The 140,589-nt window shown below is 50.2% G+C and overlaps 5 protein-coding genes, 1 long non-coding RNA gene and 1 pseudogene across 11 annotated transcripts; 4 read left to right on the top strand and 3 right to left on the bottom strand.

The window, feature by feature from the left end:
* Window positions 1-50,543: 50,543 nt before the first annotated feature.
* PLXNB1 (plexin B1) lies at window positions 50,544-79,909 on the bottom strand. Of its 2 annotated transcripts, none has more exons than XM_068981739.1 (38): window positions 79,791-79,909; window positions 75,346-75,398; window positions 73,577-74,689; window positions 72,435-72,617; window positions 71,990-72,118; window positions 71,762-71,862; window positions 71,351-71,483; window positions 71,029-71,185; window positions 70,658-70,766; window positions 70,461-70,569; window positions 69,343-70,023; window positions 69,027-69,149; window positions 67,846-67,968; window positions 66,874-66,967; window positions 66,615-66,787; window positions 66,317-66,468; window positions 64,324-64,429; window positions 64,024-64,160; window positions 63,540-63,716; window positions 62,978-63,149; window positions 62,566-62,808; window positions 60,839-61,015; window positions 60,612-60,760; window positions 60,047-60,147; window positions 59,734-59,951; window positions 59,411-59,589; window positions 59,188-59,254; window positions 58,858-59,004; window positions 57,880-58,048; window positions 57,488-57,591; window positions 57,325-57,409; window positions 56,931-57,103; window positions 56,624-56,784; window positions 56,373-56,520; window positions 54,090-54,154; window positions 53,872-53,947; window positions 52,789-52,863; window positions 50,544-51,272 (listed from the first exon to the last, which is right to left on the bottom strand). In XM_068981739.1, exons 3-38 carry the CDS (start codon window positions 74,681-74,683, stop codon window positions 51,168-51,170), a joined length of 6,408 nt encoding a protein of 2,135 aa, XP_068837840.1. In that variant the 5' UTR covers window positions 74,684-74,689; window positions 75,346-75,398; window positions 79,791-79,909; the 3' UTR covers window positions 50,544-51,167. The 2 variants fall into 2 exon arrangements, with proteins under 2 accessions (XP_068837840.1, XP_068837843.1); XM_068981742.1 differs by lacking the exon at window positions 79,791-79,909 and adding an exon at window positions 78,978-79,021.
* On the top strand, window positions 68,433-68,735 carry LOC138087265 (large ribosomal subunit protein eL36-like; annotated as a pseudogene).
* A 2,188-nt stretch (window positions 79,910-82,097) lies between the features above and the next one.
* On the bottom strand, window positions 82,098-92,391 carry CCDC51 (coiled-coil domain containing 51). 2 transcript variants are annotated; one of them, XM_068982732.1, is made up of 4 exons: window positions 92,355-92,391; window positions 85,035-85,339; window positions 83,570-83,734; window positions 82,098-83,038 (listed from the first exon to the last, which is right to left on the bottom strand). In XM_068982732.1, the coding sequence occupies exons 2-4, from the start codon at window positions 85,329-85,331 to the stop codon at window positions 82,283-82,285; spliced, it is 1,218 nt and encodes a 405-aa protein (XP_068838833.1). In that variant the 5' UTR covers window positions 85,332-85,339; window positions 92,355-92,391; the 3' UTR covers window positions 82,098-82,282. The 2 variants fall into 2 exon arrangements, with proteins under 2 accessions (XP_068838833.1, XP_068838831.1); XM_068982730.1 differs by lacking the exon at window positions 92,355-92,391 and adding an exon at window positions 91,937-92,079.
* Window positions 92,392-92,483: 92 nt separating this feature from the next.
* Window positions 92,484-94,459, top strand: LOC138087859 (uncharacterized). The gene is made up of 4 exons (XR_011145491.1): window positions 92,484-92,585; window positions 92,675-92,730; window positions 92,814-92,901; window positions 94,315-94,459. It is a non-coding gene; the product is annotated as an uncharacterized lncRNA (long non-coding RNA).
* Window positions 94,460-96,981: 2,522 nt separating this feature from the next.
* Window positions 96,982-114,623, top strand: ATRIP (ATR interacting protein). 3 transcript variants are annotated; one of them, XM_068982481.1, is made up of 14 exons: window positions 96,982-97,230; window positions 98,426-98,439; window positions 99,508-99,619; window positions 100,231-100,401; window positions 102,294-102,412; window positions 104,575-104,732; window positions 106,139-106,234; window positions 106,529-106,658; window positions 106,847-107,539; window positions 112,373-112,509; window positions 112,679-112,770; window positions 113,532-113,612; window positions 113,836-114,088; window positions 114,495-114,623. In XM_068982481.1, the coding sequence occupies exons 1-14, from the start codon at window positions 96,982-96,984 to the stop codon at window positions 114,560-114,562; spliced, it is 2,373 nt and encodes a 790-aa protein (XP_068838582.1). In that variant the 3' UTR covers window positions 114,563-114,623. The 3 variants fall into 3 exon arrangements, with proteins under 3 accessions (XP_068838582.1, XP_068838581.1, XP_068838583.1); XM_068982480.1 differs by lacking the exon at window positions 98,426-98,439 and having other exon boundaries at window positions 96,982-97,222; window positions 99,489-99,619; window positions 106,133-106,234; XM_068982482.1 differs by lacking the exon at window positions 113,532-113,612.
* A 103-nt stretch (window positions 114,624-114,726) lies between these two features.
* TREX1 (three prime repair exonuclease 1) lies at window positions 114,727-116,545 on the top strand. Its single transcript, XM_068982720.1, has 2 exons — window positions 114,727-115,265; window positions 115,557-116,545. Exon 2 carries the CDS (start codon window positions 115,578-115,580, stop codon window positions 116,523-116,525), a length of 948 nt encoding a protein of 315 aa, XP_068838821.1. The 5' UTR covers window positions 114,727-115,265; window positions 115,557-115,577; the 3' UTR covers window positions 116,526-116,545.
* A 190-nt stretch (window positions 116,546-116,735) lies between these two features.
* On the bottom strand, window positions 116,736-139,442 carry SHISA5 (shisa family member 5). Of its 2 annotated transcripts, XM_068982372.1 has the most exons (6): window positions 139,314-139,442; window positions 135,975-136,134; window positions 124,229-124,279; window positions 118,220-118,335; window positions 117,899-118,075; window positions 116,736-117,818 (listed from the first exon to the last, which is right to left on the bottom strand). In XM_068982372.1, the coding sequence occupies exons 1-6, from the start codon at window positions 139,369-139,371 to the stop codon at window positions 117,739-117,741; spliced, it is 642 nt and encodes a 213-aa protein (XP_068838473.1). In that variant the 5' UTR covers window positions 139,372-139,442; the 3' UTR covers window positions 116,736-117,738. The 2 variants fall into 2 exon arrangements, with proteins under 2 accessions (XP_068838473.1, XP_068838474.1); XM_068982373.1 differs by lacking the exons at window positions 124,229-124,279; window positions 135,975-136,134; window positions 139,314-139,442 and adding an exon at window positions 119,832-119,901.
* Window positions 139,443-140,589: the final 1,147 nt, after the last annotated feature.

The raw sequence follows: 140,589 nt of genomic DNA, 5'->3' as shown, positions 1-140,589 counted from the left end.
ATTCTGTCAGTGACTGGGAATGGCAATTCTATGCATACTCAGAATTATCTTTAGAGAAAACCAAAGATTGACGTCAGTTACATTGCAAATGAAATCCAATGCTTATCCCAACTCCAGAATCTTTAAGAATAATACACTACTTAATATCCGCATATTCTACCCACACGAACTCTTCCCCATAGAGGAATGTGTCATAAATCATATCTACAACACAGTGCATGCGTACTAAGTCGCTTCACTCGTGTCTGACTCTTTGCGACCCTTTGGACTGTAGTCCACCAGGCTCCTTTGTCCATGGAATTCTCCAGGCAAGAATAGTGCCATGCCTTCCTTCAGAGGATCTTCCTGACCCAGAGATCAAACTCGCATCTCTTATGTCTCCTGCATTGGCAGGAGGGTTCTTTACCACCAGGACCACCTGGGAAGCCCTTTCAGCACAGTACATACACATAAAAATTGCAAGTTATTTTCTTGTCTATTTGTATATTTTATATACATGCATACGTACAATCACACACAGATGCAGTCATATCCCTAAGTATAAAAAAATGTATATGCTAGGAATTTTTACAGTGTTTTAAAATAAAATGGTCATTTATGTATATTTTAGGGTTGCATTTACTATGAAAATCCTACTAACTCATCTCTTATAGTTCTAAGACATTTTTTAGTGGCTACATATTTCATGACACAGATATTCCCCTTTTGATGCTTACTACAAAGTTTCCAATCATTCTGTCAACGCAGAAAATGATGACAATAACGGACACATATTTTGATTACTATTTCCTAGGTACTATTATTATTATTTTTTTTGCCCCATCATGCAGTTTGCAGGATCTTAGTTTCCAGACCATGGAAGGGATCTGTGCCTCCTGCAGTGGAAGCATAAAGTCTTAACCCCTGCACCACCAGTGAAGTCCCAGCTAGGTACTGTTTTAAATGCTTTATGCATATAATCTGATTTAATTATAAAAACAGATTTATGAATTAGGTATCATGTTATCCTGTTTCACTGATAAGGAAAATGAAAATAGTATCAGATTAAATAATTGCCAGTATTCACATATCTGATGAGTAGCAGAGCTGAGATTTTTATTGGCTCTTGGTCTTTCTTTAACTTTTACACCCACAGTCTCTAATATAATCAGTTTCATTATATTTTTACTGAGCATATAAGAACCTAGATGTTGCAGCTATGTAGTAAACAACTTCTTCTTTTATTCTTACAGCATAAATTGACAGGAGTGAATGCTCCTGTCGAGGAGGGAAGGAGGGAGAGAATGAAGAGAGGGAGATAAAGGAAGGCAGTGATGATACTGATTTTCCAGGTAGATGGAAACAAGTTAGAATTCCATCAGCAAGGTAGGAGCATGCCGTCTCCTTGATTTCCACCAACATTAGTAATTTCATCTCCCCCTGTTTGATGAGTAGAAAGTAATATTGCATTGTTGTTTTAATTGAATTTCTTTCTCAAGTGAATTTGAATATTTTTCTTTAAGTTTGTGTCTTTGGGGATATTTTTTGTGACTTGACTAATCATATCCATTCCTCATTTTCCCCTTAGTCTTTTCTCAAAATTTCTCAAGTTATTCTAACTATCTACCTAATCAAATTTTGTAATCTGCAGAGTACATTCTTACTAAATTGATTATTTATGCATTAATTGTGTTTATAGAATATATTATCATACATACATTTACTTTGTATTAAATCAAATAATTCCATTTATTATTACATAGTTTCTGCTTTCTTATCTTGTTTGATATAGTTATCCCTGCCCCTAAATTTTAGATGTAGTTGTGTAGCTATTTTTTTCCAAAATTATATTGCTTTATTTTTTAAATTTAAATATTTAAGCTATCTGGATATTTCTAATTCACATACCTTTTATTTAAATATTTAAGCTCAGTTTTAAGTATGGTGTAAGAAGAGTATTTTTTACTATTTGCATACACAGAAAGTTATGATCAAGCTATCAAATTAACATATTTTATTATAAATGAAATATCTTATTTTTTATATGTCAGTTTTTTATAAGGAAATACTTCTTAATTCTTTATTTTGTTAACTATACTATTTCTTCTATTAGCATTGTTTTTTGTATTTATCTTGTATATTCAAGATTTATAATATAACCCATTTCAGTATTAAATGAGTGAATTTAATTTAAATTTCACTATTAAATAATCATAAGAAATCAAAACAGATGTTAGGAAATTATATTAAATTGAATATTAAAAGCATAATAATCCAGAGATAAACAGCATTTATTCACAAACTACATAGATCTTGTGATAATAGAAATGATAATAGAAATATTATCTTTTGATAATAGATAATAGAAATGATAATTTACCTTTTAGGCAGAAGCAAATCTTAAATGGCAATTATCACTGCACTGTAAAAAATTATTTTTCTGATCTAGCCTATGTGAGGAGAGAAAAAAAAGAGGAATGAACAATAAAAGAAAGTAAGTAAAACATTTACTTATGAGTGATAAGTAAACGTCATTGTCTTTTAAAACAAAATTATATAAAAATGCTTAGAATTAATAGAGTCCAATCAGAGTATGAATACAAAGTAAATATAAAGAAATGAATAGATTTCCATAAACGACCACTCCAAGAATTTTGAAAATGAATTATAAATTTCTAGGCATCAGGACAGCATGTTTTTGTTGCAGGAGTAAGAAAACAAATGAATAAAGCAAAGGTGAGAGTCCAATAATGGGTGTTTTCTCTTCTAAGAAAATTAAGAGAGCAGATGGCTTGGGCAGGAGCCGACTTGTTTAGCATCCCATAGGGGACGGTGCGTTAGACAGAACGCACGTGAGTCAGCTTTAGGAGATGCACAGGAGGCTGTTTGGACCAGACAGCAGCTGAGGAAGCTCCGGACCACGGCCAAGAGGACGGGAAAACTGAGTCACAGCGGACTTCAGACACTTCCAGGAAGCTGAGGGACATGGGTAATGCCCAAGCAAAGCCCAGAAAACACGCTTTATGTATCCAGAAGTATATGGATATGTGTATATGGATATTGTAATAAACCAAGCATTAGAAATAGACCAGTTCTGAGGTCTATTTGTGACCTAGCAGAGGTCACAAAACAGCCTCTGCTAGGAATTCCCTGGCAGTCCAGTTGTTAGGATTCCATGCTCTCACTGCCAAGGGCTGGGGCTCAATCCCTAATTGGGGAACTTTAAAAGATCCCAAGGTGATGGCATGGTCCAGGAAAAAAAAAAAAGCCTTCTTTCAGGCTTCATTCCATGATAAGTGGTTGTCATTCCAACTTGGTGGCTGGTGGGTGGGTGATTCAGGGAAATAATCAACAGTCAACTTGTGAAAACCATCTGTAGCCTGAAGGAACTTATGAAGAATAGAAATGTAAGGATAACAAAAATAAAAAGGGTAGAAAAATATATGTATAGGAAGAAATAAAAAACTATTAAAAGAGATCATTTAAATCTCTGAAGTTTCCAGACTTACATGGTACATGTTTAATACGTACTAAAGAAAGAAATATGGGCAGCTTCTATAGCTCAGTTGGTAAAGAATCCACCTGCAATGCAGGAGACCCCGGTTCAATTCCTGAGTCAGGAAGATCCACTGGAGAAGGGATAGGCTACCCACTCCAGTATTCTTGGGCTTCTCTGTGGCTCAGCTGATAAAGAATCCGCCTGCAACGCAGGAGATCTGGGTTCGATCTCTGGGTTGAGGAGGTCCCCAGAAGAAGGGAACAGCTACCCACTCCAAATTGTGGCTGGAGAATTCCGTGATCTGTATAGTCCATGGGGTTGCAAAGAGTCGGACACAACTGAGCAACTTTCACTTTAACTATATCAGGCTGTGAAACTTAGAGAAACAAGCAAAATTCTCCCAGCGAGTGCCATCAGAGTATGGGAACTCAACAGAAAAATTATAATATTGCTCATAATATTTGTGTGTAAAAAGAAACATTTTGTAGAAGATGGCACAGAAAAATTTAGATTTCTAAGATATTTTAAAATTCAACTTTAATTAGAGTCAGTGTTGAACAGCAAACACACATCCTTAGAAGATTAGCCTAACAAAATCCAAGTAGTTAAGGACAAAAGTGCCAAGTCTAACCCATCCTGCAAAATAGTCTATTCTTTCTAAGTTCTCATCAAGAGTCCAGATAGATACAGAATGCCCAAATGTGTGTGCTTATTGAAATACATGATTTCATTCCCAAAACAGACATTTAATGAAACATGTAACACGATGAGAAAATCTGAATTAGAAAAATCACTGAAGTGTGGGAGGTAGAGAACAGAGGCATAGGAGTCTAGATTTTGCCATATGATAGAAAGATGGTATATTTCACGATATTTGAAGACAAGTAGATGAGAGGGTTGGAGAGGAGAGAAAGGGAAAGTAAGCAAATGAATAGTTGGAGCCTCTTGAGAGGCTCATGATAGAGCTAGAATCAGAATATTGTCTCATTTTTTTGTAAAAGAGAGGTTTTCATTATATGTTTATATTGAAGGATTTTCTTTTCCCCCTGTGGAATCAATGCTTGAGTAACAATAGATGAAAGACTAATGAATAATGACAAATGAAAATAATAATATCTAAAAGGTGTAAGAGGATCTATGCTGCTACTGCTGCTAAGTCGCTTCAGTCGTATCCAACTCTGTGCGACCCCATAGATGGCAGCCACCAGGCTCCCCCATCTCTGGGATTCTCCAGGCAAGAACACTGGAGTGGGTTGCCATTTCCTTCTCCAATGCATGAAAGTGAAAAGTGAAAGTGAAGTCGCTCAGTCGTTTCCGACTCTTCGCAACCCTGTGGACTTCAGCCAACCAGGCTCCTCCGTCCATGGGATCTTCCAGGCAAGAGTACTGGAGTGGCGTGCCATCGCCTTCTCCGAAGAGGAATCTATAGAAGGATCTATATTGGAAAGAGAAACCAGGGTAGCAGTCCTTGAATAAGAGAAAAGGAGTTGAAGAAACATATACAAGCAATAAAGGTGTAGACAGGAATCTGAAACAGAAAAATTGAAAGTTTAACAGAGTGATCATTAAATGAGAGATAATGACTCACCATATAAACTGTCTAAAACAGTAAGTCACAGGTGTTGAGAGCTGAGGTGTTAGTAGGTTAAGAGAGAAAGCATGGAGCAGTATAAATACCAGCCCAGATGAGGCCTGGATGACTTTATTGTTTTCCATACAGCCTCTAGATTTGATTAGAAATCAAGGAGACAGTCTCCTCAAAATCTATCTACGTTATTTATCAGTCTCTAAAACTTGACAAATTTCTTGTGCAATCAGTGCATGCTGGTCACTTTGCTATGGCACTTCTTATGTTGCAATATCTTAGAAAGTTCCCTGAGGACTTAGAGAGGATGACAAGATCACATTTTGGATGCGTGAAGGGATAGTTAAGTTTACAGTTTAGTCCCTCGGTCGCGTCTGTTTCTTTGCCACCTCATGGACTGTAGCCTGCCAAGCTCCTCTGTCCTTGGGATTCTCTGGGCAAGAATACTGGAGCAGTTTGCCATTTCCTTCTCCAGGGGATCTTCCAGACCCAGGCATAGAACTTGCATTTCCTGTGTTGGCAGGTGGGTTCTTTACCACTGTGCCACTGGGGAAGCTTGTGATGGCATAAGGAGTCACATAAAAGGCCAATTATGAGTGGGAAACCCCTCAGCTTTATATACTTTATGAAAACAATGGCAACACCTCTGACACTATCGGCAAATGTTTCTTTGCTTTCTTCTCTAAGCAGGTCCCTCACAGTATTTCATGGTGTTCAACATGCTCTCACTTAACAGTGACTGATCCTTTCTCAAGCCAACAAATATTTAATGGAAGAAGACACAAATAGTGTTGTAAACCTATAACAACAGGGACCCAAATGAATCCTGTTCTCATTTTTAAAAATACATTGAGGCTCATCCAGCCAGAGCCCAGAGGGAAGGCAGGTACAAACATACATGAAAAACATAAAAAATAAATAAAATAAGAGACATCTCCCCTCGTGGTCCAGTGGTTAAAACTCTGCGCTTCCACTGCAGGGGGTGTGGGTTTGACCCCTGGTCAGGAGGCATGCCCTGTGGCTTGGCCAAAAAAATTTATAAATGTATGAAATATAATCCATGTGATAATCATTTTGATTGTCTCATCTGAACTACTTAAATACCTTGAGATGTGTGTGTGTTACAATATTTACTTTGCAGATGGAAATTATAAGAGTAAATGCTTTGATCAGACAGCAGACAGAAGAGGTAGATAAATTCAGCCCACACTTTTTGCTGGAAGACAAAATAAGTGGTATCGTAGGCTGACTGAGGAGAATAGGGTAGACCAGGTCTTTAAAAGTCTCAGAAAACAACTGTTACCCACCCGCTGCCCATTGGAGCGCCTGGTTTGCATCTCTTTTCTATGAGTCCCTTTCACCTGAGATATGTGAATACTCACCTAACGGACGGCTGATGCTAGAACAGTGGCTTGGGATGACAGTCTCTATGTATGTGGCAAGGAGCACCGCACTCAGGGTTATAACTCTGGGAACCTCTGATCTCATCTCCTTCCATTTCCTGTAACTATCATGTCATCTGCAGCAGGAATGACAGAGGCGGCAAGGGGATATCATGTTAATTGACAGAAAAAAATTTGTTCACCCTCTTAATTATTATAAACAATTACTGGTGGTTAATGAAAATGCCCAAAGAGACTGTCACAATTAATTAGAAGAGAAACACTCTGGAGATTTCTAGTGATGGGAAGCAGATATTCTCAGATGTAATAAATGAGTATGGAGAATGTAATTCCACTTTCCAGATAGATTAATGGTTCTCTTGAGAGATTAATTTCCCTGAATGGTAGTTCCATATACTTCTTCACAAATCTCAGTACCCAGACAACTGTGATATTAACAGTGAAATAGAAACACACACAGTGCATACGGGGGCTACCAAGGATATAGAAGTAAATAAGGACCTTTTTTTTTTTCCCACCATTTTCATTTTAACAAAGAGGTAATGTCAGAGGATGAGATGGTTGGATGGCATCAGCGACTCAATGGACATGAGTTTGAGCAAACTCCGGGAGGTGATGAAAGACAGGGAAGCCTGGCATGCTGCAGTCCACAGGGTTGCAAATAGTTGGACATGACTTAGCAACTGAACAATGATGTTCATGTCCAAAATTTTTGCAAGAAAATTCACAAAATTACATAGAAGTAGCTCTTGAATTAAGCACAAAGCAAGTTTTGGGGAGTGGATGGCTACAGCAGCCTCAGCGCAACTGTGGCTTTGAAGACTCTAAGCATGGAGGCGTACATTGTGTGTTGGCAACCCTGTTAAATATTTCAGAAGTGAAAAAAGGGAGGACTTCAATGTTTATCCTACCCTCTGGTGTACATGTATCTTACCAGATCTTCCAGAGAAGTTCCTATAGCCTATTCATGAGATCCACTTAGCATGATGTTATCAGTGTATTGGAATGTCAAAATGATCGAAATCCCTTCAGATTATATTGTGACATACATAAGAAAAGTTGTCCTCGCCCTGTGGAAAGAGAGCGAATGTGAACCGCTTTCTACTCCAGGTAATTTAAGGTTGCTTTTGTCCTTTTTTCCTGATAGAAATTCAATATACAAGTGTTTATCAATTGTCTATAATTAATCATTTTCCTAACTTGTGTATCTCCCCCCAAAACAGCAAAAGTCTATTTAATTTGTAAAGTTGTTTGGTATCTGGCAGTGGTCCTTTGAGAAGGTCCCATGGAGAACTCATCTTGAACTCCATGGGCTCATTAATATTTATCTGAAAAATGTAGATTTGTTCTGAAAAACGCAAGAAAAAAAAGAATACATGAACAAAATGATAATGCCTTGCTTACTTTCAATGTTGATTTAATCCATATTTGTTGTGTAAACATAGGAACCCATAGGCTGGAGACTGAGAGAGTGAAAAACCTTAAGAAATTGCAGAAATGCTAGTCAGAGAGAGAGATAGAGGAGCCACGAGAGAGAATCCAAAGCGTAGTCGATTTGAGATCATCATTCCCACATTATAGAGGGTAAGAACATGAAGCAACCTGAAAATCAGTTGCAACATTCAATGTCCTGGACCATTAGAGCTGGAAGGAAGCTTATCATCAAGTTTCCCTCCCATTGGTTACTTGTCCATACGTGAATATATTTGAAGACAAGTTCAGGATATATATTCTAACGTGAACTTTTTGTTCATATTAAAGGTAGCGATTAGTCAAGTTCTTGTTCATTCACTTGAATTAGATAAACCAAAAACCAGAGATGTTCATTTTATAATTAGTAAAATGGCATAATTCAGGGAAACCGAAAGACTTACAAAAGACTAGAATTATTGATACAAAAGATACCATAGGACTCTTTATCTCACTTTAAGCCAGAAATTTTCCCCCTTTATGACAGTTTCTTTTTAAACCACATTCTCTTTATGCCACTTTCCTATAAACCTAATTCAGTGGAATAAAAAATGAGGTCTTCTGTAGTTGTCAGGTTTGTATTTTTTTTTAAGATTTTTCTGATGTGTGGACCATTTTAAAAGTCTTTCTTGAATTTGCTACAATATTACTTCTGTTGCTTAAGTTGTTTTTATTTTTTGGCTGTGAGGCATGTGGCATGTGGGACCTTAGCTCTTGGACCACCCCCTGCATTGGAAGGCAAAGTTTTAACCACTAGACTGCCAGGGAGTTCCCAGGTTTATATTTCATGAGCCTGTCAATATGAAAAGTTTTCACTCCAAACTCTAAAGAAGAGACACCTAATTGTCCCTGAAATGTTCTATCTGGTTTTGGAAAATGGAGGAGATAATATTGTAGGAAAAAATGGTACTTCTGAGAACCACTACTGTGGATCAAGGTCAGTTTAGGGAAAGGATCATCACCATTGAGTCTCACAGAGGGACTCTGGTAGAAAATACTGGAATCAGGTGTCAAGTTCTTGGGAGACAGTGTCTGGTCAGGGAAAGACACTCACTATGAAAGCCTTCTTAGATGAGGCCTTCACACTTTGCATGGGCCTCCTGTATGGTGGAGTCTGTTTGGCCTGTACTTTCTCCTTCTGCTAAAAAGTTAACACACAAAGATGGAAACCAGGGGGCTGCATTGGTGCTGGGGGATAGGCCCTGTTGGCCAGAGTCAGTGTCCTAAAGTAGATATATAAACGTGGCAAGCAGATTCCCTAGCCTGGTGATTTGGGATTTAAAGAGTGTCACATGAAGACTGGGCTTCCCAGCTGGCTCAGTGGTAGGGAATCTACCTGCCAATGCAGGAGACTCAGGTGACTCGGGTTCCGTCCCTGGGGTGGGAAGATCCCTTGGAGGAGGAAATGGCAATCCACTCCAGTCTTCTTGCGTGGGAAATCCCATGGACAGAGGAGCCTGGTGGGCTACAGACCAGGGGTCCCAAGAGCTGGTTACAACTGAGTACATGCATGAACATAGAGACTGAATTTGATGAATGTGAGTGTTAGTTGAAATTTCCAAGAGAGTCCTGACAAGTTCATCACCACCTAGAGCAGCCCTAGGTCCTGCACTTTCAGCTTATGGTGTAAAAAAACACCATCGTTGAACAGCCTGAAACAACGAACACTAACAGGCCAGTGTAGGAAGGGAGGTCCTCAGCTTTGTGGATCAGGCCCCAGGAGAGACGCCGAAGCAGAGGGCAGGCCCTGAATTTACACCCCTGCAGCCTGTTTGTTTTTTTTTTTATCAGAGTCACGTGGGCTGCAGACTTGGGCCAAGCCTTTAAATTCAAAGCAAGCTGGAGGGGTTGGGTTGGAGGCTTGGTGTGGCCTCAGGCTGTGTAAGTTGGCGGGCCTGTTGCCAGCCATGCGGAGGTTGAGAGCTGTCTCATTCCTGGACACGATCCGCTTGCTGCAGGTCTCTGAAGTGATCAAGGTAAATGCTCGTCACCCCATCTGAATTGGCCGGCCGCTCCTAACACCTTTCCACCTTGGCAGTCCTGTGCAAAACCCCTTTCAGCTCTCCTTCAGCGTTGAATCTTGGCTACTCCAGCATGATACCACACAGCCTTTCTTGGTTCCTAAAGTTCACCTTATTCGGACCTGACCGTTCAGGTCTGATATGCCTGTGTCCCTTTGAGCACCTGTTTGCAGAGTAGCAGAACGAGGTATTGAGTGCTTTGGGTTTAGCATCCTTCACTCTGAGGACCTCCATGTTGCTAAATGAAAATGACAAACAGATCCAGGGGAGTTGTGCTGACTAAATGGTCCCGGGGGCTCCCACTTCAAGTTCCAGAAAATCCACATTTCTCCCCCTGAACTCTGGTGTGAATCCCAAGGGCACATATTAGCCATGGTGGCCCCTGCTGTTATCCTGTCCCCTTTCCCCAGACACAGGGGGGCTTTGAGAGCTGGGGTTAACCACATGGGCCTTGCTTCCAGAATAAATGATAGCAGAGAAGGAGCCAGTGTTCAGGTACTGACTGCCCGCTTATCTCTTGCTTTCTCTCCCTTCGTACTGGAACAAGGTTGCTGAGCGTGGTCAGCTGTGGAGCTGAGAGCAGGGTGGGGTGAGGCGGGCAGCAGGTGTGTCTCAAGGGTGAGGAGAATGTCAGCTTGCAGCTTAGGCCCGTGTGCAACTTGCCTTGGCAGTCCAAGCGAGGGTTGGACTGAGAATTTCCAGACAGAGCATTTCAGAAGGGAGTGTGTTTATTAAGAGCAAAGAGCAGAGACAGTGTGGGCACTGTGAGCACAGCGGGTCGACCTCTTGGCAGGCCGGGAAAAATCGATGCTTTTGGTGGGTTAGTAGTCAGTGCTGATAGCCTCAAGATGAAGAAAATTCCTGCTGGAATGTTGGCATTAGGTGATTGGTTAGGGCACTATAGAGTGACTACCGGGGTAGACATCTTTGCCTATTATGGGGTCAGGAAGCCTACCGGTCGTATTGGGGGGCTTTTGGCACCGGTTACAAAGGGGCTCAGTCAGCTTCAGAGGTGACCTTGGTTCTGGTCTCTGCTTCAGTGGCCTTGGTGCAAGGCCTCCCACCCTGTGGCCTTGGGGAGGACTCCACACGGGCTGTTACGAGAGGCACGTGTGAAGGTTACAGTAGATAAATGGGTTCAAGGGTACCGGTGGTGCTGAGGAGGTGAACTAACGGGGATGACCCTGTTTCCAGAAGCCTGTGTCTGAGGAAATGGAACTTCTGCATCTTCTTACATCAGGGCCTGGGCACACAGGCATGGAAGCCATACTCACTTGAAGAAACAAAGCATTGGATGGCATTTACACAGCCTGGGAACTTCTTCTACAAAGAAGCAACTGGGAACCTCGGTGTGGCAGAGGGTACCCTAGAGGAACTCGATGTAAGAAATCCACCCTTTATATTTTCTGTGTTCTCATGCAGTAAAGACAAAAAGAATTAAAAGTTAATGGGATGGGTTGCTGTCCTGGGTATCACAGGTCTCCCTGCTTCCTCCTTTGTCCTCTGTGATCCAAGCTGCATGGAGGAACTTGTGGTTTTCACAACATAACTCAGACCCTGTTATCCCCTTTTTTCAAAGCCTCTCAGACCTCCTAGAATAAAAATTCTGAATAAAAAGGGAACATTTAAGTAATAGAGGTTCTACAGCTTACTTTATTCCTGGTGCCTCTTTTAAAACTCAGAATAGTTCTCTGATGGAAAGATTTTTTTTAATCCCCATTTTATATCTGTGTGCACTGAGGTTAAAAAAAAAAAATTTTTTTTTAAGCAAATTGACTGGTATCTCCCAAACAGCCAATCTGCCATGGAAACCCATGTTTGCATGACTCTGAAGCCCAATTTCTATCTTCTTCTCTGTTGAGTATTAATATTAACCAAACCCGCCAAAGACAGTGGAGGAAAACTGAACATTATCTTACTAGAATTTTCTTTATTCAACTGGATCATCATCCCTCAACCATCTGGTGACCAAGTATTGTCTGTGGCTGTTTTTTTTCAAGGAATCTTAGGACCTGTGGCCTGTCTTTCAGGAAGTGACCACATGGGTGGAGAGGAGAAGGCTGTCATTGCACAGTGTCCTCAGAACGCAAGCTCTATGCCTGGAATGTGCACACGGCGAATCTGGCCAACAAGCTGCACAGTTAATGCTTGCCTGTGTCCATCCTGGTAAATCACAAGAAACAAGAGCTGGGAGGAAAATGATACTCAGAATTGGTAACAGAAACAAGATTTCAAATGAGGTGTTCTAACAGGTAGCCTGTGACCTTTTCATTTAGTCTCTAGAAGCTGAATTCAATTTGGAAAACCTTTTTGTTTTATGTTAGAGTATAACCGATTAACAATGTTGTGATAGTTTCAGGTAGACAGGAAAGGGACTCAACTACACATATACATGTATCCATTCTCCCTCCCATCCAGGCTGCCAGGTAATATTGAACAGAGTTCCCTGTGCTGTACAGTAGGTCCTTCCTGGGTTTTTTTTTTTTTTTAATTATTTATTTATTTTCGGCTATGCTGGGTCTTCGTTGCTGTGTGGCTTTTTCTCTGGTTGCGGTGAGTGGGGGCTGCTCTCCAGTTGTACACGGGCTTCCCATTGTGCGGCTTTTCTTGTTGCAGAGCACAGCCTCTGAGGTGCAGGCTTCAGAAACTGCAGCACATGGGCTCAGTAGTCCGGGCTCCCAGGCTATAGCAGAGACTCCATAGTTGCGGTGCACGGGCTTCATGGCTCCACAGCATGTGGGATCTTCCTGAATCAGGGACTGAACCCATGTCTCTTGCATTGGCAGGTGGATTCTTTACCACTGAGCCACCGGGGAAGCCCAGTTTTCTATTTTAAATATAGCAGTATGTACATGTCAATCTCAAACTCACTAACTTTCACTTCCCCTCATCCTTTCTGCAGCAACCAGAAGTTCATCTCTAAGTCTGTGAGCCTGTTTCTCTTTTGTGAATAAGTTCCACTGTATCATTTCTTTCTACATTCTGCATATCAGGGATGCCATATGATATTTCTCCTCCTCTGTCTGACTTACTTCATTCAGTGTGGCAGTCTCTAGTTCCATCCATGTTGCTGCAAATGGCATTATTTCATTCTTTTTTAATAGCTGAGTTAGTATATTTGTACCACATCCTCCTTTTTCATGCCTCCATTGATGAACATTTAGGTTGCTTCTACGTCTTGGGCTATTATAAGCAGTGCTGCAATGAACACTGGGGTGCATGCATCCTTTTGCACCATGTTTTTCTCTGGATATATGCCCAGGAGTGGGACGGCATGGTCATATGGTAGTTCTATTTTTAGTTTTTTAAGAGACCTCCATACTGTTCCCCATAGTGGCTGTACCAATTTACACTCCACCAACAGTGTGGCAGAGTTCCCTTCTCTCCACATGAGAATTCACTTTTTAATGTATATTTCTATATATAAGCTTATACAAGACATTTCTATTGGCAGCATGAAATGACTTTGTAAAATAAGCAATCTTGAGTCATCGAGCATCTCTGTGATCTATTCTACTGCTTCTCTGTCAGCCACTGGTGTTTGTTGTATTGGCTTTTTCAGAAAGTTGCCTCTAACTCAGCTCACTTCCAAGGGCCGCAAAGGTCTTAGATCTGGAGGAGCTAATGTGGTGCAAGAAGCACTGAACATGAAGCTGCAAGAATGCAAAGCAGTTCCCGAACTGTTGTATTCTATTTGCTTTCCCTGTTTGCATTTCCCTCTCTTCCCCTTAAAAAATTAGACAATGATCTTCAAACACAGGGTCCTCTGAACTATGATAAATACTCTTATGAAAATAAGCATTAGCAGGGAAATGATGAAATAAAAGTCTACTAGAGTGCTCATACAGTGTTGTATGTCAATTACATCTCAATAAAGCTGGGGAAAGAAGAAACTAGAAGGGTACTCTCTTGAATAAATTTTTCTGCAGGAAGTTAGTCACCACATCCCTGAGGACATTCAAGAAGCCCAGTGGACAGGTCTACAATGTCAGAGAACGCCAGTCTCCTGCCAATAGTGAACACCAACTTGCAGTCATATGAATGAGCCATCTTAGAAGCCGATCCTCAACCCCAGATAAACTTGAGATTATTATATCATCAGCCAACATCTTATTGCAACCTAATGAGACACCCTAAACCATAGCCACCTAGGTAATCTACTCTTTAAAGTTTTGATCAATAGAAGCTGTGTGACTTAAGTAATTGTTGCTTTATGCTGTTTTGTGATTTCTTATGGGGAAACAGTGGAAACGGTATCAGACTTTATTTTTTTGGGCTCCAAAATCACTGCAGATGGTGACTGCAGCCATGAAATTAAAAGACGCTTACTCCTTGGAAGAAAAGTTATGACCAACCTAGACAGCATATTCAAAAGCAGAGACATTACTTTGCCAGCAAAGGTCTGTCTAGTCAAGGCTATGGTTTTCCCAGTGGTCATGTATGGACTGTGAAGAAAGCTGAGCGCCGAAGAATTGATGCTTTTGAACTGTGGTGTTGGAGAAGACTCTTGAGAGTCCCTTGGACTGCAAGGAGATCCAACCAGTCCATTCTGAAGGAGATCAGCCCTGGGTTTTCTTTGGAAGGAATGATGCTAAAGCTGAAACTCCAGTACTTTGGCCACCTCATGCGAAGTGTTGACTCATTGGAAAAGACTCAGATGCTGGGAGGGATTGGGGGCAGGAGGAGAAGGGGACGACCAAGGATGAGATGGCTGGATGGCATTACCAACTCGATGGAGGTGAGTCTGAGTGAACTCCGAAAGTTGGTAATGGACTGGGAGGCCTGGCATGCTGTGGTTCATGGGGTCGCAAAGAGTCAGACACGACTGAACTACTGAACTGAACTGAACTGAACTGAACTGATGTGGTAATAGTTAACAAATACAGTTAGTACTTGAAAATGGGCTGCTTCCATAACAAAACCTAAAATATGGAAGAATTTTGGGGACCAAATGATGCTAAAATCTAAGAAATGGGCTCAAAAAAAGATCAATCCAAGGTAAGGTCAGTAAACGATACTATAATGTTGAAGCCAAAAGAGGTGGCTGTAGAATTCTCTGTTAGACCATGGAATGTTCTACGGCAGTACCTCAGAACTATTCAACCATCTTTTCTTCCAAGAAGCGTGTGTCTTCTAATTTCATGGCTGCAGTCACCATCTGCGGTGATTTGGGAGCCCAAGAAAATAAAATCTGCCACTGTTTCCACTTTTCCCCCATCTATTTGCCATGAAGTGATAGGACTGGATGCCGTGATCTTCATTTTTTGAATGTTGAGTTTTAAGCCAGCTTCTTCACTCCCCTCTTTCACCCTCATCAAGCTCTTTAGTTCCTCTTCACTTTCTGCCATTACAGTGGCATCATCTGCACTGCTAAAGTTATTGATATTTCTCCCTGCAATCTTGATTCCAGCTTGTAAGTCATCCAGCCTGGCATTTTACATGATGTACTCTGAATATAAGCTAAATAAGCAGGGTGATAATATATAGCCTTGACATACCCCTATTCCAATTTTGAACCTGTGTGTTGTTCCATATCCAGTTCTAACTGTTGCTTCTTGACCTGCATACAGGCTTCTCAGGTGGCAGATAAGGTGGTCTGGTATTTCCAACTCTTGAAGAAGTTTCCACAGTTTCTTGTGATCCACATAGTCAAAGGCTTTTGTGTAGTCAATGAAGCAGAAGTAGATGTTTTTCTGGAATTCCCTTGCTTTTTCTATGATCCAACGGTTGTTGGAAATTTGACCACTGGTTTCTCTGCTTTTTCTAAATCCAGCTTGTACATCTGGAAGTTCTCAGTTCACGTATTGTTAAAACCTTGCTTGAAGGATTTTGAGCATTACCTTGCTAGCATGTGAGATAAGGACAATTGTGCGGTAGTTTGAGCATTCTTTAGCATCGCCCTACTTTGGGATTGGAATGAAGACCGACTTTTTCCAGTCCTGTGACCACTGCTGAGTTTTCCAAATTTGCTAGTATGTTGAGTGCAGCACTTTCACAGCATCGTCTTTTAGGATTTGAAATAGCTCAGCTGGAATTCCATCACTTACACTAGCTTTGTTTGCAGTAATGCTTCCTAAGGCCCACTTGACTTCACACTCCAGAATGTCTGGCTCTGGGTGAGTGATCACACCATCATGGTTATCTGGGTCATGAAGATCTTTTTTGTACAGTTCTTCTGTGTATTGTTGCCATCTCATCTTAATTTCTTTGCTTCTGGTATGTCCTTGCTCTTTCTGTCCTTTATCATGCCCATCTTTTCATGAAGTGTTCTTTTGATATCTCTTATTTTCTTGAAGAGATCTCTCGTCTTTCCCGTTCTAATGTTTTCCTCTATTTCTTTGCATTGTTCACTTAAGAAGGCTTTCTTACCTCTCCTTGCTGTTCTCTGGAACTCTGCATTCATTTGAGTATATCTTTCCCTTTCTCCTTTGCCTTCACTTCTCTCCTTTTGTCAGCTGTTTTTAAAGACTCCTCAGCCAACCACTTTGCCTTCTTGCATTTCTTTTTCTTTGGGATGGTTTTGGTCACCACCTCCTGTACAATGTAATGAACCTCTGTCTATAGTTCTTCAGACACTCTCTCTACCAAACTTAATCCCTTGAATCTATTCATCACCTCCACTGTATAATGATACAGGATTAGGTCATACCTGAAGAGCCTAGTAGTTTTCTCTACTTTTTCTCAATTTCAGTCTGAATTTTGCAATAAGGAGTTCATTATCTGAGCCACAGTCAGCTTCAGGTCTTGTTTTTACTAACTGTATAGAGTTAGTAGGTGCATTCACTTCAGAAATGTTCCTTAACTCAGGCCCTGTCAACGTGTAGATGTCGCCTTCACAACTGCCCAAGCAAAGATGAAACCAAAGCATCGCTATCATGCCCATGCCCATGGTGCATTGTCTACCACCTTTGGCAGTAGACAATATAATCAATCTGATTTCAGTATTGACCATCTGGGAATGTTCATGTGTATAATCGTCTCGTGTTGTTGGAAGAGGGTGTTTTCTATGACTAGTGCATTCTCTTGGCAAAACTCTGTTAGCCTTTGCCCTACTTCATTTTGTACTCCAAGGCCAAGCATGCCTGTTACTCCAGGTATCTCTTGACTTCCTACTTCCATTCCAATCCCCTGTCTTCTTGGAGTCATTCCTATCACGTATGCTGAGAGTCACAATATACCAGTAAATGTTGGCCACACAAACCTCTATACCTACTTCAAGCACATTGCCCCAGGCATTCTTTTTTATGTAAGGTGTTTATTTATTTATGCTTTTTGGCTGTGCTGGGTGTTCTCGCTTCATGGGCTATCCTCTAGTTGTGGGAAGTAGGGGCTGCTGACTAGTTGCGATGTGGTGGTTTCTCTCGTTGCTGAGCACAGACTCTGGGGGGCACATGGGCTTCAGTAGTTGCAGCTCGTGGGCTCTAGAGCACAGGCTCAGCAGTTGGGGCACATGGGCTCAGCTGCTCTGCCGCATGTGGGATCTTCCCAGACCAGGGATCGAACCCATGTCTCCTGCATTGGCAAGCAGAGTCTTTACCACTGATCCACCAAGGAGGTCACCAGCCATTCTTCTAAAAAATATTTTTCTGAATTATTTCATACCTACGTCTCTTCTTTCAAGTGTGTGGTATTATATAGTACATGAGCTTGGACAAGGACTGTGTGGGGACCAGGAGATATGGTTTTGGGGAGACATCGAGAGAATAGAAGAGTGTTGATGTACTAATGAGTAATTATCTTTGAGAAAGTACTTCGGTGCTTACAAAGTGTTATTTCTTGGGATTATCCCCCAATCTTTGTGAGGTAGACTAACCAGAGGTTTCACTTTATTTTTTGCTTTCTGAATATTTTATTCGTCTGTTTATTCTGGCTGTGCTGCATCTCCGCGGCTGCACACAAGCTTCTCTGGCTGCAGTGCTCGGGCTGCTCATTGCGGTGGCTTCTCCTATTGCAGACCATGTGCTCCAGGCGCACGGGCTCCATGGTTTCAGTGCCTGGACTTAGTTGCACTGCATGTGCAATCTTCCAGGACCAGGGATTGAACCTGTGCCCCTGCATTTGCAGGCAGGACCACCAGGGAGTCCTGGTCAGAGGTTTTAACCTCCATTATGTGATTAAAGAAATGGTGGCATATATCTTGCAGCTGACAGTACTGTTTCCTGTACTTGAGGATTTCGTGTCTCTTTCCATGGGCATGATAGCGATGCTTTGGTTTCATCTTTGCTTGCGCAGTTGTGAAGGTGACATCTACACGTTGACAGGGCCTAAGTTAAGGAACGTTTCTGAAGTGAATGCATTTCAACGCAGTGTTGGTTGGCTACACAGCCCTCCTGGCAAGAAATGGATCTCTGAGTCTGAGACGCATGAACATATCTTGCCAAAGACAGGTGCTACTCTGATAACGTCAGGAGGAGAGCATCACGCTTTAGGAAGGCGAGGTTAAGCAGTATTAGAAAAACTTAGTGAAACTTCCACAGTACTTAGTAGGGACTGGACATACTGCTCCCACCTCTCCAAGGCTATCACATTTTGAATCCATTCCTATAGCCAAGAAACAACGTTCTCCAAAGCAGTAATATCCAGTTGCAAAGACAAACATTTCTTAATAAAAATTTGCTCATGAAGCCTTAATCAGCCAGAGAGATGGAGGAGGGTAAAAGATCAAGACATAAGGATCTTCAGGAACCTTATTCACTTTTGCTTTCCTTACTTTATTTACTTTAGCTGGAAAGTAAAAAGGTAGTGAAAGTCGCTCAGTTGTGTCCAACTCTTTGCAACTTCATGGATTGTAGCCTGCCAGGCTCTTCTGTCCATGGAATTCTCCAGGCAAGAATACTGGAGAGGGTTGCTATTTCCTTCTCCAGGGGATCTTCCTGACCCAGGGCCTGAACCCTGGTCTCCTGCATTGAAGCAGATTCTTTACCATCTGAGCCACCAGGGAAAGCCCACAAAGAAGTCCAGAAGTGGACAAAAATGCATCAGCTCCGAATGTCACCCTGAGAAAGTCTCGAGCCTGTAAGCAGGCCATTTTTAGCATGGCTAATGTGGACTGGTGCCAAAGGAGCTAAGAGAAAAGGCAGCAAAAGCAAAATCGAACTTGACTAGTTCTCCAAGATCTTCCCTTCTGTTCAGCCAGCCTCGTGATCAGGGGTCCACCTTGGCAAGGAGAGCCGCTTCAGGAACACCACTCTATGTCTGTCCACGACAGGCAGGGTTGGCAAACAGTTACCGAGTGACAAGAAGTGACCACTCAGTGCTGCCTGAGATTCAGAATAAAGCTCTGCTACAAACAGGCTTTTGAAGGAGGCTGTTCAGGAGTCACTCCTGTCCTGAGATACTACAACTTCCCTCTGCATCTGACGACATGGGCAGTCAACTCTCCATAGCTATATTTCACGGAGTGCTTGCTGAGAAGTCAGAAGATAAAGCTCCCCTGTCTCCCTCTCATTTTCATCATGCTGCAGAGCCTGCTGGATCCCAAGGAGGACACACAGGGTCCACACACTGATGTTTCAGAAAGATGGAATTTGCTACTTTTGATCCAACAACTGAGAGGACTAGGGGCTGGATAGTCATCGGAGGTAGGCTACGCCACATGAGAAGTGCTGGTTTTCTCCCCCAATACACACGTGCCTTCTTTTCTTATCTATAAATGTGTCTCAATAGGTCTATCTGTGTTAAGGGTGCCAAAGATTTCTTCACCTGGTGGCTGACCCACGCCAACCTGACCCTAACGCCCATGCTTCTGACCTCTATGTGGAGCCCTATCCCAAGGTCACAGGTGCAGTTCCTTGTACCAAGGCCACGGATGCAGAGCCCCACACCAGGGTCATCTCTGGAACTGACTGAGCCCCATAGCATCCTTTGCCATGAGCCCCCCAGATCTAAACCGGCCAGCTCCCTGACCCCATATTAGATAAAATACCGACCCTACTACTCACCCTATAGTAACCCTAACCAATCACCAAATGCCACACTTCCAGCAGGAAGGTCTTATTGTATCTGTTGCAAATTTGTCAGCAAGGAAATTAACTCACTGTGAAGAAACTTTTAAGGAAAAAAACGCAAATAAGAGCTTTGGGTAATTAACATTTACCAGGCTACAGAGGGCTGATATAAAGGACATTTCATGGTTGCTTAAGAAAAGTAGGGTGCACAGTACAAGTTTTCTAAAGACATCGAACTGCCTTTGAAATTTTTTATTGTGATTGTAGCTAAGTGAAAAATTATTGTTTCACAGTAACTACAAGTTGGTACCAGACTGGAATTTGGTTTTCTCTCTCTGTTAAGAGAACAAAGTTTTCTAGGAGTGTTAACTTTTGATAGCAAAATATGTGAATTTATTTGCTTTTAAGTGATTTATATTTGTTTTTAAAATCTTGTTACTTCAGTAAAGTTCAGTTCAGTTCAGTCACTCAGTGGTGTCCAACTCTTTGCAACCCCATGGACTGCAGCACGCCAGACTGCCCTGTCCATCACCAGCTCCCAGAGCTTACTCGAACCCATGTCCATTGAGTCAGTGATGCCATCCAACCATCTCATCCTCTGTCATCCCCTTCTCCTCCTGAGAAATCTGTATGCAGGTCAAGAAGCAACAGTTAGAACTGGACATGGAACAACAGACTGGTTCCAAATCGGGAAAGGAGTGCATCAAGGTGGTATATTGTCACCCTGCTTATTTAACTTATATGCAGAATACATCATGAGAGGTGCTGGGCTGGATGAAGCAAAAGCTGGAATCAAGATTGCCAGGAGAAATATCAATAACCTCAGATATGCAGATGACACCACCCTTATAGCAGAAAGTGAAGAAGAACTAAAGAGCCTCTTGATAAAAGTGAAAGAGGAGAGTGAAAAAGTTAAAACTCAACATTCAGAAAACTAAGATCATAGCATCTGGTCCCATCTCTTCATGGCAAATAGATGGGGAGACAGTGATAGACTTTATTTGCAGGGGGGGCCTCCAAAATCACTGCAGATGGTGACTGCAGCCATGAAATTAAAAGACACTTACTCCTTGGAAGAAAAGTTACGACCAATCTAGACAGCATATTAAAAAGCAGAGACATTGCTTTGCCAACAAAGGTCCATCTAGTCAAAGCTATGGTTTTTCCAGTAGTCATATATGGATGTGAGAGTTGGACTGTGAAGAAAGCTGAGCGCTGAAGAATTGATGCTTTTGAAGAATTGACGCTAAAGAAAGCATGACACTGAAGATCATGCTTCCACAAAGATCTGTGAAGATTATAGCACATGCAGATGAACCTCATTCTACTTCTACAAAAATTAACCCCTCACTGTCAGACTTCTTATCCTAATGTCCTTAAAACATTAGTAGTCCTTCAACAGCTTACTCCTAAGTCAGGGAAGTTGAAATGGATAAACAATAATGTAAATCAAACAGTCAGAAGCTATGGGAATTCCAAGATGGGTGCTTGGCTTTTCCTGGCTCCTTGGTAAATCTCATTTTTTATTCGATGGGGTAAAGCTTCCCCTGGCTGTAGGGTTAATGCCCTCACAAAGGAAAAAATAAGTTTCACTAAACATTAAACTCTAGTTTTGTTCATTAAGGTCTGTGTTTACCAAGACTCACTTCTGAGATAGTTCCTTGATATTATGTTATATTGTTTGTTACTAAATTTAATTAAGTTATTTAAAGGGACATTCTAAGCTTGTTTCTGAAGCCTAACTTCACAATCAATCTTTGGATAAAGATCAGATACTGCATGATCTTCAGCCAGGAAATTAACACCAGGGTATAATCATTCAACAGGCTAAGTCAGATAACCTAGGTATATTCTGGAGTACATCTCATGGAAGTTCTTGATTTTAATTATTACTTACTTACCAATACTGCTAGGTATTATTTATTTGGCCTGTTTTACAAAATTGTTGTCTCTTACGTTACTAACTGTGTGACTGAGTCTTTGATAAAATGGTGATATATTTCCATATGAGATCAATGATTATAACAGTGTAACTCTAGATATGGGAAGAAGCATTGAGAGGGAATATTTTCCTAAACCGTAAGAGACTACTAGTAAGGCAGTATGGTGCAGAATTTCTGCTACTCACAGGGTATAGTTCAGTAATTGAGTAGCCAATTAGAAAAATCTTTGAAGATCTGGGAATGAGCATTCCTAGCAATGTGGGACAAAATAGTCGTAAAAGGCCCCCAAATCATGGTCTGATTTATGACCCTGAAGGGGCTCTGCCAACTGGAAACTGGTACTTGTCTTCTGTTTCTCTAAAGATCGGGCTTCCCTAGTGGCTCTGATGGTAAAGAATCTGCCTGCTATGCAGGAGACTCGGGTTCAGTCCCTGGGTTGGGAAGATCCCCTGGAGGAGGGCATGGCTACCCATTCCAGTATTCTTGCCTGGAGAATCCCACGAACAGAGGAGCCTGGCAGGCTATGGTCCATGCGATCACAAAGAGTACGACACGACTGAGTGATAACACTTTCACTTTCTACTCAGAATTAAATCAAGAGCCACTGCAGCTGCTGAAAGTCCACCCTGAAAGGAGTCCAGGGTGGAGGTCAGAAACGAGGCACTCTGCGCTCTGGGAAAAACTGGCAGAACAGGCCTTCAGACAGTTAGCTGTTTTCACGTAAAGATTTTCATGAGCTCCAATTCTTGCATCTTCTCATACCTAGAGAAACACTTACATCATGGACCAATGCCTGCTCCTAGGTCTTCTGGCTAGTCCCTCTTCTAGGCCCCCTGGCAGCTTTTCTACTTCTATTAATCTTCAAGCCATGCATCTTTAACCTTCTTGTGAAGTTTGTATCTTCTAGAATACAAAAAATAAATCTCCAGATGATGCTACAACAAGGATAGTAGCTGGTCGGCACACAGACTACACCAGACTAGGCCTCTTTGTCGTTCATGGACTGTCATCTTCCTCCGTAAATGCACCACAACAGAGAGTAGACATTGGGAGCTAGGACCCTACGATAGCCCTGTCCAGCGTGAAGAATCTAGGAGCAGTCTTCACCCTTTGCCCAGTGACCTGGGTCCCCATGACCCAAGACAAGGATAGGTAATCAGTTGATCATGTGCAGGGTGTTGAGGGGTCAAAGACTTGGCCCGTAGATAAAAAGAGGGGGAGAATATGGAGCCCTATACCAAGGCCACAGATGCAGAGCCCCACACCGAGGTCATCTTTGGAACTCAGCACCTTAGCAACTGTTGCCATGAGCCCCCTGATCTAAACCAGCCAACTCCCTGACCCCACGAAAGGGAAGGTTACTCAGTTGTGTCCAACTCTTTGAGACCCATGGACTATACAGTCCATGGAATTCTCCAGGCTAGAATACTGGAGTGGGTGGGCCATTTCCTTCTCCAGGAAGTTTTTACCCACCCATTAGGGTTAGTACTCACCCTGTAGCAAGCTGAACAAGTCCCTAATGCCACCCTTCCAATAGGACTTTTCTTTGTCTCGAGACTTCAAAAATTGGCTACTAACCCACGAAAGAGGCCAGCTTTCCCTAGTCCGTCAGGGGTGCTTACAGCGCCCTCCGTACGTCTGCTCTTTGTTCTCAATAAACTTACTCCTTTCTGAAATACTCTCTCTGGACATTCATTTCCCACCCACGCTCAGACCTTGACACTCTACATTCCACCCAGCTCCCTGAGCAGACAGGTTTGGATTCCCATCAGGCTTTAGGGCCTGGAGTCCCCTGAGCTAAGAATCCAGCCCTATGTTCCTGTATCGGAGCACCTATCAGTACCATCAGTGACAGGTATTCGCCAGGCGCTGGCCTGCCCTTCCTTTTCCTTACTGGGCTGAAGTCCCGTGGGAGCAGGTTTTTTCATTCACTGCAAGAATACTGTTCTGCCTCAATGATCCAAAGCGTGCCTGCCAATGTGTGCATGCATTCTCTACGCATTCTCTAAAACAGCTCATTTGGTTGCAAATTTCCTGCTGTCCGTTCATACGGAGACTCCTGGTGGGATGGGCGTCAGTGATGGAAACATGATTATTTCTGAAACTGGGACGTGCCTGTAGCCATTCACCATCCACGGCCTCCTGCTGCAACGATTTGAGCACAAGAGGATCATCGGCAAGTCGTTGCTCTGACTTTGACTCTGGGCCGCTCACCCCTTGGTATCCTTGGAAGGATTCTCTCCATGTCCTTACCCCATCCATGGATGACTCTGCATGTGTTCACGTGGGGAAGGGGAAGCTGTTATCCATACCTCAAGAGCTGCTGTCACTTGGAATGCATGGAGTGATCAGGCAGCAAGCTGGTAAGTCCTGTTTTGTGACTTTAAGCTTTCCCTAAAGATTTAAATTTTCTATATAGGAAAATTAATGAAGGGATAAAAGCCATTTTCAAAAGATTATTTGAGGATATGTATATATATTAATATATATTAATATATATTGTTGTTGTTTAGCTTTTAAGTTGTATCCAACTCTTTGTGACCCCACCAGGTTTCCCCTGTCCATGGGAGTTTCCCAGGTAAGAATACTGGAATGCGTTTGTTTTTTTTTTTCCTCCTGCAGGGCATCTTCCAAACCCAGGGATCAAACCTGCATCTCCTGCGTTGGCAAGCAGATTCTTTACCACTGGAGCCACCAGGGAAGTATAAGTGTATAGAAGAATTGCCAGATTTTGGAGTTTGTCCACAGTCCTTGCAATAGGTTTCAAAAGTCTTTCCAAAATGGCTCTCAATTTATATTCCCCAAAGCAGTGTATGAAAGATTTACATCCTCAGTATCCTCTCTTTACTTACAAAGTTTATATGTTTTTTGAGTTCATTAGTCATTTGGGTTGCATCTTCACGGAGCTGCCTTTTATTTTCTTAAATTGCTTGCTTGCCCTTATCTAAATTGCTTTTCTTGAGGTTTTTACATACTGTGCATACAGGTCTTATCTTTTACATACTTTACAAATATTTCTTCCAGATTGTTGCCTGTCCTTCTCAAGTTTATCTTTGGCTGCTGCTGCTGCTGCTGCTAAGTCGCTTCAGTTGGGTCCGATTCTGTGCGACCCCAGAGACGGCAGCCCACCAGGGTCCTCCATCCCTGGGATTCTCCAGACAAGAGCACTGGAGTGGGTTGCCATTTCCTTCTCCAATGCATGAAAGTGAAAAGTGAAAGTGAAGTCACTCAGTCATGTCCGACTCTTAGCGACCCCATGGACTGCAGCCTACCAGGCTCCTCCGTCCATGGAATTCTCCAGGCAAGAGTACCGGAGTAGGTTGCCGTTGCCTTCTCCATTACCTTTGGCAATGTCTAACAAATTGTGTATACTTAGGTCCTTTGAACTGCCTATGTCACAAAGGGAATTTATTGACCATGCACCTTCAATGATTAATAATAGACTGGTTGTTTTTTACAGCATTAGTTGTAATCGCCAAATATTAGAAACCACCTCACTGCCCAAATCTAAGAGACTGTTTAAGTTACTGTGATAGAGCCACATAATAGACTGTTGTGCAACTTTAATTTTTCTTAACATGGGAGAATTCCGTTTAGATGAGAAGTTACTTCCAGTGTTTTCGAGGTAAAACTATACTGTGAAATATAAAGAACTAATATATAAGTGAACTTAGCAGATTTCCTCTCAAGTCTTCTTTATAATTTTATTTTTATTCATTCATTTTTGACTGCACTAGGTCTCCGTTGCTGGGCACAGGCTTTTTCTAATTACGGTGAGCAGGGGCTACTCTTCCTACACGGAGCAGGTTTCCCATTGCAGCGGTTTCTCCTGTTGCAGAGCACAGCTCTCGGTGCATGGGTTTTAGCAGTTGCAGCTCAGGGGCTCTAGAGCACAGACTCAGTAGTTGTGGCACACAAGCTTCACTGCAACACATGGAATCTGCCCAGACCAGGGATCAAAGCCCTGTCCCCTGCACTGACAGGCAGATTCCCAACCTGTGGACCACCAGGAAAGTCTCTTTTTCAAATCTTTTGTTCTCTGTATCATACATAAGGAATCCTAGCCTACTCTAAATCACAAAAATTTATTGCCTTGCAATTATTTTATATTTTTCAATTCATAAAAAATCTTTTAATCAATTTTAAAATTGAAATACAGTTGATTTACAATGGTGTGTTAATTTCTGCTGTACAGCAAAGTGATTCAGTTACAAATATATATACAGTCTTTTTAAAATATTCTTTTCCATTATAGTTGACATAGTATATTGAATATAGATTCCTGTGCCATATAGTAGGAGCTTTTTGTTTATCTGTTCTATATATAATTGCTTTAATGTCCTAAACCCAATACCCCAATCCATCCCTCCCCCGATCTCCTCCTGCTTGGCAACCACCAGTCTCTTCTCTATGACCTTGATCCTGTATCTATTTCAAAGGTAAGTTCATTTGGCTCATATTTAATATTCCACATATAAGTGATAACTTATAGTATTTGTCTTTCTGACAATTCATTTAATATGATAATCTCTACTTACCCCCACATTGCTGACAATGGCATTATTTCCTTCTTTTTCATGGAAGAGTAGTATCCCATCGTGTATATGTGCCACAGCTTTGCCATTTTGCTCTGCTGATGCACAATTACACTCTTTCCATGTCTTGGCTATTGTGAACACTACTGCTCTGAACATAAGGGATGCATATAACAATTGGCATTAGAGTTGTGTCTGAACGTAGGCGAAGGCTTGCCAAGTCACTCGGCATTTCTGTTTGTAGTTTTGTGACGAACATTCATCAGGTTTCCGTACTAATTTCCAACAAGTGGCTGCACCAACTTACATTCCCAATAACAATGTAGGAGTGTCCCATTTTCTCCACACCCTATAGCAGTTGTTATTTACAGACCATTTAATGGTGGCCATTCTGGCCGGTGTGGACGAGTGCCTCATGGCAGTTTTGGTTTGCATTTCTCGGGTGGGCTGGGTCTTCCTTGCTGGGTGGGCTCTTCTCTAGTTTCGGTGGGTGAGGGCTACTCTCTAGATGCGGTGTGCGGGCCCCCCACTGCGGTGGCCTCACGTGTTGTGAAGCACAGGCTCTAGAGCCACGGGCTTCAGTACTTGTGACTCATGGGCTCAGCTGCTGTCGCTCCCAAGCTCTAGAGCACAGCCGGATGGGTGGGGCACACAGCTCAGTCGCTCTGCAGATGTGGGATGCTCCCAGAGCAGGAATCGAACCCAAGTCTCCTGCATTGGCAGGTGGACCCCTTAACTTGAGCCACAAGCCCTGATTTGCATTTCTATACAAATCTCAGGTATGGGATAACTGGGTCATAAACCAGCTTTCCTTTTAATGCTTTTAAAGGAACCTCCTTCTTGTTCTCCATACTGTCTGGTACCAATTTCCATTCCCAGCAACACAGGAGGAGTGTTCCCTTTATCTACACTCTCTCCTGGATTTATTGATTAGAGCTTTTTTAATGGTGGCTATTCTGCCTGAAGGGAGATGATTCTTTGCTATTGTTTTCATTCGAGTTTCTCTGCTTATTAACATGTGCAGCTGCTGTTTGTAGGCTTTTGTTTGAAACAGTGAACACTAGCATTTCCCTGTTGAAACTGGCATCTAGAAGGTTGGCTCTGTTTTGAATTCATTTCTGATACCTACCCCCAGACATTTCTTCAGGGCAAGTGTCATCGACAGCCCCAGGCCTGATGAGTGCCCAGAAGCACCACTTTTCGTGTTGTTTTTACAAAAAACCACCACAAGGTGGCAGCAATTCTAAATTGGCAACTATGGTTACAATGGCAACCAGAGCCTTCGGGACAGTCCTCTTTCTGGGTTGTCAAGAGTGGGATGGATGTGCCAGTAGAAACGCCCAAGGAGTTGTGTCTTTTGACTTACTCCCACTTAGCCTTCAACCTCCAGTCATTCTTAGCCTCTGATATACAGGTGCCCTGAGGGTGCTAAGATCCACAGCTGAGGTCCCTCTAAGATGAATGGCTAGAGGAAATGACTGTTTCCCGAGAAGACCCATGACGTTTTGAGCACGCCTGCCTTCACTTAGCTTTTGGAGGGCCTGCATGGGTCTGCAGATTGTGGTCCCACCCAGAGGAGGCAGGCACTCCAGGTCCGAGGTGGGGTGAGGTTCATGTGCTCTCATAGTCTTCTAAATTCCATCATCCCCACTGGCTGTCTTTCCATGGACCCAAGCCTGCACAGGCTCCATGCTTATGACCACTCCAGTTCCCCGAGGCCTGAAAGGAATATAGCAAGCATTTCTTTTTCCTCCCCTTTTAAAAAATTATATTTTAATCTTTTATTTGCACTGAGGGGATTCTCTATATTCTGTCTTTTCATTGTGCAGAAGCTTGATTCATTTATGCCTATAACTTTATCTAGTTTGTGCACGTATGTGTTTCGAGATGGGGTTTTCTAGAAGTAAAGTCAGTGCCAAATATGTTGCCCTGTACTAATGACAGGTCCATTTTGCTTGCCTATTTTAGGTATTTTAGTGTGTCTCGCATGAATGGTCCAAAGGCTTGCAAAGACTCAGACACGACTGAAGCAACTTAGAACGCACACACGCATGCATGTGAAAACCAGCTTCAGAGTTGTCCTCTCCACTCCAGCCCCCCATTCTTTCCATCTGGGAATCCTGAGTTTGTTCTCTAGGTCTGTGAGGTCTCTTTCTCTTTTGTAAATGAATTCAATTCTATCCGATTAGAAATACCTCCTCTTGTGGGTATCGTGTGAACCATGTCTTTCTGCATCTGTAGAACTTGAGTCAGTGTGATTGTGTCTGGGTCCATCCATGTTGCTGTTAATGTCCTGATTTCATTCTTTCATATGAAAACTTCATATTCTATTGTATATGTGGACCAGATATTCGTTGTCTCCCCACCCGTCCCGGGATATTTTGGCTGCTCCCCAGTCCTGGCTACTGTCAGGAGTGATGCCGTGATCGATGGGGTGCGTGGGTGCTCCCAAGTGATGGTGTTCTGCAGATATACTCCCAGGTGTTGACTGGGGAGCCAAGCACTACGTCTCTTTCGCTTTCAGGAACCTACTTTCTGTTCTCCGTAGTGCTTTGTACTAATTTCCATTCCCAGAAACCCCGGAGGACTGTCCCTTTTACCTACACCCTCTCCCACATTTGTTGCTTGTAGCCTTTCTAATGATGTCTACTCTGACCTGGGTGAGTGATACCTCCTCGTTGTTTTATTTGCATTTCTCTGCCTGGTAGCAACCCACTCCAGTGTTCTTGCCTGGAAAATCCCATGGAGAGAGGAGCCTGGGAGCCTGCAGTCCATGGGGTCGCTAAGAGTCGGACAGGACTGAAGTGACTTAGCAGCAGCAGCAGCAGCAGCAGCCTGGTAGAATGTCCAGCATTTGTTCCTAGGCTTTTGTTTCAAACAGTGCCGGTAAAAGTTACTCGTGGAAAGTTTCTTGGAAGGCCGGCCCTGTTATAAATTCGTTTTCGATTACCTACCACAGGACATTGCATGATAACTTCTGCCATTTACAGCCCCGCACCTGGTGAATGAATACTGAGTGCTCCGGTATTGCAGAAAACCGGCAGAAACACCGGTTTTCATGTTGTTGTTACACGGAATGTCCACATGGTGGCAGCACTTCTTCATTCCCAACTCAGTTTGTCAGGGCAATGGGAGCCTTAGGGACAGTCCTCGTCCTGGGTTATCAATTAGAGTGTAGTGTTCCAGAGGAAACACCCAAGGACTTGTGTCTCTTGACTTCCTCCAGCTAAACCTTCACCCTTCAGATCAATCCAAAACGCAGGAATACCGGAGCCCTGAGGTGGCTTTGGCTACCTGATGCAAAGAACTGACTCATTTGAAAAGACCCTGATGCTGGGAAAGATTGAAGGTGGGAAGAGAACGGGACGACAGAGGATGAGATGGTTGGATGGCATCACCGACTCTATGGGTATGAGTTTTAGCAAGCTCCAGGAGTTTATGATGGACAGGGAGGCCTGGCGTGCTGCAGTCCACGGGGTTGCAAAGTCGGATACGACTGAGCAACTGAACTGAACTGAGGTGGCTAACGCCTGTAGCTGTGGTCAAGCAAATAAAAAGGCTGGAGGTGGGAGACAGCCATCTGGAGATCTGAAGAGAGGAGGACACTTTTCCAAACCCAGAAGATCCACGTTTTGGGTGCAACTGCCTTCATTTAGCTTTTGGAGAGCCCGTCAGGATCTGGAGATTGTGGTCCCATCTAGGGGAGACGGAAACTCCAGGTCCAAGAGGATTCATTTACCCTCATGTCTTTTTGAAATTCTGCCATCCCCTGCTGTCTTTCCCTGGAACCCAAGCCTGGGCAGGATCCACGCTTATGACACCACTCCAGGTCACCAAGTCCTGAGGGGAATACAGTAGACATTTCTTTTTTCTTTTTTAATTATATTTTGATCTGATACTCAAATAGAGAGTATTCACTGTATTGTATTTTATATTTGCATAGAGGGGATTTACGATAATGTGTTTCATTTCATTGTGCAGAAGCTGAATTCACATATGCCCATAATTGTATCATGTGTGTGTGTGGTGTTGGTTTTTTTTTTTTCCTAGAAATAATTACTAAGTGCTGAATATGTACCCTTTGCTATAAACTAGCTCTTTCCTTATGTATTTTATCTATTTTGCTGTGTCTGTGTTAAAATTAGCACCATCATTGTTTCCTCCACCCTGCCCACTATCCTCTCCACCGGGAATTATCAGCCTGTTTTCTAGGTCTGTGAGTCTCTTTCTGAAGTGAAGTCATTTCTATCAAATTATGAATTCTATCTCTTGTGGATATCCTGTGACATATGTCTTTCTCTGTCTGCATACGTTCAGATGGTATGATTATGTCTGGTCCATCCATGTTGCTGCTAATATCCTGACTTCATTCTTTGATATGAAAAACTAATATTCTATTGAATATTTGTACCAGATATTCTTTATCCCCTCACCCGTCCCTGGACATTTTGGTTGCTCCCCAGTCTTGGCTATTGTCAGTAGAGGTGCAGTGACCAGTGGGGCGCAAGGATGTTCTCAAGGGATGGTGTTCTCCAGATGTACTCGCAGGTGTGTGACGGTCGGGCCACACACTGGGTCTCTTTGCAGTGCTTCCGGGAGCCTGCTTCTACTGTTCTCCATAGTGCCTGGCACCAGTTTCCATTCCCAGCAACATCGGGGGTGTGTCTCCTTTTGTCTAAGTCCTGTCCTGCATTTATTGCTTGTAGTCTTTCTGATGATGGCTATTCTGACTGGGAAGAGGAAATGATACCTTGTTTTTTTATCTGAATGTCCCTGCATAGTAGCATGTCAAGCACCTGTTCCTAGAATTTAGATTCAAACAGTGCCAGTAAAATTTACTCATGGAAAAAGGCTTCTGGAAGATCAGCTTCTTGAGCGGAGGTGTCATGTACAGCCCCCCAGGCCTTGTGACTGAATACTGAGTGCCCAGAAGCACTAGTTTTCATATGTTGTTATAAGAAACAGCCACAAGGTGAAGCATTTCTTCATTACAAACTCAGTTGACTAGGGCAACTAGGGCCATAGGGACAGTCCTGTTTCTGGGTAGTTAAGTAGAGTGGAATGTGCCAGAAGAAACACCCAAGAACTTGGTCTCTTGACTTCCTACCGCTTACGCTTCACCTTCCAGACTGATCCTGCTGCTGCTGCTGCTAAGTCGCTTCAGTCATGTCCGACTCTGTGCGACCCCATAGATGGCAGCCCACCAGGCTCTGCCGTCCCTGGGATTCTCCAGGCAAGAACACTGGAGTCTGTTGCCATTTCCTTCTCCCAGACTGATCCTAGCCTCTGCAAAACTGGAGCCCTTAGGGTGACATGTCTGGAGCTGTGGTCACTCGAGGCAAAGAGGCTAGAGGTGGGAGACAGCCATCTGGAGATCTGGAGAGTGGAAGACGCTCTTCCAAACCCAGAAGATCCACCACATTTTGGGTGCAACGGCGTCATTTAGTTGTTGGAGTGCCGGCCTGGGTCTGGAGATTAAGGTCCCATCCAGGAGCCAGGCCCTCCAGGGTCATACCTGAATGGTCTAGTGGTTTTTCCCTACTTTCTTCAATTTAAGTCTGAATTTGGCAATAAGGTTTCTTATAAGCACATGTTAAAATTTAAGAAATAAAAGTTATTTTAAAAACTTTTTAAAAAGCCAGTTTTAAGAGGAAAATTTTACACATTCTTAAGAAGTAAAAAAGAAGTGCACATGACAAGACCTTCACCATCCCTGATTCTCAGAAAATGGAAATCGAACCAACGGCCAGGTATCATCTGACGGTAGTCAGCCCAAGGTTTACAAACAATAAATCCTGGAGAAACCGTGCAGAAAAGAGAAGCCGCCTGCACTCCTACTCAGAATATAAGTTTCTAACAGCCTATATACAGAACGCTACAGAGGCGGCTTGAGGAACTGAACCAAGAGGGACAATAGCATCCTGCAGTCCCACTCCTAGGTGTACTTGTGGAGAAACCCATTGTTCCAAAAGACACATGCACCGCAATGTCCCTGTGGCACCATTTACAGCAGTCAAGGCATGCAAGCGTCCAGAATGTCCATCCACTCACCCGCAGATCCTGCAAATCTGCTACATACACGCATAGGACGGTTACTCGGCCATAAAAGAGAATGAAACCATGCCATCGGCAGCGACCTGAACGGATGTGGAGATAATCACACTAAGTCAGACAGAGAAAGACAAATGATCCCACGAGATCACATATAGGTGAAATGGAGCAATGGATACGAATGAACTAATTTACCGAAGAGAAACAGACTCCCCAACTTTGGAAGTTTTATAGACTCACCAAAGGGCAAGTTTTTTTGGGAGGGGGTGCTCCAAAATCACTGCAGATGGTGACTGCAGCCATGAAATGAAAAGACACTTGCTCCTTGGAAAAAAAGCTATAAGCAACCTAGACAGCATATTAAAAAGCAGAGACATTACTCTACTGACAAAGGTCCGTCTAGTCAAAGCTATGGTTTTTCCAGTGGTCATGTATGGATGTGAGAGTTGGACTAAGAAAGCTGAGCACAGAAGAATTGATGCTTTTGAACTGTGGTGTTGGAGAAGACTCTTGAGAGTCCCTTGGACTACAAGGAGATCAAACCAGTCCATCCTAAAGGAGATCAGTCCTGGGTATTCATTGGAAGGACTGATGCTGAAACTGAAACTCCAATACTTTGACCACCTCATGTGAAGAGCTGACTCACTGGAGAAGACCCCGATACTGGGAAAAATTGAGGGCAGGAGGAGAAGGGGATGACAGAGGATGAGATGATTGGATGGCATCACTGACTCAAGGGACATGAGTTTGAGCGGGCTCTGGGAGCTGATGGACAGGGAGGCCTGGCGTGCTGCAGTCCATGGAGTCACAGAGTCAGACACGACTGAGCGACAGAACTGAACTGAACAAAAAGGCAAGTTTGGGCAGCGGGAGATATAAATGAAAAGGTTGGGATTAAAACATACACTGTAATATATGATATACACATATATATCTATAAAAACATGTTCTATATAAAAATATGTATAATATCTATGCATAAAAGATAAGTGACGGAGACTGACTGAATAACTCAACACGCTTTAACGACCTATATGAAGAAATCATCCGAAAAAGAATGGATACGTGTTTATATATCCCTGGATCATGTTGCTGTATATCTCAAACACACACAATGTGGTAAACTACTCTATTATAATAGAAAATAGAATTTGTTTAAAAGAAAAAATTGGAAACGCATGCCTACTGTATTCCCCTCAGGCCTCGGTGACCTGGGCTGCTGTCACATCCTCACGGCCTGAGCAGGCTTGGGTCCCAGGGCTGGGCTGTCCCCAAACTCCAGACCCAGGCCGGCCCTCCCATAGCTACTGCAAGCCTACAGCACCCCAAAACTGATGGACGCTCTGGGCTTGAGGAGCTATGAAAAGTCACTCTTTTTTGATGTCTCCTGGTGGTGGGGTTTCCACTTCCAGCCTCCCTCCTCGGAGTCCTTCCACCAATTTATGGCAAAAAACAAAGCACTTTTCTAGGATTAAGATTTGACTGGAAAGTGAAGGGAAAGGAAGATGAAGTAGTGAGATACAAGCCCTTGGGTGTTTCTCAGGCACTTTGCACTCAAATTTACAATCCAGGAACCCATCTTTCTTTCACTAAGGCTCTGATTACCCAGAGCTGGTCTGAAGAAATGTTTCCCTCTTGTGGCCATTGCTAGTAACAACGACCTGAAAACCAATCAGTCAATCCTAAAGGAAATCAACTCTGAATGTGCACTGACAGAACGGATGCTGAAGCTGAAACTCCAATATTTGGCCACCTGATGCAAAGAACTGACTCACTGGAAAAGACTCTAATGCTGGGAAAGATTGAAGGCAGGAGGAGAAGGGGGCGACTGAGGACAAGATGGCTGGACGACATCACTGACTCAATGGACGAGTTTCAACAAACTCTGGGAGATGGTGAAGGACGGAGAATCCTGGAGTGCTGCAGTCCACGGGCTCGCAAAGTGTTGGACACAACTGAGCAGCTGAAGAGCAACAACAAAGGATATTTAATATTCACAGGGCCTGGGGGCTCTAAACGCCCCCTGTGCTGGAGAAATAGCCTGTGGTAGGTAACAGTACAATAATACAAATCAGCAATGACTTTCAAAAGTCAATTTCAAAAGATAAATTTTACACATCCAAACTGAAAACACAAATTTCTGATTCTTAATTCCTCATTCCTAAATCTTCAGTTCAGTTCAGTCGCTCAGTCGTGTCCGACTGTTTGCGACCCCATGAATCGCAGCACGCCAGGCCTCCCTGTCCATCACCAACTCCCGGAGTTCACTCACACTCACGTCCCTCGAGTCCGTGATGCCATCCAGCCATCTCATCCTCGGTTGTCCCCTTCTCCTCCTGCCCCCAATCCCTCCCAGCATCAGAGTCTTTTCCAATGAGTCAACTCTTCATATGAGGTGACCAAAGTACTAGAGTTTCAGCTTTAGCATCAGTCCTTCCAAAGAAATCCCAAGGCTGATCTCCTTCAGAATGGACTGGTTGGATCTCCCCGCAGTCCAAGGGACTCTCAAGAGTCCTCTCCAACCTAAATCTTAGAGAAATGCAAATCAAAACAAGAACAAGGTATTATCTGACAGCAGTCAGTACAAAGTTTAAAAAGAATAAATGTTGGAGAAGCCTAGGAGAGAAGGGAACCCTCCTATGCAATTGCTAAGAGCCTCTATAAAGAGGGCAACAGAGGAGGCTTCAAAAACTAAAACAACAGCAACCATACCATCCAGCAATCCCACTCCTAGGTGTCCATATGGAAAAAACCACCTTTCAAAAAGACACAGGCACCCCAACTTTTACTGCAAAACTATTGACAACAGCCAGGGCATACAAGCATCCAAACTGTCCATCCACACACCAGTGGATACAGAAGGTATGCTGCATTCCTACAATGGACTATTATTCACCCATCAAAAAAAAATGAAATTATCTCTCCTGCAGTAACCTGGATGGATCTGGAGATGATCACACTAAGTAAGAGAGAGACAAATATCCTATGATGTCACTTATAGGCAATATCAAAAAACGGATACAACTGAAATAGTTTAACAAACAGAAACAGACTCCCTAACACTAGAAGCAAATTTGAGCTTGATCGCTCAGTTATACCCCACTCTTTGAAACCTCCTGGACTGTAGCCCGTCAGATTCCTCTGTCCCTAGGGATTCTCCAGGCAAGAATAGTGGAGTGGGTTGCCATGCCCTCCTCCAGGGCATCTTTCCAACCCAGGGATTGAACCCAGGTCTCCCACACTGCAGGTGGATTCTTTACCATCTGAGCTACCAGGGAAGCTAGTATACTCACCAAATGGAAAGCTTGGGCAGGAGGAGATACAAATGATAAGGTTTGGGTTAAAACACAATAAAATATCATATCTATATATAGAGAGAGAGATATACAAAGAAGCACAAGCTGGAATCAAGATTGCCAGGAGAAATATCAATAACCTCCGATATGCAGATGACACCACCCTTATGGCAGAAAGTGAAGAAGAACTCAAACGCCTCTTGATGAAAGTGAAAGAGGAGAGTGAAAAAGTTGGCTTAAAGCCCAACATTCAGAAAACGAAGATCATGGCCTCCGGTCCCATCACTTCATGGGAAATCGATGGGGAAACAGTAGAAACAGTGTCAGACTTTATTTTTGGGGGCTCCAAAATCACTGCAGATGGTGACTGCAGCCATGAAATTAAAAGACACTTACTCCTTGGAAGAAAAGTTATGACCAACCTAGATAGTATATTCAAAAGCAGAGACATTACTTTGCCAACTAAGGTCTGTCTAGTCAAGGCTATGGTTTTTCCAGTAGTCATGTATGGATGTGAGAGTTGGACTCTGAAGAGACTGAGCGCCGAAGAATTGATGCTTTTGAACTGTGGTGTTGGAGAAGACTCTTGAGAGTCCCTTGGACTGCAAGGAGATCCAACCAGTTCATTCTGAAGGAAATCAGTCCTGGGATTTCTTTGGAAGGACTGATGGAGTGGAGGGAGCTGGGGTGTATGTGGCAGCCAACAAGCCCCCCATGAGATTAAGGTGCCTGGGTCTTGTCCCCAGGGACCTCAAACTCCAGAACCAGGCCAGCCCTCCCACAGCTACTGCAAGTCTGTGTGTGTGTGTGGTCTGAAAGTCTACAGCACCCCAAAACTGCTGGATGCTCTGGGCTTGAAGAGCTGTGAAAAGTCACCCTGATTTTGCTATGTCCTGGTGGCGGTGTTCCCGCTTTCAGCTTGCTTTCTTGAAGTCCCTCCACCAACTTATGCAGCACCGCCAGCAAACACCTTTCTGGAATTAAGGTTTGGCTGGTGGGTGAAGGATAAGGAAGAAGTAGTAGTTAGACACAGGCCTTGGAGGTTTCCTCGGGCAATTTACTTCTAATTTACAGCCCAGGAACCCAACTTTTCTTTCACTAAGCCTCGGATTGCCCCAGGGACCAGAGCTGGGCCTGGAGAAATGCTGCCATCTTGTGGTCATTTCTGGTAATGACAACTTGAAACCAGTGCTTAAAAATACTTGATACTCTCAAGGCCTGTGGGGCTCAAAATGACCCCTAAGCTTGAGAAATAGCCTGCGGTAAGTAAGAGTAAGAGAATTCCAATCAACGATGACTTTCAAAAGCCCATTTCAAGTACTAAATTCTAGCATCCCTAAAAAGTAAAAAAGACGAACATGAGACATCATTTATTTGCATATGTAAAGAAATGCAAATCAAAATGATGATGAGGTATCACGTGACAGCAGTCACCACAGAGTACACCGTGCCGCAGAGTCCATGGGGAGAAGGAACCTCCTATGGGGTTTCTGGGAATAGAAACTGCTAACATTCACTCTACAGAAGTCTACAGAGGTGGCACCAAGAACTAAAACAAAAGTCACCATACGATCTGGCAATCCCACTCTTAGGCAACCTCCAGAGAAAACCATCCATCCAAGGCCTGTGCACTCCAACGCCCCCTGCAGCACTGTTTACAACAGTCAGAGCAAGCAAGCTTCCAGAACGTCCATCCACACACCAACGGATACAGAAGGCGTGCTGCGCACGTACAGTAGACCATTCAGTTCAGTTCAGTCACTCAGTCGTGTCCGACTCTTTGCGACCTCATGAATCGCAGCACGCCAGGCCTCCCTGTCCATCACCAACTCCCGGAGTTCACTCAGACGTCCATCGAGTCCGTGATGCCATCCAGCCATCTCATCCTCTGTCATAAAAACAATGAAAGCATGCCATCTGTGGCAAACTGGATGGATGTGAAGATCACATTTAAGTCAGACAAGGAAAGACACATATCCTTTGATATCACTGATAGAAGAGACTGAAAAGTGGATACAAAGGGACTAGTTCCCAAACAGAAATAGACTCACTGACTCAGGAAACAAACTTAGACTCACTAAAGGGAAGGAGGGCAAGGGGTAATACAAATGAAAAGGCCTTGATTAAAAGATACTCAGAAATACATCTTATATATGTAAATATATACACATAGTCTATCTGTATGATATGTAAATATGGTATAAAAGATAAGTGACAACCAGATCAATACCTGGAAATCTCAACACTCTGTAATAACCTATATGAAAGCAGAATCTGAAAAACAATAGATGTATGTGTGATTTTAACCGGATCATATTTCTGTATGTCTCATACACATATAACACTGTAAACCAACTCTAACAGAAAACAGAAATTCCTTTGAAAGAAAATAAATAGAAATGCACGCCTACTCTATTCCCCTCAGGCCTCAGTGACCGGAGCTGCTGTCACATCCTGAGAGTCTGAGCAGCCTTGGGTCCCAGGGCTGGAGTGTTGTGGGGCTGAGGGAGCCGGGGTGTGTGTAGCAGCCAGTGAGCCCCCCAAGATACTGGACTGCCTGGTCCTGTCTTCATGGGATTCCAAACTCCAGATCCAGGCCGGCCCTCCCACAGCTACTGCAAGCCTACAGCACCCTAAAACTGGTGGACACTCTGGACTTGGAAGAGCTGTGAAAAGTCACCCTTTTTTTTTCCCATCCCTCGTTGCGGGATTCCCACTCTAAGCCTGCTTCCTTGGAGTCCCTCTGCCGACCTACGGCAGCTCCCTCCAGTAAAACACCTTTCTGGGGTTAAGATGTGGCTGGAGGATCAAGAGTAAGGAAAAGAAGTAGTGCGACAAAAGCCCTTGGGTGTTTCGAGCAGTTTGCTTCTAATTTACAAGCCAGAAATGCAATTTCCTTCACTAAACCTCTGATCGCCCCAGAGACAAGAGGTTGAAAAAGTGCTGCCGTCTTGTGGTCGTTTCGGGTAACAACAGCCTGAAACCGGTGCTTAAAAACACTTCACATTCTCAAGGTGAGCTGCATTCTATATAACCCCTATGCTTAAGTAAACGACATGCGGTAGATCATCGCAAAAGAATTCAGCTCAGCGATCAGTTTCAAAAATCAGTTTTAACATTTCCATACCTAAGGCGCTGCTTTTTAAAAACAATTATAACAAAAATATTTACCAGTTGGTCAAACAACTAGCTCTAATTTTTGGCACCTCAAGACATCTAAAATGCCTAGATGTTGCAAAGTAAAGGATGAACCTTGTCCAAAATAAACATAGGCACCTTAAAAAAATGAACATACAGACAGACAGTTATAACCTAAACTGTCTTCTAGATGTTAGCCAAGCCCCCCTCCCCTCAACCTTCCTCATATCCCTCCTCCAGCATTTCAGGGATCAAGTATCCGAACGCATGAGACCCAGAAGGACACGTCAAATGTAAACTGCTTGTGATTATGAATGGGTTGTTTTTTGCTTCGTATGTTTTTTGGTTTGCTTTTATGGACATGTTAAATTTTTTAAAAAAATATTATTTTAAACACTTTTAAAAGCCAAGTTTAAGAGGCAAATTTTATGCATCCTTAAAATGGAAAAATGTACATGACAAGATATTCACACTCCTAATTCTTAGAGAAATGCAAAGCAGAACGACAATGAGGTATCATCTGACAGCAGTCAGCACAAAGTCTACAAACTATACATGCCGGAGAAGCCTTGGAGAAAGAGGAACCCTCCTACGCTGCTGCTGGGAATGTAAGTTGCTAACAGCCTCTATACAGAAGGCTCAAAGGTGGATTCAAGAACTCAAACAAGAGTGACCAAACTGTCTGGAAATCCTCCTCGTAGGCATATATCCAGAGAAAACCATCCTTCAAAAGGACACGTGTACCCCAGCGTTCACGGTGGCACTATTTACAATAGCCAAAATATGCAGGCATCCAAAATGTCCATCTACTCACAAAAATGGAACAGACGGTCTGCTACATACAAACAATGGACTATAACTCAGCCATAAAAATAAAACAAAATCATGCCATCTGCGGCAACACGCACGGATGCGGAAGTGATCACACTAAGCCTGACGGGCAAATATCCATTGATGTCACTGACGGGTGAAACTGAAATATGGCTACAAATGAACTCATTTACCAAACAGAAATAGACTCATCAGCTTCAGAAACAAATTTAGACTCCCCAAAGGGAATTGGGGGAAATATAAATGAAAAGTTCGGAATTAAAGAATACACGGAAATATATCATCTGTATATATATATATATCATATGTATATATATATATAAAATTCTAGTTATATGAAGTGTTAGTTACTCAGTCGTGTTCGACTATTTGCAATCTCTTGGGATGTAGCCCGCCAGGCTCCTCTATCCCTAACTTTCTCCAGGCAAGAATACTGGAGTGTGTAGCCAATCCCTTCTCTAGGGGATTTTCCTGACCTAGGAACTGAACCCGGGTCTCCTGCATTGGAGGTAGATTCTTTACCGTCTGAGCCACCTGGGAAGCCCCCTAGTTATATAAACATATCTTTATATATGATACATATATATAATATCTATGTAAAAACATTAAGCAACAAGGACCGACTGCATTGTATATGGAAATCTCAACACTCTGTAATGACCTATATGAAAACAGAATCCGAAAAAGAATCGACGTATGTATACGCATAACTAGATCATGTTCCATATCTCTCAAACACACACACATTGTAAAGCAACTCTACTCTAATAGAAAACAGAAATTGCTTTAAAAGAAGATAAATGGAAGCAAATGCCTAGTCCATCTCCCTCAGGCCACAGGGACCCGGGCTGCTGCCACATCCTCACATGAGCAGGCTAGGGTCCCAGGGCTGGGCTGTTGGGGGGCTGAGGGAGCCAGGGTGTATGTGGCAGCCAGCGAGCCCCCCAGTGATACTGAAGTGCCTAGTTCTGTCTTCACGGGACCCCAAACTCCGGATCTGGTCTGGCACTCCACAGCTACCGCACCAAACCGGGGGATCAGAGTGGGCTTGAAGAGCTGTGAAAAGTTACCCTTTTTATCCATCCCTGGGATTCTCAGCCTGTCTCCTTCCTTGTAGTCCCTTCACCCAACTATGGCAGCACCCCCAGCAAAGCATCTTTCTGGGGTTAAAATTTGCCTGGTGGATCAAGGGTAAGGAAAGGAAATGTTGCTGCTAAGTCGCTTCAGTCGTGTCCGACTCTGTGCCACCCCATAGACAGCAGCCCACCAGGCTCCGCCGTCCCTGGGATTCTCCAGGCAAGAACACTGGAGTGGGTTGCCATTTCCTTCTCCAATGCATGAAAGTGAAAAGTGAAAGTGAAGTCACTGAGTTGTGTCCAACTCTCAGAGACCCCATGGACTGCAGCCCACCAGGCTCCTCCGTCCATGGGATTTTCCAGGCAAGAGTACTGGAGTGGGGTGCCATTGCCTTCTCCGAAGGAAAGGAAATAGTGAGACACAAATCCTTGGTCGTTTCTTTGAGCAAGCTGCACTCTGATTTACAAGCCAGGAATCCAATTTCTTTCACTAAGGCTCTGTCTGATTGCCCCAGGGACCTTTGCAGGGCCTGAAGAACTGCTGCCATCTTTTGGCCATTTCTGGTAACGACAGCTTGATAACTGGTCCTTAAAAATCACTTACTACTCTCAAGGCCTGAGGGGCTCAAAATGACCCCCATGCTTGAGAAATACCTGAGGTGGTAATAGTGAGAGAATTCTAGGACAGTGATGACTTTCAAAGCCAATTTCAAGAAGTACATTTTAGCATCCTGAAAAAATAAAAATAAACATGAGAATTCTTCTTCACCATTTCTAATATTTAAGAATTGCAAGTCAGTGAGGAGGTATCATCTGAGAGCAGTCAGCATAAAGTCTAAAATCAATAAACGCTGGAGAGTCCCTGGAGGAAAGGGAACCTTACCACATTGCTGCTGGGGAAAGTAAAGTGCTAACAGCCACTTGCCGGGGTCCAGCCCCGGTGGATCCAGGGAATTCGAAGGGTGGACGGCGTTGGTGAGGAAAGACTTGTTTATTTATTGATTGATAAAAGGTTAGATTAAGAAACAACAGTGTAGTAGGAAAATTAACTAGAGGAAGAGGGCTGAATAGCTTGGATTACACGGTAGACCAATAAAATTCCAGACAAGGAATTTGCACCATCTACGTTGGGCCACTGGCGCTCGCTTGAATATCTAAGGGTGCCTCGCCTTAGGCTCCCTTTCGCGCGGGTCTTAACAGCCAGGGCAAGTAAGTAGACTTGGCGAGCCTCCTCCGCGCCCCAGATGGAAATTCAGCCTGAAATTAAAAGTAAAGAGCAGAGGGAGGGAAAGGGAGAGAAGAAGAGAGAGAGAGACCCAGGGGAAACCAGTCCAGCGACTGGCTCCATCCTCTATTGTTCAGAAGGCCTTATATACCTTTTAGATTGTACATAGAGATCAATGGGTAAAACAAAATTATGCAGTGTTAGCAGCCCAGACTCTTATCAAAACCAGGCTTTTCTCTCTGCATACCTAATTGTATACACAAGTCTTAGGTAATTTACATCATCTTCTGGCCCAAAAGGGCCAATTAATATTTTACAGCCTTTTTTCTGATAAGGGTTTGTCAACCAGAAGACTTATTTGTGTTGATCTTCCCAAGGTCTGGTGCCTCTCTCAGAAAGCACTAAATAAAGTTACATTCTTACACAGCAAAGATACAGCAACTTATAACAAGTAGACGGAGTACAGTGATTTACAGCAAAAGAGAAGCAATTAACTCAAAAGTCTAGTGTTGCTAACATCAAAACTATTATATATCTTTTTCCATATCCCGTTTACATTGATTAACATCCTCCCAGGGGCCTAAAAGATAAAGAATATGGAGGTCTGGCAGCAGTCATTGAGTCAACAGTGAAAACCCTCTACCAATATAATTTTTAACTCTTTAGAAAAGGCTCTGTATCTTTAAGATGCTTTCAAGCTTTGTGCCTCTCGCTGTTGGGGGGCTGTAAGCAATTCACAAGCTGTAAGAGGTCTGGGGAACCTGTTAGGCAAGCTAGAGAGCTATCAGAGGGGGTTTAACTGAAACATCCCTTTCAAATGCAAAAGACTAAAGCCCTGAATTGACTTTTTTCCAGAGAATATCAGAAGAGTGGAAAAGCAGGCAGATTCTTATTTTTTGGAGGGTGGATGCTCAGGAAATTCCAGGGGGAAAACCTGAGGTCTGATTAGCCTTGCCATCAGAGCTCTTGCCGCATGAGCTTGTCACAGGTGGAATTCCTCACACTGGCTCCCGGCAGCCACTATAAAAAGGCAACAACAACAACAAAAGGCAACAGATGTGGCTGCAAGGACTAAAACAAGAGTGGCGATGACCTGGCACTCCAGCTCCTAGGCAAAAACACCCAGAGAAAATCATCCTTCAGAAAGACAGGTGCACCCCGCTTTTCACCGGGGTATTGTTTACAGCCAAGGCATGCAAATTCCAAAATGCCCATCCACACAGCAACGGATACAGAAGGCGTGCTACGCACACACAATGTATGTAGCAATACATACATGAAAAAGAAGGAATCTGTGACAACCTATTTGGATCGGGAGATGATCACACCAAGTAAGTCAGACTGAGAAATGCAAATATCCTGTGAAATGGCATAGAGGTGAAACAGAATAATGGATACAAATGAACTAATTTACAAAACAGAAGCTGAATCCCTGACTTGGAAAACAAATTTAGACCCACCAAAGGGAAAGTTGAGGCAGGAGGAGATATAAATGAACAGGTTGAGATTAAAACATACACAGTAACATATCGTGTATCTGTATGTATATATATATATACATATTATATCTATATAAACATATTTTTATATATAAGATACTGAGGGCTTCCCAGGTGGCACTGGTGGTAAAGAACCCGCCTGCCAATGCAGGAGACATAAGAGATGCAGGTTCGATCCTGGGTTGGGAAGACCCCCTGGAGGAAGGCATGGCAGCCCACTCCAGCATTCCTGCCTGCAGAATCCCATGGACAGAGGAGCCTAGCGGGCTACCGTCCATAGGGTGGTAGAGTTGGACACGACTGAAGGGATTTAGCATGCACACATATGTGTACTACCTATGTATAAAAGATAAGCCACAAGGACCGACTGGTCAGCACATGGAAATCTCAACACTATGTAATGACCTATGTGAAAACAGAAGGTGAAAAAGAATCTATATATGTGTATATGAATAGCTGGATCATGTTGCTGTAAATCTCAAACACACACAACATTGTTAAGCATTTCTACTCTAACAGAAAATGGAAATTCCTTTAAAAGAAAATGAATAGGAACACGTGCCTACTCTGTTCCCCTCAGGCCTCAGTGACCGGGGCTGCTGTCACATCCTTGCAGCCTGAGCAGGTTTGGGTCCCAGGGCTGGAGTGTCGTGGGGCTGAGGGAGCTGGGACATGTGGCAGCCAGTGAGCCCCCCATGATACTCCAGGGCCTGGTCCTGTTCCCACGGCACCCCAGACTGCAGATGCAATCCAACCCTCCCACACCCACTGCAAGCCCACAGCACCCCAAAACTGGTGGACACTCTGGGCTTGAAGAGCTGTGAAAAGTTACCTTTTTGGATATCTTTTAGTGGTGGGATTCCTGCTTTCAGCCTCCTTTTTGGCGTCCCTCCGCCAAGTTATGGCAGCACCCCCAGCAAAGCACCTTTCTGGAGTTAAGGTTTGGCTGGTGGGTGAAGCTTAAGAAAGAAGTAGTGAGATACTCTTGCCTGGAAAATCCCATGGACGGAGGAGCCTGGTAGGCTGCAGTCCATGGGGTCGCGAAGAGTTGGACACGACTGAGCGACTTCACTTTTCACTTTCATGCACTGGAGAAGGAAATGGCAACCCACTCCAGTGTCCTTGCCTGGAGAATCCCAGGGACGGCGGAGCCTGGTGGGCTGCCATCTATGGGGTCACACAGAGTCGGACACGACAGAAGCGACTTAGCAGCAGCAGCAGCAGTGAGATACAAGCCCTTGGGTGTTTCTTCTAGCAATCTGCACGCTAATTTACAACCCAGGAACCCGACTCTCATTCACTAAGGCTTTGATTGCCCCAGGGACCAGAACAGGGCCTGAAGAAATGCTGCCATCTTGTGGCCATTTCTGGTAACGACAACTTGAAAATCAGTGCTCCAAGGGATAAATTCACTCAGTCTATTCTACCCGCCGTGACCCCATGGACTGTAGCCCACCAAGCTCCTCTGTCCATGGAATTCTCCAGTCAAGAATACTGGAGTAGGTACCCATTCTCTTCTCCCTGGGATCTTCCCTACCCAGGGATTGAACCCTGGTCTGTTGCACTGCAGGCAGATTCTTTACCATCTGAGCCAAGGACTTGAAAACCATTGCTTAAGGACAGTTAGTATTCACATGGCCTTGGGAGTGCTCCATGAGCCCTATGCTTGAGAAATAGCCTGAAGGAGGTAATAGTAAGAGAATTCCAATCAGAGATGACTTTCAAAAGCCAATTTCAAGTTAATTTTAGCATCCTTAAAAAGTAATAAAACACATGAGAAGGTCTTCACCATTCCTAATCCTTAAATAAACGCAAAGCAAAATGACAATCAGGTTATCATCTGACAGCAGTCAGCACAAAGTCTACAAATAATAAATGCTGGAGAGGCCATGGGGAAAAGGGAACCCTTCCTATGCTGCCGATGGGAATGTAGATTGCTAACAGCCATTATAAAAAATGCTACAGAGGTGGCATCCAGAACTAAAACATCAACGACCATACCATCCAGTAATCCCACTCTTAAGCGTACATTCAGAGAAACCCATCTTTCAAAAAGATACGTGCACCCCAACGTCCACTGCGACACTATTTACAACAGCCAAGGCATGCAAGCACCCAAAATGTTCATCCATTCGCCAACGGATAAAGAAGGTGGGCTACACACATACAGATGGACAATTACTCAGCCACGAAAAAGATATCATGCCACCTGGGCAACCTGGATGGAGCTGGAGATGATCACTCTAAGTAAGCCAGACTGAAAAAGGCAAATATCCCATGATATCATGTCAAAGTGAAATGGAATAAAGGATTCGAATGAACTAGTTTACCAAATAGAAACAGACACTCTACTTAGAATAGAGACTTCAGGGGAAAGCTTGGGTGAGGGGATAAAAGTAGCCTGGGATTAATATACACACACTACTATATATAAGAGAGAAAACCAACAATGACCTTCTGTATATTACAGGAACCTCTACTCAATGTTCTGTGATAAGCTATAAGTGAAAAAAATCTGAAATAGTCCATCTAGTCAAGGCTATGGTTTTTCCAGTAGTCATGTATGGATGTGAGAGTTGGACTGTGAAGAAGGCTGAGCGCTGAAGAATTGATGCTTTTGAACTGTGGTGTTGGAGAAGACTCTTGAGAGTCCCTTGGACTGCAAGGAGATCCAACCAGTCCATTCTAAAGGAGATCAACCCTGGGATTTCTTTGGAAGGATTGATGCTAAAGCTGAAGCTCCAGTACTTTGGCCACCTCATGCAAAGAGTTGACTCATTGGAAAAGACTCTGATGCTGGGAGGGATTGGGGGTAGGAGGAGAAGGGGACGACAGAGGATGAGATGGCTGGATGGCATCCCTGACTCGAGGGACGTGAATGTGAGTGAACTCCGGGAGTTGGTGATGGACAGGGAGGCCTGGCGTGCTGCGATTCATGGGGTCACAAAGGGTCGGACACAACTGAGCGACTGAACTGAACTGAACTATATATGTAATCAGTCCTTTACTATGTACCTGAAACTAGCAGGGAACTGTATATCAACTATACTGCAATAAAAATTTAACATTAAGTATGTAAGTAAATAAATAAGTCAGCTTACAAACAAACCTGTTTGCACAGCAAAGGCATCCATAAATACACTATAGACAATCTATGGTATACGGAAAGTATTTGCAAAAACTGTAACCTACGAAGTATTAATTTCCAAAATATACATAGATCTCATACAACTCACCATCAGAAAAGGAATGCAATCAAAAAATGGGAAGAAGACCTAAATAGATATTTCACCAAGGAAGACATCCAGATTACCAACAGGCACATGAAAAGATGGCCAGTATTGCTAGTAATTCAGTTCAGTTCAGTCGCTCAGTCGTGTCTGACTCTTTGCAACCCCATAAACTGCAGCACACCAGCTCCGAGTTTACCCAAACTCATGTCCATCGAGTCAGTGATGCCATCCAGCCATCTCATCCTCTGTCGTCCCCTTCTCCTCCTGCCCCCAATCCCTCCCAGCATCAGGGTCTTTTCCAACGAGTCAACTCTTCACATGAGGTGGCCAAAGTACTGGAGTTTCAGCTTCAGCATCAGTCCTTCCAATGAACACCCAGCACTGATCTCCTTTAGAATGGACTGGTTGGATCTCCTTGCCATCCAAGGGACTCTCAAGAGTCTTCTCCAACACCACAGTTCAAAAGCATTAATTCTTCGGCGCTCAGCTTTCTTCACAGTCCAACTCTCACATCCATATATGACAACTGGAAAAACCACAGCCTTGACTAGACGGACCTTTGTTGGCAAAGTAATGTCTCTGCTTTTGAATATGCTGTCTAGGTTGGTCAGAATTTTTCTTCCAAGGAGTAAGTGTCTTTTAATTTCATGGCTGCAGTCACCATCTGCAGTGATTTTGGAGCCCAAAAAAATAAAGTCTGACACTGTTTCCACTGTTTCCCCATCTATTTCCCATGAAGTGATGGGACCGGATGCCATGATTTTCGTTTTCTAAACGTTGAGCTTTAAGCCAACTTTTTCGCTCTCCTCTTTCACTTTCATCAAGAGGCTTTTTAGTTCCTCTTCACTTTCTGCCATAAGGGTGGTGTCATCTGCATATCTGAGGTTATTGATATTTCTCCTGGCAATCTTGATTCCAGCTTGTGCTTCTTCCAGCCCAGCATTTCTCATGATGTACTGTGCATAGAAGTTAAATAAGCAGCCTTGACGTACTCCTTTTCCTATTTGGACCAGTCTGTTGTTCCATGTCTGAGATATGCAAATCAAAACAACTGAAGTATCACTTCACATTGGTCAGAATGACCAACATCAAAAAGTCTATGAACAATAAAGACACATGTATCCCATGGTTCATCACAGCACTATTTACAATAGCTAGAACATGGAAGCAACCTAGATGTGCATCGACAGGTGAATGGATAAAGAAGTTGTGGTGCATATACACATGGAATATTACTCAGGCATAAAAAGGAACACATGTGAGTCAGTTCTGATGAGGTGGCTGAACCTAAAACCTATTAAACAGAGTGAAGTGAGTCAGAAAGAAAAAGATAAATACAGTATTCTAACACATATATATGGAATCTAGAAAAAATGGTACTGAAGAATTTATTTACAGGGCAACAATGGGGAAGCAGACACAGAATAGACTTATGGACATGGGAGAGGGGAGGAAAGGGTGAGATGTATGCAAAGAGTAACATGGAAACTTACATTACCATATGTAAAATAGACAGCCAACGGGAATTTGCTGTATGGCTCGGGAAACTCAAACAGGGGCTCTGTATCAACCTAGAGGGGTGGGATGGGGAGGCAGATGGGAGGGAGTTTCAAAAGGGAGGGAATATATGAATACCTATGGCTCATTCGTGTTGAGGTTTGACAGAAAACAACAAATTCTGTAAAGCAACTATCCTTCAATTAAAAAAATAATTTTTAAAAAGTCTATCAACAATAAATGCTAGAGAGATAATGAGGAAATGGGAACATACCGATATCATGGGTGGAAAGAGAAACTGGCGCAGTCACTACAGAGAATGTTATGGAGGTTGATCAAAAAATAAAAAATAGAGTTATCATTGGTCCATCAATCACACTCCTGGACATTGATCCAGAAAAAATGAAAATCTAATTCTAAAAGATACACTCACACCCAATGTTCATATGTTCATAACAGCACAATTTGCAAGAACCAGCAACGTAAATGTTCCCAAACAGATGCATGTATACAGAAAATGTGGTGTGTGCATATATATATGTATGTACCCACACATACATACACATGGGCTTCCCTGGTAGCTCAGCTGGTAAAGAATCCGCCTGCAATGCGGGAGACCTGATTTGAACCTTGGGTTGAGAAGATCCCCTGGAGAAGGGAACAGCTACCCATCCTAGTATTCTGGCCTGGAGAATTCCATGGACTGTATATAGTCCATGGGGTGGCAAAGAGTTGGACACGACTGAGTGACTTTCACTTTCACACATACACGCACACACTGGAGAATTACTCAGCCATGAAGGATAAAATAATGCCATTCCTAGCAACACGGATGGACCTTGAGATTATCATCCAGAGAGAAGTGAGTCAAAGACAAATACCATATGATATCACTTATATGAGGAATTGTTAAGTCATGGAAATGATCCTATTTGTAAAATCAAAACAAACTCATAGAAAACAAAGTTATGGTTACCCAAAGGGAAAGGAGGGAGGGATAAATTAAGACTTGGGGATTAAAAGATACATATTCCTCTATATAAAATAAAAAACTTACTGTATAGCATGGGGAACTATATTCTGTATCTCATAAAAACCTATAATGGTAATGGTAATCTGAATATATATATACATATATATCAGTTTGCTGTACACATGAAACATTACAAATCAACTATACTTCAACAAAAGAAATACATTACTCCTGGGTCTTCTAACTGGACAATTACTCCAATATTTAAAGTTGGTGCAAGTTTTTTTAATAAAGCAAGTCACTCCCTAGACTCCTTAAGATGTCCCCAGTGATGAGAAACGAAGGTCTCTTGCATGCTAACATGTTTGTGGGAAATGTAATGTGTGAAGGTAAATGTGTTATCATCCTTTCATAATTTACGAGATAAAAAATACTTAACTGTAATGTGAAGGCACTTTTGCGATCTTGATCAGAAAATAATTAGGGAAGGACGAATCAACCTGAATGACAAGTGTCCTACACCAACACTGTGGCCGAGACTCAAGGGGAAATCCTTCAGTTGTGCCGGGTTTAGAACGGCCACTTGCAGCCATGGTGTTTGAATGGAGCCTTGGAAGTTCCTGCCTTACTGCATAGGTTTTGTGTTCTCTGTACCCTTTATTAGAACATTCTGTGAGGGCCGAGATGTCAGAGGGTTCCGTGTGCAGGACGTGTTCCGTACTTACAGGCCTCCGGGTGTGCAGGTACACGGTTCTCTCCTCCCCACAGCCCTCGCCTACCTCGTTCCAGGCCTCCTGGAACCTGCAGAGGTCGGAGCCCCTGCCACAGACACGAGTCTGTCGCGGCACCCAAGACGCCTTGACTCAGAAGACAATCCAGTGACCAGGAGCCCCAGAGAATATTGCAGGCTACAGGGGTTCGGGGAGTCTAGAAACTACCAAGGAAGGAACCCTAAGACCCACGCCGCCTGGAGTTCATGACATTGATGCCATCCTTTCCCAGTTCCTTTCAAAACAAACCAACAGGCACGGAGAAGTGTGAACACCCAGACTGCCGACAAGGCAGGTCTGCATCAAGAGCCCATAGACCCCTCCACCTTGGGCTTCAGGGCCCCCCTCCCCAGCCCCATCCTGGGTGGGATCTCACTTCCTTCACAGTAGCTTTGACCCCAGGAGTCAAGGAAAGCCCAGCCCGCCCTGTATTCCAGAGCCTTCCATGGGCCCAGAGACTGCAGACCCACCTCCCCCTGGTTCCTGCCAGGCACGGGCGCCACTGTCCAACAAAGGGAGGCTGGGCCGAGCCCACATCTCAGACACCAGACAGTGTGTTATCCTTTAATGAAGAACCGGGTGAGTGGGGGCCCCATTCTCCTGCAGGCCCCCCTGCAGCAGACACCCCTCACTCCCGGCAGCCTCGGTGGCAGGGTGGCCCTGAGGCAGCCAGCCCTGCTGAGGGGTGAGTTGGCGGTGGCCTCGAAAGGCATTCATCTCTCGGACCGAGGAACGTGGCAGCAGCAACAAGGCCGGAGGCGGCTGACGAGGTCAGGGCTGATGGAGCAGGAGGGTGGGACGGGAAGTGGGGCCTCTCCTCCTTTCTCTCTGGATCTCCCTGGGATGGAGGCCAGCGCTCACAACAGTCCAGTCTCTCCAGGGGCTGGAGGCCCTTCCGCCCCAGCCCCGGAAGCCCTTAGTCCCCGGCTCCCTGCAGACTGACGTCACACAGGCAACAGCCCACAGGGCCACCGGGCACGGGCGGCAGACCGGGCACCAGGCCGCCAGCCTCAAGGCCCCCGGCCTGCAAAGTGAGTCCAGCGGGGCCCGGGCCAGAGCCACCAGGAGCCCGGGAGGCACCTTCCACTAACTCTGCTGCTCAGGCACTACGGGATCTAAGAAGGCGGTCTCTCCCGCGCAGTCCCGGGGCTGTCCAGGCGGGGCTGGGGCACGGCCAGCCCGCGCTCTCCCAGAGCCTACAGATCTGTGACCTTGTTTTCCACAGCCGCCGCGATCTGCTGGAGCCGATAGCCCAGCTGCATCTTCTGGGCCGTGCCGTCCTCCTCCAGGGCAGTGATGATCTGAAACGCAGAGACCAGCTCGACAGGGGAGGCGGCCTCCTCAGCTGCTGCAGCAGTTGAGGGTAGGGGCCCGAGAAACCCTGTGGGCTGCCTCACTCACTTCCTCAGGGCCCGGCTGGAGAGAGGGAAGGGAAGATGACAGAAGAGTGGCTGTGGGGTTTTACGGACTCCTGAGGTGGGCAATGGAGCGCCTGACTCAGGACCGGGCACTCAGTGCCGAGGAGCATCACCTCCCCTGGCAAAATGTTTTTCAGTGGAGGCCAGCCTTGCCCACCATGCTGGTCTTCTCCCCACAAGGCCCGCTGGAAGCCCAGCTCCACCCATCCTGGCTCCGCATCCACCAGCCAACAAGCCAATCTGAGTTCCCACGTGCCAGGTGTAGGGCAAGGAGCGGAGACCCGGGGATGTGATGACAGATACGATGCCTGGTGTCGTGGGCTCGTTGGAGGGGAGACAGCTACTGACCAAACACGGACGGTGCGGGGGCAGGGACAGGAGGGCTTGCTGGCCACGCCTCCATGGGGGGAGCGTGACACAGGCCCGTCTCTCCCACACAAGGCCGCAGCACCTGGAAGTCATGCTTGCACCCCACGCCTTTGCTCACTGCCTGTCTCTACTCGAGCCCTGGGCCAGGAGGCAGGTCCTCGTCTCTCAACAGCAATGGCCACATCCCTGGGGCCACGTAGACGTCCGGGCAAATGATTCCAGCGGGCACTCAGCAGGCCGCTGCATCCGTCAGCAGACTGATGGACGCTCTGATCCTGAGGCCTAGCCCAGAATCCCCCCAAAGCCTCCTCACTGGCTCCATCGTGCCCTCACCTGCCCCAGACCCTACATCTGGACCCTCTTCTCTGTCTGTACCTGCAGCCCAGCCAGGCCCATGCCCACAGAGATGGCCTACACTGCACACGGCCACGTGAGGCCTCAGGTAGGGGTCTGAGCGAGAACAAGTCCATCAGTTCTGGTCTCTGTCATGTCCAACTTTTTGCGACCCCATGGACTGTAGCCCGCCAGGCTCCTCTGTCCATGGGATTCTCCAGCAAGAATGCTGGAGCCATTCCCTTCTCCAAGGGATCTTCCCAACCCAGGGATTGAACCCAGGTCTCCTGCATTGCAGCCAGATTCTGTACTGTCTGAGTCACCAAGGAAGCCTGAACTAAGTGAGCGGTCCATCAGTTGGATTTTTCAACCTTGGAGGGTATGTGAACTCATTTTATAGTCACGGGGGAGTCAGGGAGAGGGAGTGACTCCATCAGCGCACGGCTGGGGCCAACGTGGCACCCAGCACGTCCTGCACGCCATCTCCAGGCCCTGCTGGACCCCCCGCCACCCCCGCCACCAGGCCCAGGAGCCCTGCTAAGGGCCCTGGATGGGGAGGGTGGTAGCAGGTAAGAGTCACGTGGATACCAGGAAGTGCAAGAACAAACACTGCCCGAGCCCACCACTCTGCGCCTGGGGGAGACACGGAGCCAGGCACCCGCTCACGTCATTCTGACCACGCCCAGGTTCTGCTCACCTGGTCATAGTATTTGTTGATATACTTGTAGAGCTCATGCAGGGCCACTCGAGCCCCCAGGTCTCCGGAGTAGTTCTAGGAGGAGGAGAGACAAGAGGTTTTAGAGCTAAGGGATGCTGCCGGCCCCTAGAGGAAGCCCAGGACCCCAGGGACGGGGAGTGGGGGAGAGGGTTCGGGAGGCAGAGGAAGGAGCAGAGCCTGGTATCGGGGAAGCAGAGCCCCTCTCTTGATGAGGGGCTGCCAGGCTCAGCTGGGCACAGGATAGAGCCAAAAAGGGCCTCCTGGGTGGAGAGACCCCAGCTCTGCAGTTTCCCAGGCCCTGGGGTCTCCACTGGGGCCCTGCCTCTCTCCCCCTCCAGGCTCCAGCTGGGACCCTCTGTCACCCCAGGGGACCGCAGAGCCCAGCAGGATGGACACTGCTCACAGCCTGTGACCCAGCCCTGCTGTGCTCCGATCTCACTCGAGCCTGTCCCCTCAGGTCACACCTGGGCCCCTCCCTGGGAACCTCTCTGAGCCTCAGCCTCCTCTCCAGGACGATGGAGTCGAGGTCTCCTAACTTGTAGAGCTCTTCTACGAGCGCAGTGAGAGGGAGTCGAAGCACCCCACCCACAGGGACACGCCCGACTGTAGCTGCTATTTGCTCCGTGGTTGTGATCTTCATCATCTCGGTTTCAGATTTAACATCGTTCATAAGTTCCCCGGAGTGTGTGTTTGGGGGCTCTTTTAGGAGTAGGCGGAGGCAGGTCTACACTGCCCAGGAAGCAGAGCAGTAGGATGTGGACAGGCTGGGCCAGACGGTCCTGGGGTTCAACCCCCGCCTCCTCGCTGCCTGGGAACCGTGGTCACAAACCCTGAAGGGCTGCAAACATCTTAACACCCAGCTGAGTCCGGTCAGGTGGTAGCTGCCGGGACAAGACCCTGCTGCTCTCTGATGAGATGCTGAGAGCCCTGGTATTTTACAGAGGCAGCAAGAACACTCTTCCGAGGCCCCAGGACTTCCCTGTAAAGGAGCAGTGTGAAGCAGGCAGGACCCTTGGGGCAGAAGGCCTGTGCCCAACCCAAGGAGCAGAAGGAGGGCCGTACCCGAGACAGCTCGGCCAGGATGGAGTTCATTTCTTGATCACTGGCGGGGATGGTCTGTCTGATGTCTGCATAGTACCTACCAGAGATTATGGGTCCAAAAGTCACTAGGGAAACAAACCCTTCCTCACCCCACCAGGCCCACCCCGGGGGCCTCCACTGTAAACACCCACCCATCCATCCACTGGTTATCTTCCAGACCCAACTCCTGCCCCTCGTACCTTTCCACCATCCGTTTGTACCGGGGAATATCGCGGGCATACAGAAGTTTGTTGATGGGGGAGTCCTGGGTGCCAGGAGGCGAGCAGCAAAAGCAAAGAAGGATGAGGGCCCTGTTAGGGTGACCAGCTGTCCCACCGTCCCCAGCACTGCTTCAGTTTTAAAACTCAGTCCTCAGCCTTCCCTGGTGGCTCAGTGGTAAGGACTCTGGCCTGCCAATGCAGGAGACGTGGGTTCCATCCCTGATCCGGGAAGATGCCACAGGCCTCGGGGCAACGAAGCCCCTGCGCCACCACTCCTGAGCCTGTGCTCGAGAGCCCAGGAGCCCCGGCTACTGAGATCACGTGCTGCAACTCTGAAGCCAGGCACCCTAGAGCCCATGCTCCACACCCAGAGAAGCCACCGCTCTGAGAGGCCCCCACCCTGCACCCCATTCACTGCAACTAGGGAAAAGCCCGCATGGCGAGGAAGACCCAGCACAGCCGAAAACAAATAAACACAGTGAACACAAATCCAAAGAAAACTAAGTCCTGAATCACAGGAAACCTCCTCAGTCCCAGGCAAGCCGGATGGTTGGTACCCCCAGCTCCTTCCTTCCGTCACCCCTCCCCACTGTGCCACCTCCGCCGTCATCACCTTGAACTTCTCCGCCTCCCTCTCCAAGGTCATCTCTCAGCTCCACGTGCCTCCACCCAGACCCGGCAGGGAACTGGCGAGCCGCGTGGAGCCCTAACACTGCTTCTCCACGTGGTGTCCATTCTCCACGGACTCATCTTGAAACTCAGGAAACTAACCCGGAAATTCAATTACATTGCCCCAGACCATCTCACACGCGCATGGCTGAGCTGGGATTTGAAGCAGGTCTCTCTCCAATCAGGGACCACAGTCTAACAGGACCAGACACATCCTCTACCACCGCACTGGGCTCCAGTCCCAGTCCTGTCCCGGTGGCTGCAGACAGCACTTCCGTTCTCGGGACCTGCTGCCTCATCCTACAGCTGCGGGGAGGGTGGGGCGAGACTGCACTGCCCGCTGAGAGCCAGGGTCTGAGACCAGATGCCTGCTTCTCAGCCGCTCTCCGCAGAGGCGCCCTCGGCATCCTGGTTTGCCCTATTCCTGACTCACCCAGGAGGCACCTGCAGTACTGCCAGGAAGCGGGGGCTGTGTGAAGATCAGACATCAGAACCCGGACACCAGAGAGCACACACCCTGGAGGGGACCCCTGGGTCCCGGTGTGGCCCTGTGGGTCTCAGCTCATCATGGGCAGAGTGATGGGAGTTCACAGACCAAAAAATGGCTCCCAATAGACAGCTCTATGGATTAGAGCCTTCCATCTTGTTTCTTCACACAGGGCTAGGCACAGACCTCTCAGAGGTCCCAGGCCAACTGCGGCCCAGCGGACCAGGCTAAGCAGAGCCCGATCACAGGCCTGAGGAGCCACGAGGGTCCTCCCCGCTGGGTACCTGTGCAGTCCCAGTGGGGACCCGGTATCAGTCTCGGACTCTCTGGGTTCTGACCCCTGTGACAATTGACCTGCACCCTCTGTGCCACCAGGTCAGCTTCCCCTCCGTGCTTCCCGCTCCCCTATCTGCACATCCCTGCTCGCCTGGCCCTCCCCGGACTCTCCCCCTTGTACTGCCCTGGCTGGTGGAAACCTCCTCTGCTGCCCTTGGAATCCAGCCCCCCAGGCAGCCTGGAGATGCTCGGCATTTACAGAATCCAAGTCTCTGCCTAGAGACCGCCTGGCGGCCCCTCCTCCAAGTCTGAGCTCACAACAGCCAGAGGCCCGGGGGTCAGAAGACACCCCTCCCTTTTCCTCATTCCCCACATCCAACCCTCAGCTCCTGCCTGCCCCGTACCCTCTTGTTTCAGCTTGAACATGGCCACTGCTTGTCCCAGGGACAGCACAGCTTCTGCTCTGGACACCAGGCTCCAGTCCATCCGCTGGCGACCACCAGGGGTCTGACCTCCCACCCCTGTCCCCAGGCCCTCAGTGGCTCCCCATCACCCTCAGGGTGAGCCCTTGCCAAGTGGCCCTGGCCTCCAGCCACACTCACCAGCACCTGCTGCCTTGTCTTGTTACATCACAAGGCTGGGGCACGGCCACCTCCCAGGGAGCCCAGGGACAAAGCCTGGCCCGGGCCGAGGTCAAAGGCCGCCCATATCCTCCTCCCTGACATCCTCCAGAAAGCCGGGAATTTCCGAGTGCACACAGCACAGCCCACCCCGGGCCAGGCCGCCCCACCCACCCCCCAGCCCCTCCCGGCCCACCCCGACTGGCTCACCCGCCCCAACTTGTGGTCAGCCAGCGTGCAGGCGTCCATGAAGGTCTGGGCGATGACCAGGAGCACCGCGTCCATATTGTCAGACGTCTGCACGTCAAACACGAACTGCGGGTTTTTGATTATGTTGATCCAGAACCTCAGGGGCAAGCTGCAAGGGGTGGGATGGAGGGATGGGAGTGGCCGATGAGCAGCACGCGGGAGGCAGGCGGGGCCCCATACTGAGCAGCCCACTCGGCCCGCCCCGCCCCCACCTGTTGGTCTTCCAGATGTGGACAGTGTCCTGGTCCGAGATGCCGTGCTGCTGGGCCTGCTCGTCCAGCAGGTCGAAGAAGTACTTTATGGCGAGTGGCACCGGGCGGCTGGTGCTGAGAATCACCTGGAACAGGTCATCCACGAACTTCTGCAGGGTCCCCTGTGGGAGAGGTGGGCGGGTGCACAGGAGGTGCGGTCAGCAGGGGACCTTGGCCCGGCCCGGCCTCAGCCGCCTCGTGACACCACGTGAGCCCCGCACGCCCCAGCCCCATCCCACTGCCTGTCCCATCCCTGCCCGAGTGCCACCTTCATGGATAGCAGCCGTGTCAGGTAGATCTCTGGGATGGCCTTGGCCCGCTCCCGCTCCCCGCCCCGAAGGCTGCCCCTCCGAGGCCTGGGCGGCTCCGGCTCCTCGCTGGGCTTCACCAGGTGCCAGGGCCGGATGCCCCCCTCGTCCACATCCTCCAGCATCGGGGTCCCTGTGCCGAGACCTTACAGCTTGTCACCCCTTGTCAGTGCCCGCTGCCCTAGGCCCCTGGGGTCCTGCCAACACCCAGCAGTGTGGGGGCCCCAGCCCCGCCTCAGGTGGAAGGGAAGCCCATCCTGAGATCCAGAGGACCTTCTCCCATCACTGGACACTGGGCAAACCAAGGGCAGAGGACTGTGATGGGGGGAGGGGGGCAGGGGGATAGGTACTCACTCTCTCCTGGCACGTAATCCTGGCTTTCCCGGAGGACGTGCTTGGTGAGGCAGGGCACAAGGGCCACAGTTGCTCCGTCGGGGACCTGCTGACCACGGTCGGTGACCCCTCTGCCAGCCCGCCCCCCACGCCCCCCGCCCCGCTCAGCTCCCGCCCCTCCCACCTTATAATGCTGCAAAGTGTTCAGGCGCCGCCACAGACCCTGGATCTCAGATGTCACATCCTCGTCGGAAAGAATGAGATGCCCGGCCACCCCAGACCGCCACTCTGCAGGGACAAGGCGGGCTCAGTCCAGCGCTTTCAGGACACCCTTCCTGCAGCGGGGGCTGTCCCCTCTTCCCAGAGGCATTGGCCCCTCCGTGAGGAGCAACCTCATCCAACTTCTTGGAAGAGCAGAAACAGGGGCCCCTACCAGGCGCCAGGTCATCCCTGCGGAGATGCTGCAGAGTCCACCCGCCTCCCCCTGCCCCTTGGTGATAAGATGACCCTGCAGAGCTGGTCTAGGGCCAGCCCTAGCCTCGGGGTACCCAGACCACCCTTCCCCTCCACCCTCACCAACATCCAGGGTGCGGGGATCTGGCCGCTGGGCAAGGGGCACTCCTTTATAAAGCTGATCCAACATTTTCTCCTTGGCCTGGGAGATGGTGTCACAGTCCAGGACCTTCACGGGCACACCCTGGGCTTCTCCCGCTGCATGCCCCACAGCCAGCAGCGCATTCAAGGTCTGTGCACGACACGTGGGGGCAGTCAGGGCTCACGGCACACACGGGACAACCAAGATGTCAAGGCCAAGGACGGGGACAACCCGTGAAGAAGCCACTGCCTCTGACCTCCAGGCACCACACAGTCACCCACTCGTGTCTCTTCACCTGCCAGCCTCCCCACGGACAGCGGCGCCCTCCACCCCATGCCCAGTGCGCTAGTGGCTGTTGGGTGAATGGCAGAAAAAAAATGGGAGAGCACCAGGCCCTCTGCACTCAGATCCCCAGGCTCCTTGGCTCAGCCGCTCAGGCCAAGGAAGCTAAGAAAACCTAAGAAAACCTGCGTAAGAAGTGGAGTCCCTGCAGCTGGCCAGAGGAGCAGGTAGGCGGAGTCTGAGCGGGATTTTCCCCAAAAGAACTCCACACAGGGCACCAAGGGGAAAGCAAACCCAGAGAGAAAGGATGTGCACGTCTGCCGGGGTGACTCCCAGCCGGGTGGGCTCAACCGCACCCCTGGATAAGACATGGGTCAGGCAGACACTCAGGCCCCGACACAGCAAGGACCTGGGCTGGCTGCTCCCTAGACCCTGGCTGTGGGTACCCTGACTCCATTCCAAACCTGGGGAACCTCTGAGCCTTGGATCTTCAAGGTCTGGCCCTCAAGCCTCTATCCTGTAGCCTGCCAGCCGGAAGTTAGGCTGGCTCCAATCAGATGCAGAGAATCACACATGATCACCTGTTCACCCTCATGGAGACTGACTCACCAGCAGGCATGCATGCGCATGCGCGTGCATGTACAAACACACCCACACACTCTCTCTCTCTCTCTCACCAGGGGCCGGTACTCCACATCCTCTCGGAGCAGGCGGTTGTCATTCAGGGTGTATTTGGCTTTGCCGGTCACACTGTCTACTGGCCCTTTGTCCACTTGATGCTTAATTCCACGGAAAAGCATGTACAAAGGCTCCCCCACTGCGTCCTAGGGAAGCAGCAGGCAGTTAGGGCTCCCAGGGAGGGTGACAAGCATGGGGAAGGGACAGGCCACAAAAGACTAAAGGTGACTCAGGACGTGCTGGGCAGGGGCATGCAGGGCAAGAAGCTGTGCGGGTCAAAGTCCCGACCCTCCCCGGAGGGGAGCCTCGTCTGCCTCTGCCTCGCTCACCCTCACAAAAGTGTACAGGCAGATGGACATCCAATTGGTGAGCAGCTTCTCCACTACGGTCTCTGTCCTGGGATGACAAGGAGAAGGGGAGGACAGAGTCAGCAGGTGGGGGGCGCGCAGGGCTGTCTATTTGGCAGACCCCAGACCTGGAGGGCCTGACTTAGGTCTTCGCTCCCGCTGTCCCCAGCCACCCGGCCTCGTGGCTGCCGGCGGACACACAGACCTGCGCAGCATCAACTTGGGATTCTTGGCCACATACTGGGCCACCAGGTCACTGAGCAGGGTGCGCAGGATGTCGGTGAAGTACTCCAGCTTTCCATGCAGCGCCACGGTGAGCAGAGACGCCACGTAGGCGCGGTCCCGGGCTGAGAAGGTGCGCTGGCTCTCCAGGGTGTGGATGAACTGGCGCCAGGGAGAGGGGACAACGGGTGGGCAGGGAGGGCAGATTCAGAAACGGAGGGACTGAGAAGGGGCGGGGCCGGAGGGCTCGGGGGCTCCCTCCCCACCCCTAGAGGGTCGGGATGGAGAGGCCAGAGGAGCTGGCACCTTGGTCAAGAAGAGCTTGCTGTTGAGCAGGTTGGACAGCTGCCCCAGCCCCTGCTCCACGGTGGGGCGCCTGCTCTCAGGCACGCCCAGGTCCCGGTGCAAGGGCGACTCCTGGTGCCCAGGGAAGAAGACCCTCTCGGCATACACCTTGTAGTCGAGGAAGGGGATGCCGCTGCCCAGAAGGTCACTGGTGAGGTCGGTCATCTCGGTCATCAGGTCTGCGAAGCAGAAGAGGCAGGTGTGGGCACAGATCCCAGGAGACGGGAGCAGGCTGGGTGCGGAGCCCTGGGGCATGGGGCCTGGGCAGCCTCACCTGTGAACTCCTTCTTGCAACGGTCCCGCACACTGCTCTCCAGGTTCTCCAGTTGGATCTGCACTTTCTTATAGTCCCTCAGAGCCTGCTTGCTCTTCCTCCTGCTCAGCACCAAGGTCAAGGCAGGGAAGGCCAGGGGAGGCCTGAGCCCTTGCAGGGTCCCACCAGGCCCGGGCCCACCCCAGTCTAACCCAGCCATGCCCAGCAAGCCAGGGTCTAGAATAATTTAACCTGTCCCATCCTAGGCAAGTCACTCCCACCCGTGACCCAGCCTAGCCTGGGATCAGTAAACTGTAACAGGGCCAAGTCTGCCCCCTGGCCGGCTTTTGTAAATAAAGATTTGTTGGAACACAGCCACACCTGTGTGTTTGTACACTGTCTGTAGCTATTGCCGGGATGAAATGGCAGAGCTGAGCCACTGCTGCTGAGACCGCCTGGCCCACAAAGCCCAGAATAGTCTCCTGCCCTTTCTAGGAGACGTTTGCCGACCGGTGGTCTAGTGTGCCCCTTCCCAATCCAACAACCCTATCACCTGCCCAGACCAGCCACACCTGGCTATACTCACCTGTACATAAGGACGATGATGATGACACCCAGAGCCAGGAGAGAGGTGCCCACCCCCAAGCCCACCTGGGCTGCCAGGGGAAAAGCCATGGGGCTCTCGCCATCGTACTGCACATGGCCCAGGGAGAAACGAAGGTTCCCCATTTGCACCTGCAAGGGGAGCCCCTTGTGAGCGCGAGTTCAGCGCACACCCAGGGCCCGCCCCAGCCCAGCGCTTTGCCCGCTGACCGTGAACTCGGGCAAGGCGTCGGGCACCTCCCGGAGGGCATGGTGCCGGGGGAGGGGCTGCTCCATGGGAGGTTCGCAGTACAGGTGATGCCGGGTCAGCGTCTTCACCACGCACGGGCCATCCCCGATCAGGGCCACCACCTCCTCCTTGGACATCGCGAGGTCCAGATTCTCCCCCTGGAACACGGGGTCACCGATCGATCACTCAGAACTCTTCCCTAAAGGGAGGAGCTGATGGTCACTCAGATCTTATCTCCCCAAACGCGGGAAGGATGGTCCTGAGACCCACCCGCAAGAGCAGGGTTCATGGTGTCTCGGCCCTTCTTGCCCTGCACACGGGGTGACAACCCCATGATGTTTCCCAAGCTGCCTCCTAACCTTTTCTGCCCCTCCCTATCCTCCTTCCTTTTCTTGGAAAAGTCTTAAACTTTTCCAGAGCTAAAAGTCTGGAGAATAGGACTTGCCTGGTGGTCCAGACGATGGGAACCCACCTGCCAATGCAGGAGACATGGGTTTAATCCCCAGTCCGGGAAGATTCCACATGCCGAGGAGCAACTAAAGCCCGTGGACCACAGCTACTGAACCCCTGTGCCCCACGTGCCATGCAACAGGCATGGGGGGAGCTTGTGATGAGAGGCCCAAGCCCCGCAACCACAGAGAGTGGCCCCCACTCTCTGCAACTGGGGGGAGCTTGCACAGAATAAAGAAGACCCAGCACAATCAAAAATGAATACAGGGACTTCCTGGTGGTCCAGTGGCTGAGACTCCGTGCTCCCAATGCCAGGGGCCAAGGTTCCATCCCTGATCGGGGAACTAGATCCCACATGCCACAACTAAGAATTCACATGTCGCAGCTAAAGAACCTGAATGTTGCGATGAAGACGGAAAATCCTGCCACGCCACAACTGAGACCAAGTACAGTCAAATAAATTAATAAACATTTTTGAAAAATAAATAAACATAAATAATGTTTTTAAAAAAGGATGCAATGATCTGTGGGGGGGAAAAAAAATAGAGGAATCCACCTGCCAGTGCAGGGGACATGAATTCAATCCCTGGTCTGGAAAGACTCCCCATGCTGTGGAGCAGCTAAGCCCATGTGCCACAACTTCTGAACCCACGAGACCCAGAATCGTGCAACAAGACAAGCCGCCGCAATGAGAAGCCCGCGCACTCCAGCTAGAGAGTTAGCCCCCAACTGCTGCAACCAGAGAAATCCCACGCAGCATCAAAGACCCAGCACAGCCAAACAAACAAACAAACATTTAAAGTCTGGAGAACATAAAGCTGCGGCCAAATCCTGCCCAGGGACCTCAAGAAGCAGAGCCCCTGTGGTGTCTGCTGGCTCACTGGGTGGGCGATGATGGGCTATCTACCTATGGCCTTTCAGGGTCCCACCTACTGCATGTGTCAGAACACGCGCCAAGTACGTGTCTGCATGAGACAGGCTGCCAAGTGGCAATTAGCCCAGGCACCTGCTGTGCACCTGACCACCACAGCGTGCGCCAAGCCATTTACATATTGTTATTCAGATACCTGCCACAGAGCGTGTCAGGGCCCAGGCCATGGGACCCAATCCAGGCACCCCACCACCAGCCCCCTCAGCAGCCGCCGGGTCCGTGCCCCGGCCCCTGCTCGGCTGTCGTGCTGTCTCTGCCGTACACAGCATTACTGCCCAGCAAAGTGAAGGGTGTTGGGGCCCCACCCAGTCCCATCTGAAGCAGTACCTCCACAGAGAGCACACTCCCAGGCTTGTGCCGGAACGGTGCACTGGGGTCTTCGGGGTTGAGGGGCTGCAGGGTGGGGTCAGGCTCATAGGAGAAGGGCGTGGGGTTCAGGGTCGCAAAGTCAAAGACCAGGTTGTCAAGGATAAATTCCACACGGACCCAGGGGTCTTCGGGCAGGCCTGGGAGGGCCGGCGTGCGGCACGTGATGAGCTGGGAAGAGTTCACGTGGCAAGGCTCCTCAAACTAGGGCAGAGGGAGGGAAGACGGGGAGGGACTGCTAAGAGCACACATGAGGGGGGGCCAGCAACGGGGGGCCACAGCCTCCACTGATGCCCGCCCCCCATGGCCGTCCAGGGCTGAGCTGGGTGACGGCGAGCCCAGTGCAGGCAGGAGATGCCCATGGGGGTCTTACATGAAGGCCACCACAGGACACGCCGGGGGAGCACGCTGTCTCTGGGACCACGCGGCGCCTCCGCTCAAGCCCCTGGCCCGGCCTTGATGCGCTCGTGGCCACGGTCACGCGGATTCTTGGTGTCTGTACCACATCTAAATTCTGGCCACAGACCCGGATCTCACGGCCTCCACTGAAAACACAGCCCAGGAACCACTTGTGGCTCATGGGAACCTCAGGCGCAGCCCAGGCCCCAGTGTTAGGTCAGCCCCAACCCAAACCCAAAGAAGGGGGTGACCAAGGACCAGATGGTTAGATGGCATCACCAATTCAGGGGACATGAGTTCGAGCAAGCTCTGAGAGATGGTGAGGAACAGGGAAGCCTGGCATGCTGCAGTCCATGGGGTCGCAAAGAGTCAGACACAACTGAGTGACTGAACAACATACCCAAAGCCCCACGACCCCTCTCCCCACCAGCACCGTGGGTGTTGAAGCCCCTACCAGAGCCCTACAAAGCCCCATGGACTGGAGCCGCAAAGACCTCGCTGCCATGTGCTACGCAGCCGTGCCCTCGGCCCAGCACCTGAGGAAGCTCTTGGTGGGACTGGCAGACGTGACATTGGGGTCCGACGTGTACTCAAACTGGCTGCGCTGAAGCCTCCGCTCGGCGGCCCCAAACCACACAGCCACGGGGAGCGTGGCAGGCGTGGGGTGTGGGCTGGTCTCGCACTGCAGCTGCTCAGCCTGCTGCTCCAGCAGCCTGGGGAAGGGAGGGAGAAGTAGGAGGAGGGCCGGGCCAAAGGGGGCATCGGAATGGGGAGGGGCATTGCAGGACACAGACCCGCTCGGGCCTCAGCTCACTCCCCTTCGGTGCTGACTGCTGTCTCCACAGGTGACCCTGGAAGCTGCAGGCCACCAGCCCTGCCCCCCGGCAACCCCGCATCAGGAGGGGCTGGCTGCTTCCTGACTCGGTCCCCGTCCCCCTTTCTCTTCTCCCCAGCGGGCCACCCCCTCCTTCTTCTCCCCGGGGCACAAGGATGGTTGCAGGATGAGGAAGCGGCCCTCACAGGTGACAAGGCTGGTCGCCCACCACCACTCGGATGTCCTCCAGCCGCCCGGTCAGAAGCTTGGAGCCGTGCAGGGTGAGGCTGGTACCCCCAGCTCTGGGGCCTCGGGCTGGGAAGACGGACTGCACCTTGGGGTCCTGTGGGAAGGGGAAAGGGAGAAACAGTCAGGCCTGAGGCCAGAAACAGGGAGGCAGAGGGAGCCAGACGTAGACCAGAAGGCCCTGGGGTGGGGAGCCCCAAAGGTGAACCAGGGGGCTGGAAGGAGCCGCGTGAGGGGGTGGGGACCGGGCAGCCAGGCACCTGGTAGGCAAAGTCATGCTCTGAAACGCCACGTCCTCTTCCTGGTACCTCCACCGTCACGGCGCCTGCCACCTCCTCCCTGCTGGCCCCGGTGATACACACGAGGCTGTGGGCACAGGACAAGCTGAGGTGCTGGGCCACACTGAGGACCCCTCAAACAGACCCGGCCGCCCCCTCCCTGGCCCACTACATCAGGTGGTCTCCCTGCTCCCGATACTGACAGATTCTCTTGCTTTGGAATGAATTCCTTAACAGCTTGCCAGGAGGCTCTGCCATCTAAGAATTAATATTCGTGGTTCGATCCTTCAAGTCCAACCCCAGACCTCCACTGATGAGAAGAATTTCTCTCTCCGTGGGGCACAGATTTACCAAGGGACCCTGTAATGCTGGGGGCAGGGGTGAGCTGAGAGTTGAGCGGACCTGACTGGTGACTTTCACCATGGCACACAGCACCAGTTACGAGGTGGTGATACCTTGGGACTTCCCTGGTGGTCTAGAGGTAAAGTAATCTGCCTTGCAATGGAGGGGATGCCGGTTCGATCCCTGGTTGGGGAACTGAGATCTCACAAGTCTCAGAGCAACTAAACCCATGCACGCACCGCAACTACAACAGTCCGTGAGTTCACGCACCACAATGAAAGACTCCCAACGCAGCTAAATAAATGTGCGTGTGTGTGTGTCTGTGTACGTGTGTGTGTGTGTTAGCACTCAGTCATGTCCAAATCTTTGTGACCCCATGGACTGCAGCTCACCAGGCTCCTCTGACTATGGAATTCTCTAGGCAAGAATACTGGAGTGGGTTGCCATGACCTCCTCCAGGGATCTTCCCAACCCAGGGACCAAACCCACAATTCCAGCATTCCAGACAGATTCTTTACTATCTGAGTCACTAGGGAAGCCTGTATGTATGTGTGTATATACATACATATATTTAAAAAAAAAACACCAAGGTGATATAAACTCGACTCCCCCCAGAAAAACTTTTGAATGCCTCTAGTCAGGTCTGGGGTTGGACGTGAAGGGAAAGTGTTAGTTCTCAGCCAGGAAACAGAAGCTCGGGGCCAATCACTCTCCAGAATGAGAAGCCTGCAGTGGCTGGACTCTGACATCGTCACGGTCACTGCAAACACCCCCAGGGAAGAGAACCACCGAAGTGTAAACTCCCCTGGAGAGGCTTCCGTTGGAATGCATTTTGATCACTTTGTATGTCAGTTCAGAAATGACTTTAGCCTTATGGTTCTAGGATCATTAACAGTCACCCCAAGCTGTTAGTCATAGTACATTTAGTACGTTCCGGTGGCAAGGACAAGCTCTAGGAAAATCTTGTTGCAAATCAGACCACGGGGCCTACAGATGCAGACCTCTGCAGGAAGTGGGGGAGGTGGTCTGAGGATCTGTCCTGCGGGTTTTGGACCCACTCGCCAGGTAACCCTGACATCCAGTGGGTTGAGGACCTGCGGCTTAGAGATGTCTCCTTGGCCTCGTTCTGTGTGTGCTTCTGGGACCCTGTAACTATCAGCCTGTAAGCCACAAGCTCCGGGAAGGTGGCAGGGGTCCCGGAGCCTGACGCTCAGCACGTGTGTCACAAGTCAACCTTCCCACTGAGGAGCCCGCCAGGGGCAGTGCTTGGGGAAGAAGTGCCAGAGGGCGGGAAGGTCAGCCCCAGAGCACAGCTGTCTGGGATCCAAGGCGCCTGTTGCCACAACTACGTCCATAGTCACTTAGAAAGCCAGCTAAGCACACCGAGGTTGAGCCGGGAAGCAGAGCCGCCTGTAAGCTCTGGGCAGGGACTGGGCTGTAGGCCAGGAAACTGCAGCTTCGTGCACCAAGCCAAGGCCTCCACAACAACTCCAGCCCTAAGATGCTATGACCAGAGCCAAGGGAAGCAGGGAGAAGGGTGTGCAGACGAGCCGCGGGTGCATGGCGCTCAGCCGAAAAGCCAGCTGCCTAGCCCACGGGGTGTCCCTTGCTCCTCCCAATGCAGCCCGCTCACCTGCTGGACACCTCGTACTCCTGGGCATCCACAGCACAGGGCACTCCAGCCACTCTGACCGTGTCCTGCACGTCCTGCACGTGCTGGCCCAGGTTGGAGCCCCTGATGGTGACCCGGGTGCCACCGTCTACAGGCCCAGTCAGTGGCTCCACCTGTTCCGGGACAGGGACTGGTCACCTCCACTCACCTGGTGACCCTTGGCAGCCTGGAGAGACAGCCCAGCCTCTTCCACCTCTCCGCCCCATGAACCCACAGCAGCCCCACCCCCTCGAAGGGATGTGCCAGTACTTCAACTCACCGAGTGGATGACGGGTGCTGGGCACTGGGTGACCACAGCCTCAGCCTCGCCGCAGGCCTCCCGGGCCATGCACTGGGGACGCTCCCCCTTGCACCACACGCAGCCGTACTGGGGCAGGGCGGTTTGGCAGCGGCTGCAGTCCTCATGGCCCACAGAACAGTCATAAAGCACCACTGCGGGGTGGAGAGATGAGAGTGACAAGCAGGCCGGGAACAGCCCTGTTGCCTTCAGGCAGTCCCCGCAGCCCCAAGTGGCTCACCGTGTAGCCCATCCACGCTGTCCACACGCAGACGGCCGGCCCGGCGCAAGAACAGCCCCACACGGAGCTCTGGCTGCAGAGCCTCGTAGCTGAGCTAGAGAAACAGGAGTGGGGTCAGAGCCTGGGGTTAGGGGAGCCACTGGGCCTGGGGAGAGGGTAGCCAGAGAAAGGACCAAAGTGTCTGTTCCCTTTGTGGGAACATGAAGCCGGAAGTCATAGGTGGGGTACAGGATCCCCTGGGGCACAGGGTCAGAGCAGAACCCCTGGGGCACAGGGTCAGAGGTCAGAGCTGGGGTACAGAACTCCCTAGGACACAGGGTCAGAGCTGAGGTACAGGATCCCCCGGGGCACAGGGTCAGAGCAGAACCCACAGTGCACAGGGTCAGAGGTCAGAGTAGGACCCCCGGGCACAGGGTCAGATGCCAGAGAAGAACCCTCGGAGCACAGGGTCAGAGCTGAGGTACAGGATCCCCTGGGGCACAGGGTCAGTGCAGAACCCCTGGGGCACAGGGTCAGAGGTCAAAGCTGGGGTACAGGATCGCCCGGGGCACAGGGTCAGAGGTCAGAGCTGAGGTACAGGATCCCCTGGGGCACAGGATTAGAGCAGAACCCCTGGAGCACAGGGTCAGAGGTCAGAATAGGACCCCTGGGCACAGGGTCAGAGGTCATAGCTGAGGTACAGGATCCCTTGGGGGCACAGGGTCAGAGCAGAACCCCTGGGCACAGGGTCAGAGGTCAGAGAAGAACCCTCGGAGCACAGGGTCAGAGGTCAGAGCTGGGATACAGGACACCCTGGGGCACAGGGTCAGAACAGCCCCTGGGGGACAGGGTCAGAGGTCAGAGCTGGGGTACCAGGACTCCCTCAGGGTCACATGGTCAGAGAGTGGGCTGGGCTGAGCGTGGTGCAGCCAGCGAGCTCGGTAGCCAACCTGTGGCCAGCCTGCAGCCAGTACCCAGGACTCAGGGGTGTACCTGGTGCGGCCGGCACGTGACGTGGCACCGGGTATCTGGAGGCGGCTCACACTCAACCCGGGCCTCAACCACCACCTCCCGGCCCTCCAGCTCCATCACACACTCATGGTCTCCTGGGCTGTCCTGGGGGCAGAGGACACGGCGGTGGGGGCAGCCTCAGCAGCCGGGCCTGGTGAGCCCCACGGGGCCCCAGCACGGTCCCTGGGCTGGGATCGAGACCTGAGGTCACGCTTTCCCTTCCTCCCCGGGACTTGTGTCAGGTTCACGGACAGCCAAGGAGGCCACTGCTTCCTCCTCTGCTGGCTCAGACAGTAAAGAATCTGCCTGCACTCCCGCCACGACAGCCACTGAAGAACAACAGCCGAGGCTCTGCGCTCCCCGGGGCCGTGGGCCTCAACAAGGGCTGCAAGGCGGCCACGGACGCGAGCAAGCCGAGGCTCTGCGCTCCCCGGGGCCGTGGGCCTCAACAAGGGCTGCAAGGCGGCCACGGACGCGAGCAAGCCGAGGCTCTGCGCTCCCCGGGGCCGTGGGCCTCAACAAGGGCTGCAAGGCGGCCACGGACGCGAGCAAGCCAAGGCTGTGTACTCCCCGGAGCCGTGGGCCTCAACAAGGGCCACAAGGTGGCCAAGGACACGAGCAAGCCGAGGCATGTTGCCGCCACCGCAGGCACCTCACCAAACACACCAAGTTCATGCGGAACACGACCTGCGAGGCGTGCGGTTTCGCCCCTTACGAATGGTGGGCCAGAGAGCTGCTCACGGTCTCCAAGGACAAGGGGGCCCTTAAGTTGATCAAGAAAAGGGTGGGGACTCGCATCCATGCTAAGAGGAAGAGAGGAGCTGAGCGATGTCCCAGCCACCATGAGGAAAGCAGCAGCCAAGAAGGACTGAACCTTTCCCCTCCGTGCACAGTAAACCTTTCCAGAGAAAAAGAAAAGGATCTGACTGCAATGCCATAGACCTCGGTTCAATCCCTGGGTGGGAAGATCCCCTGGAGAAGGAAATGGCAACCCACTCCAGTATTCTCGCCTGGGAAATTCCATGGACAAAGGAGGGTGGAGGGTTTAAGTCCAGGGCGTTGCAAAGAGTCGGCCACGACTCAGTAACTCACACACAGACACACACACACACACACACACACACAGGAGGCCATGGTGACACCCCCACACGGGCCACACGCACCTGGAAGAGGCGCAGGTTCCGGCCCAGCAGTCGCACTTCTCGCCGCACGTGGACGGGCATCAGGCTGGAGCCCTGCACGCTCTCCACACAAGGGCAGGAGGCTGCCCCCCAGGTCACTTCCTCCTGCGGCCCCAAGCACACGGCAGTCTATGGCACCCACCCACCATCACAGCACCCCCTCCCCAGGCAGAACCCCAGGGGGCCTGGGTCAGTGCTGGGCGGCGCACCCCACCCTCCGCCCCATCCCTCACCGGAAGAACCATGAGGTGGGCCCCCATCCCCTCCCTTGAGGCCCCATTCCTGGGCCAGGTCTCACCAGCTCCCCAAGCCCAGGGGTGTCGTACTGGTAGTCCAAGCTGGACAGGAGGATGAGCGGGGCGGGAGGGCCCTCGTGCTCAGCGGAGTCTCCATCACCTGAGAGGAGGCTGGAAGTGGACAAGGCGGGCGTATCACCCCCCGTCCACTCGTCCGCCTCGGGCAGCTCGCCGCCTTCTCTCATGAGCCAGTCCAGAGCGGGCTTCGTGGAGCCAGCGGCCCCTGGGAAAGTGGTGGCAGGGGCAGAGCTGGGGGGGTGGTCCCGGGGACCCGCTGAGGGGGGCACCTCGGGGCCAGGCTCCATGGGGGCGGGGGCCAGGGCTGCTGCCTCGGAGGGTAGTGGGTGCGAGGCTGGCTGGTCCTCGGGGGTGGCCAGGGGTCCTAAGGCCGAGGGAGTGAGCACGGCGGGTCCAGGCGTGCTCTGGGGGCTGGACGGGGCAGGAGGAGGGTCCCCAGGGAGAGGAAACTCTGTTGGAGCCGAGGCAGGGGTGGGGCCAGTTCTTGCCCATGGGCCCCAGGGGCTGAATGGGGAAGGCCTGGCCCCAGGGGGGACATCGGAGGCTACGGAAGGAGTGTCCACAGGCAGGGTGTCAGGGGTGGGAGTGACCATGGCCTGGGGGGCTGTGGGTGGGAAGGAGGTGGGTGCATCTCGGGCAGGAGGGGCCGGGGAGAGAAGCGGGCTCTGGAGGGGGAGGCAGAGAGGGACAGGAAGGGACAGGAAGGGCCACTCAGCAGGCAGGCGCGGGAGCAGGCGGCAGGCAGGCAAAGGGTATGTTAAAAGGAAAGGAGACCAAGGAGAAGAGAGACAAAAACAGCCCATTAATTCTCCAGAGGGGATGGGAGGGGGCGGGGGGCAGGCTCTGGGGGCGTCTGTGCCGAGGCGGGCCGCAAGGCCCAGACCTCTCCTGCCTCTCAGCCGCTAACAGCCTCTCCCGAAACAGGTGGGATGCTGACAGCCATTCTCCGGGGAGCGGGTCCCACACGGCAGCTCAGGGGCTCGTAACGGAGCACGGGGGCAGGCAGACACACAGGCCCAGGCCACCAGAGAAGCCCTCACGAGGGGCACCTCTGTGCCCCGCCCCGCCCTCCCCCCCGGACCCAGCAAGGTGACGGGCTCACCTGTCGGCCGACCACCATGGGCCCGGCATCACACGAGGCCTTGTGCGTGCAGAGGTGCTGCCAGACACACCAGTTACACCCCCAGTGGCTGCTCACGCAGGCCTGGCACCTGCACAGAGCACACTCATGGGGGCACGGGGGCACCACGGGGCAGCCCGGGGTCGGGGGAGCACCGGGGGTCGGGGTGAGGAACTCACGGCGCCGACGGGCGGAGCAAGGTGACGGCCACGCAGTCGTAGAAGGAGAGGGCAGCCTCGGCAATCATGACGGTGCCAAACCTGAGCTCCATGCTCACGGACACGTGGTCTGCAGAGAGGGGAGGGGCTGGGCTGAGAACAGGGGAGGGGCACACGGATCCCAAGACCACACCGGGTTTGGGATCAGCACTCCAAAGGTCAGGAACACAGTCCACAGGGTAGGAAAGAGGGACTTGAGGGGACCCGGGAGCAGATGGAGAATGCAGAGAAAGGTACCGCTTTGGCGTCCTTTGCCTGCATTCACACCTCATCTCCCCATCACACCCCTTGGAGCAAAATGGGAAGATGGCAGGGCTCCTTCTCTCACCCACCGGCTCCTCTTGGCAGCTCTGGGGCCTCGCTAGGGTCCGGGGAGGGGCACATCACCCCAGAATTGGTCAGCAGGGCAGGACTCTGGGATTCCCCAAAGTGGCAGGAGTAAGACTCCCCTGGCCACAGTCGGGGCAGGTCAGGTACCGACAAGAAAACCTGCCAAGAAAGGCCGGAACACCATTGGAGCCCCTGGGCAGCAGATCAGGCTCCGTGTACAGGCGCCTGCTGTGGGCAGGCACCTGCGGCCACCAGCCCCCAGGAGTCACAGGCACCCTTCCCAGCCTGGGTTAGTAACAGGGCCCCGCCTGCTCTGGTCTTCACCTCCCTCCTCTCCTCACGGCTGATGTTGGCAGGACTCAGTGCTGCCACGCGCAGACATCCCAGCTCAGGATGGAAGCTCCACAGCCACCGCTCTGAGCCCCGGCCCCGAGAGCACTCGGAACGGCGACTGCACCTGGACGAGAAGGACCAGTGTCCACCTGTGACCCTCGGGGGGCCACTGGCAGTTCACAGGGCAGGGATACATGCAATCCTAGGGACCTGGGCAAGATCCTCAAAGGGGCCATGACATGCCTGGCAAGTCAGGGTGGAGGATGAGACTGGCACATCCAGGGGTCAGAGGTGGAGAGTCAAGGGCCAAGGACTGGGAACCCCGGAGACAGGGCAAGTGGGTAGGAGCACTGCAAGCAGGAGGCTGGGGGTGGGGTGGGGATGATGGGGAGGGGCACTGACCTGCCGAGGAGCACACACCATCCACAGTATGGGTCCCTGTGAGCCAGGCAGGACACACAGTCCAGGTGCTGAGCACAGGAGGCCACGGGAACCTTGAGAAGCTACAGAAGCAAAGAAGACTTGAGGCCAGTGACCCAAGTGCCAGCAGCTCACCCACGTACGGGGCCCCGGTTCCCTCAAGGGCCCTCCCAGCAGCCACGCCCTCCCTGGCTGATGCCTGGCACTCACCGTGCTCTGGGTCATGACATACAGGTGCTCGAAGGCCCCATCAAAGATGAGGTCTCTGCTCACTGCAGACCCCTGCTGGACGATCTGGGTGGAGTACGGATGGCCATCGCTCCCTGGGCCCAAGTAGGCCTGAGATCAGAGACCACAGGGCCTGAGGCCCAAGGCCCACCCTGCTTGCCCCAGTAAAGCAATTTACAGGTAGAATCTCCTCCTAGGCAGTACAGGTCATTACCACCCAGCCCCAGGGTAGGAGTAGGGGTATCACGGGTAAACGCCATTCGGCCCCAGAAAGAGGAACACCGGTCATCTCCCCCAGCCTGGGGCCAGAGATAGATCTCACATCGCAGCCCCAGGGGGTCCCAGGCATAGCTCTGCCCAGGCTGGGTCCCCAGCAGCCCGTCCCTTCCAGATCTGAGGCAGGGCCCAGTACCTCCTGTGGACTCACCCTATGCAGCTGCCCTTGACTGTCACCCAGGAAAGCAATGGTGTGTCCATCTTCCACGGTGATCGCCACGGCTGTTAGCTGGACCCCCGGCCACTCCAGAACCGGCGTGGCTTCCAGGGGGACACGGCTGGCCATGGGGCTGGGTGTGTGGTCTGAGCCACAGGGATACGCATCCAGAGTGTCCTGCAGACAGCCAGAAGCCCAAGTTAAGCCCTCCCCATATCCCCTCCATCCTCCCTAAACAACCCCATCCCCTCTCCCAGCATCTCTGCCAGTCTTTGGCTCTCCCGTAGCCACATCCCTGGTCCTGCCTCAGTGGCTTCCTTCCACAGTCTATAGCAGCTCCATCACCTCCTGTGATCCCCACATGTCTGGGGGCCCCCCTTTCTCCCATCCCTGGCCTGGGAGCTGCTTCCTCCAGTTCATGCACAAGCCTTCCCCTGGACCATTCTTCCAAAACTTCTTCCAGCCTGAATCCTTCTTTCCATGTCCACTAACCTGGGTCCCCTCCCACCTCTCACTGAGTCAGTCTCCCTATATGCAGCTTCTACCCTTTTCATCCAACCTGCATGCATGCTAAGTTGCTTCGGTCAGGTCCATCTCTTTGCTACCCCATGGACTGTAGTCCGCCAGGCTCCTCTGTCCATAGGACTTCCCAGGCAAGAATACTGGAGTGGGTTGCCATACCTCCTCCAGGACATCTTCCCCACCCAAGGATTGACCCTGCATCTCTTATGTCTCCTGCACTGGCAGGCGGGTTCTTTACCACTAATGCCATCTGGGAAGTGTTCGCCCATCCTGAGACGAGAGCCAAACAAGTCTCAACAAGCCTGAACCTCACTTGCCTCTCAAGAAACTTTAAACAATAGAGTCCAACCTCGCCACATTCTGGGTCCGTGCCCTGCACCCTAGACCCTCAAACACCCTCTCAGTCCACTTACACAAATGCCATCCCTTCGGTGCCAGATCCAAGCACAGCCCTGCACAGTTGGCTCTCTGTTCCCCCCGTATGCCACTCTTACTATAAGATATCCCTCCATCACCCAGACACAAAGGAATCACTTAACATCCGCTGACCTGACCAGTAAATGCCTCCCCAGTGGCTCAGAGACAGGGAAGGGCTGGCCAGCGCCAGGACTTACCACGGGCAGCTGAGCACAGTCGGAGTTGACATCGTACTCGATGTAGGCCACCTCCACCCCGTCCTCCGCGCGGCCCTCCCGGGTGTAGCAGGCATCGCGGGTGCGATTAGCAAGGCGATCCACCTCATCCAGGGGGAAGGCACAGAGTGCTGATGCTCCAGTCATCCCGGCAGCTGCCGATGGAGGCCGGCCCACGGTCGGGGGAGCCGCAGAGGAAAAGGCCACGAAGAGCACCTCGCCCTGGGCCACCTCTGCAGACGCAGCCACGGCCGCAGCCTGGATGAGCCCGTAGCGGCCCCCCTGACAGGCCAGGGGCAGCTCCACGTAGGAGTAGTAGTGCTGATCCCGGAGGCACACGCGAGACACGTAGGCGCGGAAGGCTCGCGACTGAGCCTGCAGGTCCCGCCGAAGGAACAGGAAGTAGGCACTGGCCCCACGCGCGAAGGCGCTCACAAAGTGATGGCTGTACTCCGAGAGGCGGCCCACAGCGAGCTTGGCTGTCTCCTCGTAAGAGAAGGCGGCCTGGGGGTCCAGGGGCTGTAAGGCCCGGGTGGTGATGGGCGGGATGCCGCCCCCTACACCTCGGCTGGTGTAGCCTCGCCCCACAAACAGGAGGGGCTCCCCAGACGGGCCCTGAGCCACCAGTCCCACCGTGCTGACGGTGGGGTCATTGGCAGCCACATACTGGGTGTCCCCGGGCCGTTCCGGCCGCAGCAGCAGCTGCCCGAGCTGCCCCAGGCGCCTCTGCTCACAGATCCCCTGGTGCACGCTGCCGCACACCACCAGGGCCCCCGGGCTCACCAGGAGCAGCTGGTTCAGGTTGCTGGTGGGCTGCGCCTGGGGACACTCATCCGGCATCACGGGGGGCAGACAGTCCCTGCTGTCCAGCACAGGGCCAGTGGACACGGTGGCCTCCAGCTGCAGTTCGGGGCTCAGCTGGAACAAGAAGTTGGTGGCTCCGAGGTAGAGGGTGCCTGAGGTGGGGTCTCGAGCCAGGTGCTGCAAATGCGTACCGTTGGGGGTGAAAGCCGTCGGTGGCGGGGGCTGGAGGGCGAGGACCCACCCGGCCCAGAGCGCCTGGAGGAGGGCTAGGCCGAGGGCAGGCATGGTCACCTGGCAGGGAGACAGAGAGCGTGAGCAGGGCTCGGGCGGCCCCCTGAGCCCCGTGGGCCCACTGGTGGGAAACAGGACTGTGACACTGGCAAGATGCCCCTCCCAACCCAGCGAGAGCCAGGCTGAGATGGCACCGCGCTTACGAGGACCACAGGACCGCACACTCACAAGGGCTCAGCAGACGCTGTCCTGGAAACGTCAACACTGCCTGTTTTCTGTAAGTATCACTCTCTTAGGAGACCGGCAACCCCCACCCCTGACCTAGACTGCCTATTGTCAACACAGGGTCCAAGGGTGAGGAGCTAGAGAGGCAGAGATGCAGGAAACATCCTGCTCCTGGGGACCAGGGCCTGGAAGGGGCAGGAGAGCCAGGGGATGGGAAGGGACCCAGAACGCCTCTCTGCATGGATGTCAGTTTCCTGGGCAGGAAACGAGAGGGCGAGATCCCATGGGCCACCTGCATGTTAGGGCAGGGCAAGAAGTGGGTGAAGGGCCTTTCAGGCTAGGAATCCAGAAGGGTGATAAGCAGAGAACCAACAGGCCAGAGAGATGAGGGGTCAAGGCTGCCACGGACAGGGCCTAAATGGCTGGACCCCAGCTTGGAGAGTCCCGAGTAGAGGTGGGAGTCCCACACTCGGGTGTGAGGCCAGGCTCACCTGGCAGGGCCGGCTGGATCAGGAGACAACGGCATGCCCCGAGCGGGAGCCACCTAGCCGGGGAGAGAGCAGAGCATGGAGCTGGGGGCTGGGCAGTAGGCACGTGGGCCCCCCACCATGGAGGCAGCACAAAGGTACCCCTCCCCACTGCCCAGTCTGCTAGTGGAGCTGGGCCCAGCCTGGCCCTCGGCCACCAAACACATTCCACAGGGGACGCCTCCTCGGAGCCCATGGAGGGGGAGGGCAGCGGAACCAGGCATCCTCGGAGCCTGGGAAAGGGCAGCTATGGAGGAGCTGCGTGGCTGGTGGGCCCAGTCTGGCCCCCACTGTGGTCCTATTCCCCCCTACAGCCCGCCCTCAGCATCTCCCATCCTTGCCCTCTGCCCAAACTCTGCCCTCTCAGGGTGCCCAGGTACATGCCCTGCTCACAGGCCCAGGCCAAGCCTTGCCCCAGGTTGCCACCAGCACATGAGCACACTCATGTTCAGACACACCAAGAAGTACACACACCACCCACCCTGCATGCACACACCAACACCCAAACACATGGGTGTGAGCACACACCGGGATGCATGCACCTACCGCCTGTACATACAAGCCAGAGACACATACCCAGAAGCACACCCCACACTGGCACACTCACCCACCCACCCACCCAAGACACACACACCAGCAGCCACATCCAGACCCCACACAGACAGATCACACACACTTCCCTGGTTCAAGCCCTAAGTCCTCGAGGGCTCTGGAAGCCAGGCCATCATCTCTTGCTATTTCCTCTCCTGCAGGTCAGAGCAGAGTGGGAGGTGGAGGGGGCGGGGACGGGGGTGGGGCATCCTAGAGGAAGTCGCTGATGAGTACCCCACATCCCCTGAAACTTCCCATACCTTGAGGGCCTGCTCTCCTCACAGACCCTCTCCCTGCAGACTCCACCTGAAGCCTGGGGAGACCAGGAAACCATGCCACCACCCTGCTAAAACCTGGCTGGTCTCCAGCCTGGAGCACCAGGGTAGGTAAAGCGCTGGGGACCGGCAGCGCATCCCAAGCTGTGAGATGTTCTCCCTGCTTGTTTGTGTCCAGGCCACATGGCCCGGCCCCTCCTGCCACCCGGCTGCCAGTCTGCCGGTGCACAGTGCTCCTCCGACAGCTTCCCAGGGTCCAGGTTGGCTCCTCCAGCCGAGGCCCCACCAGCTGGGTGCTCCTGAGGCTGGCCCAGAGGGAGCAGGGCTGGGCGTAAGGCTTGGAGGAAGGTCCAGCGAGGAGCTGTGGCCACAGCCTGGCTGGGCACTGCTCCCAAAATAGCTTGGGGGTTTCCATTTTTAGTGTGCAGAGAACAGGACAGCTCTATGGGAGCGGGAACAAGGCAGCCACTGTTTGCCACCCAGAGGGCAGGGGGAGGGGGGCGGCAGGGAGAGCTGTGAACCCGGCGAGAAGCCCAGGACTATGGCAAGGCCAGGCTTCCCAGGAGCCCCCCACCTTGTATCCAAGGCACAGTGGGGAAAGTTTCTTCCCCCGGGAAGATGGGGTCTGCCTGAGGATGGGCAAAGGCCGGCTGCTACACTCAGCTACTGCTCGGCCCCTCCCACCGCCTCCCTCCCAGGGACGCGCCTTGGGCAGAGGGTCTGCCCCACCATTCGCTTACAAACATTTGCTCAGTGCGGACTTCATGCCAGAGTTCTCCAACCCTCAAGGGGCAGCCACCAAGGCACTCCCTACATGTAAAATCACAACTGGGTCGAGTGGCCCACAGGAAGCCAATGGGCAGGACCCAAACAGCTTCTGGCAAAGTCACATCGAAGGCTGGAGGCTGACCCCCGCTGGGGAAAGTGTCAGCCTTCTTCAATCACTGCCACGGGGCCGAGCCACCCTCGCCCTTCCCCACATACCACGGGTGGGAAGGAAAGAAGGGTGGTGACATTTTTCTCCTTATCGGTCACATATTTCACTTCACCTTGGTCACAGACAGCCTCTGGCCCCTCCAGTGCACCTCCTCCCACCTCAGAGGATGTCCCTCTCTCCAGCATCTTTGGAGGCACCCCCCGGGGCCCGGAGGATAAAGGTCAAGCCCTCCCGTCCACACGCTCTCCTGTGGGATCCTTGCCAGGGCTCCCCCACACATGCTCTTCGTTCCTGCCAGGCCGAACTGCAGACTGCTCATCACACTCCTCCACGCTCACTCCCTATTACATGAGGTACCCAACCATCACCTCCCAGAGAAGCCCTCACTGTCCCCCAGGCTCCTGAGAAGCCCACCGCGTGTGATTGGTGGGCATCCCCAGCCACCACCCTGGTGTATATTGCAGCTCTGCCTTGGGGTCTCTGAGCCTCAGATTTCCCATCTGGAGAATGGGAGGCAGGATTGCTCTGATCGTTCAACGTGATGCAGTGTGTGCCTGGCACTCGAGGCACCAACCAAGGCCACTTTTCTCCCTGTTCCACGCTCCTATCCTGAAATTCCTTAAAGGCAAAGAATGTGACTTCTAATTCAGAGGCCCCAGTAAGCGGGACAGACGTTAGCACGGAGCAGGTGCTCCTCAAATGTTGAAAAGAACCCTCATTTCACAGCCAATAAAACTCAGCCAGCAGGGGAGATGCGGAACCCACAACCCACTCCAAGCCACTCAGCTTCTCGAAGGACACAGTTGTCAGCCCCACTTTTATTAATGACTAGGCCAGAGCAGACTGAAAAGGGTGCTTTGGAGCTGGGCCTCCAGTCCCCAACTTATACAAATAAGATCTCTTCTCCACCCTCCACATCTCAAGCCCCAACTACAGTCAAAGCCTAGCTCTTCTGGGCCCCCCAACTCTGGACCGATTCAGCAGGACCCAAGGCTGCCTAACTTCTGCCTGCAAAGAATAACCAGTCTCCTGGACCTGGGGCTGTCCTGGCCAACCAAAAGGGCATATAAACTCTGCCCTTGAAACTGGGAGAGTGTTCCTATCCCAGCCCTCTTCACCGGAGTCGCCGGGATTGGTGTGAAACCGGCCTTTCCTTTTGGCCCTCTCGCTGGGCTCCCAGGGTGCACCCATAAGTTACTCATTGACAGCATCAGAGTGGAGAGTGCCTGCCCTGTTGTCTGTGTTGAGCCGGGGTAAGGGCGGGGTGGGGGGCACCATTTACCAGTGAGGACTCAACGAGCGCTCATCAATCACCCACCGTCTGGGTGCGGGGTGGGGGGCTCCCTTCTGGGGGTGCGCGGCGGGGGGAATCCCAGTCTGCCTTTTGTCAGTCGCGCCGAGTACCGCCTGGAAGGGCTGTTACTGCGGAGGGGAAGCCTGGACCTCCCTGTTGCTCTTCCCCGACCCTCCTCCCTCCTCCCCGACCAGGGCAAGGACCCCCCCAGTGGTCCTGGGAGGGCGGGGAAGAGGCCGGCCGGTCCCCGGCTGAGGCGGCGGCGGCGAGGAGGGGGCGCGGAGGAGCGGCTCCACCTCCTCTGTCTCCCAATCGCGTTACAGGCGGAGCCGACAGAGTTTCCCTTCGCGCGGAGAAGTGTGGTCCCAACTCTCAGGACTGAAGCCGCCCACCACTCACCCCGGGCCGCCTCGGCCCGGCGGCATCGCGGCTCCAGGCCCGTCCACCCCGGGGACGCGTCGCCCCGGCCCCACCGCCCGGCCCCGGGCCCCGCACTCACCACCCGGCCGGGCCCCGCGGGACGAGCGAGCCGAGGCGGGCGCCGGCCGCTCCGGGTTCGGGATCTGCGCGCGCGGCGGCCTCCCCCGTCCCCTGCTCGCCACCCCCCCCCGCTCCGCCACCCCCCGGAGGTGGGTCTGGCGGAGTCGCAGCTGTTACCCGGAGACCGAGGGGCGGAAAACTGCGCCCGCCGCCCGCCCCGCCCGCCGCGGCGCTGCCACCGCCGGGAACAAAGGAGACAAAGCCGCGTCGGCCGGGCCCGGCTCCGCTCCTTCCCCCCCCGCGCCCGCCGGGCCGCCCTCCCCCCGCCCGCCGCCCAGGCCAGGCCGGAAGCAGCCGGGAGAGCCGGGCGCGCGGCCCCGAGCCGCCCGGGACCCCGCATTCCAGCCCTCCCGGCTCTGCACTTGCCGAGGGCGGGGGACTCGACCCCTCGCTCGCTAGGGGGCGGACAGTGGGGGGAGGGGAGGGGAGAAGGGCTGCACCCCGACGGTTGCCAAGGCAACGTGGATGGCGGCGGGAGGAGCGCGCAGAGCCGAGCCGCGGGACCTGCTGCCCCACCCGGCCCAGTCCCCGCCGGGCCTCACCTGCGCGCCTCGCTGGAGCCGGAATTGGGAGCCCTCCGGCATGGGAGGGGCCGGACGGCGGGGGCTGGGGGCTGGGGTTCGCGCTCTGCACCCCGACGTGTGGTGGTGCTTCTCCCGGACCTCCGCCTGCCTCCCTGCCAGCCCCCGGTGGGACCCACGCCCCTCACCTGCCCCACCAACCACCGCCAACCACCGCCCCCGCTCTCCGGGGCCCCCGAGCTCCCTCTTACCTGCCCAGTACCTGGCTCCTGTGGCCATCCTCCGCCAACTTTCTTTACCTGAACTCCGGGGCGCCTGGTTTCTGCCCACCGGTCCTACTCCTGGGACTCTCAAACGGCCAAGCTCTCCTTCCGGCCCCCACCTCTGGCTGTGCGGGAAGAGCGCTGGCTTTGGGGTTGGGCCTGGGTTTGCGCCATCACTGAGCCAAGAAACCTGACCCCTGCCCCCCAAACACACATGCTTGTTTGCTCACCGTCAAGTGGAGGTGATGCCACACCTAGCCGGGCTGGGAGAGTTGGGCCCACCGCTGCAAACGTGCACAAGCTAGGGCGCATTTCCTCCCAAACCTGTACCTGGACCCGCCCCAAGCTGAGAAGCCGTGGGCAAGTCTAGACTCCCTCACCGGTAAATACGTCACCCTTCCAAAGGCACACCTGGGTTCTCTCCTGAGGCCCAGGTGTGCCCTCTGCAGGGCCCTTTAGGCTTGGCTCCCTGCAAACTCAGGAGCCAACACTTAGTCCATCCTATTAGGACTTCCACAGGGTTTTGGCTCTCAGCCACTGGGACAGCCGCCTGGGAGGCAAAATTGGTCACACACCCTGAAAGCTCCCAGGGCCTCTGCAAGGCTTGAGGGGAACCTCAATCAGGTTTACATCATCCACACTGGCTGCTGTCTAAAGAGCTAAACTTCAGGCACCCTCTTCCCACCTTCCACCCGTCAGTGTGCCTTCACTCTCACATGACTCTGCCTTCCAAGTTGTCCCTCCCCAGCACCTCGGCTTGCTCCCCGGACCTCCAACCAATCTTCCAACATCTGGGTCCAGGATTCAGCACCCTGTCTGTGCCAGTTCTGTCTCTGGATGTCACAGACCCCAGGTGCTATCTGGCCTTCTGGGTCCCCCACTCCATTCTCTAAACATGCTCCACACCAATCACCACCTCAGTCAAGCTGGTGTGCCCCAAGGCCCTCAGCCACCTTGCCTTGCCTTTCTGTGCAGCTTGTTGGGGGTGTTGGGTGGCCCTTCCAAGTACCTGGACTCCTCCCCTCCCCAGACCCATTCACTCAAGTGCACACCCTTTAGGACCCACCTCACCTACCTAGGTTTAGGACCTAGGATTTCCAAACCCCACAACACCCCTCATCTATAGACAGATATGGTATCTCCTACCCCACCAGGAGGATGAACATCCCAAGTATAGAGGTCATTTCACCCCACACCCTCCGAAGGAATCATTACAAAAAGAAAAGGCCACGGATGGAGTGACCAGACGATCAGAGGTTCGCTGCACCCATGGGGCCACTGGCCAGGGCTGAGCACAGGCTCCCAAGAAGGGCGGGATCTCATGGAAGCATTTCTGCTTCTGCAGGCCTCTGCTATGCATCAGCTCTACTCAACCTGCTGACCCACCTCATTGGGTCCTGAAAGGCAGGTGGGTTCTTCAGACCCACAGTGCAAGCAGAGCACCTCCTCGCTGCTGTTTACTCAAGGACACACAAGGCCACCCATGGCCATTAGACCCAGGAGGTCAAAGGCTGCTGTTCTCCACTGAGAAGGAAGAGGTCAAGGGTTCTCAGTGCAGTATGCCTCCATGCCCCCCAACCGTACCTCCCACCTCTGAGAGGTCCCTCCCCATCACTGCCTCACTGCTCACACTGCTGGCGGGCTGAGCTCTGCCCAAGGCTGGAGAGGCCATCCCTAGGCTGTGTGTGAGATGACACCCCGCCTAAGTGGCACTCCAGCAGGGAACCAGATTGGTCACCAATCCCTGTAATTCTGTCCCCAGCAGTATTTACCAACCATTCCCCCAATCCTTGTTCCTGCTCTCCTCTGATCAATCCTCCAGTGTTAGAACCAGGAAGTTCTCTCCAACATGGCACAGCAAGTGATCCAAAACAGGCCGTTATCATGGTCACCAGCAAGCCAAGTTTTATTTACTGGAAATCATGGGCCATCCGACACAGGTGGGTTGGACAAGTGGAGGACAGGCCAGGAAATCCAAAATGAAAATCAAGGCCTGGTGGGGGGTAGGGGGGGACCAGTGTATCAAAAATGGTCTTGAACCAAGGGCTGGATCAAGAGATGAGAGAGGAACTATAAGGGGGCGATTATCTTACTTTCAGGCCCAACCCTCGAGTTCCAAATCTGAATGTTCGATGGACAAAACTCAGTCTCACATACATTACTTTAAATAAAAATGAAAGACGTTTTAATAAAATTGAAAGACGTGAGCACAAATATTTGCTGCTGCTGCTAAGTCGCTTCAGTCGTTTCCAACTCTGTGCGACCCCACAGACAGCAGCCCACCAGGCTCCCCCGTCCCTGGGATTCTCCAGGCAAGAAGAAAGATTTGCTAGTTAATGTCAATTAGTGTAAAAAGCAAAGGATGTGTGCCGGTGAGGTCAGACTCAGGCTGAGTACACCCCCGGAAGTCCACTTCATTACTTCATTCTCTTACTAAATCCACATCCATACCCCCTCCCTCTGGAGGAGGGTCCAGGGGGCTAGCTGGCCCTGAACAGCATATAAAGCACAGGTAGGACGGCCACAAACGTCGCGCAGGTGACCAGCGTGCCATAGACGGTGTTCCTGTTGACCTGGGCTTCCAGCCTCTGCTCTGTGTCCGACAGCGCCATGATCATGCTCCCCTGCTCCAGCAGGGAACCAGGCAGAGCTCCGTCTGCAGACTCCACCAGGCCCGGGTGTGCTGCAGCCTTTGCAAGCTGAACCACCCCAGCCACTTGGCTCATGGTCTTTTCCAGGCCATCAAGCTGCTCTCGTAAACCCTCTAGACGTGAACGGACCTGCCTAGAATGGCTGAGCTGCTCTCTCAAGGCAGCTAGAAGGACATCTGTGTCTCTGTCTCGGGTCGGGGAAGAACCTGCCTGGGACAAAGAGCTCTGCCCGGTCCCAGCTTGCACCAGGCCCTTCAGGTCTGCCATGAGGTCACGGAGGTCCCTCTGCTGGAGTGAGTAGCTAGACGCTTGTTCTCGGATGGCTTCCTGGAGGCTCACAGGCCCCTTCTGGGCCTCCAGGAGCAAAGCCTTCAACTCCTGGAGCCGCACGCGGTTCACGTAGGTGGAGCCAGCCACACCGATCAAGGCCCCCAGGACTGACCCGATGAGCGACCAGTTCTTGGTCCTCTCTGCCCGGGTGCGCTCCTTCTCATGGCTTTCCCGCACGGCTGCAGAGAAGAGGGAGAATTTCTCTCGCTCAGAGTCTTCCGCGCGCAGGTAGGTCATACGAAGCCGCTTCTCCTCCTGTGGAAGCAAAGCTGTCATATAGCAGCAACCTGGCCCAGCAGCCTCCAGCGGAAGTCCCACAACCACGTCCCTGGAGCTTGGCTTCAGGCCTGGCACGGATAACATGTTTCATAAACACGCCGGGTGAGTGAGGGCAGCATTAAGTCTGGACGGGTTGGGGGAGCAAAGAACCGGGGATGGTCCAGGTGAGCGGTGCTATCCTCCCTGGGCAGTCGTGGGTCTGACCAGACATGCATGGGCGTCTCCAGACTGTGTCTGTCAGAAGGGAAGTATCTGGCACTCTCCGGGAGGCCCTCTCCATTGTGCTCCCTCCCAATCTGGGGCGCAGAGTATACTAGACGGTTGATCCCAGTTCTCCAGGAGTGGAGAGGGTGGACAGGCACTGGAGACCCGGAGCCCAGTCTCTCCCCAGGGTCTTCTGGTTTACCTCCTCACCAGGTCTCTGACCCCTAAACCCATCAGAGCCCCCAGCTCGCCCCTCCACACCCTGCAGGCTAGGGTCCCCGGCCAGGTGAGGAAGGAGCCTACCTGCAGCATCCTGTGCTCCAGAGTGGCCAGCTCCAGGTACTGGTTATCGTCTCTGGAGATGCGGTCCAGGCGGTCCCTCACCTCCTTCAGCTTGGCCTGCTGACTTTCCAAGTCCTCGCGAGCCTCCCGGACAAGCCCTCGAGCCACCATGAACACTTTCTCTGCCTGCAGTGAGAACAATAGAAGTCACCCGCCCCTTTCTCCATGCCACACAGGGTCCTCTGCACTTCTAACCAGACGCAGCTGAGAAGAGGTCTGGGGGATGTCAGTGCAAAGGCTGGAAAGAAAATCCCTTGGACACACAATCCTGGCTCACCCAGTGGTCCCCAGGGTGCAGCCCCGGGCCTTTAATTGGCTTCCTGGGTGTTACCTTAGCTACACCTCCCAACATCACTGAACGCCATGATAGGCATTGCCAGGCCTCCAGTCAACAGGCTGAGAAACCCCGGCTCAGTGAAAGTCAAGACCTCGGAGGGGAGAGACAGCACTGGACCTCAACAGCTCTGGCTGAGCCCCAGGTTCTTCCCACGCCACCACACTGGTCTGTGCCAGGGTGGGAAACAAGATTGTTGTTCTTGTTCAGTCGCTCAGTCATGTCTGACTCTGAGACTCCATGGACCGCAGCATGCCAGGCCTCCCTGTCCTTCACTATCTTCTAGCTGCTGCTGCTGCTTAGTCGCTTCAGCCGTGTCCGACTCTGTGCGACCCCAGAGACGGCAGCCCACCAGGCTCCCCGTCCCTGGGATTCTCCAGGCAAGGACACTGGAGTGGACTGCCATTTCCTTCTCCAGTGCATGAAAGTGAAAAGTGAAAGTGAAGTCGATCAGTCACGTCCAACTCTTCACAACCCATGGACTGCAGCCTACCAGGCTCCTCCGTCCATGGGATTTTCCAGGCAAGAATACTGGAGTGGAGTGCCATTGCCTTCTCCAACTATCTTCTAGAGTTTGCTCAAACTCATGTCCGTTGAGTCGATGATGCCAGAGATGGCGGAACGCGTTTCCCCTGCCACAGAGGACTGGACAACCAGAGGCAGTTCTCCCCACCTAACAGTCTGATTAATTCCCAGGGCCTCCACCTTCTCGAGGGATGTTTTAACCACAGTTGGGACTTTGAGGACCTTGTAACCCTCCAGGCAACTCTCACCACCAACCCCTAAAACAGTCAACAAACGAAGTGTTTGCTGGCCCAACAGAAAGGATGTTAATGGCCCAGGACCCCCTGGTACACAGCATACACAGCAATTTGTTTCAGTGGGGAATGGGGGCCCTTCACCCCGGTAATAGCAAACTCAGCCATCAAGTGAGAAACAACTCAGCTCCCCATCCTAGTGGTACGTATTCAAGGACAGACCAATCTAGACGTGGCCTCCCAGCACCTGTGGCTGGTCATTTATTTGGCAGGAGCCTCCAGGCCACATTGCCCAGGTCAGAGGGCAGGGCCAAACCCCAGTTCCCGTCCTCACCTCAGTGACGTTTCCCTGGGCCTCTCGAACCTCATTGAGTCCCACAAACTCTTCATATCTGTCCCACCAAGTCTTGGCCGTGGAGGATGCCCGCTGCCGAATGCTGTGCCCCAGGGTTGCGACCAGTGCAGTGAGGCGGTGGTACAGCCCCAGGGCCACCTCCTCGGGCCTCTTCTCTCTGGGCTGGCCGGGGCCATGGCTGGAGAGAGTCCTGGTCAGAAAGAGGTCCCTCCGCACCAGTACGGGAGACACACCCCCGACGTGGCGCATGGCCAACACACAGCTGCGCCCTGTCATCCGGAGATCTGTGGGGAGAGGCCAGACAGATCGGCTGACAGCTGACAAAGGCAGGGCTCAAGTCGGGTCTCATGCCCGAGAGTTTCCATTAAAAAGTCCAAACTGGGGACTTCCCAGGTGGCGCGGTGGCTAAGAATCCAACTGCCAAGGCAGAAGACACGGGTTCGAGCCCTGATTCGGGAAGATTTCACGTGCCGTGGAGCAACCACGCGCATGTGCCACACGACTACGTGTGCACGTGTGCGGCAAGTACTGAAGTTCGAGAGCCTAGAGCCTGTGCGCCGCAACAAGAGGAGCCACTGCAATGAGAAGCCCCCGAATGCAGCAGAGGCACTGGCTCTCACAACCAGAAAAAGCCTGCGCAAAGCGACAGAGACCCAGGTGACCAAAATAAGTAAAGATATATATATATTTTTTAAGGACAGACTGTTGGGCCCGGAGAGGGAAGCCACCAGGGTCAGGCTTTGCCGGGGGCTCTCCTGGAGAATGAAGCACGTAAGGGAAGAACATATTTAGGAACCCAAGCCTCCCACCTCCCTCCAGGACGCCAGGAGCCAGACCTTCCCATTCCACCCACCTTCCTGCATCCCCAGGTCTGCATGAGAAGCCTGCTGGCCAGTTTTCAGATAATCTCAAAGATCCTTTTTTTTTTTTTTCCTGATGTGGGCCATTTTTAAAGTCTTTATTGACTTTGTTACAATATTCCTTATGCTTTGGTTTTTGGCCTACTGAATTTGTTACAATATTGCTTCCGTTTCCTGTTTCACTGTTTTGGCCATGAGATATGCGGCATCTTAGCTCCGGACCAGGGATCCAACCTGCACCCCGTGCATCGAAAGGTGAAGCCTTAGCCACTGGACCACCAGGGAAGTCCCTCACAGAAAATTCTGAAAACTGTGTTGTGTCCGTGCTCAACAGAGCCTCGCAAGGATTCACAAACACTGCCAGGGAAACTGTGGAATTAACCGTAAATGACTATCAAAACCAGCTTCGCGGACTCCCTGAGGGCTGTCTCCAGACAGGGAAGCAGTTTCAGTTCTGTTCTAGGACACAGGTCATTCATGTCCCAGGGCAGAAAGCTCCCGCCTCAAGAGACAATTCCGGGGTAAAAACAAAGCAAAACCAAACCGCTCAGATTGCTTCATAGAGGACGGCTCTTCTGAGGTTCCCAGCAAACCTTCCTTCTGCCCTCCAAGCCCAGACATTCCAGGTGACCAACTCCGAGTCTCACATGTCTCACTTTCCATAAGCTTTCTTCCTCCTCCCCAACCCCGGGAACTGCCCAACAGGTTAGGTTTCTTTAATCTTTCCCTTTTCAGCCTTGCTCTGATGTTTGGGCCCCCACAATGCCTACTACTCTGGTACCTGAACAGCATGGGGAGTCTCCCATCAGCCAGGCAGGCCTGGCCTGAGCCCAAGTGCAGGAATGATGCTGAGGACCCAGAAGAGAGAGCCAGGGGACCCTCACTCTCAGGCAAACCCTGCTCCAGAGCACCCCATCCCCAAGTACTGACTCCTGGGAGTCAAAGGACCAGACCAGAGAAAAGAGAGCGGAGGGAGGAGGGGACAGGAAGACAGACTAGGAGAGTTCCAATTACAGAGAAAAGTGCTTCCGGATGTAAGGTGATCTCAGCCTCCCACCCCGGCCCCTTCCCCACAGTACCATAGAGAAGCTCACACCCTCTCGGAAACATAGTTGGTTGGGTCGGGGAATGCGTCCTGGAAAAAGCCTGGGCCAAGAGCCACAGAAAGGGACATCCCTATGACAATGGGTCCAAGCTGGTGCTGCACCCGAACCCCAAAGGCCCAAAGGAGCACAGCCCATCCATGCACCCGGGGTCGGGCAAGCCTCCAGGAGCTCAAGGCCAGTGCTCACTGCTCACAGACTGTGCCCCACACCATTCCTGCAGGTGTGCCCCCGTCAAAACAAAGCGTGCAGCCTTGTGGACCTGCCCACCACCACCCCCACGGAAAGGTGTCCCTTTTGGCTGTCACTACTTCCTAGCCCCCTTCTCTCTTGATCCCGCCTGACAGCAAGCCTGCTCTCCTGAAGCCCTGCACAACCTCCCCCTTGTCGCATCCAGCAGCTGCTACTTGGACTTCTCCTCCAGCACCTCTGCAGCTTTCAGCACCCTCCCATTCTGAAATCACCACCCCGCCTCCTCAGATCCCTCCAACCTTCTCAACAGAGCGCATTCCTGGATCCCAGGAAGATCACTCATCCCAGGCAGAGAAGACAGCCCCCACCTCCTACACGGTCTTGGCTTCCTCCCCTGCCCCTCACAACCAACTTCACACCCCTCAGGCAAAAACCCTGAGAGTTCCCCAGTCAGCTGGTGTGAACACCAGTCCTGCCAACCACCAACAAGGCCTGGTCATCTCAGCCCAATCCCCTTTCTTCTCTCCATCACTGTAAGAACCCCACTCCAGCAACCCCACCACACTGAGCACAATCCCACCGCAGGGTCTGTGCCCGCCACCTCCCCTGCATGGACCACTCCTCCTCCACAAGTCCAGCCACTTTACACCTATGTCTGTTCAAACATCACCTCTTGATAAGGCCTTTCCTGACAACTCCCTCCTTCGCCACCATCAGACTCCCACGTTTTCTCCATCAGACACACATGTTGCCTTCTTCCTGTGTGCCTTGCCCCTCACCAGAACAGAAGCTTAGAGAGAGCAGGGACGAAGCTTCAGGAGGGGACGCACCAATGACTCCCAAGTGGCTCCCCGACTCCAGGCCCTCCTCTCAGCCTCCCACCACCATCCCTGCCCCCGTCTCCCAGCTCCTTCCCACTGAGATGTCTCATAGGCCCCCCGGACCAGCCAGCGAAGGGAAGACATTCCTGGCAGTGGAACATGGCTTGACATCGTCTAAAATCTGCAGGGCTACCTGTGCAGCTGGAAAGAAGTAGAGGAGAGTGGGGAGGGCTGGACCGAGGCCAAAGTGAGCAGGGTCTGGGTCAGGTTCAGAACCTTGCCTCTCCAAATCCATTCTCCTGCTCCAGCCAGATGACTGTCTCCTACCAACTGCCCTCTCCTCAAACCTCCATCACCAGCACCTCAAGCTCACCTGCAGCTGATAGTCGGCTTCATTTCTCACCCAGAAAATGTTTTAAAATTGGAAGAGAACGTCCATAAACTCCTGCCGTATCTTCGCACCTGCCAGTGTCTGTCTCATCCCCCCACCTTCTCTCGCTCTTCAGGATGAAAACTTCCTGCTGTAGGGAAGGCCATGCCGTGCTCCAGGTCCCATATCCTCTCCCCTGCAGACACGGCTCAGGAATTGATGCGACCACCCCACCCCCACTCCAGCAACTGCCCCGCTTCTCTGCTCCTCTTTACTCCATGACAGAGCGCCTGCACCAGCTGTCTGCAGTTCCTCTCCTCCTGGTCTCACTTAACCGCCTCTCTGATCTGGCCTCCACTCCCACCCGGCCAGTGGAACTGCTCTTGTTCCGGTCATTCCCACGTGCCTAAAACCAATGATCAGTTTCCACCTCATCTCACTTGCCCTGTCGGCAGCCTGTACCTTATGATAGCTTCCTCCTTCTTAAACCACCTTCTCTTGGCTTCCAGTCCCCACTCATTTCCACAACCTCTCCACATGGTGCCCCAGGGCTCTGTCCTCAGGCTCCTCTTTCATCCAGTCTTGTGACTTGAAAAACCAGCTACTTCTACGATTGACTATAGGGATGGTTGCCCAAGACTGTAAATACATTAAAACCACTGAACTGTACGCATTAAGTAGATGAATTGTATGGCTGCGTGCCTGCTGACTCACTTCAGTCCTGTCTGACTCTTTGTGACCCCACGGACTGTAGCCCGCCAGGCTTCTCTGTCCACGAGATTCTCTAGTCAAGAATACTGGAGTGGGTTGCCATGTCCTTCTCCAGGAGATCTTCCCAACCCCAGGATCAAGTCCGCGGCTCCTGCACTGCAGGCAGATTCTTTACCACTGAGCCACCAGGGAAGCCAGAAGTGCAGGGTTCAGTTCAGTTCAGTTCAGTTCAGTCGCTCAGTCGTGTCCGACTCCTTGCGATCCCATGAATCGCAGCACGCCAGGCCTTCCTGTCCATCACCAACTCCCAGAGTTCACTCAGAGTCGCATCCATCGAGTCAGTGATGCCATCCAGCCATCTCATCCTCGGTTGTCCCCTTCTCCTCCTGCCCCTAATCCTTCCCAGCATCAAAGTCTTCTCCAATGAGTCAACTCTTCACATGAGCTGGCCAAAGTACTGGAGTTTCAGCTTTAGCATCATTCCTTCCAAAGAAATCCCAGGGCTGATCTCCTTCAGAATGGACTGGTTGGATCTCCTTGCAGTCCAAGGGACTCTCAAGTCTTCTCCAACACCACAGTTCAAAAGCATCAATTCTTCGGCGCTCAGCCTTCTTCACAGTCCAACTCTCACATCCATACATGACTACCGGAAAAACCATAGCCTTGACCAGATGGACCTTAGTTGGCAAAGTAATGTCTCTGCTTTCGAATATGCTATCTAGGTTGGTCATAACTTTTCTTCCAAGAAGTAAGCGTCTTTTAATTTCATGGCTGCAATCACCATCTGCAGTGATTTTGGAGCCCCAAAAAATAAAGTCTAACACTGTTTCCACTGTTTCCCCATCTATTTCCCATGGAGTGATGGGACCAGATACCATGATCTTCGTTTTCTGAATGTTGAGCTTTAAGCCAACTTTTTCACTCTCCTCTTTTACTTTCATCAAGAGTCTTTTTAGTTCCTCTTCACTTTCTGCCATAAGGGTGGTGTCATCTGCATATCTGAGGTTATTGATATTTCTCCCGGCAATCTTGACTCCAGCTTGTGTTTCTTCCAGCCCAGCGTTTCTCATGATGTACTCTGCATATAAGTTAAATAAGCAGGGTGACAATATACAGCCTTGACGTACTCCTTTTCCTATTTGGAAACAGTCTGTTTAAATCATATCTCAATAAAGCTGTCACCGGAAAACAAACAGGGCTTGCCTGGTGGCTCAGTGGTGAGGAATCTGCCTGCCGATACAGGAGACACGGGTTTGATCCCTAGCCCAGGAAGATCCCAAGGAACAGCAGGCCTGTGCACCGCAACTACTGAGCCAGTGCTCTAGAATCCAGGAGCCACAACTACTGAAACCTGCAAACCCGCTCGCACTAGAGCCCAAACACCACAATTAGAGAGTAGCCCCCACTCGCCTCAGCTAGAGAAAAGCCCGTACTGCAAGAAGACCCAACACAGCCAAAAAAAAAAACCACACACACACACACACACACACACACAGAATTCCCTGGTGGGCCAGTTTAGGAGGACTTGGGAGCTTTCACTGTCAGGGCCTGTATTCAGTCCCTGGCTGGGGAACTTCGATCCAGAAAGCTACATGGTGTGGCCAAAAATAAAGTAAAAAAAAACAAGCAAGCAAACTGTATTTGGGCCTCTCCAGTCCAAAGCTCTCTTCTGAATTCCAGGCTCATTTACCAAACTGCCCAATCCAGGTCTCTGCTAGGAAAGCTGATGGGAATCTTCCTCTCCCAAAGCTGCCTTTACCACAGCCTTCTCCATCTCAGCGGATGGAAACCCCAAGTCCCAATCAGGCTCAAACTCTCACACCATCCCTGACTTTGCTTTCTCTCCCTCCTCACAGCCAGTCCATTAGCAAATGTCACCTCCACCTCTGAAACTAAATCCAGATTCCCTCTTCCTCTTGCCCCTGCCCCTGCTATACCAAGTGCCCAAGTGAAAGTTGCTCAGTCATGCCCAACTCTTTGTGATCCTATGGACTATACAGTCCAGGGAATTCTCCAGGCCAGAAAACTGGAGTGGGTAGCCTTTCCCTTCTCCAGGGGATCTTCCCAACCAGGGACTGAACCCAGGTCTCCCGCATTGCAGGTGGATTCTTTACCAGCTGAGCCACAAGGGAAGCCCTAGTCCCAAAGACCAATGTCTTCTGCTCGGGTTATCCTAAGAGCCTCTGGCAGATGTCTGTGCTTCTACTCTAGTCCCTACTGTCAGAGCAGGCAGTGGTCCTTTCAAAACACAGGTCAGACCATCTCTCTCCCTCTGCTCAAGTCCTGCGATGGTTTCTCCATTTCTTTCAAGGTAAAAGCCAAAATCCTTTCCAAGGCCTACGCGGCATCCACCTCCTGGCCCTCATCCTTCTCTCCTCTCACTTCATCTCCCATCAGTCTCCCTTTCCCCACTCTGTTCCAGTCACGTGGACCTTCTCTCCCAGTTTTTGCGAGATAAAATTGACATACACCATCACATAAATTTAAGATGTACAATGTGATGGCGTGACAAATGTATATAGCTAGATGTTGACCACAATAAGCTTAGCTGACCCATCTTTCACGTCACAAAGTTCCCATAGAATTCCAGGCTTCCTGTCGCTGCTCCCACACACTGAGCTATTCCCACCTCAGGACCCTGACACGTCCTGATCGCTATCTGTGTGCTTGCGCTCCTCTCTTTTTTCAAGTCCTGCTCAAATGTCACAGCCGTGCACTCCCACTCCAGGACGCCGTACCCACTCTGTTTTATTTTTCCCCAGACACCTATCACAGGATCCGTGCTTTGCATTTCACGTATTCACTGATAGTCTGTCTTACTCACCAGAATGGCCGCTCTGCCAGAGCAGGCACCGTTTTGTTCACTGCTGCAACCTCAGTGCCTAAAGTACTGCCTGCGTGTACTACATGCCCAGCAAAAAAAAATACTGGATGAATAAACAGAATTTGCAAAATGTCGCACTCGGAGCTATATTACAAAACTCCTTCCGGGAGCCTTCAAAGCTCTAGAACCGGTGATCTAGCCCCCGCCCTCCCCACTCCCCGCTCCTACTTCCCTCACATCTCCCTCCAGTCACACTGTGCTTTCCCAGGTTCCAGCGATGCACCGAGCTTCAAGGCCTTTGCACAAGCCCATCCTGCAGTTCTTTCCCTGTGCTTTTTTCCAAGCTTAGCGCTTGCGGTTAAGCACCCCTCGCGGCTTCCGGACTCTCCCCGGGAAGGACATCCCGCCGCCCTAGTACCTGACGCGCTTTGCGCCTCAAGCCCCAAGGAGCGCCCGCCACTCAGTTGATCGCCAACCCTTTAAGGCCCGCCTTTCGAAGGACCGCTTCCGGCAGGACCGCAACTTCCGCATCAGGAGCCAATCAGCGAGCCCGCGTGGAGGTATAGGCGCAGGGAGCTGGAAAGGGGAGCTCCGCTTCCGGTGGCAGGGTCTGGGGAAGGGGCGGCAGGCGCCATGTCGGGCCGCGAAGGTAAGTGTGCAGGGACGATGGAGTGGGTCAGGGCGGAGAGGGTCGAGAGCCGGCGGGGTCTAGGCTGAGCGGGCTCGTGTCTCACCCAGGTGGCAAGAAGAAGCCCCTGAAGCAGCCAAAGAAGCAAGCCAAGGAGATGGATGAGGTGAGGGCGGGCGCAGAGGCATGGGCGGGCGCGGAGGGACTGGGTAATCCGCTTGCAGTGAACCCGCTTTCCCCTCTCCCTAGGAAGATAAGGCATTCAAACAGAAGCAGAAGGAGGAGCAGAAGAAACTCGAGGAGCTAAAAGCAAAGGCCGCGGGGAAAGGCCCCCTGGGTAAGTGAGGGCGGGGTAGACATCAAACCGGACAAACGCGTGAGCATCAGTCTGGATACGGTCCCTAGCAGGTCACTGTCCTGCCTCGTGGATAAGCTGCAAGGTCTCTGCTCCTGTCCACTGCGGTGGATGGTCCTACCCAGGCTTGGAATCGTAGCAGCTGGACGGGGTGAGAGCCAGACCCGGTATGGGCTTCTTTTGCTTAGGCAGAAATGGAAATACAGAAATGTATCTCACACAAGTTCGTATAGTGGAGTTCCAGATATTCTCTATAGTTTCTTGCTCCAAATCCTTACTTCACTACTAGCTTTGTTGCTTATAACATTTCTTGACTACTCATATAATTAAAAGTCTAGCAAATACTTTTGCACCCTCAGTTTTCACTGCTAGATGCCCCTAGGCTAATGGATAAAGTCCAGGCTTCTTGGCGTGTTTTTAAACTTAATTCTCTACCATTCTGTCTCTTCTCCCTTTGTGTAAGAGGAATTGATTACATATCAAAATAATTTTCAGAACTCATGAGTCATTGTATTTTGTGCTTCTTAAATCCTGTTTACATTCATCAAAATAGGGATTGTTTTCTCAGCAGTTATCTATACCCTACGGGATCACTGGGGCTCCCCCAGGTGGCCCGGTGGTAAAGAACCCTCCTCCTAATACAGGAGATGCAAGAGAGAATTCAGTCCCTGGGTCACGAATATCCCCTGGAGGAGGAAATGGCAACCCACTCCAGTATTCTTGCCTGGAAAATCCCACGGACAGAGGAAACTGTCAGGCTACAGTCTGTGGGATCGTAGAGCATGACGTGACAGAACATGAGCAGCACGCACATTTAAAGTCTGTTTTGTCACAGCGCATTGGACGTTCATTCCTATATTAGGTATGCTTAATTCTGTAACTGTTTGTTAAATTACCTACCATATGTTACTTGTAAATTTGCTGAAATAAAGGTATTGAGTAAATCAGATCCCAGGATCGTAATACATACAGTAGTGTGGTATGTGACAGGTAAGAATATGGATTTGGAAGTCAGTCACGCTACCTAGGTTGGAATCTTTTCTTTGTTGCATACCAGTTTATAACTTTGAACAATATCTAACACTGAGACTTTGTTATCTGTAAAATGGGTTGAGGGGATGCGGATTAAGTGAGCCAGTCTGAAATACCCAACACAGTTGAGATGCAGATCAGTATACAGCCATTACTTGTGCCCTGCCTTTATTCTCATTCACCACCTTATTCATTTTTGCCGAGAAATAATACTGGTAGAACCCTGTGCATGCTTGTGTCACAAAAATGCCCAGTACAAGAGCTGGCCCTTATTATTTAATAGGATCCATGGTAGACCCCTGAGACTTCAACCATAGAGCTTGTGTTTTCCCTTGGTTGAGACTTTTTTTTTTCCTTTTGCAGCCACCGGTGGAATTAAGAAATCTGGCAAAAAGTAACCTGTTCCTTGTGCCTGAGGCAATGATGACCCTTAGTTCCATTCCTGTTTAAACACCTGGATTCCCTGCCATAATATCTGTTGCCACCTGTAGCTAGAATGAAGTGTTGTCTTGGAACCTATTGTACATTTAAGAATAAACTTTTGTAAAAAAAAAGTATACTTGGGTCATCTTGTCTTTAGTTCTTCTCAGCCGTTTCTACCTTAGCTATGAGATCCATATAAAACCAGTCCGGAATCCTGCCAAAGTGTGTTCTTAAGTCTGTGTGCTATCCTGATTTCTGTACCACCTTAATAAGGTTGTGCATCTGTTCATGTAAGGAACCTGCTGTGTGCAAGTTGAACATCCGCCAGTGAACAATTCCTCTTGTCAAGGCACTTCTCTGTTGGAGGGGAGCGAGTCTATAAAGGACTAAGCTTACTCTGAAGCGCCCAGGTCTGCGTTTCCACTAGGGCTTTAGAAAATCCTTGCTAGATTTGCACCTCTTATCTCCCCCATCCCCAACTCAATCCATCAGCAAAATTAAATCTAGACCCTTCATACTTAACTCTAATGCCACCAGATCTTCACTCTAACAAGTCCCCACAATGACCAGTGAGGCGCTAAGGGGTCTGGATGCTGCCCCCTACACTCTGGTATCTACAATTCATCCCCGTGATCTATCTTGAGCCATAGAGACCTACATTCCAAGCAAGCTTTCCCTTCACTGTTTTCACCTACTAGAAACTCTTCCTTAGTCCTCATGTCTCAACCCTGTTTCCTTTTTCCTCCTGACACTTATCATCTACCACTCTTGACTCCAGGAAGGGTAAATTCCTGGAGGACAGAGACCATAATGTGCTAAGTGCATATGTATGGAAACAGTTTAGATGCACAAGTGTAAATTTCATTTCTAGGATCTAGACACAACTATGGGAATAATGCTAATAACACTAAGCTTTCTCTTGAGAATGTGTTTTCCAGAAGGGCCCTGAGATTTTGCTGAGTCAAAATTGGAAAAGATTTTCATAGATTGAAGCTTGTATTACCACTCAGATGTACTTGATACTAGTGAAAGATAAACGTCCCGCTTTGGTTGTCTCCCGGAAAGTTACATAGCCAGTAGCATCCTCTTTGGACTTCAGGGATTCCCTACGGGACTTGCCAGCTGGCACCCTTCCCTGTGCTGCTGAGAATAACCCTTCAGAGAGCCAAAGCTAGCATACTGCCCCTGAGATGAAGCTACTGCTCTTTCATTTGATGGAACCCAGTCTGCACTTACGAAGTATAATCTTGTGTTTTTACGAGACCAGAAACTTGGAGCAATTAAGATAAGCATCCAATATTTGTGTGACTATCTGAGGGAACCTACCAGTTACCTCAAAAAATTAAAGCCAGGTACTGAAGACCCTCTAGGCCCTGACAACTATCTCCCTTTCATTCACTGCCCTCCCAGATATTCATAGGATACTCATAGGCTAAGTTAGAATTCCACGGACAGAAGAGCCTAATGAGCTACAGTCCATGGGACTGCAAAGAGTCAGACACGATTGAGCGACACAGGATGAAAAGTCTTGCCCCTGTTAACTTTCCAGCACCTTGTTCCGGCTAAATGTCCTGCACACCACCGTGCCGTGCTTAGTCACCCAGTTGTGTCTGGCACTTTGTGACCACATGGACTGCAACCTGTCAGCTACTCAAGCCCAGCTTGAATCCCTGCTCCTCTCTAAAACCTTACCTTCCTAATTTGCCATTGATAACGCCTACCTGGCACTTGTGTGGCCTCCATTTCAGTGTTGTATTCTTGTCTGAGTAATCTTGATGCCATCCTCTTTAATACCTCTTGATAACTCCCACTTAACCTGCAGGACAGCACAGTTGCTACTTCCATAGGACCTTCCTTGACTTCTTGAGTCTCATTCATTTCCATATTACCAGCACTTGGAACAAAGAGCTCCCAGAGAAATGAATAAATATTAACATCCTGAGGACTTCCTACACCCTTCAACACAAGCACACCCTTCTCAGACTTTCACCAAATGTACACATTCAAAACATTTACTGTACTCAAAGATGCGTGCTCATAACAGCTCTATTCCTAACTCCTAGCCCAACCCCATTCTTCCATACTCCTCCTCAAAAGTGCCTGGGGTATTTGAGAAGTGGGTCTGGCTGGACAGCGAGGTCACAAAAACCAAAAGTCTGAATGCCATAGATTCACATTGCACGGCTGAATATCTATCTGGGCGACTTTCAGCAAGCGCTGCTCTGTACCCCAGGGCATGTCCGGGAGCGGAGACACAGCTACTTGCGTGGTGGGGCTGGTGAATTTGCCTAGGTAACTCAGTTCGCTGCGCTTACACCACCGCAGTGGTCTACCGAATCCTAACAATCGGTACCAGAGCGCCAGGCGAGGTTGGGCCCAACAAGGGCGGGAAGCAACAGGGTTCAGCGGGCACTCAATGGAGCATCGCGGCGCGCTCTGATGATGTCATTCCTCTGCGCCCGCAAACTGGCAGGTGATTGGCTCGTTGGTTCGGGGGCGTGTCCCGGCGGCTGAGGCGAGCCACGGCGCGCGGGCGGTTGGTCCATCCCTCCTTCCACGCGGGTATAGGCCGGGCTCAGTGTCTTTAGAGATCAGCCGGAGGCAGGCATGGCTGGAATCTCTGCTTCAGGCAGCAGGAGGCGAAGTGGGCCCCCGGCACCTAGTCCTGGCCCTCCGCCCAGCACCGGGCACCCTCCGAACAAGCGGGCCCGAGGCATCCCCGCCGCCCCGGACCCCGAAGACCCATTCGGCCTGCATGGGGATTTCACCGCCGACGACCTGGAGGAACTCGACACGCTTGCGTCCCAGGCCCTGAGCCAGTGCCCGACCACGGCTCGGGACGTGTCCAGTGAGTTCGCCTTTTCCCCTTGAGAGTGGTGCAGACTTCCCTAGACCCCCCTAGATGGCTGTGCCTTCGCAACCCCGCAGTGACCGTTCCGGTGTCTTGCACCCACACTGCCCCTTCCTAGGAACAGTTTGATTTAAGCAGCGGTGTGTCCCAAGAGGTCTTTTGATGTGAGGGAAGAAATGTATCAGGAATGTCAAACAGCCGATTTGGAATATAGGAAGCTAGGTTAACGTTTTACTTGGGTTTCTTATATTTTGGACCACTGGGTTCTTAGTTCTCAGCAGAGATCTTTGCAACACATCTGTCACAGCCATAAGAAGCATCTTTACCTACACATGGGGACCCATGGTTATGACATATTTGGGAGGCTTTGGATCGAATGAAGACCACCTTTTCCTTTGGACTGCCTGAGCACAAGAGGAATCTGGCAGAGGCAAGAGACAGGATAGACTTATTCTTTTTATACAACCAATAAATTGTACTAGGTGCCCAAACCTTAGAAGCTACAGACACTTAGCAACAAACAAAAGCCCCCACCTTCTTGGAGCTTACACTCATTCTAGTGACGTCTTATGGGGCTCCCTAGAAGAGAAAGGTTTTGAGGGTACCTTGAATCTCTACTTGGATGTCTTATAGGCAAGTTAAATTCCACACAGTCATTTCCTGGAAATCCAGTCATCTGCCAACATCTCCAGCATGGTGCCTGGCAAAGCAGACAGTCAGAAAAGACATGTTGATGAACACATGTTCTGCATGGTGAAGACTGGCACCACTTTCCATCCCATGCCACAAGCCAACATCCCCCTTGCCCCTTTCTAAATCCTGTACCTTTACCTTTTTCTTCCATCCCAAAAATCCATCCTCTGCATCATCTCTGCCATCTCCCTGATCTGTGTTACCATCACCCCTCCCATGGACAAAAGTCCGCTAAATTGTGTACACATTTCCAGTTATGACTCCTACAAGTCAGACTTCACACCACAGCCAGAGTGATCATTTTAAAACTAAAATCTCTGTCACACAGAGATGCACAGTGAACATCCCTACTGAAAGCCTTTAATGACTTAACACTTCTGGTATAAAGATTAAAATCATTAACATGGCCCGGAAGACCCAGCATGGCCTGACCCTTTCCCTCTTGGGTTTCTAGCCACACTGACCTTCCTTCATTCCTTGAATTCTCCCTGCTTCCCTACAATACAGAAACTGCACACGCTGTGTCTTTTTTTTTTTTGCTGCACTGCATGTGGGATTTAGTTCCCAAGGATCAAACCCACCCTCCCTGCAGTGCAAGTGTGAAGTTTTAACCACTGGACCACCAGGGAAGTCCATATTGCTGTTTCTTACACGTTGAGTGTTCTTTCCATCCATTCCCCATCGCCACTCCTCTGGTTAATTCCTGCTTGTTCTTCAGCTCTCCATTCAGTTATCACTTATCTAGGGAAGGCTTCTGGAGAAGACAGTGGCACCCCACTCCAGTACTCTTTTGCTTGGAAAACCCCATGGACAGAGGAGCCTGGTGGGCTGCAGTCCATGGGGTTGCTAAGAGTCGAACACGACTGAGCGACTTCACTTTCACTTTTCACTTTCATGCATTGGAGAAGGAAATGGCAACCCACTTCAGTGTTCTTGCCTGGAGAATCCCAGGGACGGGGGAGCCTGGTGGGCTGCCATCTATGGGGTCGCACAGAGTCGAACACGACTGAAGCGACTGAGCAGCCGGGAAGGCTTCCAGTCGTTCTTGTGGATGAAATCCCCTGTTACAGGCATTGCTCTGTTTGTTCTTCTCTGCAGCTCTTATAACAGTCGTAATTTTATGTTTATTCTTATATTTTTGATTGCCGTGTAAGCTCCATGAGTGTAAGGACTGTATCCATTTCTGTCATCACTGTAGCTTTCTTTAGAGGCTAAATTGTGCCTGACATATTGTAGATGCTAAGTAAATACTGTTGAATAATGGATCACTGAGATTCGAACAGTGAGGTTCCCACAGCACCTTTCAGCCCTTAGCTGAGACCCTTAAAACTGGATGCAGGGAAAAAAAACAAGAAACTGAGTGTGGAATGGGGAGGGAGTGGCAGAATTTGTTATTTCATAAGGATTGAATCATGTTCTTATGTTGGAAAATACCTATTCTCCTTACTAGATCTTTCTCTCATTTGCTTTCAAAAGTGATTGTTTTCAGCACTGGCTGGTAAAAGTGGGAAAATACTGAGTCTTAAAAAGTATATGGGAACTGATTTTTCTTGATTGTTGTTTTTTACAGATGTTCATAAGTTCACCAGATTAGATGGGATGTCAAAATATCCTGCAGGGAAAAACAGAGAAAGTGTTCCAGTTAAAGATAATTTTGAATTAGAGGTACTTCAGGCACAATACAAAGAACTTAAAGAAAAGGTAAGGGATTTAACTTGTCATTTTTGTAGTTAATGCATTCACTTATGCATGTGTTAGAAAGCATTATACAATAAAATATAGAAAAGTTTTAAGACAAGAGTCCAGATTCATCCCCATGAATTGGGAGAAAGCTGGGGAAAGAAAGCTAGAAAATTTTGGTTGCAACTAAATCCTGAGATTCCTAACAGCCAAGGCAAGAAAAGAAACACTTTGTAAACCCTGTACAAAAAGAGATACAAACTTTCTGTTACAGTACTGAGATATTTATAGCATGTGTCTTATACAAGAAACACATCATAATGGTTGCTGTTTTCATTAAGTTTTGCAAAAAAGCAGATGTCTTTCATATGACTATCTATAGGTCCCTAGGACCTTAGGAATGTGCATGCAGAAGTGACAAGTACATCCTTAAGCTATTTGCTGAAAACCTGTTGTCCCAGGAATGGACCTAGCAGGTCATGGTCTGGTTGGCATGGATGTATTCTGAGCACTTATTGATCCTTTGGACATGTTTTAAATGTGTTTCTTCATCTCCCCAGCTACATATTGAAATAAGTGCATATATAATTTTCCCTTACAAACCTTTCACAAGCTCAATTTGGAATTTCTAGATGAAGGCAATGGAAGAAGAAGTGCTCATTAAAAATGGAGAAATTAAAATTTTGCGGGACTCATTGCATCAGACAGAATCCATTCTAGAGGAACAGAGAAGATCTCATTTCCTTCTTGAGCAAGAGAAAACTCAAGCACTCAGTGAAAAAGAAAAGGAATTCTCCAAAAAGGTGACCCAGAGATATGTTTTGCTTGTATGGACATCAGCTTTGCCTGCTTACTGATTTCCTTTGGAAGCAATGCCTAAAGTTGCTTATAAATCTCCCAGGAAGATTTCAGCAGTTGTTTGTTGAAAATACTTTTGCTACCAACTAATTATATGTACTTTTCTTTGAGGCTCTGTGGTTTGGAAAAGGACATAGATGAAATTCTGCTTTGCTGTGGTTGCCTAAGTCACTGGCTAACACTTTGCAGAAACAGGCTTAAATTATGCTTTTTTTTCTTTTGGGCAGATCAGAAACTCAACTGACCTAGCTTAGGCCAAACAAACAAACAAAAACAGGATTGCCTTCTGTAACTAAGTCTGGGGAAAACAGATGTACTGCAGTCTCAAATGACTTGAGATTTACCAGGACTCATCTTTATTCTCTGTACTGTTGATAAATTCTATCCTTATGGCTGAGGATGTTTTCTCTAGAAGCTCCAGGGCTCATATTTCACAGCTCCAGAACAGACCGAAGACTTAGAGGTCCTCATCTCAAGTTTTAAAATTCTGGGGAAGGCCCTAACCGGTCTAATCTGAGTCAGGTGCCTGCCCTGGAACTAGTCACTGGAACCAAAGAGATAATAGCTCCCATTCAAATCATATATTCAAAGGCAGGAAAATGATGTTTCTTAGGGGAGGGAGATACTGTTGTGGGGAGAAAAACTGGGTGCCAGGTATATATTACTTTCCTTCACTTCCCAAATAAGAACATGGGTTTTACTCTGCCATTACGTCATTCAGCAAACTTGGTAATCTTTGAAGAAGCTCTGACCTGTGCCTAACACTAACAGCAGTAGTTGCTTTTCCATATGCATAGTGAAGACCAAGGGAGGTACCAACAAGCCAGAGATTGAAGCCAGGCTTTATCACATAAAAGCGGTGACCTCAGGGCAGTCAGTCCTGCTCTATGACTCATCTCCTTTATCTGTTCCCGAAAATAACCAGAAGGGTTGTTGTGAAACTTAAATGGTCCTGCACTTGTGTCTGGTGCTATGCCTGGCATGAACCATGCTCAGGGAATGGCAGCAGTTACTGTCGGCCAGAGCAGCAGGTCTCCCCACACTGCTCAGGGTTTTGGTAAAACTATTCCAGATTCTCAGCCCAGAACTTCAGGAAGACCTGGATTGTGCACCACCATGTTCCCTGGGGGCTCAGGGGTAAAGAACCCACTTGCCAGTGCAGGAGCTATGAGTTTGATCCCTGGGTCAGGAAGATCCCCTGGAGGAGGAAATGGCAACCCATTCCAGTATTCTTGCCTGGGAAATCCCATGGACAGAGGAGCCTGGGGGGCTCCAGTCCATGGGGTCGCAAAGAGTCAGACACGACTGAGCGACTAAACCACAACAACATGTTCACTACAAGGTCTCCATGTTACTGTGAGATACTGCACCTTGGCAAGCTTTGTGCTGGGCATTTTACAGTTACATTCTTACTTAATCCCCCCAGTCATGAAGACAGGTATTTATCTTACACATCAGCTGAAGTTCAGAGAGGCTGAGTAAATGGTGTTTGAATTCTCACATACCACCTAGCAATAAGCAGGTCAAAATATCTTTCTAGAATACCATGCCATCTTTCAGTAAGAAAGCTAAAACTTGATATTTTAGGACATTTATGTCACAGCAGACTTTTATACTATTTCTCATTGTTTGTTTTTCTTTTACTAGCTGGAGATTTTTGAAGCCCAGAACTATTTTTTATTGTTGGTGGTGGTGGGATCCTTGTTCCTAGACCAGGGATCAAACCTGGACCGCTTGCATTGGAAACATGGAATCTTAACCACTGGGCTGTCAGGGCAGTCCCTCAGAGCTGTTTCTGTAAATGTGATGAGACCTCTATATTTCTTTTGCCTTCCAGCTCCAGTCCTTGCAGTCTGAACTCCAGTTTAAAGATGCAGAGATGAATGAATTAAGAACGAAGCTTCAGAGCAGTGAACGAGCTAATAAACTAGCTGTACCCACCGGTTCCCACATCAGGTAATGATGGTGCTAGCGGGGGGAAACAGTTATCGTTTCCTAAAAAGTCTGAATGACAGTATCAGGCTAGTCGTGAACAAAGGTCATTTAGACTCTGCTACTGGGGCACAGATCCTCTTTTCCAGAGGCCTCAAAGGTGGTTCAGATGAGGTTGGAATGGTTTGGGGGATTGTAGCATAAGGGTCCCACATTCTCTGAAAGTGCCTTCTTCCTATAGGACTTTATAAACACACCTCCTCAGGATGAGAAAAGGCTGGAAAGATGACCTCTAGAGTTTTAGGGTAGACCAGTCTTCGTTTTTATGTAATTTGTTTCAGATACGTGATTTTGTCCCAACTGTATGTCAGTCCCAATTGCTTAGAACATTTTTTCTCATTTGCTGCCCAATGGCCGCCACCTTTGCTGCAGATATAAGCAGTTTGTTAATGTCTGTCCTGTGAGAAGTCTGTCAGTATCAGCCTTGAAACTTGAACAGTGTGAGTCAGGTCGTCTTTTTCTGGTTTTCAGCATTCTGCTGCCTTTGCTTATAATGAGCAGGGTATGAAACCGAACTCTCTAGGCCTTACATAGTCCAGGTAAGACAGAGGACAGCAGAAGGAATCCATCCTTACCTCTTCACACTCTACTCACAGGACGGCCTCAGCACTGTCTGATCTAATCAGAGGCTTAAGACTGCTTCTCTAACATAAAAACCCTGGCACCAAGGGACCGGCCGTTTCCTAGTTGCAAGAAACAACACACCTCGCACTAGATGCTCTTTCTACCGAAAATCTTTTAATTCAGTCCCTGGGTATTAAAAAAGAGGTTGTTGTAAACTAGTGGTTACAGTGGGGAGAGGGACAATATAAGGGTAGGGGAGTAAGAGGTACAAACTATTAGGTATAAAATAAGCTACAAGTATATACTGCAAACCAAAGGGAATGTAGCCAATATTTTATAACAACTATAAATGAAGTATAACTTTAAAAAATTATGAATCACTATATCATATGCTTATAACGTAGATAATATTGTATAGAACTATATTTCCATTTAAAAAAAGAAGTTGCTGCAAATCAAAACTACAATGAGGTTATCACCTAACACCAGTCAGAATGGCCATCATCAAAAAATCTACAAACAATAAATGCTGGAGAGGGTGTGGAGAAAAGGGAACCCTCTCACACTGTTGGTGGGAATGCAAACTGATACAGCCACTGTGGAGAACAGTATGGAGAGTCCTTAAAAAACTAGAAATAAAACCACCATATGACCCAGCAATCCCATTACTAGGCATATACCCTGAGAAAACCATAATTGAAACAGACACATGTACCCCAGTGTTCACTGAAGCACCATTTACAATAGCCAAGACATGGAAGTAACCTAGATGTCCATCCACAGATGAATGGACAAAGAAGTTGTGGTCCATATACACAGTGGAATATTACTCGGCCATAAAAAAGGGATGAATTTGAGTCAGTTCTAGTGAGGTGGATGAACTAGAGCCTGTTATACAGAGTAAAGTAATTCAAGGAAAAACAAGTATCGTCTATATATATATATATATATATATGTATACACACACATATATATACATATATATATACACACATATATATATACACACACATATATATATGGAATTTTGAAAAATAGTACTGATGAACCTATTTGCAGGGCAACGATAGAGACCTAGACATGGAGAACAGATTTGTGGACACAGGGAAGGAGAGTGTGGGACAAACTGAGAGAGGAGCACTGAGACATACACATTACCAGTGCTGTGTAACACGGAGCTCAACATGGCCCTCTGACAACCTAGAGGGGTGGGATGGGGTGGGCGGCGGGAGGCAGGTTCAAGGGGGAGGAGACGTGTATATTTTTAAAAGAGGTGACAAATTAAAAAATATGTTTTGGTGGAACTGGAAATAGTACTTGAATTCTGCCCAATACTTTTGAAGGTGGAAACAAATGAAAGATTTTCTTGTACCATTTGGATGAACATGCCTTGACTTTTACACTGCTGTCCTGACAAAGACTAACAAATGTGGAGTAGATGAATCTTTTGGTCAAATCAGCTAGACATGAAAAGTTTAAAGCCTGTTAGAAGTTTTATAACCAAGAATTTTACATAGGGTTAGCCGAATCATTACTCTGCTTTCATAGTTAACTTTTTCCAGTCCTAGGAAAAGCCCTTCTGTGGTTATAAAGCCAGAAGCATGTTCTCCACAATTTGGAAAACCATCTTTCCCTACAAAGGAGTCTTTCAGTGCTAACAAGTCCCTTCCCCAGCCCTGCCAGACAGAGCCAGCATACAAGTCCCCGATGAGCAGAGAGGGTAAGTCCATCTCTCTGTCGTCTACATCTCAATATCAGACCACTTGACCTTGAGCCTTGAAACAACTGAGTGTTTATTTTCTCCTCCTTTCTGTGGGCCACAGTTCTGACAGCATAGTGCGGATGGTTTGTCTCTAAGGGTGCTGGAATCACTGAAGGCTTGTCAGGGGCTGGAGGATCTGTTTCAAGGTGGTGCGCTCACATGTCTAGCAGTAGAATTCCTTTTCACATGTGGGGCTCTCCCCAGGGCTCCTTGGCTGACCTCCTCACCCCGTAGATGGCTTCCTAAAGAGCTAGCAAACTCAGAGAGCTTGGTGAAAGCGGAATCTATCCTTTCTGTGTCTGAACCTTGAAGTCACATAGCATCAGTTCCATCACTCAGCATATTGTTCATTAGAACTGAGTCCCTGAGTCTGGGCTGTGTTCAAGGGGAAGGAAACTATGCTGCGCCCTTTGAGTGCAAGTGTGTCAAAGAACTTGCAGGCATATTTTAAAACCTCCACAGTCAGCATCCATCGACAGGCCAGAAACACAACTAGGATGCAGGAATATGTGCTCCTTTGGTAGCCAGGCTGAGTCCAGACTGAGACAATGCTACTGCTTTCTAGAGAGAAGCAATCTAGCATTAGTAGTTTCTCACTGGGAGACTGTGCTGTGCCAGTTTCTCCTACCATCAGATACACTGCCTCTGTCCTGCCACCATCAGCTCTGTCAAATCATTAGCATCACGGCACCCCTGAGAACTACAGCTACTCACATTTTGGGTGCAAATTGAGAAGCGGTTAGAGTTGGGAGGATTTCCCTGGAGAAGGAAATGGCAACCTGCTCCAGTATCCTTACCTGAAAAATTCCATGGACAGAGGAGCCTGGTGCAGGCTACAGTCCATGGGGTCGCAAAGAGTCAGACATGACTGAGCGACTAAGCACACATGCACACACACACTGAACACACACACACACTGAACACACACACACTGAACACACACATACACACAGACTCACACCGAACCTCTGTGCTTCAGTTTTCCCATATATAGAACAAAGCCACTAATAACACCTCCTGGGAGGGCTAGTGTGAAGAACAAGAGAGTTGACAGGTGTAACCTCTTAGAACAGTGTCTGGCATGTAATAAGAATCACATAAATGTTATGGTTACAGCTTTTATGTTATTGCCTGACTTTGGAGTGGGGCACACAATTTAATTTTCTTTTCCTTGTACAAGTTCCTATTTTGTATGAGGAAGGCAAAGATGCTAAGGTTCATGAGTTGCTTTGGCTCTTGTTTTGATCTCGAGTTGAAAAAATTAGAACAATGTATGTTTGAAACTCGTCACGTTTAAAGCGTTTCTGATAGATGCATGCTTTCATGTTCTAACTTTGATTAACATTTTATTTATCTAGTTGCAGAGAATAAAGCCCACAGTCTGGGAGGTGACCCCATAAAGCAGGAAGAGCCCCAGAAAAGTCTTCTTGACAGCTGGATGCAGAGATCAAGCAATCAAGGTACCAGAAAGCGTGCCCCTTCTGCCAGATGCCTGCCTGGCTCTGATCGTGCTCTGTGATGCTGCATTGGAATTGCCTAACTGTCCTGGGCTGTGGAAACCTAGCAATGCTTTAGAGGGTCAGTGGGAACAGGAATCTGTGATTGAAGTATGTGACTGTAAACTGGGAGGGGCCAAGAGAAAGTATGCCCCCGAGCCTTCAGTGCCCATAGGTGTTTCAGGGGACCTCAGTGGCCGTTGAGAGGAGAGTTGGCGTCATAGAAAAGCACTCTCATGTTACCTTGTCTTTCCGCAGGCTCCATTTTGATAAACCTTCTCCTGAAGCAGCCTTTGATCCCCGGGTCCCCCCTGGGTCTGTGCCATCTCCTCAGCAGTTGTCCTGAGGCTCCTGCTGGCACACAGTTCCAGCTACCGGGGCTTGGCAGGTAAGCACAAGACTCCTAAAAAGCTTGTCTGGAAGGAGTTTTTGGGAAGCAAGTCCCCATCTGGTCCTGACCAGCCTCAGACATCTGCTCTGGGCAGGGAGATGAGAGAATTGGCCAGCAGGCTATCTGGGTTGCTTGACCATATCTGCCTCTCACACTTGTGTCTTTTCTTTTGTGTTTGTTGCTAGTACCTTGACTGGGATTTCAAGCCTGAGGACCACAGGTCCTCGCGATGGGTCATTTCCCTTCTCAGCCCTGAGAGAAGCGCAGCACATGGCATTCACCGGACTGAACCTGGTGGCCAGGAATGAGGAAGGCTCCAGCGACAGAGACCCGGCAGAGGGCGACGGAAGGGCCTTCCCGCTCCGCAGCCTCCCTGGGGCTGTGCATCTCCTCCCCCTGGTACAGTTCTTCATCGGCTTACATTGCCAGGCTCTGCAGGATTTGGCAGCAGCCAAGAGAAGCGGAGCGCCTGCAGACCCGCCGACACACCCCTCCCGTGTGAGCCCTGGGGTAGAGGCCAGCCCCGAGGACTCTCTTTGTAACCTGGAAGGCTTCTCGGTGGCGGCACTTAGTGTTCTCCAGCACCTGGTGTGCCACAGCGGAGCAGTCGTCTGCCTGTTACTGTCAGGAGCGGGAGCTGAGCCTGCTGCAGGCGAAGGAGACCAGAACCAGGTTCCCGGACATAGTCATGAGGATGCGACCTCAGCCCCAGAGGGGCTTGCCAAGGACCAAGGCCAGCATCCACTCTTGAAGATGCTCCTTCACCTTCTGGCTTCCTCTTCTGCAGCAACAGGTCACCTTCAAGCCAGTGTCCTCAGCCAGTGCCTTAAGGTTTTGGTGAAATTAGCTGAAAATGCTTCCTTTGATTTCCTGCCCAGGTATCCTGCAGCATGGGAGTCATGATTCCTTGTGGGTCTTACCTGACCTCTCGAGGTCTGTCCTGTGGCCCCTGAGCTTGCTCCCATCTTGCCGCGTTCATACTGCTCAGCTCTAAGCCTTGGTTTAGGTTCTTGGCTCAGGGAGTTCTGAAGTCATGGGAAATGGGGCCAGGTGTTAGAACCAAGGAAGTGGTTTATTTGGCTTAGTGCTGCCTCTAGACAGTAGGTAAGCAAAACACACATGTGTTAAAAGGCTGCTGCTAGTCACTATGGAAGAGCGTCCTGACCCCAAGACAAAGACCGAACCCAGAGACCTTTGGACCTGGGACGTGCGTCAGGTGAAGACTGCACATCACAGGCATGTTGAAGTTGAGTTTGCTGGGGTTCCCTGAGGAAGCAGAGGGTGTGCAGGTACAAGCTGACTGCTGGGAATCTGCCCATCTGCAAGGTGCCCACCACTGGCATGAGCCACAGGTTACTTGTTCCTCTTAAAGTTTGTTGTGAAACACCATTATAATAAACTCCTAGCTTGGGATTCCAGACCTTGAACACTTGGGAAGGTAAACCTCACCCAGCCAGTCTTCTAGTTAGTCCTAGAATCTCATCTCCCCCCTCAGCGCTCCACCCAGAGGCCAGTTCCTGTGTTGGAACGACTCCACTGGCTGCACAGATCTTAAGTCTTTTCGTCTCTGAGCCCAGAATACCTGTTTCCTAAACACATTTCTGGATCCTGGTTACTGTATGAATATACTCCCGCCTGTCTGATCCATCCTAAAGGTGGTGCTCAGAGCTCGACACAGTGTACTGCAGAGTAATGTGGACAGCGGATTGCCCAGGTCACAGTGGCTGGTTGCTTGGATTTTTTTTTCTTTTGAGTCTTCTCTTTCCTTTTTTCTGTTAAAATTCCACAGTGCCTTACAATTTTCAGAAGTTTCACACACATGATTTCATATAATCCCATAACAATGCTTCTTTAATCTACCCCTATTTTGCCCCTCCTTCCTTCTCTCTCCCCAAAGGTAACCACTAGTTTGCTCTATGAGTCTTTATCTTTTTTTAATTCACTGGTTTCCTATATTTCTTAGATTCTACCTATACATGGTATCATAGTTTTTGCCTTTCTCTGTCTTATTTCACTTATCATAATGCCCTCCAAGGCCATCCATGTTGTTGCACATGGCAAAATTTTGTTCCTTTTATGGCTGAGTAGTATTGCATTGAAGATTGAAAGCCAAAGGAGAAGGGGGTGGCATTGGATGAGATGGTTATTAGATAGCATCACCGACTCAATGGACATGAATTTGAGCAAACTCCAGGAGATAGTGAAGGACAGAGAAGCCTGGCAAGCTGCAGTCCACCGGGTCCCAAAGAGTCCGACATGACTTAGCGACTGAAAAACAGTATTCCATTGTGTGTGTGTGTGTCACAACTTCTTTATCCATTCATCTGTTGATGGACACTTAGGTTGCTTCAATACCTTGGTAATTGTAGATAATGCTTCTATGAGCGTCGGGGTGCATGTATCTTTCCAAATTAGTGTTTTGTTGTTTTCCTTCCCGGATATAACCCAGAAGTAGAATTGATGGATCATGTGGTACTCCCATTTTAGCTTTTCCACAGTGGCTGCACTAATTTACATTCCCACCGATAGCATTGGAGGATTCCCTCTTCTTCACATCCTTGCCAACATTTGTTATTGGGGTTCTTGATGGTGGTAGCCATTCATCCAGTTTGAGGTGATATCGCATTGTGGTTTTGATTTGCATTTCCCTGGTGATGAGTGATAACTGAGCATCTTTTCATGTGTCTGTTGGCCATCTGGCTGTCCTCTTTGGAAAAATGTCTATTCAGTCCTGCTCATTTTTGATTGGGTGGTTTGTTTGACCTTGAGTTGTATGAGCTGTTTATATAAGCTGAATATATGACCCCCTTATCAGTCATATCACTTGCAGTTATCTTCTCCCACAATAATGGGTTCTCTTTTCATTCTGTCCACCATTTGCTTTGTTGTGCAAAAGCTTTTTAAATTTAATTAGGCAGGTCCTATTGGCTATTTTTTTTTTTTTTGCTTTTGTTTGCTTTAAGAGATGGGTCTAAAAATCAGTTGCCGCGATTTATGTCAAAGAGTGTTCTGCCTGTTTAAATTTTTTTCTTCTAGTTCTGTGAAAAATGCCATTGGTAATTTGATAATAATTTCACTGAATCTGTAGATTGCCTTGGCTAGTATAGTCACTTGGACAGCATCGATTCTTCCAAGAACAGGGTCTATCATTTCATCTGTGTCGTATTCAGTTTCTTTCATCAGCATCTCACAGTTCTTGGAGTATGGGCCTTTCTGCCTGCTTAGGTAGGCTTATTAGGTGTTTTATTCTTCTTGATGCAATGGAAAGTGGGATTGTTTCCTTAATTTCTCTGATAGCTCATTGTTAGTGTACAGAAATCCAACAGGCTTCTGTGTATTAATTTTGTATCCTGCAACTTTACCAAATTCATTGATGTGTTCTAGTCAGTTTCTGGTGGCATCTTAGATTTTCTATGTACAGTATGTCATCTGCAAACAGTGAAATTTTTTTCTTCCTTTCCAGTTTGGATTCCTTTTTATTTCTTTTTCTTCTCTGATTGCTGTAGTTAGGACTTCCAAAGCTATGCTGAATAAAAATGGTGAGAGTGGGCATCCTTGTCTTGTTCCTGATCTTAGGGAAAATGCTTTCAGCTTTTCACCAATATGTATGATGTCAGCTGTGGGTTTTTCACATGTTGCCTTTATTATTAATATGTTGACCTAAGTTTCCTCTATGCCTGCTTTCTCAAGTTTTTATCAAAACTGGATGCTGAACTTTAGCAAAAGTTCTGCATCTGTTGAGATGATCATATGGTTTTTAGTCACTTTGTTAATGCAGCTTGTCACGTTGATCTGTGGATAAGTGAAAAATCCTTGCATCTTGGTTTCTTGTTTTTTTAATGAATGAATTCCAGGAGCCACATTTTTACCAGTTATCTTGGTAGATAGATCACCATTTTATTCCTGTTGACCTTATCTGTAATGTGACACAGCAGCCGTTTCATGGGTGCTTACTGGAGGCCAGACAAGTGCCTTCTGTTCACAAGCCCAGGCGGCACCCTCAGAGCCCTGCGTCCTCCCGCCCAGCAGAGCCTGGCTCTCTCTGAGCACTCAGTGTTTGCTGAGTGAATAAACTCTGTGTTGAGTTAGGGAATCTCGTCTGAAACGCCAGAAGGAGTGTATTAGACGGTTTCAAGCCAGTTAGGCTCCTGAGTGACTGTCTGATGCCACTTCCCACACAGTACTTCCCTTCCAAATTCCTTCATGTTTACAAGCTGAACCCCATTACCACACAGCTTCCTGTTCACCTTGGAGTAAAAGCAAAAGCCAGGGACAGGTGCTGGGCTGTGCTTAGTCGCTCAGTCCGACTCTTTGCGACCCCATGGACTGTAGCCTGCCAGGGTCCTCTGTTCATGGGGATTCTTCAGGCAAGAATACTGGAGTGGATTGCCGTGCCCACTCCCAACCCAGGGATCGAACCACACTGCAGGCAGATTCTTTACTATCTGAGCCACCAGGGAAGCCTAACACAGGTGCTACCGGGGCTCTAAAGCATTATGTGGTGCAGCACAAAGTGCCCAGGCAGCCTGTGGTCTCTTAGGAAGGGTTCCACTGCCCATCTAGGCTTGAGGGCACGTCATCCCCTCAGAGTTTTGTCTTTCTACCCCATCTGGTGTAGCAGTTAGGTGGTCCAGGGTTGCTCCCCGGGTACTGGCGTGGCAGGGGCATTTTTTTTTTTTCTTTTTTCGACAGGTGCTTTTGAACAAAAAGGACTTATCCCCACCTCATGCAGACTAGCACAACTGTTATTTATTGTGCATTTGGGGGCTCTGGAGGAAAAGAAAAAAACATTTAAAAGAAGGCTCTGATGCTATCAAAACATAATTTGGAAATAACTGTGTTGTATATATAGACAGATTTATTTATTTATTTTAGTTTCAGTGGGCCACTTCTAGCCTAATAGGTTACTTGTTAGTAGATACTTGGAAATTCCAGTTTCCCACCAAGTTCCATACTCCCTGGTGACTAGAAATGTTCAGCTTGTCTATCGTACAGGATTTGCTCTCAAATGACTTTGCCCCAAATAGACCTTGTTCCCTAATGGTACACAGGGAACATTCTTAACCTCATTATATGAAAGGGGACACACCCATAGAACTCCCCCGCCACCTAGGAGGTTGTGTGGGTTGAGCAAACAGCAGTGCTTATCTTGGGACTTGGCTCCCTGGTAATGAATGGGCCAGCTCTTTGCCCCTGAGACGGGGGGGGAAGAGTGCCCGAGCCCCTCACCATGTACACCTCCAGTGGGTACCTTCACGTACGTGGCTGCAGAGGCACTAGTGTATCCTGACAAGCGGAGAAAATGAAGTCTTCCTTGCCTGGCAAGTGATTTCATGAGATCCGACCAGAGTCTGGCCAGTCCTTCTCAGGACTTTCCTCTCACACTCAGCTCAAGACCTGGCTCTGTATTCGATACCAGAGGCAGGAAGGAGCTGGGAGCAGTGTGGAGGCCAGCTCCCCAGGTCCAGGGAGGCATCCCATATTTTCGAGTGGCACTGGGCCAGGCAAGGTCCTGTCCTCTTTCAGCCACGGGAACCCCGCAGTGAAGGGTAACTCACTTGTTTGCAGGCTAGCATTTGAACCCAGGTCTGTCTGAATCCAAGCTCCTCTTCCCTGGCCTCTTCAATTTCCTGTTACTGACAGTAAAATAGGAGGGTGAGTTATGGAGTTGCATTGGAGGCATCACGTCTTTCTGGGCCCCTGTGTTTTAGGTTCCAGTGCGTGTTCAGGGTGCTGCCGCAATGCCTGTGCCCAGAGACACCTCTGCCCAGCGTGCTGCTGACGATTGAGCTCCTGTCCCTCCTGGTGGACCATGAGAAGCTCGCAGCTCAGCTCTGCTCCCACTCGGGTAAAGCAGGCCAGGGGATTGGGGGCCCGTGCCCGGACAGCTCCGGCTGGTTGGAGGGGAGGGAGGTGGCAGGGATGGGCCAGGCACCTCCTGAGGCCTCCCACAGCTTGTACCTCAGGCGGTGGGTGGGAGGGCAGAGCTTGAGTGCCAGCTGGGGCCTCCCTTCCAGAAGGCTGCCTCCTGCTGCTGCTGTACATGTACATCACATCGAGACCTGACACAGCCGCCTCCGAGACACAGTGGCTGCAGCTGGAGCAAGAGGTGAAAGCACCAGAGCCCCTTTGTGGATGGCTTGCCACCCCACCGGAGGGGCGCTTTTCCTCCTTAGGGGACCAAAGAGGCTTTCATTCACATCGGTGACGTGTTTAGAAACTAAAAAGGAAGACTCGCTTTGGGGGGCCCCCTACTATACAGATATAATACACATGGATCCAGCGTATCCTGGGACTTGGCAGGGTACCTAGAGGTGGGCCAGGAGGCAGGGGGTCATTGGTGAGACACAGGTCTTGATCCTGAGTGTCTCCTGGGAAGGCCCGGGATACCATTACCTCTTGGATCCCATCAGTGCAGACAGTTCAGTTCAGTTGCTCAGTCGTGTCCAACTCTTTGTGACCCCATGGACTTACAGCATGCCAGGCTTTGCTGTCCATCACCAATTCCGGGAGACTGCTCAAACTCATGTCCGTTCAGTCAGTGATGCCATCCAACCATCTCATCCTGTCGTCCCCTTCTCCTACCTCCAATCTTTCCCATCATCAGGGTCTTTTTTAAGGAGTCAGCGCTTCGAATCAGGTGGCCAAAGTATTGAAGTTTCAGCTTTGGTATCAGTCCTTCCAGTGAATATTCAGGACTGATTTCCTTTAGGATGGACTGGTTTGATCTCCTTGCAGTCCAAGGGACTCTCCAGACAGGCAGTTGCTTAGGCAACTGGAGCTCTGCGAGAAGCCTGAGAAAGCCCTCACCGTGACCGGAACTGGGGTGGTGGTCTGGCGCGGATGTAACCGAGTCTGTTCTCATTCTAGGCTGTGTGGCTTCTGGCCAAGCTGGGTGTGCAGAGCCCCTCCTCCCCAGTCACTGGCTCCAGCTGCCAGTGCAACGTGGAGGTGAGTGCCGGGGGCGGAAGGGGGCTGGCAGCGGGCAGCCCTGCTGGTGGGTGACAGGGCTGTCTGAGAGCACCCTGTGCTCCTTCACCAGGGCTGGACCCTGGTGCTGCCGCTCAGAACCCTCCTCACCCCGGGGGTAGGCTAGGACCAGGGCTGCCCCGCCGAGCGGGTGGTCCGGGTGCAGAGGCCACATGCCCTGACCTCCGCCCACGCCCTCCCGCAGGTGGTCAGAGCACTCACGGTGGTGCTGCACAGACAGTGGCTGACGGTGCGGCGGGCAGGGGGCCCCCCGCAGACCGAGCGGCAGAGGCGGACGGTGCGGTGTCTGCGGGACACGGTGCTGCTGCTGCACGGCCTGTCCCAGAAGGACAAGCTCTTCACGGTGCACTGCGTGGAGGTCCTGCACCAGTACGACCAGGTCATGCCCGGGGTCAGCATGCTGATTCGAGGGCTTCCTGACGTGACCGACTGTGAAGGTGAGCCTGCAGTAGGCCCCCCCACCGCAGCCCCCATGTGGGGTCGGCCCTGAAGTCCCTGGGCGAGTCAGACACTCTGGCCTTAAGTCAGCGGCCTGCCATCCACACAGCCTTTGCCAGCACCAGGCCACTCCTCCTTTTCCTGCTCTGGCTCCTCTCAATATATCAGCCTGCCTTTGGCTCGTATCTACTGAGTCAGCCAGGCAGAGCCACGGCTTTTCCAGAAACATCCCTGTCTGAATTGCCTTTGTATCACTTTGCTTGCAGTAGCTGAGGGAGCGAGGCCTGGGTGTGGAAGGGACTGGTTAGTTCCTGTGGGACAGGAGGGGCGGACGGAGTGGTGGGGCCACCCCCAGTCCCGGCACCTTTGGGCCTTCACCACAGAACCTTCTGGGTTTTGGCTCAGAGGCGGCCCTGGAGGATCTCTGTGCCATGGAGACCGACGCGGACGAGCCCGAGATGGACTGTGGCTGAGGCCTGTGAGCACCGAGCCACATGGTGGCACCAGAGCCACTCCCGTCCTTCCCTCCTCCTCTGATTAAAAGCACTGACTGGCTGAGAGCGTGCCAGCTTTCTGTTTCCTGAGTTTGCTCCGTGTGGGCAGAGCGGGAGGGGCAGAGCAGAGCGGGAGGAGCAGAGCAGAGCGGAGCCCCAGCCCCACGGGGGTGAATCTGCCCTGGGGAAGGAGTCCTGCCCTTGTGGATTTGCCCTGAGTCATCCCTCTCTCCTGAGGCCACCGGAAGAAACCATTGTACGCAGGGGTGGAGGCAGCCCTCAGCCCAGGCCTAAACCAGGGAGGCCTGGGAAAGTGAGGCCACGGGCTGGGTGTAACATGGCCATGGCAAGACGGCTCCCGGCAGGCCAAGTCATGGAGCCAGCCTCCTCCCATAGCCTGGTCCTCCCACCGTGAGCGTGTGAGGGCCCTGGTGCACCATGCTAGCCAGTGGGCCCACAGCCAGAGATCTGAGGCCTTTGGGGCAGCCCTGCGGGTGCCTGGGGAAGGACGGGTGCTATTAGGAGGGATGGCCCAGGCCAGCTGACAAGCGGGGCGGGCCGTGCTCACACCAGCCCTTGGGCGGGCTCAGGCCAAGTTTCACTTCCCGCCACTGCTGCTGCCGGCAGCAAGAACCAGCCAGAGAGTGTGCACCCTGAGTCATTGCTGCCTGCTGGCTCCTCGGTAAGTGAGAACCCCCAAGGGGATGAGGCAGGGTGGGAGGGCCGTGGGTACCCCAACACACACTAAGAGGGCCCCAGGGGAGGAGCTGAGCCTTCCCCTGGACAGCCGAGTGAGCAGGTCCCACTAAGGAAGCCACCCTACCTTCTCTGTCTTCCTGCCTGATAGTGGGTGCTGGAGCTCAGCGACAGGATCTAATGGGGCAGGGAAGGCCTGAGGTGCTCCCACTCCACCAGCCTTACCACCCGTCAGCGGGCACTCACTTTCCCACCCCGACCCCTTGCTCCTCCCCAGGCTCAGCGGCAGACACCCACCATGGGCTCACGGGCCCTGCCCCCGGGGCCTGTGCAGACCCTCATCTTCCTGGATTTGGAGGCCACCGGCCTGCCCTTCTCCCAGCCCAAGATCACCGAGCTGTGCCTGCTGGCCATCCACAGATATGCCCTGGAGGGCCTTTCCACCCCTCAGGGGCCTCTGCCAACGGCACCCCCGCCACCCCGGGTGCTAGACAAGCTCTCCCTGTGTGTGGCTCCAGGGAAGGCATGCAGCCCTGTGGCCAGCGAGATCACGGGCCTGAGCACTGCTGTGCTGGCTGCACATGGGCGTCGGGTCTTTGACGCCGACCTGGTCAACATGATCCGCACCTTCCTACAGCGCCAGCCGCAGCCTTGGTGCCTTGTGGCCCACAATGGTGACCGCTACGACTTCCCCCTGCTCCGGGCTGAGCTGGCGCTGCTGGGCCTGGCCAGTGCTTTGGACGACGCCTTCTGTGTGGACAGCATCGCTGCTCTGAAGGCTCTGGAGCCGGCTGGCAGCTCCTCGGAGCACGGCCCAAGGAAGAGCTACAGCCTGGGCAGCGTCTACACACGCCTATACGGGCAGGCCCCGCCAGACTCGCATACCGCCGAGGGGGACGTACTCGCCCTGCTAAGTGTCTGTCAGTGGAGGCCGCGGGCCCTGCTACGGTGGGTGGATGCTCATGCCAAGCCCTTCAGCACCGTCAAGCCAATGTACGTGGTCACAACCTCTACTGGAACCAACCCGAGGCCATCTGCTGTCACAGCCACTGTGCCCCTGGCCAGAGCCAGTGACACCAGCCCCAAGCTTCGCGGAGACAGGAGCCCCAAGCCAGCCCCTCCCCCAGTGAAGCGCCCTGGAGCCCCACCCGGGGAGGGGCTGCTGGCCCCCCTGGGCCTGCTGGCCTTCCTGACTTTGGCGGTAGCCATGCTGTATGGGCTGTCCCTGGCCATGCCCGGGCAGTAGGCCAGCAAGGGAAGTCTGACTAATAAAAAACCCCCACAGCACTGAGCGATCACTCACCTCTACCTGCCGTGGTGGCCTTACAGCTTCCTGCCCACGCTCAGAGACCTGGGGCCAGGGGCACAGAAAATGAGTCTTTGCCCCCAATCCCAGCAGCCAGGGCTACAGTGAAAGGAGGCAACAGCTCGAAATATCTGCATTTATTACAAACAAGGGTGCAGACCCAAGACTCCAAACACATTAAGAGGTCCCGACCTACGACGTGGTAAGACACGGACAGAGGGGTGGGGAACACCGAGGTATGTGTCTAGGTCACAGGAGCCCCCTCAGGGTCCCCTCCACCTTTGGTCCAGACGACACCTTGACCCAGGTGTCCCCGCTGCCAGGACACACCTAGGCCTGGGGTCCAGCAGCCGGGTAGCCTGTGAGGCTGGTGATGGGGAAGCAGGGACTCAGAGTCCCTCTCCTCTCGGGGAAGTCTCCGTCTAGGACCCAACGGTTTCAGCCTCACAGCAACCATTACACACATTTTGAAACAGAACACAGCTAAAATAGTTAGCGAACAGTAAAATAAAAACACTGCAGGGGGGACACCTGAGTGGACAAGTGGTCATAGGCTGCCCTGTCCACCTGTGAAAGGCGCCAGGGCCAACCGGGGCAACCAGAACCGTGGGTAAGTGTGGGCCTCCAGGTGGTCCCAGGAAGGGTGCAAGAAGGGTCCAGAAAGATAGTTTTCAGGAAGGGTGGGGCTCCGCCTGAGGCGCTCAGATAATCAGGCCACCCACCCTCCACAGGGCAAGGCCCCGGCTGCGGGAGCCACAGGAAAGATCGAGACCCACCTGCAGTCCTCAGCCTCACCCGCTCGCCCGCAACGTGGCTCTAGTGCTTCAAAGACGGCTAGCCATGCCACAGAAACCGGAAGACGGGTGCATCCTGCCCACACAAAAGCTGAGCTGTCCTAGTACGACAAGCATCCCTGCTCCAGCCCCAGGTCTCGCTGGGGTGGCTGGAAAAGAACCGTTCTGTGGGGTTCCAGGAAGCATAATCTCAAGTGAGGAGGGGAGCACAACATGGTCCCGGCAACTCTGCCATGGGCTGCTTCGCGCACCCCTCATCGCCATCACACACACCACGCCCGGGGAGAGAGGCCCGCACCCGCACACCCAGTCACACACGCAGGACAGATCAGCTGGTAGCCAGAGACACCAGGGAGTGCTCAGGAGACTATCTTCGGGGGCTCCATGTAGGCCGGATTATAAGGAGGCTGGCTGGCAGGGTAGGGCAGGGCTGCATCTCCTGAAAACAGAGAGGATACCAGTTAGCTGTGGTCGTGGCTGCAGGGGGTCAGGCATGGCAGAGTCGGCAGGCGTACTCACCCGCCATCGTCTCGTGGTAGGCGGGGGGGCCCATGGGCTGGGTCGGGTAGGGTGCTGTTGGCAGCCCCGGCTGGGGGACCACGGAGTGGTAGCCCTGGTACGTTGGTCCAGGGTAGCTGGGCGGTTGCAAGTAAGGGGTGTGGGTCACCGTGGTGGCCATGGTGGTGGTCACAACCGCTGCAAAGAGAGCCCCGGTCAGGAGCGCCAGGCTGGCCACCCCGCCCTCCAGCTCAGGCCAGCCAGGGCCCTGGCGAGCCCACCACACCACCCGGGTCTGTGCTGCCCCCGAGGGGTCACCGTGGGGCAGGGGGGGATGCTCACGTCGCGGGCGCCGGCACATCTTGTACAAACAGCAGCAGGAGCAGGTGCAGCAGATGATAACGGTGACCACGGCAATCACAAAGAGGGTCACCCCGATGGCGAGCACTGTGCCGAACCTGGCAGAAAGCCAGTCAGTGCTCCAGTGGCCGAGACCCCACACCTCCACTGCCGGCGCCATGGGTTCGATCCCCAGTCAGGGAGCAAAGATCCCCCATGCCGCACACGGCCAAAAAAAAGAACCTAAATAAAGCCAGTCAAGATCCAGGGCCTCCCGCCCCCACCCAGGACCGGCAGTCCACACCACACCCACTCCCAGATGGCACCTCTCTAGCTGGAGGAGACCGGGCAACACAGATAAAGGCGCTTCTGGGGTGTGGAGCTGGACCCTGTTTCACCCTCCAGTGTTTCCTCAAGTATGGGGTTGACCTTGGCTGCCCCCGGGATGCCCCTCAGGAGCTTGGGAGACAGCTCTTCAGGTGTCCTCCCCCATACTCATGTCTTGCCCGCCTCCACTGAGCCAGCAGCACACGCACACCCAGTACCCACCACCAGCCAGGCCTAGGGTGGCTTGAATCCAAATCTCAGACGTGGGTGAGAAAGACCAACTCAGGGCCTCTGGGAGCCCACAGACCATTACAGGAGGCAAGGGTTGAAGGGAAAATGACTCAGGAACCACAGGTAATGAATCACAGGGAGAAGTTTCCAGGAGTGGGGAGACCAGTGTGGCCAGGACGGCAGGGAGTGGTATGGCTGCAGGCCCCTGGAGTGACGGTGAGCCTGTGGGGTGCCAAACATCATGCCAGATGTCCTCATACACCCTCACTCCAACCCGAGGGGCAGGCAGGTGGATCAACCAAGAGCCAGGCGAGAGGAGGCCTCCCTGCCTACGCGGGCCCCTCAGCAAGGCCCAGGCCTGAGTGGAGACTCCGCCACCTGAGAAGGCTGGCCCTGGGCGGGAAATCCACCAAAGCCGACTCTCAAGGGCAGCCGCAGCCCCCTGCTGTCCTCCCGTTCCCAGAGGCCAAGCAGTATTCCTTCCAGTAAAAGGGAACTGCACCAACCAGCTGTTCCATTAAAACATGGAAGGGGCTTGGTGAGCTGTGAGCTGTAGGCTCCCCTGAGGCCTGGAGGAAGGTCGAGGGGACGGTGCCCCCGCTTCCCCGCCCTGAGTGGAGGGTCTTCCATCTCATAGGCCAGCTGACGTCACAGCTCTGGGACGGACTAAGGACAGACCCTCCCGTCCCAGACTCAAAATACCCAACTGCATTCATAAAACAGGAGCCACTGCCCACTGTGCGGCCCAGACCAAGGCCCCAAGTCAGAACAGTGGGAGTCAGCCGGTGCCGCCTGCCTAAGCAGAGGAGCCTGTAACTGCCGTTCACCCGCAAGCTCCTCCCAGGCCCTCTGCTGACCAAGGATGCAGACACAGACCCGTGTGTGCACACATGCACACACACACACGCACACGCACACACACACGCACACACAAGCGCGCGCGATGAATGACACATGACTGCAGGGCCCCCACCAATCTCTAATCTCTCTCTCCCACTCCCTTCCTCTCTTCCATCTCTATCTGACACACACCACAGTACCGGCAACCCAGGCTCACCCCATGTTAGTCTCTGCCTTCACTCAAGGGCCTCTCGCGCCCAGGGGCTTCCCCATTCCATCCCCAGGCCACTCAGTTTCAATCTCCTCCCCTTTCCAGGAAAAGTAAAGCGAATCTCCTGGGCCCTCCCTAGCCCTGACGTCAGAAGCAGGAAGGACAGAGCCTCTTAAAGACACACTGCAGTGGATGCCCCAGCTGCGCTCCAGACTGGGGCCAGGATGGGGGAGGGAAAAGCTCCCGGAGTTGCCTCCCCTCCCCACTGTCCATGGGGTCCCCAACCACCCCCCTGCTCTGCCTGGCTGAGCCCGCCAGCCCCGTTCCAGCCGTCCACTCAGTGGGCACTTCAGCCATCTGAGCCCACCCGCAGACCCAGGGCCCGCCGGCCCCTCCCCTCAGCTCCTCTTCTCCCACCAGTGCATGCTGCCGGTCTCAAATCTGAACCCACCCAAGTCCCCGTGGCCAGCCTGGCACGTCTGATCTTGTTGCCCCTCCTCAAGAGACTAGCATGGCTCCTGGAGCTCCTGGGATCATGCAGGAATTTGCTTTATAATTTCTTTGTAAACTCTGTGTAATGTGTGTGTATCTGTACTTCTCTCTTTGTGTGGAGATATAATGGACTTCCCTGGTGAATCAGATGGTAAAGAATCTGCCTGCAATGCAAGACCCGGGTTCGATCCCTGCGTCAGGAAGATCCCCTGGAGGAGGGTATGGCAACCCACTCCAGTTTTCTTGCCTGGAGAATCCCATGGACAGAGGAGCCTGGTAGGCTACAGTCCACGGGGTCACAAAGTGTCAGATACGACTGAGTGAGTAACACTAATAACTAATAGTGTGATAAGAGAGGGAAAAAAATCTAGCATTTGTCTCATCAGAGAGTAACACAACAAAGCAAATATCCATCTTCAATTAAAAGTCTAAATAAAGGGCTTTCCTGGTGGCTCAGTGGTTAAGAATCTGCCTGCTGATGCAGGAGACACAGGTTGGACCCCTGATCCAGGAAGACCCCACATGCCACGGAGCAACTAGGCCCGGGCACCACAACTACTGAGCCTGTGCTCTAGGGCCCGGAAGGCACTACCGAAGCCCATGTGGTGCCCCGGGGCCCGCGCTCCACAACGGAAGTCACTGCAGTGAGGATCCCACGCCCGCAGCTAGAGGGCAGCCCGTTTCCCATCACTAGAGAAAAGCCCGAGCATCGGTGAAGACCAGGCACAGCCATAAATAAATAAAATTTATTTTTTTTTAAGTCTAAATAAACTAAAACTCCCTGTGTGGCTGGGGGGACTCCTACCATCCCTCCTGTATGATCCAGCCACATCACCCTCCTTTCAGCTTTTTCTGTTTGGCTGTGCCATGTAGCATGTGGGATCTTAGTTCCTCGACGAGGGATTGAACGTGTGCCCCCTGCAGTGGACGCACAGTCTTTACCACAAGGCCACTGGGAAGTCCTCCTGTTAGCTTCTGGAAGCACTGTGTGCTCCGTCTTCCCTCAGGGCCTTCATACAGGCAGTTCTTCCTACAAAACCACCCCACCGGCTCTTTTCCTCCCATCCCTATACAATTCATTCTTCGTCACTTTTCACTTCTCAGATCAAAACTTCACTGCCTGTAGGACACCGCCCCTGACCATGCAGAAAAGGTCAGACTCCTTGATAAATGCTCTTACAGAATCAATTGCCTGGCTACTTCAGTTTATCAACACACACTCCTTTGGATTGTGTGAGCACTGGATTACCGTGCATCTTGCCTCCAGCCTATGGATTCACAGAGCCACAGACTGCAACCAGCCCTGAACCATCACTGTCTCCAATGCCTGGCCAAGACAGCGGATGCTCAGGAAGTATCTGACAAGTGAATCAAGTCACTCAGGGATCCCAGGTGGGACAGCAAGGCCTGATGCCCCGAGGAACAGCAATATATGAGGGGTGACTACACGGTGGGGCAGGGATCCATGGCCCCAACAAAGCCACCATACGAACAGAATCACACCTCTGAAGGCTGAGGCTAACTACCCCCCAGAGGTCAAGGAACCCAAAGGTCAAGTTCAGAAGGCGAGAGTCGGCCTAGGAAGGAAGGGACAGAAGGCCAGGGGAGCAAGAGCCCAGGCAAGGAGCTTGCAGCAGGGCTGAACGGGAAGGTCTCTAGGAGCCCAAAGACCCCCATTGTCCCAGCAGTGAAAGGGCCATCTCGAGCTGGACACCAGCATTCCCACCACCACACTGGCCAGGCAGCACGTGGCCATGACCCAGTGGGTATAAGAACTGAGGGAAGGGTGCTGTGAGGGCCAAGAACTAACACAGGCTGGCCATGCCCATGCCTCAGCTACCAGACCTCCCTGCCTTCCTAGTGTATTCTCACGGCAGAGCCGGCATGAGGGTCAGCAGTGACCAGCCTGGGGCCCGCAGCCAGAGCTTCCACCACTCAGGTGCTTCAAAACACACCATTCCTGCTGGATGATCCTGTGAGTGAAAGGAACTGGGAAGGGACAATGACATCAGGACCCAAAAGGACCGTGATGGGGAACCAAGAAAGCACAGGGGTCGGGGGGGACTACATGGACCAGCCACTGAACATCAGCAGGGCAGGACAGGAGTCACCTATTAAAGTGGCAGGAAGACCCACCGATAACATGTCCACTCTGTGGGGAGCACAGAGAGAGCCTAGGTTCTGAAGGCAGATGGAGTCCCAACTGCACTGCTGTGCTCCGACCTGCTGCCTTGTTCTTGGGGAACCCAGGGAGTTGCCCAGAGGAAGAGCCGGGGTGGGGGCGGACCAAGAATGAAGAAGGAGGGGGCAGAGGTGGGGAGAGGGTGGAGTTGGCCCAGAACCCCTCAGCACATCGGGTCCTTCTGCTGCGGAGCATTCGCAGAAGCTTCCAAACAGGGCTGGAGCCCCCCAAGGAACCACCGTGCCAGTGGACAATCAACGGTGCCGCCGGCCGAGGAGGCAGCACACAAATGCTCACCCGAGAGGGTGGCCCCTGATGGGTGCTCAAGGGGGCACCCAAAGGAGACACGGCCCCTCCCAGTACCTGCTCCTGGAGCCTCAACCCTGTAAGGCAGGCGCTGGATGCCATGCTGGGGCTCCGCTCAGAAGCAGAGGAGAGGTGGGGCAGGATGGGGAGAAGGCCCAGAGAGGGGAGAAGGATCCTCCCAGCGGACAGGCAAGATGGCCCAGTGGGGAGGCTGCAGGCTCAGGCACCTCGAGAAAGGCAGGGAGGGTGCCCTCGAGCTTCCCCCAGGAACCCACATCTCCTCTGCTCCCGGGGGATCTTGTTCTGCGATGTAGAATCCACGTTTCTCACACAGTGCCCAATGCTCATTCACCAACCAGGCCACCTTACTCTTTCCTGCCCTTCTCTGAACCCTCTCTCTCAGCGCCTCCTACAGCCATTCTTCAAATGTCACTGACCCTCAACACACTCGATCCCACCCAAACCCAAGCCGTTCATGTGAACCCCATTCGTTCTCTGACCTGGATCCTCGAGCAGGGCAGAGAGCAGGGCACCCCACCCTGGCCCCTCCCTCAGCCACTTCCCACTAGCCCAGCCTCCCTCTGGCCAGACCAGGAAACCACGCTGCCTCCCACACAGCCTGCCACACCCGCCCCACCCGTTCCTGTCGTCCTCCAGGAAGTGGTGGTCTTCATTGGGAAAGGCCATTCAGACCCCAGCACTGCCCCGAGCCCTCTCTGGTGTTCCCCAGGAAGAGGCCCACACTGGCTGGATGTCAGACCGTGAGATCACATTGCACTATCCGTTATCGCAGCACCTTTACCACACCTGTGTCCCCCATCACTACGCCCCCTCACCACCACCCCTGCCACCGTCATGCCAACCCCTCCCTGCCACTGTCCCCCTTCGCCACTTCATGGCCTACAATCATACATCTGCCTGTCACCCTTCTACACGCCACCACAGCACCCATTACCATCAACCTCTCCACCATCAACACGAACACGCACGCCTGCCCCAGTACCAGACAGCCACCATCATCATCATCACTCTATCCCCACCATCACTGTGCCATCGCCACACACTCAGCCTTGTAGCCAACACCTCTTCCCTGCGCCACCACCTGATCACTATCACCTTTTGTCACTATCGCCCCCATCACGGTCACCCCCTTCCCATCACCTACACCTACAGCCCACACCATCACCAAGGTCAATGTGAACCTCCACCCTCAGCGTTTCGGTTGTCAACCAGTCACCCCAATCCCCAGCACAATGATGAAGAAAACTTCCCAACATAAGAATCAAAGCTCCTGGAGCTCAGACATGCGACAGCTTCTCCGGGGCCACACCCCAAGGACTCTGTGCCCCCGCAGTCCCCGCAGCCCTCTTGAGCCCCCCGTCACCTCTGCTGGGACGATGTACCGAGCCTGCAGGTTACGTACTTGGACATGGGGTCGTCATCGTAGATGGAGGTGAACGCTTCAGTGTGGACACTGCAAAGAGGAAATCTCACAATTAACCACCTGCACCCCACCCAGCACACCAGGAACAAACACAACCTTAGCCCGTGCACAGAACATGCATAAAAGCCAACCCCATAATGGGCCAGAAAGGTGGGGCCCTGGTGGCCTCCAGAGGACAGATATCACACATACCAGGATTTCAGGCTACAAAGCCACACATCCTTCTAAAGCGTACATGGGACATTCTCTCAGAGAGACCACCCAGGTGGCTCAGACAGTAAAGAATCCACCCTGCAATCCAGGAGACCTGGATTCAATCCCTGGGTTGGGAAGATATCCCCTGGAGAAGGAAATGGCAACCCACTCCAGTATTCTTGCCTGGAGAATGCCCATGGACAGAGGAGCCTGCTGGGCTACAGTCCATGGGGTCGCAAAGACTCAGACACAACTGAGTAACTAAACACTAACACATATGGGGCCACAAAACCAGTCTCAAGAGATCTGAGAAGACAGCTATCATACAAATTATTTTCTCCAACTACAATGGGCTGAAGTTATAAATCAGTAACAAAAGACCCACATGATAAAGTTAAAAACAAAATGCTAAAAAAAAAAAAAAACACAAAATGCTAAAAACAAAAACTCTCATACCTTGAGAAACCAACATATTACAACAGAAGAGCTGCAGCTTAAATAAGAAATCATAGAGAATATTGAGAAATCTGTAAAACCAGATGAAAATAAAAACACCACTGGTCAAAACTGGTGAAACACAGCTAAAGAATTCTTAGAAGGAAATGTATAGCTTTGATAGCGATATGGTAGGAAACTAAAGAAGATAGGAAAAATGTAATAGAACAAACTCCCCAAATAAGGAAGGAATTAATAAAGATAAGTGCAAAAATCAAAGAGAATAGTAGCCACAGAAAATAACAGAGAAGATGAACAGAACCAAAGTTGGTGGGCCTCTGGCCAGACTAATGAAGAAAAGGAGAAAAGATGCAAGACAAAAAAACAGAAAGAAAAGAGGTAAATAACTATAAGTACAACAGAGCTTTTTAAAAAAGTAGTAACTGGAAGTTCCCTCGAGGTCCAGTGGTCAGGACTTGGCATTTCCACTGCTGTGGCCCAAGGTTCAATCCTTAGTAGAGGAACTAAGATCCTGCAAGCTGTGTGACGCAGCATCCCATCCCCCTCAAAAATAATAGTAACTTTGAACTAAACAAACCATCTGCAAAAAAAGCATTTGGGAAACAAGCGAAGGCAACTGAAGACTAGTATTAAAAGCTATTAAATAAACTGCGGTAATTGTGCCAAGTGTATTCCAGATATACGATCATATTTCTTTTTAAAGGACTCACTTGGGACTTCCCTGGTGGTTCAGTGGTTAAGAATCTGCCTGGCAATGCATAGGACATGGGTTCGATCCCTGGGCGGGGAACTAGGATCCCATATGCCGTGGTGGGCAACTAAGCCTGAGTACACACAGCAGCTACAGAGCCCACACACCACAACAAAAGATCATCCATGATGGAACTAAACCCAATGCTGTCAAATAAATAATTATTTTAAAAATAATAATAAAGGACTCACTTGTATGATGAAAAAACTAACATTTAAGGAGACATTTTCATGTCTGGGATTGGTTTTAAAAGACCCAGGAAACAAAAGTAGTGGGAGGTAGGTGGAACATTAGCAGCAGAGTATTGCTAATCAGGGGGGCAAGCAATGAGTATATGGGGTTATTATTCTCTCTGCTTTTGTATGTATTTGAAAATTCTCAAAAAAAAAAAAAAAGAGAAACAAACAGAAAAATTCAAGAGAATTAGGAATAACTATATCCTAAATCTGAAGGGCAAGTAAAGCTAAGGAAAAAATATTTTCAAAAAAAATCAGTGTGCAGGCTTTAGCCAGCAATAACAGAGTAAAGCATACCAAGTTGGGATAAGGGGGGCAGGGGCGGAGCAGGAAGAGACTTCCATGGAGGTGGGTCTGGCATCTAAAGCCCCCTTTCTCCTAGGGGCACCAGCCTATTTCAGAAGGGCAATTCTCTAGGCAAGAAGACTGGTGTGGGTTGCCGTTTCCTACTCCTGGGGATCTTCCTGGGCTTGCACTCTCATCTCCTGCAGGGGCAGGTAGATTCTCCTTTTTCTTTTTTGTTTTTAAAACCAAACTATTTTATTGAGGTCTAACATACTTACAGTTTAAATTCATTTAATTATTAATTCAAATTTTATTTAAAATGCCTTTAAGATCGTTTTATATTTTAGATCATAAATCAAGATTTTTCTGTTTCGTATAAATTCTGTATCTAGCCCAAAGTTTCACATGTTTACTCATTCTATTCTGCCTTTCTTTGGGTTTTTTTTTTTTTTTAGTTTGTTTATTTTAATTGGAGGCTAATCACTTTATAATATTGTGGTAGTTTTTGCCATACATTGACATGAATCAGTGGCAGGAAGATCCTTAACCACTGAGGTCCTGAACAGCAAGGAGAAACTCAGCAAGGAGCTCAGCTTCTACTTGTCTCAGTTTCCGCAATCAGGCCAAGATGACCTTAGAGTGCTCGTGTCCCTGGCAAAAGCAGTTATCAGTCCTTCCTGGAGGAAATCCTGAGCTCCAAATGGCTATAATTCATTCTGCAAATACAATGTTTGGCACACAACTGATGATGATTTCCAGGAACACGAGAACATTAGACAATAGGAAACAACTGACAGTAGAAACATCCACAGGGGCTCCAAACACTGACATTCTCAGACTGTGACCTTTGTTCAAGGAGATCAAAGGAAAAAAGCAGCAGCAGTTTAGGAGAACTGCAAACAAAAAATGAAACAAAAATTCTAGAACTAAAAAATCATGCAAAAATCAGTAACTTATTAGACAGCTCAAAATATAATCAATCAACTAGAAGACAAACCCAAACAAATATATATACACTAAAGCCTAGAGACACAAAACGATAGTAAATGTACATACAGAAGACAGTGAGTGAAATACGGAAGACAGCTGTAGAAAAGGTCTTCAGTTCAGTTCAGTCGCTCAGTCGTGTCCGACTCTTTGCGACCCCATGAATTCCAACTCTGCGACCCCATGAATCGCAGCACGCCAGGCCTCCCTGTCCATCACCAACTCCCAGAGTTCACTCAGAGTCACGTCCATCGAGTCGGTGATGCCATCCAGCCATCTCATCCTCTGTTGTCCCCTTCTCCTCCTGCCCCCAATCCCTCCCAGCATCAGAGTCTTTTCCAATGAGTCAACTCTTCGCATGAGGTGGCCAAAGTACTGGAGTTTCAGCTTTAGCATCATTCCTTCCAAAGAACACCCAGGACTGATCTTCAGAATGGACTGGTTGGATCTCCTTGCAGTCCAAGGGACTCTCAAAGAAAAGGTCTTACATATGTGTAATTAAAGTCCCAGATGAGGAAATGTGAGAATGGAGTAGAAGCAATCTTTAAAAAGAGGTATGCACGCTATTAAAATTATTTTTCTCCTAGCAAAAATGATAAAACAAAAAAAAAGATAACGGCTGCAAATTTTCCAAAACTGGCGGAGCCAGATTTCAGAAATATCTTAAGCCCCAAGCAGCAAAAATTCAAAGAAAAACTCACCTAGGTACAACTCACCTAGGTAAAAACCAAACATGAGAGAAAAAACTTAAAAATTAGAAAAAAGACATGCCACTGGCAAAGGAGCAATAATAAAACCATTATCTGATTTCTCAACAGAAACAACAGATGTTAGGAGACCATGGAACGAAAGCTTCAAAATGCTGAACTCTGCTGGAAGTTTATACCTTCCAACCTATTAATCCATACCAGGAAAAATATCCTTTAAGAAGGAATGTAAAACAAAGACATTTTCAAACAAACAGAAGCCAAGAAAATTTGACACCAGTCTACCTGTATGAAAGGTAGAAGGAACATGTCTCAGATGAAGCTTAAACGTGAAGGAAGAGAAAATAAAGATCCTGATAAAGGCAAAAAAGACAATTAAAATACTGTCTTTGGGAAATGCAAATCAAAACCACAATGACATACTGCCTCATACCAATCCAGACAGCTATCATCAAAAAGAACACAAATAAAAAATGCGGGCAAGGATATGGAGAAAAGGGAACTCTTTGGCCCTATCGCTGGGAATGTGAATTGGTGTAGCCACTGTGGTAAACAGTATGGAGGTTTCTCACAAAATTAAAAATAGGGAATCCCCTGGCAGTCTAGAGGCTACGACTCTGGGCTCTCACTGCCAAGGGCTGGGGTTCTACCCCCGGTTGGGGAACTAAGATCTTGCATGCTACTCGGCATAGCCAAAACAAGCGAACAAAAACCCTGAAAAGAGAACTAACATATGACCCAGCAATTTCACTCTTGGGTATACATCAAAAAAGAAAAAAAAACCAAAACACTAATTTAAAAAGATACACGGACCCAATGGTCATAGCAGCACTATTTACAATTGCTAAGGTATAGAAGCAACCAGTGTCCATCTACAGACAAATGGATGAAGATGTGGTGTGTGTACACATGTGTGTGTGCACACATACATGTACACAATGGTATACTGCTGCTGCTAAGTCGCTTCAGTCGTGTCCGACTCTGTGCGACCCCAGAGACGGCAGCCCACCAGGCTCCCCCGTCCCTGGGATTCTCCAGGCAAGAACACTGGAGGGGGTTGCCATTTCCTTCTCCAATGCATGAAAGTGAAAAGTGAAAGTGAAGTCGCTCAGTCATGTCCGACTCTTCGAGACCCCATGGACTGCAGCCTACCAGGCTCCTCCATCCATGGGATTTTCTAGGCAAGAGTACTGGAGTGGGGTGCCATCTCAGCCATAAAAGAATGAAATTTTGCCAGTTACAGTACCATGGATGGACTTGGACAGCATTATGGTAAATTAAATAAGTCAAAGAAAGTCAAATACTGTAAGATATCGCTTATATGCGGAATCTAAAAATACAACAAACCCGAGAATACAGCAAAAGAGAAGCAGACTCACATATACAAAGAACAAAGTAGTAGTTACCAGTGGGAGACGGGAGAGGGGCACCACAGGGGTGGAAGCGTGGGAGTACAAACTATTGGATATAAGATAGGCTCAAGGTTGTATTGTACAACATGGGGAATATAGCCAATATTTTGTAATAACTATAATGGAAAGTAACCTTTAAAATTGTTTAAAATTTTTTTAGATAACCATGAAAAAAATTCTATATTTCTCTAAAGAAGACATACAGATAGCCAAAAAGCACATGAAAAGATGTTCAACATTATAGAGAAATGCAAATCAAAACTACAACAAGGGATCGCCTCACACCAGTCAGAATGGGCATCATCGAAAGGTCTAGCGACTTCCCTGGTGGTCCAGGAGTTGACTGCAGGCTTCCACGGGAGAGGGCATGGGTTCTATCCCTGGGTAGGGAAGTTCCATGTGCTGTGTAGTATGGCCAAAAACAAGATGGAATTAATAATTTGGGGGACTTTCTTGATGGTCTAGGGGTGAGGGCCCTGCATTTCCACTGCAGGGGCACAGGTTCAATCTCTGGTCAGGAAAGTAAGATCTCACATGCCCCATGGCCAAAAACATAGTCTACCAACAATAAGTGTTGGAGAGGGTGTGGCGAAAAGGAAGCCCTCCTACACTGTCGATGGGAATGTAAATTGGGACAATCACTATGGAGAACAGTATGGAGGTTCCTTAAAAAACTAAAAACAGAGCTACTATATGATCCAGCAATCCCACTCCTGGGCATATATCTGGAAAAAAGACATAATTCGAAAAAATACATGGACCCCGATGCTCACTGCAGGACTATTTATAATATCAAGGCATGGAAACAACCTGAATGAACCTTATATACAAAACAAACAGACTCACAGATTTCAAAAACAAACTTATGGTTACCAAAGGGGAAATCAGGGTGGGAAGAACAAATCGGGAACTTGAAATTAACATACACATTACTACATATAAAATAGACAGCCAACAAGGACCTACTGTTCAGCACACGCAACTCTACTCAATATTCTGTAATACCCTATATGGGTAAAGAATCTGGAAAAGAATGTATGTATGTATATGTATAACGGAATCACTTTGCTGAATATCTGCAACTAACACAACATTAGTAAATCAACTATAATCTAAATAAAATTTAAAAAAGAAAGAAAGGGAATAAAATACTGTCTTTGGGATTTATAGTATTACAAGAGATAAAGGGAGTATCAGACATAATAAAATGAGCAATTAAAAAAATTTTTTAAAAAATGAGCAATTCATTTTATTATGGAAACAATCCTAGATATGTATGCACCTAATAACAAAGTATTAGACCTCATGAAGCAAATACTGATAGAACTAAAAGAATAAACATATCTGTAGTCTCTTGGTAATCAACAGAACAAGAATAACAAAAACGAATAAGGATAAAAAAGATCTAAACACTGTTAACAACTTGACCTAACTGACACTTAGAAAGAGTACACTTAACAACTGCAGAATATATCGGAAACACTCACCAAGGTACAGGATATGCTAAGCCATAAAATGAGTCTCAATAAATTTCAAAAGACTGAAATCTTTTTTAAGAAGTTTTCATTTATACGCCCATGTCAGGTCCTAGTTGTAGCACACTTAGTTGCTACAGGCTTAGTTGCCCCGCAACGTGGGAGATCTTAGTTCCCCAACCAGGGATCAAGGCCGCACCCCCTGTATTGGAAGGCAGATTCTTAGCCACGGGATCACCAGGAAGTCCCAAAAAACCGAAATCTTAAAAGAAAACAACACAATCAGATATTACTACCCAGCCAGCAAAACTACAGAAATTGAACCTTTCTAGGAATCAGCAATAATCTGTATCTTACTGCCTGGTGCCCTGGTGGCTCAGTGGTAAAGAATCTGCCCGCCAATGCAGGTTCAATCCCTGGGTTGGGAAGATCTCCTGGAGAAGGAAATGGAAACCTATTCCAGTATTCTTGCCTGGAGAATCCTACGGACAGAGGAGCCTGATGGGCTACTATCCATGGGGTCGCAAAGAGACAGACATGACTTAGCAACTAAACAGTATCTTAACTAAAGTGTTAAATATGAGAAGTATACATTTATTAAAAATTGATTCAAATGAAGCATTTATGTACTTATACATCAATTTTTAAAGAAACATTTACAATACCCAGTTTGCAAAGGGTGTGGAGCAAATCTGACTGCTCTCATCTGGCTGGTAGGAGTGTAAATGGTAACAAGTGCTGGACGTATCTGTCAAAACTGAACACATGCCTCCAGTGCCTCAGGATTTCTACTCCTAGATATTTTCCCACAAGAAAGATATTCCTTTTAAAAGGCACCCAGAGCTTTATAAAAGAGGGTTCTTAGCATCACTATCAAAATAGCATAAACCAGGAATTCCCAGGGTTAGGACTCCATGCTTTCACTGCCAAGGACTTGGGTTCAATCCCTGGTTGGGAACTATGATTCCACAAGCCACACTGAGCTGCCAAACAGAAAAAGAAAAAATGAATAAACGAAAGAAAACCTAAATACATGGACAGATATTCTATGCTGATGGACTGGAAAACTCAGTCAAGGAAAAAGTCAATTCTACAAAAACAGTATAAATCAATGCAATCTAAGCTGGTTTTCTTGAGAAGCTGATTCTAAAATTTACATGGAAATACGAAAGACTAAAAATAACTAAGACAATACTGAAGACTATCAAAGCATAATATAAAGACACAGTAATTATATGTCTGCTTTAGCCCAAGGATAGTCAACATAATGTAATAGAGAGCCTAGAGACATCTACACATGTGGATACTCAATCTGTAGCAAACCTGTCATTGTAGGGTGAGAGAACTATCATTTTCTGAGACACTACAGTATATGTTGCTTGGACAATCAGAGAAAGTATCTTTATAAAATTCACCTAAAAATTCTTCTTCACTGAAAATCTCACAGTCATAACTTTGTGTTTATAAAATACACAGGCTGGAAGAAAAACAAAGCAAAATGTGAATGGTAACAACAGTCCTAAGTCATATAATAAACCCTTGGTCAATTTTAAGCTCCAACCACTTCACATAGTGATTGTATCATTTTCTACAAACGTATTGATATGTCTCTAGTCAATGATGTATTAACAAATGAAACGATCTGTACTGACTTATACAACTACTACTATGCATACTTAAAGCATACAGGGGCTTCTGCGGTGGCTCAGTGGCAAAGACCAGGTTTGATCCCTGGTCTAGGAAGATCCCACATGCCAAGGAGCAACTAAGCTGGTGTGTCCCAACTACTCAGGCTGTGCTCTAGAGCCCAGGAGCCACAATTACAAAGCCCACATGCAGCAACTACTGCAGCCCACATGCCTAGAGCCTGTGCTCTGCGATGAGAAGCCACCACAATGAGAAGCCCTCGCAATGCAACTGGAGACTAGCCCCCACTCGCCACTGCAACTAGAGGAGGGGTCCACACAGCAAGGAAGACCCAGCACAGCCAAGAAAAAAATGAACAAATAAAAATCATTTACAAAGTAACAGAAATGCCTATACATGTGCACCAAAAGATATGTACAAAGATGCTCAGAGCTGCACTATTTGCAATACCCCTCCCCCAAAAGGAAACAATCCGGATGTCCACCAACATTACAAGGGATCAACTGTGGTATAAAAACCTAACATACACCAATGGAAATGAACAAACACCACAGTACGGATGAAACTCACATGGTGAAAGAAACCAGATAAGAAATAGATGTATGATGTCACGTACGTATGATGTCTGTGTGTGATGAGTAACAGAGCAGCTCAATGTTACGGTTGGGGATAACAGAGAGCATACTGATTGGGAAGTAACCCGAGGGGGTTTCCAAGATTCCATGATGTGTCAGTTCTTGCCCCAGACAGGTGGTGGTTTCGTGGAGTTGAATGTGTTTAAATTTCAATAATTCACTGAGCTGTATGCTTTATATTTGTGTACTTTTATGAATGCATGAAATATACTGCCTCCAACCCCAATAAAAACTATACTATAGGGACTTCCCTGGTGGTCCTGTAGCTAAGACTCCACGCTCCTAACGCAGGAAGCCTGGGTTTGATCCCTGGTCAGGGAACCAGATCCCACATGCCACAACTAAGAGTTTGCATGCTGCATAAAAAGATCCCTCATGGTGCAACTAAGACCCAGCCAACCAAGACCTGATGCAGACAAATAAATAAAATAAAAATAAACACTAAAAAAAAAAAAAAACTAACTAAGCTGTAGAACTTAGAGATGCATATTTGGGTATTATAACTCTAAAGAAAAGCAAGGCTATATAACAGCTAGAATCAACACTGTCTTAGAGGAATGAGAGACAGTGATTGAGAGTGAGCTCAAGGGGACTTCTGCTGTCTGGACCTGAACAGTGGTTATGAAGATATTTGCTTTATGATAAATCACTGAGCTGTACATTTATTTTAATGTACTTTTCTGCATGTGAATTTTATGTTACAACAGAATAAAAAAACAACCTCAAGGAATGAGCTTAACAGCAGATTAAACATATATGAAGAATTAAACTAAAAGGCTAGAAGTTATAATCTGGAATGCAATACAGAGACAAAACTATGGAAGAGACAGACGAGCTGTGGACACTGGAGCAGAAGATGCAGCATGTCTAAACGGAGTTCCAGAAGGAAAGGAGGAAGGCTAATATTGAAGAGTAGCAGAGAATTTTCTAGAACTAATGCAAGACACTAAACCACAGATTTAAGAAGCTCACCAAATCCACAACAGCATAAATAAAAAGAAATCTAGGGACTTCCCTAGTAGTCCAGTGGTGAAGACTTTGCCTTCCAATGCAGAGGGAGCAGGTTAGATCCCTGGTTGGGAAGGCAAGATCTCACAAAAAACCAAAGCATAAAATAAAAGCAATAATACTGTAACAAATTCAATAAAGATTTTTTAAAAATGGTCTCCATCAAAAAAAAATCTCATAAAAATAAATCTTTACTTCAATATATCATGGTGTAACTGAAGAATACCAAAAACCAGAACAAAAATAATCTTACAAATCTGTCAAAGGGGAAGAAAAAAGATTTTTTTTTTAAATGCTGGACAACTGACTATTGAACTGGTATCTCTACAGAGATAATAGAAGCCAGAGGAAAAAACCATCAACTTAAATCCAGCTCAGAGAAAATATTTCTTAAGAATGAGATGAATGTAATTTACCATATTAACAAAATAAAAATAGAAAAATCATCTAATTATCTCTAAACATGCAGGAAAATACTTAACAAAATTCAAACTTACTTCAGGATTAAAACTCCAAGGAAACTAGGAACAGAAAGGAACTTCCTCCACCTGATAAAGAGCAGGTATGGAAAGACCACAGCTTACATACCTAATAGTGAATGCTTTCTCCCTGAAGCTGAGAACAAGACAAGGATGTCTCTTAATACTTTTTGTTGTTGTTCTCACTTTTTTCATCATTGTACTGGAGATTCTGACAGTGTGATAAGGCAAGAAAAAAACATGAAAGCATACAAATTGAAAAAGAAGTAAACGGTAGAAGAAAAAATGGAATAAAAAAAAAGGCAATACAGTAAGTGAGAAAGAAAGAAATTTAGAAGAGAGGAGAGAAATATAAAGCGCAAAATAAGACAGCAAATATTGAATACAATCCCAGAAATCCAATAATTACCATAAACTTCAATGGAATAAATCTTTCTGTTTTTTAAAGCTATGAAGAGATTTTGCAGTCCTCTTCCCTGGTGGTGCAGTGGATAAGAATTTACCTGCCAATGCAGGGGACACAGGTTCAATCTCTGGTCTGGGAATATCCCCCATGCCTCAGAGCAGCTACGCCCGTGTACCACAACTATTGGGTCTTGGCTCTAGAGCCCAGGAATCCCAACTACTGAAGCCCCCATGCCCTAGAGCCCATGCTCTGCAACAAGAGAAGCCACCAGACTGGGAAGCCCTCACATTGCACCTAGAGAGTAGCCCCCACTAACCACAGTGAAAAAAAAGGCCCGGGGACTGCAATGAAAACCCAGCACAGCCAAAAATAAATAAATGAATATTTAGAATAAAAAGTTAGGGGGTTCATTCAGACTATAAACTTTGCAACATACACAAATGAAAGAACACAACAGACTGTCCGGTTGCCTATGGAATACGAAGGGATGCAATGGTCATGGATGATTAAATAAGATGTGTAAGACGATGGGGGTTTGGACTTGCCCAAATCAACAATGATCACTTGCCATGAGCTGAGGAGTGTAACCACCTCAACTCTCTGGGGCCAAACACAAGAAACACGAAGAATGGCAAAGGAAGACACAGATGGGAGCCCCTTGGTTCCTGCCTACAAAACAGTTTAAACCCCAGAGGCAATGTAAATCCATGGGCCATGGCAAGAAAACACAGGTATGGCCCACAGTGGGATACACAGAGTCCTGCACAAATCACATACAACCCCCACCAGGTGCATGGACGCTGCGGGATACACTCGCACAAGGGGCCCACCCTGAGGACACGCTGGTCCCCACCCAGGGGTAAGCCACAGGGCTGGCTGAGGCCACCAACCCCTGAGAAACCTGCTCAGCACTCGAGGCTGGGGGAGGCGCAAGGGATCACAGAAGGTCCGGGGCAGCCGGTGAGTGCTCCAGCATCATCTCGAGAGGACTGACAGGCTGGCTAGACAGGCGCAGGCCGCCCACCTGTGATCTCAGGTGCACTCACCTGGCCTCCGGAGCAGGGCAATCTTTGTCCGTCCACACAACCTGCTTCGACACGTCCGAGCAACAGTACTGGTTGTAACAGTGGCCGCAACAGAAATCAGGACAGACCAAATCAGCTTCGACTTTGCGCCCAGGAGAAGTCCTACACCGCTGACTCTGGGCTGGAACACATAAAAACACTGTTCACTGGTGGCCACGGGGCCAGCCTTCAGCCCTGTCCCAGCCCACACCGCCCCTTCCCCAGCAAGGCCAGCAGGCCAGCAGGCCAGAGCCAGCTGGGCCATCTCCACAGCATCCTCTGGCCACCGCCCCAACCAGCCTCACCCTCTCCCGTAGGCCACAACAGAGGCACCCACCTGGGCCCCCTCCCTCTCCCATCAGTCCGCTTGCCCTCCAGATGGGATGGTGAACTTTCTACATGTGGGTCTGACTCGGCCACTCCTCAGCCTCAAGCCAGGGGATCAAGCCCAGGCTCCACAAAGCAGCATCCAGACTACAAAGGACCTTAAAAGTCACCCCATCCTCCACCTTCAAATCAACTTACCCATCGAAGTCTTCCTCTAGGCCCCCTTCTATGGGAGCCACCCAAGCCCAGCAGTCACACCCCAAAAAAGCAGTCCCCCCTACAGCTGGGGACTAGACTGACACATTCTTTCTTTCTTTTTCTTTTTGGCCATGCCACATGGCATGTGGGATCTTACTTCCCCGACCAGGGTTCGAACCCACGCCCCTGCACTGGAAGCACAGAGTGGACTGAGCTGTTCTTAATCCTCACGTCCTGTCCCCACCGCTCAGCCATGGCAGCCTCGGCCCTGGCTGAAAACTCCGACTCCAGGGGCCAGTGCTTACAGACCATAGCCTTACAGCAGGCTGTCTCCTGACCAGTTCACCATCGGCTACAGTCACTCCCACCACAGAAGTGTCCGGGTGGTGTCCCAGCACTGCTGCTGGGCCTGCAGCAGGCGGCTAGGAAATGTCCGTGCCCTCAGTAGCCAAGCACCATGTGGAGCCCCAAAACCATTACACGGCTCTTAGCCAGAGCAGGGATCTAAGTACACCTGGCTGACAGGTGTGGAAATAGACCACAGCTTGCCGACTTCCAGGAAGCTGCTACAGCCAAATGTTCCCAGCATCCTTGGGCTACATCAGCACAGATCTGGTGTCCACCAGCAGGAGAGAACAGTCCTGGATGCCACACTGACAGACCCTAAATGGAACACCCAGTCCAGCAAGGCCCAGACAACTGTGTAGACTGGGGATGATCCCGACAATAAACCCTGAGGTAGAAAGTCCTGGCACAGCACCAGGACTCTAAGAACCCTGTCTGACCTCACCCCCAGGGCAGCGGGCAGCGTCTGGAGACCCAGCCTGGTCAGTGTATTTGCCACTCCCAAACATTCCTCTTTGGGCTAAGGATGGATTTTCAGCAGTTTATTTTTAAGAAATTGCAGACAAAGGAGAAGCTCTGAAAACTGAGTAGGAGTTACCCTTTTGTAACAGACATTTCCAAGTATAAAGGAAATCTCCATTTGTGTGGGCTCAGTGGTAAAGAATCCACCTGCAATTGCAGGGAAGATCCTCTGGAGAAGGGAATGGCAACCCACTTCAGTATTCTGGCCTGGGAAATCCCATGGACAGAGGAACCTGGCAGGCTGCAGTTCATGGGGATCACAAAAGAAACGAAGCAACTTCACTGCCGTACTAGGAAGAGGGTAAGGACCATATCTCCAGAAACCTATCAAGGCTGCAGGCACAGATTTCAATCTGCGTAACAATTTTACCCCTTCTTTACTGGGTTTTTCCTCATGACTCCCAATATCGTGACTCTTTCGCCTTTAGTTCAAGACAGCATTCAAAGTGAGGCACCATTTAGGCAAGTTACTGGTTCCTTGGGTCTCCCATGCATACCGGAAGTGTACTGGTAGTGTTAGTCATGTCCGACTCTTTGTGAGCCCATGGACTGTAGCCTGCCAGGCTCCTTCCTCCGTCCACTGGATTCTCCAGGCAAGAATACAGAGTGGATTACCATTCCCTTTTCCAGAGGATCTTCCCGACCCAGGGATCGAACCTGGGTCTCCTGGATAGCAGGCAGATTCTTTACCGTTTGAGCTACAGGGAAGACCTAGTCCACCATTTGAGCAAGTTACTCAGTTTCCTTGGATCGCTCATGCATTCCAGAGATATACCTGGAATGTCTTTAAACCTTTGTTTTTCTCTCCTGTTCATTTGTCTTACGTCAGTGTAATTAGTAAACCAGCCAAAGAACCTACAGGACAAGAAGAGGAAATCTTTCCATCCCAACAGTGTCAAGCACCCTGGGGCCACTGGTGGAGCAAGGTCCAAAGACAGAGGCATTGACTGACCTCCTTGAGAAGGGTCAACTAGGTGGTAGGCTCTGGGCAAAGCTGCAGGGCAGAGGGTGGGCCCACCAACAGGTGCAACCCAGCCAGCCATCCACCTGGCCACAGATAAGGCCAGCACAGCCCATCCTACTGGGTAGCTCAGCTGACATACCTCCTTTTACAGACTTTTCAGCCAAGCTTCTAAGACACAGACAGGTTGAGTGTTTGAGCCAAAAGTCCACGACACAAATGTTCTTCTGAACCCCAGACACTGTGAACCAGTCTCCAGTCCTCACTGGAACTTCCCACCCCAAGCCCTTCAGATTCCTCTCAGTCCCAAGGAAACAAAGTCCTTCCCTTGGAGAAAAACACCCACCCCAGAAGGATCTTCAGCTTCCTAGGGAGACGGGTGGGGCAAGGGGAGGGCACTCTTCTACTTCCCTGCCTTTAAAAGCTCCCCAGCCGGGCCTCCACCACCTGGGATTCATCAGTCTACAATCAACCTACAACAGTTAAGTGGCTCATCCAACCTTGGGGACCAGCCTGAGTGGTCTCCAGGATGGCCAGGGCAATGGAGGCAGAAGGGGGAGGCTCCCAGCCAACAAACTGAGGCCAGGGAAGGCCTCAGATGCAGGGGCCAGGCCTCCCTGCGGCCACCACCCCTCGCTAAGGCCAGGCAGGAAATCCCACCCCAGCCTCTGAGAAGGCAAGCCCTTGGGACCCTTGAGGACAGACCTCCCCCGCAGCCACCACCACCATGCCAGGGCAGAACAATGACGGCAGATGCCCGGGGTCTGGGCAGTGTCAGTGCAGACGGGAGGGAGCCTGGGGTGGAGGACAGACCAGTCGTGGGGTCCGCACACTGCCTCGGGGTTATGAGGCTCGGTTGGGGTCCCTCGGGGGACGGCGCCGCCTGGGCTTGCAACCAGGGACGGCGCGGACATGGCCGCCTCCCCTGCCTGCCCGGGACGAACTCCCCGCCACCCGCCAAGACTCACCTCCCTCAGGCGCCGGGAGCAACAACAGCAAGAGCAGCAGGATGCGGGGCGCGGCCATGGCTGGGAGCGCAGGGGGACGGACGGGCGGACCGACAGACGGCCCCGCTGCGGCCGCAAACCTCAGCGACCCGCGCGGCCGCCGGCTTCCACGCCCCGCCCCGGCCGTTCCGGGAACCCCGCCCGGGGGCGAGAGGAGGGACGGGAGGAGGGGAAGCGGACGCCCCTCCCAGCCTCGGGGCCTGGGACGCGTCCGGGGTCGGCCCCGCAGGAGACAGGCTCCCGGACGCAGGCGACCACCCAAGTTGCCTTCACCCTGGCCCTTGCGCGCCCCCGCCCTCGGGTCCGCAGAGGGGTCTTCGCGGGGATCAGCTTCCTAACGCTTGAGCGCCCGTTGGGTGCTGCGGGCTAAACCCTCCGGTTCCCCACCTGCCCGGGCAGGTGGGCCAAGACAACGCCCAGAGCAGACCTCCGGACACAGTAGGCGCCTAAGAGACACAGGTTCCCTTCTGAAAGCCTAGTTCCGGGGCTTCCGGGGGACCCCATCTCTGAGGACACTCCATCGCCCTGCCGCCTGGGGTGACACCCCTATCCCGGAGGTCTCCTCACCCTGCCGGGCAGGATCACCGCCTGCCTCAGGGCACGCCTGGCTGGGCTGGCTCAGCCTGAGGGGAAGGAACTAGCTGCTTCCAGACACACTGTAGGCCACCACCTGCCTCAGGGTTGGGCCAGCTGGCCCAAATCCTTGCCGGCTGCCAGAGCACTGGGCTCTCACAGGGCACCCTGAGGTGGGGCCCCGGCTGACTGCCCCCTCACTGTGGGTTAGGATGGAAAGGAACAGGACCCTATGGAGACTTCCCAGCACAGACCTCTTCCCCATGTCCTCCGTTGCGTCACTCCTCTCAGAAGCACCTAGATAATACTATCTGATCCACATTTCCTGAGCTGTTTTATGGTTGCTAAAACTACCACCAAATGGAAGAAAGTAACCACTTGATGGTCAGGCCCAGGTAGCCCCAGGATGGTTAACACCTGTGAGGCCACCCTGTTACCTCACCATCCATCAATCCGAGCTGCACGTGTGCTGATCACATATCCTGCGATTCTGACCTTCACCTGGCCTTTGAAAACACTTTGCGGAGAGGCTTCCCTGGTGGCTCGGCAGTAAAGAAGCCACCGCGATGCGGGAGACACTAGTCTGATCCCGGATCTGGGAAGATCTCACATGCTGCGGAGCAGCTAAGCCCAGGCTCTACAGCTACTGGGCCTGTGCTCTAGA

The sequence above is a fragment of the Capricornis sumatraensis genome, chromosome 10, assembly GCF_032405125.1.
Source record: "Capricornis sumatraensis isolate serow.1 chromosome 10, serow.2, whole genome shotgun sequence".
NCBI lineage: Eukaryota > Metazoa > Chordata > Mammalia > Artiodactyla > Bovidae > Capricornis > Capricornis sumatraensis.
The sequence above is the reverse complement of the archived record's forward strand: the minus strand, read 5'-3'. Positions and strand labels throughout refer to the sequence as shown.

Excerpts from the sequence above, each read along its gene's own strand:
- PLXNB1 (XM_068981739.1), bottom strand. The coding sequence starts at position 74,683 with ATGCCTGCCCTCGGCCTAGCCCTCCTCCAGGCGCTCTGGGCCGGGTGG. Across the intron at positions 70,570-70,657 it reads TTGCTCCGCCCGTCGGCGCC|GTGCCAGGCCTGCGTGAGCA; the intron begins GTGAGTTCCTCA and ends TGCTCTGTGCAG. Across the intron at positions 66,469-66,614 it reads CAGCACCCGTCATCCACTCG|GTGGAGCCACTGACTGGGCC; the intron begins GTGAGTTGAAGT and ends GTCCCGGAACAG.
- CCDC51 (XM_068982732.1), bottom strand. The coding sequence starts at position 85,331 with ATGACAGGGCGCAGCTGTGTGTTGGCCATGCGCCACGTCGGGGGTGTG. Across the intron at positions 83,735-85,034 it reads CCCAGGGAAACGTCACTGAG|GCAGAGAAAGTGTTCATGGT; the intron begins GTGAGGACGGGA and ends TTCTCACTGCAG. Across the intron at positions 83,039-83,569 it reads TGGAGCACAGGATGCTGCAG|GAGGAGAAGCGGCTTCGTAT; the intron begins GTAGGCTCCTTC and ends TTGCTTCCACAG.
- ATRIP (XM_068982480.1), top strand. The coding sequence starts at position 96,982 with ATGGCTGGAATCTCTGCTTCAGGCAGCAGGAGGCGAAGTGGGCCCCCG. Across the intron at positions 100,402-102,293 it reads AAAAGGAATTCTCCAAAAAG|CTCCAGTCCTTGCAGTCTGA; the intron begins GTGACCCAGAGA and ends TTTGCCTTCCAG. Across the intron at positions 113,613-113,835 it reads GCTGCCAGTGCAACGTGGAG|GTGGTCAGAGCACTCACGGT; the intron begins GTGAGTGCCGGG and ends GCCCTCCCGCAG.
- TREX1 (XM_068982720.1), top strand. The coding sequence starts at position 115,578 with ATGGGCTCACGGGCCCTGCCCCCGGGGCCTGTGCAGACCCTCATCTTC.
- SHISA5 (XM_068982372.1), bottom strand. The coding sequence starts at position 139,371 with ATGGCCGCGCCCCGCATCCTGCTGCTCTTGCTGTTGTTGCTCCCGGCG. Across the intron at positions 118,336-124,228 it reads GATGACGACCCCATGTCCAA|GTTCGGCACAGTGCTCGCCA; the intron begins GTACGTAACCTG and ends GCTTTCTGCCAG. Across the intron at positions 117,819-117,898 it reads CTACCACGAGACGATGGCGG|GAGATGCAGCCCTGCCCTAC; the intron begins GTGAGTACGCCT and ends CTCTGTTTTCAG.